Source organism: Taudactylus pleione, unplaced genomic scaffold (genome assembly GCF_031769625.1).
Source record: "Taudactylus pleione unplaced genomic scaffold, aTauple2 ptg000037l, whole genome shotgun sequence".
NCBI lineage: Eukaryota > Metazoa > Chordata > Amphibia > Anura > Myobatrachidae > Taudactylus > Taudactylus pleione.
In genome coordinates, this window is record NW_028284439.1 from 21,612,171 (window position 1) to 21,756,349 (window position 144,179).

Sequence of the window (144,179 nt, forward strand, 5' to 3'; positions counted from 1 at the left end):
CTTTAATGTTGGCTCTTGAACCTAAATCTTGGTGGTGGCAAAACTGTTTCATAGTAAATGCTAGAGCTATTTGGAGGTGGGATTTTTAGTCCCTTTTAGACCAGGTGATCTTGTTTCATTAACACTTACACCTGCATGTCACACATGCTCAGTTGGTGTTAGATATTGACAAAAGGAGGCAGCTTGTAGGATATTTTTTCTATGTCTATCAGTTGAGGGTCAATTGGAATATGTTGGGCTGGAGGAGTGATCCACCTTTACATGTAAACTTTTGTCTCTAATTCCTATACCATATGCCTGCTGGGATATAATCAGCTTTAAGTGGCCAGCGTGGGTGCTCCTTCTGGCAAAACATCTCCTACATTCTTACAAAGCTGCTCAGCTGAGGCGCCACGGTGAGCTGCCCACGAAGGATCCACAGAACGAGTAGAATGAGCAGTAACAGTAGCTGGTACAGGAAGGCCTGTGAGATAGTCATGTGAAGCCATCTAGCCAATGTTTGTTTGTTGGCTGGCCATCCCGTGTGAAATTTATAGAGCACAAATAAGGAATCTGATTTCCGAAGGGAACTGGTACGTTCCACACATATCCTGAGGGCACGGACCACATCCAAGAAGGCCTCGCCTGCCGACTGAAAGGCCAGGACTACATTTTCCTCATAAATGCAGAAACAATTAACCACTTTTGGAAGGAACCCAGGGCAAGTCTTAAGTACTGCCGTGTCCTGGTGGAAAAGTAGAAATGGGGAGCGACAGAAGAGAACCCCTAAATCTGACACTCTTCTGGCTGATGTATAGCCAGAAGAAAGTCTTTGCTATAAACCACTTGAATGCCCCAGAATCCAGGGGTTCAAATGGAGGGCGCGAAGAACTACTTACAAATCCCAAGGAGCCACTGGAGGGACAAAGGGAGGTTGAATCCAGAGGACACTCTGGAGGAAGGTGTGCATATCCGTTAGTGGAGCTAGTCTACGCTGGAAACAAATGGACAGCAGAGACATGTATTTTAAGTGAGGCCAGGCCATCTTGAAGGAAGGCCAGGGCTCTGGAAATCCTAAACACCTGGTGGTCGTAGCCTCTTGTACTACACCATTGGAAAAATGTATGCCACACTCTGTGATAGATCCAAGCAGAGGCTGGCTTATGCGCTCTGAGCATAGTTTTGACTACAGCGCTATGGACCTCAGGAGGGATGTCTCAAGAGCCACACAGTCAAAGACCCAGATCCGGGTAAAGGCAAAGATCCTGAGAAAATAGGTCCAGTCATTGAGGCAGCAGTAACGGAGTGTCGATAGACTCCAAAGAACTGAGTACCAATGACGTCTGGGCCAAGCTGGAGCCACCAGCAGGACAGTGCCTCTGTCTTGTTTGGACTTGCGAAGAACTTGAGGAAGAATGGAGACTGGAGGGAAGAGTTACGCAAACTGGAAGGTCCACTTTACTGACAATGCGTCAGCAAAGGTTGCCTCGGCATCTCTTCTTATGGACCCGTACACAGGCAGTTTGTGGTTGTGTCGGTAGGCCAGGAGGTCCACCTCTGGGAGACCCCATCTGTGCACTAGGAGTTGAAACACCTCTTGGTGAAGCGACCATTCCTTGGGATGCAAGTCTGCTTCCCAATTGAGAACTCCCAGAATGAATACTGCTGAAATGGACGGGATGTGACCCTCTGCTCATGTAAGATTGAGGTACACCCTGCCTGACTTCGAGTACCTCCTTGATGGTTGATGTAAGCCACTCTTGTGGCATTGTCGGACTGAACCTGTACAGGTTTTCCGTGAAGTATGTGCTGGGCCCGGTTGAGGACCCTGTAGACAGCTCGAACTTCCAATATGTTGATTGGCATGGTTGATTCGACCGATGTGCAACGGTCCTAAAAGGAGTGCGGACAGGTCACTGCGCCCCAGCGACTGGCGTTATTAGGATTACTCAGTCCGGGATCCAAATGCGACGACCCTTAGCTAAATGAGATGTCTGTAGCCACCAAGATAGAGACAGACGCACCTCCTGGAGAGAGCACCATCATCTGAGCTTTGATCTGATGGGGTAACCTGTTCTACATGGAGAGGATCAACCTTTACAAAGGCCTGGAATGGAACTGCGCATATGCCACCATGTCGAAGGTGCACACCATGGATCCCAGCACCTGCATTGCTGAATGGATCTACACTCGGTGACTGTGGAGACATCTGCGCACTCGTTGTAGAAGTGTGGAGATCTTGTCTGAAGTCAGAAAGATTCTCTGATCCTGAGAAACCAGCAGGGCTCCCAGATGAATCATTCTCTGTGAGGGATTCAGGGAGGACTTTTTCCAATTAATGCTTGTGCAATGGAAAGCAATGGTTAACTGCAGATGGCGGTGAAGAAATTCTGGGGATCCTGCTAGGAGCAGGAGGTAGTCCAGATATGGTAAATAGGACACCCTGACCACGTAGGTAATACGCCATAATTTTGGTAAACACCCGTGGAGTTGTGGATAGTTCAAAGGGCAGAGCCTGAAATTGGAAGTGTTGCTGTATAGAAAACGTGGAGATATCGCTGAGGTGAGGGTGCTATAGGTATGTGTCCTGAATATTCAGAGATACCATGAAGTCCCCAGGCTCCATAGCTAGGATGATGGAGTGTAGGGTTTCCATCCTGAACCTGGGTACCCTGAGCAATTTGTTCAAGGATTTGAGGCTGAGGCCGATGAGACCCAACTAGAAAGATTAGAATAACCAGTCCTGGTGGAGAGGCCGTCTGAGAAATGAGAGGGTGTACTCTTGAGATACCACTTCTCTTACCCAAGCATCCGTGGTGGCTAGACACCAGCACTGGGCGAACCGAAGAAGTCTGCTTCCCACTCTGGAGAGACCTGTCCCGTCAGGCTAAGAGTTTATCCTCAGGTTTTGAAGCAGGGCGTCTGGTGTTCCAGGTCTGCTTGGTCCTGGGATTGGAAGCCCTAGTGGAAGCCAACTGCCTAGGAAAGGACTAACCTTTAGGCTTTCCCCGAGGGCAACATCCCCTGAAAGAGAGTATATCTACTTCAGGCAAGCTTCCACTTTCCTATCCATAGGATCCTTCAAGGAAAGAACTGTAGCAATAGGCAACGTAGCGCTTTTAATTAAACGGTAACATGTGACTCCACCACAGGGGGTGTTTCTCATTTTGCACAATGAGCCACAAGAAAAGGGGTTAACATGAGGTCAAATGTTGTGGTTGAAACCTCTTACGAGGCTGCAGCCATGTGTTCAGCTAGTTGATCCGATAGAGGGATTTCTGCTGAACAGTGCTTGGGCCCTTCGTCTTCTATTAAGAAGATGGATCTGACAGCTTGTACCAAGGCAGCAATATTAATTTTTGACGACTCTCATTCTCCAGAGGGGAGTCAGGGTTAGAGAGATCAGCAGCTACTGCCTCCTCAGATGATAATTCAGAATCTGAGCATTCCGTGGACTGTAACAATAACACAGGACGCTTAGAGGGCTTACTGGGTAAGGGCTTCTCACCTTGCAACATGGTTTGAAAGGCATTAGATGTAGCCATTAGACTCTGCACAGAGAGTACGTCTCCCCATGGTGGGGGTACAGGAGGTATCTGTTGCTTTGGCAACCCCAAAGGGGGAATTACGGCCTGCTGTGATAACCCCATAGGGGGAATGACAGCCGAAACTTTCTGGTGGTCCGCAATAGTGGCCAGAACCTGAGAACATGAAGCCCAGGGGGGCACTTTTGTACAGGCGCTGGGTTCTCTGATGGGTCTGTGGTTTATAACCCTTACTACATAACCCATCTTGTATCAAATCCTCACTTAAGCCTGCAGTACATAATTTGCATGATAGCAGTATGGGTGCAGATGCCTGTTTGTTACTCTTGCCTTTACTAGACATAGCTGCAGAGTACTATGGCACTGGGTATAATGCAACCACCGTGTATGCAGGATACTAGCAGGAATGCAATACACTGGTCCTATCTTATGCTTGGGTAAGCTGCAGAAGCACACAACCCAAATATGACACAGTGCAACGACCAACTGTATGTGACCAACCTCACAAATACTGAGTTCTATATATGTTAGGTACAGGAAAACCCCTGAATACACCTGTATGTTAGGGCAAAGTCAGAAAAAAAGGGAAATATATATGCTGACAGTAGAATAGAAAACAGGCAGCGCTAGCATCAGTCACATACAAATTCAAGAATAACATAACTGCAAACTGGCACTACAATCAACTACACAGACTGTGTCTGGTAAGTTATAGCGCTACATACATAAGACACCAGGGCGAGGTATGTAGGAGTCCGGACCCTGCATATACCTGAGAGAGCTGTGGCTATGCCTTAGAGAAAATGGCTGCCGGAGACCTCAGAGGGGGCGTGGTCAGAGGAGGAAAGCAGCTCAGGGAAGCGAGACCGCTGTGGAATGGCCCTGAGGGGAGGGGCCGCTTTAACAAGGAAGCTGACCTCCCCTTGTCGATCTTGGTGCCACTGGAGGCATTTCCACACCACTGCAATGGCACTTTGTACCTAATAGGATCAAGCTCTAGGAGCTTTTTTGTTTACAAAATGTGACAAATACATGTTTGTTTTGCAAGTAACTGAAAAATCATTGCCAAACTGAGACTTAAAATATTTATTGACCTCTACTTATACTTCAATAATAACTTCTACATATACGGCATTGAAAATCTTCAAATGTGTGTTTGATTTTTTTTTCCCCTATTACTTCTGACTTTTGTGAGTACTGCCCCTTGTTGAAGACCTGGAGCTGCGAGCTGATGATGCACTTGATGGAGGACATGCCATAGGTAGTCCCAATTCAACCACCTTTATTCTTGGAGTACTTGAGTTTGTTGAAATTCGGGAAGAACTACAAATTAAAAAAAAAAAAATTAATGACTATATAAATTCACTTTTTATAAACAAATGTCATTTTAATTTTGAAAAGTAAGAATTTGTATGTAATAAAAAAAAAACATTGCTTGTCAGATCAGCACAAGCATTATGAAGGAGTCTGCAAAAAAAAAAAAATTAAAGCATATAGTTCACAGGGTCATCACCAAATGACTTACAAATGTATACATTCTCAATATTAATATTTAAATGGAAAAAAGGTTATATTTGTGTTTGTTTTAACTGTAGAAATTACAGAACTTCAGCCATCAAAATACAATGTATATGCCAGTGGATCGCAAACTTTGAAGTCACCCCTAAGCACAATAATTACCGTGCGTTCATTTTGTTAAGCAATTAGGTCAAAATAATGTACAGTAATAAGTATTTAAAAAAGAGGAAAAAACTGCTATTCTTACCTATTGCCCCCCCCCCCCCCCTCCTACTTACCATTAGTTGTGATCGTCAGCACCGTTCTGCTGCATCGCTCCTCAGATCAGACACTTCCTGACTGATCTCCCACAATGCACTGCGTTGTAGGACCCCATTCAGCAACAGACAGCCCCAGGTTTCACTGCCTGTTGCTTTTCAGTGACAGCTCTCCCCCGCTCATCACAACCTCCCACCTCTCTGCTGTACTCCCCGCCGCCAACCCCTCTCCCACATGTGCAAAATCCTTTGTGTTACTAATTTAAAACATTCTTACCCAACAGAGGAGACTGAACTTCGTGAGGAACCTGATCTTGAACTTCCGGGAGTTGAAGTGCTTTGTGGTATTTCTAAACCAAACTGATATAAAACATTGCATTTTATTATATAAATAATAGAATGTTGTGCTTAAACCTCTGCTCACTGTTATAAGTTGTATATAGGACTATTGTTCACAGTCTACCTGCACCAATATCACAGAAGCCTCACATCACTACCCTCTGCTGCTAAAACTTAAATACATGTGTTTGATATGTGTATTCTTAGCCTCTCCAATGTTGAACTACACACAGGGGGCTACTCTGAGCCTCCTACAGTATGTGGCCTTTGCAATTAACTGAATTTGCACTATAGACCTGCTGCAATTTTGTTGTTGCATTAATGACATTATTTCAGTAGGGTTGATAGAGGTAGGGCATTCAATAGTGGCTGGGTTGTGGCACTCAGACAGGTATCTCTGACCACTTATTTGATCTCCGAATGGTTATCGATCTGTTATACAGTTTCTCTCTAATCCTGTATGTTTTACACCAAGATCCAAAGTATCCTCTGCTTACTGTATTTTTTTCAACTAATATTCAGCCATAGCTTTCTGCTTGCTCACATCCTCCACACATGGTACTGTACTGGTCATATACAATACTACACTGTCAGTATCTGGCAAGCCACTGTCTCCCGCTATAGCTGGGATAAACTCTCTAGTCTCCTGCAATACTTTGCGGTTCTAACATGCTAATGGTATGATCAGCTACTGTACCAATTGTGTTAGCCATGGATACTTCAAAGCTACAGTAGATGCACATGCAGGAGACAAATGCAGTGAACTGAAGACCGTAGATTCTTTAACCACTCATAAAAATGCTGTGTCTGAGCTCTTGCTGTGGGAAACGAGGGATAACTAGAATCAGTTTTGACTGTTATTGCTTGTTAAAACCAAGCAAGTATTCTGTCAGTTTACACTTTTACTTGCTGATGCAGACATAGCAAGCAGCATCGCAACGCTCATTCAAATCAGTGCATGTAATGTTTTTTTTTTCTGTGAATTAACTTCTGCTAATAAATTTAGCTAACATAGATATAGTAAATCTATAACTAAAAGAAATATATACCCCATTTAAAAAGCAAACTTTGTGGCTTGCAGATGTGTCCTAAATCTAGCATCAATAACCACATGGCGACAGACGCCTGCCGCGAGTGAGCCGTCTGGTCTCATCTGACGCTGCTAGCGCTGGGGATCTCTGCGTCTTTTTTTTTTTGCTGAAAATGTCTTTGTCATGATGTGATGCGCAGCCTCCTGGTCCGTCCTAGGCACAACACATTGTGGTGAAGATGAATTTTTGAGCAGAAAGACACCCGGCGCTAGCAGAGCAGCACGGGAACTGGCGCGCCAAGAGAGGCTGTTTGGCGCGACTGCAGCAATGATATATGAAGACACATGTATGTTGATTTAAAGGCAAAATGGTTAATAATGAGGTAGAATAAAGATATAGCACAAACCTGCTGAAAGTACATCTGTAAGGGAACTGCCAATTCCGGGGTTTTCTCCATTGATTTTGCCAGCATCTTATTAATGGATCTGTTAAAGTCTCGCAGATCACGAACATTAATATCTTTTTCCTCTTGAGTTTCTCCACTGCTTTTCTTAGCAGAATGAATTTCTTTTACCAGTTTGGAACACTGTTAGAAGCAAAATGTTTGGGCATATAATAATCAATCCTTAATTCTGAAAAGTTAAGAAAAGAAAAGCTTGGGTGCAGGTTACCTTACAAATCCCCTAAACTCCATACAAGTTGTATAGCGCAAAAGAAAATGAAATGTAGAGAAACATTATAACTTTAAAGAACTTCGAATAATCCAAATGTTCGGAAAGTCTTCTTTTTAGGGATGCAGTCATAATCCCAACAGCGGGGATTATGGCTCTCAGAATGCTGGCGCCGGAAGCCGGGCACCTGTCAGAATCCCGGCGTGGGCATTACGACTACCGGAATCCCGAAGGTAAGTAGCAGGGTTAGGCACTAGAGGGAGAGGTTAGGTTTAGACACTAGGGGGGGAGGTTAGGTTCAGGCACCGGGAAGGGAGGGTTAGTATAGAATACTGACAAACAAGTATCGGTATTCTAACCGTCGGGATGCCGTTGTCGGGATTTTGACCACCAGTATCCCGTACCCAACCCTTGCTTTTAGTATACATTTTGTTATCCCAATACACTGTCACCCGAGCATTCTATTAGGTAAATACAATTTTTCCTATAACAGATAAGGAAATCACATATCTCATATTAACTGCAGATGAGCCATGTGTGTAAACACATATGTATCATAAAGGGACTGCGCTCCGTGAATGGTGTGGAATATTGTGTGAAATAACTGAGTCTTACATCTCTAATAGACTTATTGTATTATTTTAATTTTATTCACAGTCTCTTAATCCCAGGTGTGATGGATCTGGGTGAGATGACTCAATAAGGGGATAATGTCTAAAAATGAGTAAAATGAGAGGGGGGGGGGGGGGGAGGAGGGATTAACACCAATAGGATTGATCAGTTCTATATGTATAGCTCAGTTATGGCAAAATAGTGGTACAGAGGGAGGGCGTCCCACACCTCACTGTACCTATCAAGAAAAAATAGTCAAATGGAAATAGTCAGTGGGTGATCACTGTCTAAGTCAAACAGACCACCACGTAGGCTGTTAGTGGTCAGAATCCTAGTGAGGCCTCACCTTGTGTGCATATATAATCCTGGTCCCGTTGCGTCCTGCCTAGGTGTCCCCCGCTACCCTTCTAGTACCACCGATGGTAGGGCCGTATTCTGGTAACTGCCGCTCGTGCAGCTACAGGCTTGGTCCCCACAGAGTCCGTATACCAGGTCCCGTGCAGCGCCGCGATCTCGCGAGAGCTCGCGGGCTGTAGGGGAATCACGTGGCTCCGGACTACTGTGCGCTCGACTCGCCGTATGTGAGGAGACTGAGGCAGGTAGAGAAGGGGGGGGAACTGACCTGGGTCACAGTAGATGGTGGTGCTTGGTAGAGTTGATGCAGTAGTACTCCGGTGCTCCTACGCGTGTCGGCTAACAGCCTTCCTTAGGGAGTGATGGTCAGCGCCATCTTGGAGGTGGAATTTGAAGTGTTTTGGGCGGGCTCAGTCTGCGATACATGCCCACGTCGTAGTATAAACAAAATGTTGCCATAGTTACTGAGCACAACCGTTGGATAAGAAACCAACACCGGTCAATAGAAGGGGGGGGGGGGGGGAAAGTATGTAAATCCTGATGTACAAAATGCAGGGAGAGGAGGAATAATCCATATATCGATTCATGGTGGTCCTGATTGTGTAGTGATTGGTTACATAGCTACACACATAGAGGGGTATTGTTAATCAATTAAAAAATTAAATAAATGTTTATGCATCATAGGGGGTTGTATATATTAATGGGATACATAAGTATTATGATTAATACTATGCAATTAGATAAAACTATCATTGAAAACAATACCACGCTATACTATAGACCATGAGGGAGGAGGATACATGTATCCTATTGTACTCAGAAAGGGTACATATATGTGACCTCACTGATGATATGAATAGGTTCAGTCATCTAACCTGTTATAATAGCTTTTATTTCGTTGTCTAGGTTAAGTCCATATGGGGTTAGAGTCTTGAGTTCCATAATCCATCTCAATTCTTCTTTATTAATACGTTTATCGTAGTTGCCTCCTCTCCAGTTCTTTTTGACTAGCTTAATCCCTATGAAGCATATACCTGTTGGATCCTGGTTATGTTTATCTTTAAAGTGCTTGGATAGACTATGGGATTCTAGTCCCTTTTTAATATTCCTAATATGTTCTGCTATTCTGACCTTTAGTTTCCTTGTTGTCCTTCCTACGTATTGTTCTCCACAATGACATGTGACGAGATAGATGACCCCCATGCTGTTACAGGTGAGATGTTCTTTGATATTATAGATTTTCTGTCTCTGATTCGATCTGAAGCTACATATTTTCTTAGTGGATTGTGGGTTGAGTTTACAGAATTGGCATGTTCCACAGTAGTAAAAACCTGAGTCTAATGTGTTACCCAGAAGTGTCTTTTGAACGGCTACTTTACTGTTCACATGGTTGTGTACCAGTTTTTGTCTCAGATCTGGTGCTCTTCTGAAGATCAACTGTGGTTTTGGTGAGAGAATGTCATTAAGGGTATCATCTTCAAGAAGAATGTGCCAATGTCTACGTAGGATATTGTTCAGATGTTTCTGATCTTTACTATACTGGGTGATAAATGGATTGTTGGGTTTCTTCTGTGTGGTGGACCTGTCTTTATATGTCAGCAAGGATTCTCTATTATTTAGTTCTACTTGTTCAAACGCATGCTGTACTGCCTCTTCTTTATAGCCCTTGTCTATAAATTGTTGTTTCATCATTTCCCCCTGTTTCTGATAGTTGGCTACAGTTCCTCCTGACTCTTTTGAACTGGCCTAAGGGGATATTCCCCAGCCAATTGGGATGATGTCCGCTGTTTGATAGTATATAACTATTGACATCTACTGTCTTCTGGTAAGTCCTTGTGCCAATCTGATCATGTTGTATGTATATCGTTATGTCTAGGAAGTTAACTTCCGTTTTACTGTAATGAGTGGTGAAATTGAGATTATTGGTATTTTTGTTTATGTAATTGAGAAATTGATTCAATTTGCTTTCTTCACCCTGCCAGACAAACAGCACGTCGTCTATGTAACGGCGCCAAAGGACCAGGTTTGCCCCGAATTCATGCCCTGACCAGATGTTAAGGTCCTCCCACCTGCTGAGAAACAGGTTCGCATAACTCGGTGCAAACCTGGTCCCCATAGCCGTCCCTGTGTCTTGTTTGTAATATGAACCTTCAAACCAAAAGTAATTATGCTTAAGTATGAACATAATACAGTCAGTTATGAACTCAACCTGTTTCTCATCCATCTCTGGATCTTGTTCTAAAAAATGTTTAAAAAATGGATGAGAAACAGGTTGAGTTCATAACTGACTGTATTATGTTCATACTTAAGCATAATTACTTTTGGTTTGAAGGATCATATTACAAACAAGACACAGGGACGGCTATGAGGACCAGGTTTGCACCGAGTTATGCGAACCTGTTTCTCAGCAGGTGGGAGGACCTTAACATCTGGTCAGGGCATGAATTCGGGGCAAACCTGGTGCTTTGGCGCCGTTACATAGACGACGTGCTGTTCGTCTGGCAGGGTGAAGAAAGCAAATTGAATCAATTTCTCAATTACATAAACAAAAATACCAATAATCTTAATTTCACCACTCATTACAGTAAAACGGAAGTTAACTTCCTAGACATAACGATATACATACAACATGATCAGATTGGCACAAGGACTTACCAGAAGACAGTAGATGTCAATAGTTATATACTATCAAACAGCGGACATCATCCCAATTGGCTGGGGAATATCCCCTTAGGCCAGTTCAAAAGAGTCAGGAGGAACTGTAGCCAACTATCAGACTATCAGAAACAGGGGGAAATGATGAAACAACAATTTATAGACAAGGGCTATAAAGAAGAGGCAGTACAGCATGCATTTGAACAAGTAGAACTAAATAATAGAGAATCCTTGCTGACATATAAAGACAGGTCCACCACACAGAAGAAACCCAACAATCCATTTATCACCCAGTATAGTAAAGATCAGAAACGTCTGAACAATATCCTACGTAGACATTGGCACATTCTTCTTGAAGATGATACCCTTAATGACATTTTCTCACCAAAACCACAGTTGATCTTCAGAAGAGCACCAGATCTGAGACAAAAACTGGTACACAACCATGTGAACAGTAAAGTAGCCGTTCAAAAGACACTTCTGGGTAACACATTAGACTCAGGTTTTTACTACTGTGGAACATGCCAATTCTGTAAACTCAACCCACAATCCACTAAGAAAATATGTAGCTTCAGATCGAATCAGAGACAGAAAATCTATAATATCAAAGAACTCCTCACCTGTAACAGCATGGGGGTCATCTATCTCGTCACATGTCATTGTGGAGAACAATACGTAGGAAGGACAACAAGGAAACTAAAGGTCAGAATAGCAGAACATATTAGGAATATTAAAAAGGGACTAGAATCCCATAGTCTATCCAAGCACTTTAAAGATAAACATAACCAGGATCCAACAGGTATATGCTTCATAGGGATTAAGCTAGTCAAAAAGAACTGGAGAGGAGGCAACTACGATAAACGTATTAATAAAGAAGAATTGAGATGGATTATGGAACTCAAGACTCTAACCCCATATGGACTTAACCTAGACAACGAAATAAAAGCTATTATAACAGGTTAGATGACTGAACCTATTCATATCATCAGTGAGGTCACATATATGTACCCTTTCTGAGTACAATAGGATACATGTATCCTCCTCCCTCATGGTTTATAGTACAGCGTGGTATTGTTTTCAATGATAGTTTTATCTAATTGCATAGTATTAATCATAATACTTATGTATCCCATTAATATATACAACCCCCTATGATGCATAAACATTTATTTAATTTTTTCATTGATTAACAATACCCCTCTATGTGTGTAGCTATGTAACCAATCACTACACAATCAGGACCACCATGAATCGATATATGGATTATTCCTCCTCTCCCTGCATTTTGTACATCAGGATTTACATACTTTCCCCCCCCCCCCCTCCCGCCCCTTCCATTGACCGGTGTTGGTTTCTTATCCAACGATTGTGCTCAGTAACTATGGCAACATTTTGTTTATACTATGACGTGGGCATGTATATATAAATAACTGGTAATAATAATAATATATGTATCTGTCAATCTGGCTCTGATACTAGCCAGTGCCTCCCCAGCCAGTTACCTCACCGCACGTCACTGGTGCAAACTGTATCCAGTCATTATCAACAGTTTCATATTATTTGATATGTAGAGATCACTACCCCTCTGAACTCACACACAGATTCCCTAAATTGAAATATTGGGGCTTTACAAATTGCACATAAAAGCTTCTATAAAACACCTCTGTTAGTTGGTTTTGCAGATGAGGGAGTGCACATTTATAGAGATAATACAGGGAGTTATTTTGCTTAGAAGGGATTTTGCTGACAAATAACATAAGATGGTCTTCAGTGGTTTAAAAAACTAAATTATATTAAAAATAATTGTCCAAAATTGATGTTTTGGACAATATCACAATGCACCACATCTGTGTTTAAACTGAAGCAAATACTTTGATTATCAAGCAGCTTGCGGCTTCTGGGATCTCCATTGTCAAGCTCTGTTTATGAATTGAGAAGGAAGCTATAAAAGATAAAAAGCTGCATAAAAAAAACATTTCTTCAGGATGTAGTTATGAGACCGGCGGCCGCGATGCCGCCAGTCTCAATCCCGACGCTGGAATCCGAACAAGGGACTCATTATAGGAGTTGAAATACCGTCGCCTATCTTAATCCTGACGCCGGTAAACTGCTGCGCGCTTAGTGTTAACTGTGGGGGTGGGTTAGGTTTAGGCATCGTAGCGGGGATTAGGTTTTGGGTGGGGGAGTTAAGGTTAGGCACCACTGGGTGGGGTTAGGGTTAGGCACTAAGGGGGAGGTTCAGGGTTAGGCTAGAAGAAGGGAGGGTTAGGGGGGGAAGGGTAAGTATACTTACCAGACTCCTGTCGCGATACCAACCATCGGGATGCTGCTGTTGGTATTGTGACAGGAGACATCCCGACAGCCGACATTGAATGCCCATTTCCATATCTTCACCCATTGCAGTGTTAGGTACACTAGTACAAACTTATCACATGGACACTATAAAGCTGGGGATTTCATTACCTACATTAGTATTTTGATGAAATTATATGCTTTTTAAAGTAAGTTTTTTATTATGAAATCTACCAGTTTCTATTTTTAACTCTTAAAATACAGATGATATTGTATATTACGCTTGGAAAGGAGATGGTATTAAGCACTTGTCCTTATGCTACAAAGTGACATTATATTTTTGCTTTGTGCATTTGTGAACATAAAATCACTTGAAACAATAAAGATCCCTATAAGAAACCACATCTCTATTTTCTATAGCGTATAAAACATGTTTCTCCTGCACAATTGTGGATATTAACCTGTTTCATGACTCTGTCCAACTTGTGCTTTTGATCATCTGTCTCTTTTTTAAGCTGTGTGATGCAGGGACGCATTCCATTCACCTTCTCTTGGTACAACGATTCCTCTTTCATCATGTTATCAAAAGTGTTTTTCATAATCTGGAATAAAGTAACAGTTTCTTTAAAGATCACATAAACCCTGTTTTCATGGTTTTCAAAGTGTCGTTTGTCTTTCAACATTAATAAGACATTTTACCAGTAAGTGTGTCTGTACAGCTGGATATAACTCTAATGGATAATGCTCAAAGATCTTAATATTGAAGTTTGATCAATTAGATTTTCAGTAGCTCATAACCTGACAACTATTTGACAAACAGGATTGCCCTAAATTATATAAAAAGTTTAAGACGCAATAAAATAATTCAAATGTTTAAACAGTACATTTGTAGCACATCTAGGGAGAATAAGCTTGCATAACCTGTCTGCTAAAACCAACCTTTTATCCCATCTATTAATAGTATGACACCCAAAACATGATTCCTCTTGCATTCAATCTGAGGAATACTGCCAGACTCCAGGGGTATATTTACTAAAGGTCGATTAAATCAATCTAAATAGATGTTGCGTTTCTGGTACTAAATCAAACATTTACTAACAGACAATGGGACTGATTCAGCAAGGAACGCACAGTCCCGGCTGCTGCGAGAATATATGCTAATCAATGCATACGCACGGAGACCGCAGCACAAGTTACAGATGCCCAGCCCCATACTAAGCTGCCCATCTCCCTTTACCCACAGCCTGATCAGCACGCGAGATAGTGTAAATATCGAGAACCATCGGACCCATTAGCACATTAGTGGTTGACCTGACCTGCTGCAGGGTTTTGCCCGCTTCCTGTGTACAGCTTACGGTATGGCTGCATATACCGCCGCACTGCCTTAATTATGCACACTCCTATAACGGCGTAATAACGCCTACGTTCGCCTGACCATCCCCCGTCACCATCCACAAACGGCACTTCCTGTCAATCAATTTTGGAAGAGTCTGCGTACCATAACCCTATCGCACTGGCTAGTTCGCTCATGCGCTGTGCGATGCATGCGCAGTGCAAAAACATCTGCCTAGTGCGTGCGTTCTTTCATTTGCGTTCCTTGCTGAATCAGGCCCAATGTTTGATTTGATTTCTTTAAGTGTTAGTAAATGTGTGATATAGCCCCAAATACCCAACATCGATGTTGATCGATTTGAAATCGATTAAAATCGACCTTTAGTAAGTATACCCCTTACACTGTGTGGTTAGCGGGTGATGGTACAGAAGCAGGTTCTAAATAATTAACCAAAATTAACTAATCTACATCCCTTAACCTCCATCTGGAGCACGTCACATTTTTTCCATTACAGAATTTGAATAATCCTTTTATTTATTTCTTCTTTTAAGGTTAGGTCACCTCTGACCTTCTTTAGAATTCTCAGGTGCTGCGATAGGTCCCTGGCTACTGTACTGTGAGAAACACCTGCTGTTATTCTGCTTTGCTGGGCTCTTGGTCAAGTTTAACTGGTTACTGTATAAGAGTGTCCTGGGACCCTTAGGGCTCTCTGTTGGCTGTACTGCTCCCAGGATGCCATTGTTCAGGTTTGACACAGTCTACCTAGGGGTGGCGCTTAGCTGTGGGCAGTTCACTACGGACACCAAGCCTGCAATCACGGTCAGGGTTTGAAGGGCTTTCTACTAGGGATGGCCGTCAATGGTGTCTTCATGTCAACAATTGTCACTACCTTGAATTTAGCCATGTTGAGGGATACTACAGATAGGAAGTGTGAGGTCTTCATTAAGTCATTATTTTGTTTTTAAGGGGTTTCTCTATGGCCAGTCTTGGCTATGGCCTGGGTCAACAAGGCATTAGAGACCTGGACTGAACAGTTGGCCACTGGTCTTAAATCAGAAAGCGCAAGACAGGATCCCATTCCCTTGGTGGACCAGATTAAAGAAGCTTCACTGTAAATTGGAGACGCGGCTCTGGATGCAGCTTCTCTCAGATTCAGGAAGTCAACCTTGCCTGTCTTTGCTGGAAGGTCTCTCTGGATTCATTCATGGGAGGCTGATCCAGGATCCAAACGGCCTTTGGAAACTGTTCCTTTTTTGGCCCATAATTGGATCATATATCACAAGCTAGAAGAGCTAAGCTTGAGGTCCCTAGGTTTCGACCCTATCGAATTTCAGGGCAGGCTTGGGTCCCTCCCTTCAGAGGTCAAGATGCCAAACAGAAAACAGCCATGGACATATGTCTACAGCACCAAGATGCCCTGGCCCTAGGCTTGTTTTAAGAAGACCACAGGTTTGTCTGGAGGTTTCATCCTGTTTGTGAGGTAGTTGGGTTCCACCCTCTCCAGTTTTGGGATGTCTAGTTTCAATAGATGTTGGATCTCTGTAATCTGAGCATTCTGTCCAGGGCCTATTCCAGAGCATCAGAGAGAATTAGGTGCTGATTCTGAGTTGGACGCACTGCCGATGTTGGACGCAGTTGACTGGTTTCTTCGCACAGGAGACGCATGATCTCAGAAATGTGTTAAAATTGTATTGGGCCATTACAGGAGGTGGATAAGCGGACGAATGGAAATGGACCTTCTTATGGGCGTGTTATGGGAATGTTGCGGGCATGTCACTGATAGTGGTTGTGTACACAGATGCAGGATCACTTGCATAGGAGACCATATTCAGACATTATATTCACCTGCCATAGGGCTAGAGCAAATTTCGAGGGTACGACTAATGGTGAGTCTAAGACGCACCAAGCAATATTTGTACATCTGAAGGCGCTCAAAGTGATGCATCTCACTCCTCGCACATGCACGGATGTACACCGGGTAGCAGTATTTGCATAAAGATGCAGAAGCAATACCGGCAAGAGATGCAGACACAGATGCTGCAGCGTCCGACTCAGAAACAGGCCCCTAGGGTTTTACTCCAACCTCTTCCTGGTGTAGAAGCCAAGTCGGTCTTTTCTCCCAATCCTTAACTTGCAGTTACTCACCTTTCTGTGGAGCAGTTCAACATGGATGTTTTAAGGCAGCAATTATTTTAAAGACAAAACTAACATCAGGCACACTCGCCGGAACTGCGCCATTGCCTGTATCTCGCAGGCTATTACATTGCCTCCTATAGATGTGTATTAGAGCTCTCTGGAAGTAACACCAGTGACACCAGTGGGAGGGGTCAGAGTTCATATCAACTGTCATTATCTGCCAACCTTGGTCACGTCATTTTTATCAGAAGACAATGTTGTTATATGGATTACCATGTAGTATTATGCACTTTACCAAACTTTGCTATTGAATAGTTAGAATGAGACTTGTATTAGGGCCTGATTTAGCAAGGATCGCAGTTGCTAATACACACGCAATTGGCCGATTGTTGCGTTCTGTGAATGCGTATGCATCGCGGTGCACATGCGTGAACTAGCTATTGTGATCGGGACTGTGATCGCAGAGGCTACGCAGACCCATCGCAGAGTGATTGACAGGAAGTGCCATTTGTGGGTGGTGACGGGAGGTGGTCGGGCGAAAGTAGGCATGCAAGTGCGCTTCAGTGACGTTGCAGGTGCGTGCATATATTATCCACTGCTACAGCCTAAACAGCCTGAGGTCTCATAGCGTGCGTGGCTGTTTCTGAGTGAGGTCAAGGCATGTGCAAGTGTGCGTATGGGTCCGATGTTACTGATTATTTTGCTATATTGCTAAAGCATACGGATGTGAGTAAAGGGAAGTGGGTGTCCTTCTATTAGGCTGCGATCGCAATGTGAAAGCAAACATTTGCATATCACCGCTGATATTAGCAAGTGTGTTGCGTGCATATTAGCAGAATAGCCATCCTTGCTGAATCAGGCCCTTAATCTTCATATTGTGTCTTTGGCATTTGTAACATGTAATAACAATAACAAATTAATATCACCCTTGTAAATGTACAACGTTACATATTTTATTAAGTAGTCTGTAGTTTGGTACATTTCTACGCCTAGCACGGACTTTAAATAGGTTGTACTATATTTTCATATAATTTCTCACCTCTGAGCAGTGTATATAAAGCTGGGTATACATTTGGCCGACGGGTACACACACTTACCAAATGTTCGGCCGATGTGTCTGCGCTGACATCACAACTGGGCGGTTGAGATGTCAGTCACCAGAGGGGTGTCGCAGGGCGGTCGGCAGGTCATTTGTAAACACAGCTATGCTGCAGGACAGATGTGATATGTTTGTGAACGACGTTGTTCACGTACATCGTCTGTACATCCACCGATGCCCTACAGATATATCGCCCGTTCAATGATACGGTGTTATATCTGCCAGTGTGTACCCAACTTAAGTATGGTCTCCAGTATGAGACATTCGGGTCTTTCGACGAGGCCGCTTTTAGCGATACGCCCTCAATATGCTTAGCCACCCTCTGTTACCTCCTAGGTTCACCCATTAAATTCACAGATTCTGAACTGCGTCTCTGAGTGGTAACAGACGGGACGCATGCACTGTGTGACTGGGACGCATACTCAGAGTTACAGCGCCCAACTGCGTGCGGCATCAACACTTATAATACTACTACTGTCTTATGTCATGAAAAAATTTTGTTTGTTTGTTTGTCATACATGTAATTTACCTGCATGTCTTCCTGCAGCTCCCTGATCTGCCGCCGCTTGTACCTGCACTTTTCCTCTGCAGCTTTCTTTTGCTCTTCCAATTTAATTTTTTCTTCATATTCTTCACCTGAGGTAATGACATTTATTTTGCGTTTATTTATTCCACTTACAGTTGTTTTATTGACTTAGTGTACATTTTGTCAGGAACAGTTTCACCTCCTGAGCTCCCATCAGGGCTGCATTAGGATGCCGTCTTCTGGAAGACTTACTTGTTTCCGTCACTTTGTTAAATGATTTTCTGTAGGAGTTGTTACAGCTGTTGATGACCTGAAGGGTGTTCTCTAATGCTTTGATCTCCTTTTCAGCCTTGCGTATTTTGGCATCCATCTCATCACCAGCACGCTGAAGTTCTTCCTTTTCTTGTGCAGCCTTAAACAGACATAATAGTAAACTAGTACTTATTTGAACAGTTTTAAAAAGCTCTCGGTAGAACACAGTTTGTAATTTGTGGGTGATTTGTTGTTATAGCGGGCAAGAAAGATTTTTCTGTGCGCACTTTGGACGAGTGTACATAGGGCCTGATTCAGTAATGCTGCCGAAGTCTCAGCCACTCCCGCAATAGCGGTAACAGAAATATGCATATGCTAATCTCAGCCTTCCTTTTGTGCTCTATGGTGCAATAGAGCGTATGACCGGTGAGACGCCTACTTTCAAGTTGCGTGGTCTGTGCATTTGTGATTGAGATTGTAAACATACCAACATCAACACAACATCAGCTGCACCATCGACATTTGCAGTGGTCTAGGGTCTACGCAAGTTACTCTCCTCTAATCCACCTAAACATGGCCTCTGAAGCTGTATTTGCAATTGGGAACGCATTCATGTTCCCAAACACTCCCATGAAACCACCCATTTTTTTGTGATAATTTTAGGTCACCTCCCAGTTTCCACCCTGAAACGCCTAGGGATTGCACACCCTGTGTATCTTGTGTATATAGTACTTCCTTTTAGCTCTAGCTCTTTTCTCCGCTTTCAGTTAAAGGAATTTTTTTAATAGATAGTACTTTAATAGTACTTCAATGGAACCACCATTCATCACTGCCTTAATCTATGAGAGAGGGATTGTCTCAGGACATGTTAGAATGCTGACAGATAACCTGTAACGTTTAGTGGATGGTGAAGTGAGCAATTATTATTAGTTGACCAGTTGTAAAAATGTTTGATTCCAGGATTCAAAAAAGGGATATACTTTCAGTGATCCACTAAATAGGGAGAATTTTTCAAAGAGGAGCGGACTGTTTTAAGAACTCTTATCGCCCACCACTGGCTAAATAAAGGGGAACCTATTTAAGGACTTCAGATAAGTGGAATTGAGTACACACCACAAGGATGATCACCTAAAGGGTTATAAAGATTGAAGTCCATTTACAAGCGATTTAGGCGCTCTCTTTGCATTTGTTCATGTACTGTATGTGTAATTTAGATCCAATGCTAACAGGGAATATGCGGGGAGGAGCAGCGTACAAACTGTTCATCTTATTTATCTATTTTCTTGTTGTAGACTATTTATATTGTGTAACAATTTTTAGTGCAGGAAAAGGTATTGTTTGGTTGAAATATATGTAGATAGATAGATAGTGTGGGACACAAAGTCTTAAGGTGCCTACACACTTAGTGATATTTTACACGATTTGCCCGATTCTGACGCATCGTGATGACAAATCGTGTAAAATATGCCCATCACGATCATGATCACGATGCCGATGCGCGTCCCCACAGGTCGTACATCGCATCTTCAGATCTGCCGTGCTGTAGGGCAGATCTGACAATCTCAGTAACGATGCACTGGAATAGTTAAGAGACACGATAGATCGTTTGTCACATTGGACAGTTTTTAACACCAATTCGTGCCCATGACTGCCAGGGAGCTGCTGGGGAGAGTTCAAGGGGAAATCGGACACAAAGTCGGATCGTGAGCACATCGCCAAGTGTGTAGGCACCCTTAGACATTTTAAAATAAACATTTTTTACATGAAAAATTCATATGACAGTTCTTTATTACCTTAATTATGTAATAAGCCTGTGATTTATCCTCTTCTCCCTCTGGTGGCATCATTGCAATAGTAATGATTTCAAATCTTTTTCTCATTTTATCAACTTTTGCAAGTCTGTCATGAAGCTCAGAACTAGACAGCGATATACAAGATTTCTATTAGAATGTTTTATTTTATACTCTAGGCACATCTAAGATATGTTTATATTTAATACTGAGAAGTAGCTGCTTCACTGTGAAATCTAATAAACCAGCAAGTAAAAAAAGAATCAAATGTATAAACTTTTAATTTAAAACATACTTTGAATCTTATAATATGACAGTCGCAGGTTTGAGCTCTGTTTCATTGTGACATCCTCCCCCTCCTTCTCCCCACTCTGCCATCACATGACTTCCTGTGAATATGCAAACCTGTGTATGTGTAGCTGACTTACTGTGTCTGTCAGCTATATTTGTTTTTTTTCCCAGAGAGATTTTGAAAAGGAGAATATGATTTGTAAATGAACATCTAAGAAAATGATGCATGCTTAAAGAGTACCTAACTTGCTGGTTAAAGAGCAAAAACTTCCATGTAGTATTGCTGATTTTTATAGTCTCAAATTCAACACTTTATTCTGCTCAATTTTAAGAATATCATATTTTCCCATGATGCTCCAGGACTATATGTTGACACATCTGTCTTTAAATATAAATCGAAGCCATTGTTGGATGACTGCCATGTGTCAAACTGCTTCTGGGATTTTTTTGTGAAGAGATTGTATAAATACCTTATGTTCTGCCTCTCTTGGTCTACAAGTCTTATTTGAGATTTCAGCATCTCTTTGTGTATGGCAATCTCTTGTGTCCGCTCTTTCATGGCAGTCTGTAATTGTAACCTGCGTTTTTCCAATGAAAACACATCATCTGCCTTACTGTACAGCATGTCTCTCAGCCGCTTTATTTCCAGTTTCAGTATATTGTCTTCAACCATTAAATCCTGGAAAAAATATATCAATAAAACATGTGAATTCTAGAAAGGTAAGAGAAGAACTGTATGCCCTTTTACAGCAAAACAGTACCAATAAGCTCACATTGGCTTCTAAATTACAATCTTGTGTTTAAATTCAGAATAAAAACCACCTTGACCTGAATGTAAATTACCTGTTTTGATAGTCTGAGCTTCTTGACCGCTTTATCAGACATGGTGTTGAACAGTTTAAGTTCTTCCATTTTGCTAATCAGATCCCCCTTTTCCTGACCAGTTTTTTCAAGATCCCTTTTTATGTTGCGCACATCTCCCTGTTCATAAGCGAATATAATGTCAAACACCAATAGTTTTCCGCTATCTAGCAACATACAATACAATTAATACAATTACCATAAAGGAAGTGACAATGGAATGTTAAGTGATAGATATAATAAAAGTCAATAGAGAAAATAATATTAGTGAAACTTCAAAGAGTGCAGAGCAGATCTCATAAGTATTTGCTAATGCCTGGTTTCTATTTCTTTAGGCAGTCTCTTACCTGGAGCTTCTTGTGCTGGGTGTTTAAGATATTAAGAGCAGATTTGCGCTCATCAAATGTTTTCATCAGTTCAGATACTTTTATTTCCAAGGCTTGTTTTTCATCTGTGTTGACTTCACCTTTCAACCGTGATAGTCTACGCTCTAATTGTTGGATCTGGAAATCCTGTACAGAATAGACAATCATACTCAAACAATCCAACGAGGAACATACAGTATGCCTATCTTTGTGTGTTGAGAGACCATAATTGACAGTATTGGGTATATTTACTAAAATGAGAGTTTTTAGAAGTGGAGATGTTGCCCGTAGCAACCAATCAGATTCTACTTAACATTTACCTAGCACTTTCTAGAAGATAATAGCTAGAATCTGATTGGTTGCTATGGGCAACATCACTTCTAAACACTCTAATTTTAGTAAATGTACCCCTAAATGTACTATTATTGCATTGTATATTGACCAAAGAGTTTAACACACACTGCTACAAATACACAGTATCTGAAGCTGGATACACACCGATGTGTGTACCAGGTGATGCGACGCCCGATGGTCTGGCGGTACACATTACACAACATATTCTGCCTGGCGTCGGCAGCTAGGTCGTTCCTCGGTTCTACATGCAGGAGCGCTCATGGCCGTCCATAGTGGGTACACGTTTGCTGATGTGGACAATATGTCGGCCCGATCCTCCGGATAGGGCGACATATCGTCTAATGTGTACCCACTTTTAGGATCTATTTGGATCACAAACAAGACTCATTAACAAATGATACTGGCATCAACACCAATCACAGTTTTATATTTTCAGCAGCACTGAAGAAAGTACTTGACAAGTGGACACATTCTATACTGTAATTGTTTATTATGCGAATGTAGGCATATTTCCAAATAATATATTTATTTTAATTATAAAGAATGTATACTTCCTAGTGCAATCAAGTGTACCCTAATTTACCAAAAACAATACACAATTAGTGGAGAATCATATATACCCGCTATTACGAATTTTCAACATAATTGGCTATTACAAAGCTTTTTACCAGCTACTTTTCTATATTTAAAAATACGTCAATTTTGAAAAATGTCTTACATGTGGTTAGCTTTCATTCCTCATAGCATTGTTATTTCAGGAATTTAATAGATGAAAACAAGGATGGTTTTGTACCTGATTGTAAATGATCCCCTGTTGCTTTAAAGTATGCAGGTCAAGTTTTTGCAGTTGACTATTGAGGTTTCTCAACGAGCTTTGGTTGCCAATAATTTCCGATAGCAACTGCTTTTCTTTTGTCTGGTGGTCATGCAGCTCCTGTGATGTCTTGAAATGTTGCTCTCTTAGCAGTTTTAGCTGGGCTTCAAGATCCTAGGGATATATAGAACAATACTATGATGGTAGTTCTGCACTATAGCTAAATAATTGTATTTTATATGTTCATATACATCTTCTTGGCAAAAGTGTCATTTTATTGATGAGTGTAAGATTGAATTTTAATTTATTATTTCACATGCAAAATGCTTAGCACACAAGCACAGTATGAATTAATTAATAGAAGTATCCTTGCTAGCAAATCAATGTCTGTGACTCAATTGCAACATGTCATGTTCATGGTTTGGATATTGCACTTTTCAAATCACAGATAACATTTTACCTAACATAGCATTAAATAAAATGTTGTTATATTGCAGTTTGTCGTATCTTCTGTTTAATTATCTATCCAATTTTACATATGAAGCAGTGGGTATTAACTGGTGCCTATTGTGCTAAGGCAAAACCACTGCAATATAAAAATACAAATTTTATTCATGTTGCGCTTTTCTCCAAAAGGACTCGAAGCGCTTTATAGAAAACAAATTACAGAGGTTTAGTTTTACAGAAAATATAGAAACCATGAACATAAAACAAGGGATTAGATCTGCAGAAAATACAGAAAACCAATAACATAATACTAAGCAAAGGTAGCCATTTTGGGTCATAAATTCCCAGGCTTTTCTATCCTGCCCTAGAAGACACCAGATGAGACAGCCATCTTGGGCACACTACATAGGTTACACTGGGTGGAATAGTGTTAAGCCGCATACACACTAGACGATTTTTATGAGCGATATCGTTCAATGATATATTGTTCATATCATTCAGTGTATGTGGTGAACGACCAACGATGCGTGCTCCCGCGGGTCGTTAATGATGTTTTTTGTCCTCCGTACATGCAGACCAATCTGATGATATCATCAAGAATTGCCTGTTCAGAGATGTGGCAGGATGACTTCACTGAAAGATATCTTTAAAGATATCTATCAGTGTGTACACCCAATTCCAGTAGGTGTCTGCCAAACAAGGACAAATGGTATGTATCAAACAAAGGTTACACCCTATATCGTAGGTTCTAATAGGTCACTGCCTATATGCAAGTACCTCCTATCCTGTGCTCCTATGATTAAGCACACTAGCGAAACGCGCGTCAGGAGACATGCGGTGCACGCTGTGTGTCGTGCTCTGTGTTTAATGTTTTTTGTTTAATATGACAATGTTAATGTGAGAGGTGTCTGTCAGATATGAGGACTATGTGAACGGGCACGAGTGCTTCAGTGAATCTAATGTGGATCGTGGACTGCTGCTACATAGTGGCATCTATGTGTCAGTTTAAATAGCAACATTGTAATCATATATCACTGGCTCACCAGACTGTGCCTGCTACATAGGTCACTGCCCTAATGTTGTGCCTTATATCATCAATAAGTATTAATTACAATATATCTAATTGAACGGAGGAGTTACTGATGATAAGTGCACATATTAATTTGCAAGTTAAGAGCGCTCTGTTAATTAATGATCGATTTATTTACTAACAATCAATCTAGTTTCATTTATATCTAGAAAGATCTATAACACATATGAGATGTGTAGTGACTCCTAATAAAGGATTATAAATCCTATAAATGGCTAAATAAAATACATTATACAGGGGTTTGGTTGTGAAGCCCTAATAACAATCGACTAATCAGACAATGGGTATTTAGATTTTATTTTATATGCCATGTGAGTAAATCCTTGAAGGGATGACATGTGATCAAATCAACCTGATTGTCCATTCGTTAATAACAACATGTATATGGGGCCCTAACGTATAATTATTTGAGTCCTAATATTAATTAGGGGATCGTTTCTGTTAATCCCTAAAGTGCTCTTGAGGTACTTGCATATAGGCAGTGACCGATTAGAACCTACGATATAGGGTGTATACTTACCTTTATTTGATACATACCATTTGTCCTTGTTTGGCAGACACCTACCGGTTTCAAATATACAGCAAACTCAGATGTTATGAGATAACTATTATTTTGATATAACCGGTCCCGGTTTTCAGGTATATGAAACACATAATGTTTTGAGACTAGTACCGTATTGATATAACCGGACAGTAACATAAGCAATGATTTTATTAAATAATTAAACATAAAATAAAAAGAAATAAATTATATTTCGCTGTACTAAATAATTCTATTTTACTGATAGGAGATTATAAAAGTTATATTTTAATGACAATTTTTGTGAATAATGGAACATTGATTAATCATTTGTTAGAAGTTTTTTTGATATTTAGTGAACCATCTACTTAAGTCCGTGAGTGCCCCAACATAGGAATACTTTTTCACCTTTCTATCATAACCAGTATTAACTTTTTCAGTAGCTCTTTTGTGTTACAGGACCAGGAGGGCTAGCCCTCACTCTCCTCGCACATCAATGAGCCTTGGGCGCACATGACCCTGTTGCCAGCTCACTGGTTGTCCTTCCTTTGACCACTTTTGGTAGGTACTGCACTGCATACAGGAACACCCTACAAGACCTGCCATTTTGGAGATGTTCTGACCCAGTTGCCTAGCCATCACAATTTGGCTCTTGTTGAATTCCCTCAGATCTTTACGCTTGCTCATATTTCTTGCTCCCAACACATCACGTTCAAGGACTGACTGTTCAATTTCTGCCTAATATATCCCACCCCTTCTTTACAGGTGCCATTGTAACAAGATAATCAATGTTATTCACTTCATCTCCCAGTGGTTTTTTATGTTATGGGTGATAGGTGTACAGTATATGATACGGTCATTAAAATCTTGATCTGTACACAATATTCAGATGTTAATTTGCAACATGACATCTACAAGGTAAAAACCTACCTTGACTGTTTTCTCCTGTTCTTTCAACATTTCCTCCATGCGTTGAGCCCTTTCTTCTACACTCAGTGCAGAGTCAGTCACAAGCTTAAGTTTTTCACTCAAACCTTCATTATATTCTTTTGTCAGACCTAACCTGAAAAGAGAACATGAGCACAATGCAAATAAAGATGTGTAACAGAAGTGGAACTTAGTTGGGTTGATAGCTGTCATACTCTATCCATGACAAGCCACAATGAGTTGCACATTCTGATATGCACCATAGTTGCACTTTTCAAGTAGTTTAAAAACATTTTTTAATAGATAACTTTATAAATAAATGATTCAAAATTAATTATGAAGAGTAGCCATTGATTGTCATTAGTCCAAAAGGGAAGAACCAGGAGAGCAAGGATTAGATGGAATAGTAGTGATATAATTAGGCCCATTCCCTAAAAAATTTCCATATAAGAAACCTGAGTAGCACTGAGTTCGAATGCAGCTGTGGATGTGCCATAGCTGACATACCCAACCTAGAGCAGATATCAGCAATTGTGAATGGTACGCATCTCAGGCGCTTCTCTCTGATTGCTCAATGACCTGTTGTGGATGTCTAGCCAGAGTTGCGACCTATTCAGTGTTGTGTGTACGGATATTTTTGGAGCGGCCTCTTGGCTATTGCGAACGGCCTTGATGATGGTCGCGATGGTCAAGACCATCGCGACCATCGGGCTTGCGACGAGACCCTTGTGGTAGGGTCTCATGGCCGCAAGCCCCAGAGAGATTTCTGCTCTAACAGAGCCGGAATCTCTCCACTGACATAACTCGTGATGTCAGTGGGGCCGCCCCCAAACGGCAGGCGTTCTCATGGGAACACCTCCGTTTGGGCAGCCACCCCCCCGGCCCGCCCACCAAAGGGGGCGAGCTGTCACTCAACATCGACAGCTCGCCCCCTTTGGTGCGAGACCCGTAGCGACGGATTGCCCATCGCTAGCCGGGTCTCGTGCATGCGCACGACAGAGCTGGCTCCGTCGTGCGCATGCGCTGTGGGCCACCATCGACCCGGTTGCGAGCGCTCAGCGCTTGCGACCGGGTCTGAATCAGGCCCTAAGTGCTGTTATTAGTGATGATGGCTGCTCTCTCACCAAACGGCTGGGGGACCATGTGATCACATGGATGCGTACAACTCAGAATACAGATGGATAGTTTCATAGGGCTTACAGTCACTGTAGGTGTACAAAATTGAGCCCGCATTACGTGCGAATCAGGACAAATGTGTTTTGTTCTATTTCACGTATGTACTTAGGAAAATAACAATTATTAATGCAAATATCATCAGTTTAGTACTTTTTCCCTAGTATTGCCATATGCGGTATTTCTCCAGAGTTCCATAAGATTCCCATATTGGACCTAGCACAGTGTATACACTTTGGGCCTGGTGCAGCATTAAACGCAAATCGGCCATGCATGTGCAGAAAACTCGATTTTGGTAATTACCAGGGGACACTGGAGTTACACTGGGTGTTCAGCGGACTCAGGACCTCATTCAGAGTCGCTCGAAGCAGCCGCACGGTCGTACGCCACCGATGTTCGCTATACTGCGCAAGCGTAAAGTTCGCAATGCGCGTGCGCAAACTAGCCACTACGATCAGAAATTTCTCTCTCCTTGAACACTGCCAGGTCGGTAGTTTGAGTGACAGATTGAAGCGTTTGTGGATGGTAACAGGGTAAGGTGCTTGAAAACGATGGAGTGGAGATCCAAACGCAGGCGTGCCTAATTATGCGAACAGCGTTTTGTGGGAGTGCATACGGTTTATGGGAGTGCATAATTAACAAAGTAGCGTCATGGCACATGTGACATGGGAGGTTTTTACACTGACATGATCGTAGAGCTTAAGAGAGGGTATGGTCAACCTTAAGCTCTACGACCGGTTCCGATGGTCTCGATTAATCCTTATATGCCCGGAGATGACGTGTAATGCATACGAGAAGGGGGCGTATTTTTTTGTCTTCCGACCGCTTCCTCCCCTTGGTCGGCCAGCTACCGATCTGAACTTAGGGACGCAACTTGCGAGGGAATCATTTGCATATACGGCCCCTTTTCCCATATGACCGAGCGGCCACTTCGACCGACTCTGAATGAGGTCCTCAGCTAAGAGTAACCAAAGCCAAGTGGAGACGGAAAACAGAGGCAACAGAGAGAGGAGGAACCAAGGAAAAAGAGTGGCCCAACGAAGAAAAGAAAGAAAGGAAGAGACTGAAAGCAACACATACAGACACATCCAAATAAAAAACAAAAGAACAAGTGGCGGGCATCCCAGTGTCTCTATGGAATCGGAGAAACTGATTTACCGGTAAGTACCAAAATCCTGTTTTCTCCGTCTGCCACAGGGGACACTGGAGTCACACTGGGAACGTCCCAAAGCTCCCCTCCTGGGCGGGAGAGCACTGAGGTTCCTGCAAAACACTACGGCTAAAAGCAGAATCCAAAGCCGCAAAAGTATTAAATCGATAGAATCGAACAAAGGTACGAACTGAGGACTAAGTGGCCACCCGGCAGAGTTGCGACGCAGAAACACATATGCGAGCCGCCCAGGAAGTGCCAACAGCACATGTGGAATGCGCTGAGATGGAAGCAGGCAGAGACCTATCATTGTCCATGTATGCCAGACGGATGGTAAAACTAATCCACCGAGCCAAAGTCTGCATAGAAGCTGGCCATCCTCTCCTAGCAGCATTAAAGGAATAAGATTCCGACTTCCATAAGGTCTCAGGGCCTGATTCAGAGCCGGACGCTCGGAAAGAGCGCTCGCTCTGAATCAGGGCGTTTTTGGGGGTTTTTTTGTGCGGCCTCCTGGCTGCTCGCATAGCTGTGGTCACAGCTTTTGCTAGCGGCCTGGATGATGGTCGCGATGGTCAAGACCATCGCGACCATCGGGGTTTGCGATGAGACCCTTGTGGTAGGGTCTCATGGCCGCAAGCCCCAGAGAGCTTCCATCTCTAATAGAGCCGGAAACTCTCCCACTGACATCACTGGTGATATCAGTGGGGTCGCCCACAAATGGCAGGCGTTCGCTTGGGAATGCCTCCGTTTGTGAAGCCACGGCTACAAAATGGGGCGAGCTGTCGAACAACATCGACAGCCACCCCTTTTGTAGTGAGCCACGGAGCGAGAGAATTGCTCCCTCGCTCCGGGGCTTGCGCATGCGCAGTGTGGCCTCCACCATGCGTGCGTAGAGCCCACCATCGACCCGCTTGCGAGCGGGTCTGAGTCAGGCCCTCAGTCCGGGAGACACAGATTCATAGGGCCCAAACAACATCCAGAGACTGGGAAGAGGCATCAACAACCAGTAAAACCGGAATAACAATAGGTTGGTTTAAGTGAAAAGTGGAAACCACCTTAGGTGAAAAATCAGTTCTTGTGCGAAGCATAGCCCGGTCATCATAATGTAAGATAAGGGGAACGGCAAGAAAAAGCCACGTGCTCTGAAACCCGTCGAGGCCAAGGCCAAAAGAAGAACCGTCTTCCAGGACAAGTATTTTAGCTCCACCTCTTCCAAAGGCTCAAACTGAGGCGACTGGAGAAAAGCTAAAACCAGGTTCAGATCCCACGGGCCGTAGGAGGCACAAACGGTAGCTGGACTCGAAGAATGCCCTACAAAAAGAGCCAAACTTTTCTGGAAAAAGATGTAAAGGGCTGACACCTGCACCTTTAGTGAACCCAACCGGAGACCAGCATCCAAAATCTTTAGAATGGTGGTTTCAACAGCCACGCCGTCAAACGCAGTCGCTGTAAGTCTGGGTACATGAAAGGACCCTGCTGGAGAAGATCCTGCTGAAGCGGCAGAGGCCACGGATCGTCTGCGAGGAGGAGCAAGTCCGAGTACCACGCCCAGCGAGGCCAATCTGGGGCTACTAAGATGACTGTGACAGACTCGCACTTGATGCGTTTGAGTACTCGCGGTAACAGAGGAAAGGGAGGAAACAGGTAAACCAATCTGTGCCGCCACGGAACAGCTAGAGCATCCACTGCCTCCGCCGACAGATCCCGTGTTCTGGAACAATACCATGTTAACTGGTGGTCCCGGCGAGAGGCCATTAGATCTATTTGTGGTCATCTCCATTGACGAACTAGCATCCGGAACATCTCCGGATGAAGAGCTCACTCTCCGGGGTGAAGATCCTGATGACTGAGATAATCCGCCTCCCAGTTCTCGACTCCCAGAATGAACAAAGCGGAGATGGCCTCTGCATGAAGTTCTGCCCACTCAGAATGCGACTTGCTTCCTGCATGGCTGTACGACTGAGGGTTCCCCCTCGACGATTTATGTATGTCACAGCCATGGCATTGTCCGATTGTACCCAGATCTGTAAACCCTCCAGCAGATGAGCAGCTGCAAGCAAGGCATTGTGAACTGCCCTGAGCTCCAACACATTGATCGGAAGAAGAGACTCCTGCTGCGACCAGAGACCCTGAAACCGCCTGTGCTGAACCACCACTCCCCATCTGTGTAAGCTGGCATCGGTGGTTAGGAGAGTCCAATTCAATATGCTGAATCAATGACCTGCTGAGAGGTGGTCAATCTGCAGCCACCAGAGGAGAATAAGCGAGTCCTGGGGGACAGACGAACCAGCTGGTGAAGTTGGAGATGGGATCCTGACCAATGGGATAGTAGGTCCAACTGAAAAGGCCTGGAATGAAACCTGCTGATTTTAACGACCTTGAAGGAGGCCTCCATCTTCTGTCAGTAGACTAATGCATAGGTGAACTGACACCTTCTTTGGCCTGAGAACCAACCAGACCAGGTCCAGAATTCCCATATCTTGTCCTCTGGTAGAAATATCCTCTGACACGAGGTCAGACCAGAATGTTGTCCCGACAAGGCACAATGGACACACTCTGGGACCGGAGATGGCCGAAGAGTACTGCCAGCACCTTGGTGAATACCCGGAAGGCCAATGAACAGTCCAAACGGAAGGGCCCAGAACAGGTAATGAGATTCCTGGATCACAAACCTGAGATAAGCCTGATGCGGTTTCCAAATTAGAATGTGGACGTAAGCATCCCTGATGTCTAGGGACACCAAAAACTCCTCGGCTTCCAGACCGGAGATCACTGAATGCAGGAACTCTATCTTGAAACAGTGAAATGCTAAATAATCATCTAAGGGTTTTACATTGAAAATAGGCCGGACCGAATCCTCTGGCTTGGGAACTACAAAAAAGATTTGAATAAAAGACGTGAGCACGCTGATCTTCCGGAACCAGAACAATCACCTCTGAAACAAGAAGCTTCTGAACTGCCTGTTGTAGGGCCCTCTGCTTCTGCTGGGAAACCAGTAAACCTGTGATAAAGAACCGAACTGGGGGAGGATAAAGAAACTGAATCTTGTAACCGAGGGCCACGAGATTTCAAACCCAGACATCCGAACAAGTCTGAAACCAAACAACCTTGAAACTTAACTTGAGAGACGCGTGCCCACCGTGGGAGCCCCCAGCTGGGACAGAAGACAGTAATGCTGCATGCTTGTCTGCAGCGTTGGACTCCGGATGACGGGCAGGAGCCGGATGACGTCCTCTTGATTTTCCCCCATGAAATGCAGATCTTGACCTCCTGGAGTTGGCATGAAATCGGATAGGGGCTCGAAAGGAGCGAAAAAGAAGGCCACAAAAAGGGCTGTCAGGGAGCTGCAGAGGTAGATGAAAGGAACTGGCTTTTCCCTCCTGTAGCAAAAGTGATCCACTTGTCCAAACAAGACCTCACCGGTGTACGGCAAGGCCTCCACAGCACGTTTCAACTCAGAGTCGGCCTGCCAAGACCGAGCCACAGGGCAGTGGCGTAACTAGGGGGGGTGTCGAGCAGGGCTCGTGCCCTGAGCACCATGGCAAGCCCAGCGGAGGGGGGGCGCCGCCACCATGGTATCATACAAGCACGCCCACCCTCCCCCGGTACCACTGTGTCCTGACAAGCAGGCATTGGCAAGTGTGCTGTGCCTGCTAGCCTGGTGCTGTCTGGGCTGCCTGTATGGGGAGCTGCAACGGAAGTGCGCAACCCCTCCCAGGCAGTCTTCTTACCAAGCTCTAGCCTCCTGACCTGAGACTAGAGCTGCTGTCTGCGCCGGGTGAGGAGTGATTTTTCCTTCCCTGGCGCTCTGTCTGGAAGATGGCGCTTAGGAGCAGGACGTTTTGATACCCTAAAGCTGGGTACACACTTGTCCAAACTCCCAACAGACGGGTCTGCTCGACATTGGACAAGTGTGTACCTGCCGCCGACAGATCCGCAGACCAGAAACCTGGGGCCCAATGTAATAGAGTGAGAGTTTAGAAAATGTGAGAGAAAACTTAGTCAATGTAATAAAGTCACAGAACATGCAAACTTGCATGTTTTTCAGAGTCAAAAACCTCTCAAGATTTAGACTGTCATCTAGGTGTTTCCTGCATTGAAAATACAACTCGATCAATGTATTAGTGTGAGTTTTACTGCTAAAATCTCATATTTTCTAAACTCTCACCCTATTACATTTTGGTCCCTGGTCGCCTGTCGGGTCTCCTGGTTTTTAAACATGCTCAAAAACTAGGAGACCCGACCACCGACCAGGCGACCAATGTTGTAGTCTGTATGCTGTGGAGACCGGAGCTGGTGATCAGTCCCGGCAGGCCAAAACACCATCAGCGATCCCCGATGGGATCCCGCACTGGCCTCCACTGCTGCAGGATGCGGTGGTGGTGGTGGCAGGAATGATGGTGTTGGTGCAGGAGACAGCGGCTGGATGATATGGGAGGTGGCTTACCTTGCAGAGTTCGGCAGAAGGCGATGGTACGGCTTCCTATTTAAAAAAAGGCATCGCACACGCCATTTTTAAAATTGAAGATGCCTGTAACAAGCGAATCACGGCTCGCCACGTCATCGCCGTTGCCCCTTTATGCTGGCTTCAACAAGCCAGCGCAAGGCAGCGGGTGTCAGTCCGACGGCGGAGGAGGAGCGAAGAAGAGTTCCTGAAGATGGAAGAAGCTGGGGAAGTACTGTACGGGCGGCAACTATGCTAAATAGCTTAAAGGCCACCACCCCAGGTGAAGGTGCAGCAAAATAACTTATTAAAACATTCAGTGTTATGTTTTTATTTTAGTATTTATTTTACAGGAGTACTATAGGTACCAGTGAGCCCTTAATGTCCCACCTGCTGGTACTTGTGGTTCTCCAAGTACCAGCATGCGGGGGAGGCTTGCTGAGACCTGTAGTTACACCTGTAAAAGACAATATTATACTTTTAATAATGGACTATCAACTCGGCACTCACAGCCCAGGGTAGCCGGGGATAGACCCGTGCTTCAGCCCTGGTCTTGGGTGCCCTGGAGAGGGGGGACCCCTTTATTGGGGTTGTCCCCATTTCCCCAGGAATCCCCGACCTGGGCTGAATAGTTAGGGGGGGATGAATACTTTGGCTAGGGGACCCGGCAAGTGTGTCCCCCGGTTGTGGCATTACCCCCTGCTAGTGGAACCCGGTGCTGGTTCTGAAAATACGGGGGATCACTACTTTTGTTGTTCCTCATATTTTTTAGAACCAGTGCCAGCTCCAAGATCCTGGTGCTGGTTCAACAAATATGGGGGACCCCTACACATTTAGTTCCCTGTATTTTTTGAACCAGGGCCAGCTCAAAGAGCCTGGGGCTGGTTAAGTCTCTGAAATCGTGTCCCGTTCCAATTATCAGGTTAATAATTCTCAACCTCCCCCTCTTTACCATTATAATTAATTAAATTCCTCATTAATAAATCCCTTTTCCTGCACAGTGAATGTATTTTTTCAGCAGACACAGATTGGAGGGCTGCTGAAAAATTGGACAAGTGAGTAAAGAGGATTGGATGTAGAATCTGCGAGCAGGTCTGCAGTAGGATTGTATAAACAGTCTGATCTGCAGTCTGATCTGCCGTGGATTGGAGAAGTGTGTACCCAGCATAACAGAGTCCCTGGATCAGGACTCCAGCATCCTGTCACCCAGCCTTTCCAATGGAGAAGAGACCTGTGTTAAAGCCTCAACTGAAGGGGCAAAGCCCTGTGCAAGAGAAGATTTCTGAGAAGCCTCCCCTCTTGTCTCCCTCCGGGAGACTGCCATTTCCTGAGATAATTAGGACATGGCACATGCTAAGGTAGCCACCCATGCTGGAGTATCAGGAGGGACTGGAGCAGATATACTAGGAGCTGAGGGCCTGATTCAGAGCTGGACGCTGTTTGCGAACGATCGTTCAGAAAAAGGGGCCGGCTATTTAAATTGAGCGCTCGCTCTTTGCGGTCTGTTGACGCCTCTATGTCTGAGCGAGCGAGCAAGACATGCGCTCGCTATTTTGTAAAGACGCCCCCTGGCCGTTCGCATCATACGTCATCTCCGCTATTTATTAGATTAATCGAGTACTTAAAAAGGCGTCTGAACTGCTCGTAGTGCTTGTGGTAGGTTTTACTTCCCGCAATCACTGTGAGCAGTTCAGGCTAAAAGATAACCAAGTGACGTGGTCGATGACGCTGCTTTGTTAATTATGCACTCCCATTAAATGCCCGTTTTGACCGTTTGGCACGCCTGCGTTCGGATCTCCACTCCCCGTTTTCAAGCACCTTCCCCTGTTACCACCCACAAACGCCTCATTCTGTCACTCAAATTAGCGGGCCCTCACTGTTTTGCGAGCGCACAATTTCCGACAGCAATGACTGGTTGGCGCATGCGAATTACGATCCATACGCATTCGCAGATGTACGAACATCGCTCGGAGCGAGCGAGCGGCCGCTTACGAGCGGCTCTGAATCAGGCCCTGAATCCTCAGACTCATGGTTCTCATAAGAGCCCTGCTGTCAGAGCAATCCTGTGGAAACATCTTTTTGCATCTAGTACAGGCAAAAACCTTCTGGCTATTTGATGGCATGCCCTTCCCTGTCATATTGTACACACACACAGGAAGCCAGAGAAAGTCTGACTGGAGTCTCACCGAGACAGAGAGCAACAGTACAGGGAGGGAGAAGCAATGGACCAAGCTTCCTTATGCAGACCACTGTTTCCCCCCGCACTACACACCCCCAGTGCAACTCACAGTCCCCTGAGGAGGAATGGTGTCTGCTGCAGCCTGTCTGTAGAGCTGTCTCAATATGGGGGGGAGACCGCGGGAGAAACGCTGCAAATGCGCGCCAAAGTGTAGAGGGGACATCATCTTCCTGGGCTAAGGAACACTCCGAGCCAATCGGCGGCCTGCTACTAGGAAGATCTCCCCAGCGCAGGCATCCGAGCAGTGGTGCGGGAGTGACTGCATCGCTGCTATGCCCCAGCCCGGGACCCTCCGATTTAGCGTAGCCTAATGGTGCGTACACACGGTACGACTTTTATGAGTTGCATGCAGGCCAACTTGGAAGATTTTTTAAAGTTCTGCCTGTAAAAAGACAGCTTCACTGACATATCTATCATAGATATCTATCAGTGTGTACAGCCAAAATCGTTTGACCTGCACTTACTACTTAACTAACGCCACCACTCTCCCTGTAAGTCAGTGAGAGTGGCTAGACTCATCTAGCCAGCCGGTGCACGGGAAGTCAGGGTCCGATGACCCTATGGCCCAGGACCCAGACACTGGCTGCCATAGCCATTGAGGGTCCTGCCGGAGGGTCCCTCGATGCAGGTAGCCTGTAAGCAGCATACAGTCGCCTGTTGGAGCCTTGATTGATTCAAGTTAAAATAAAAAGTAAAATAAATAAATAACATGAATAAGTCTGGAGACAGCCTTACAAAGCACCTGGCTCCACGGGCACTATGTCTAAACTAAGTCAGGTGTGGTTTAGAGTAGGGGTGAGCGGGTTCGGATTTCTGAAATCCGAACCCCCCCGATCCGAGGCCGATCCGAGTCAGGCTCGACTTTTCCCGCCTGACTCGATCTGAAATCGAGGCAAAAAGTCATCATCCCGCCTTCCGGGTCTCGCGGGTTTTGGATCCTATATAAGGTACCCGCGTCGGCGCCATTTTCTCACTCGGCTGTGGACAGTGAAGAGGGAGGGTGGGAGTTAGGGCTGGCTGGGCTGTGTAGTGTAATGTAGTATAGTGCAGAGTAGTGTTGTGCTGTGCTGCTGTTGTCCATAGGGGCTGTGTCCACTACTTCAAAGTCCATAAGGGCTGACTGTGTTGTGCTGTGCTGCTGTTGTTAATAGGGGCTGTGTCCACTACTTCAAAGTCCATAGGGGCTGGCTGGACTGTGTTGTGCAGTCAGTTGTCCATAGGGGCTGTGTCCACTCCAAAGTCCTGTGCAGTGTCCCAGTCCTAAAGGGGTGCGGTAGTGTTGTCCAAGGGGTGCTCTGTCCGTCAGGGGTGCTCCCCCCAAGTGCTAAAAAAAATAATATTTTTTCTGTGTTTGTGAATTGTGTGCGTAGTAGCCGCACGTGCATCAACAAAGTAGTGCCAAGCGTGCGCCTGTGTCATAAGTAAAGGGCCGGCTGGCTTGACCGTTAAAGGGTGCTGTAACCCCCAAAGTACACTCCAAACCAAATAAAAAAATATTTTCTGTGTTTGTGAACTGAGTGCGCAGTAGCCGCACGTGCATCAACAAAGTAGTGCCAAGCGTGCACCTGTGTCATAAGTAAAGGGCTGGCTGGCTTGACCGTTAAAGGGTGCTGTAACCCTAAAGTACACTCCAAACCAAATAAAAAAATATTTTCTGTGTTTGTGAATTGTGTGCGCAGTAGCCGCACGTGCATCAACAAAGTAGTGCCAAGCGTGCGCCTGTGTCATAAGTAAAGGGCCGGCTGGCTTGACCGTTACAGGGTGCTGTAACCCCCAAAGTACACTCCAAACCAAATAAAAAAATATTTTCTGTGTTTGTGAATTGTGTGCACAGTAGCCGCACGTGCATCAACAAAGTAGTGCCAAGCGTGCGCCTGTGTCATAAGTAAAGGGCCGGCTGGCTTGACCGTTAAAGGGTGCTGTAACCCCCAAAGTACACTCCAGTCCAAACCAAATAAAAAAATATTTTCTGTGTTTGTGAATTATGTGCGCAGTAGCCGCACGTGCATCAACAAAGTAGTGCCAAGCGTGCACCTGTGTCATAAGTAAAGGGCCGGCTGGCTTGACCGTTAAAGGGTGCTGTAACCCCCAAAGTACAGTCCAAACCAAATAAAAAAATATTTTCTGTGTTTGTGAATTGTGTGCGCAGTAGCCACACGTGCATCAACAAAGGAGCAGCGCCAAGCGTGCGCCTGTGTCCCATAAGTAAAGAGCCGGCTGGCTCATTTCTTAAAGGGTGGTGTGACCCACAAAGTGCTCTACTCTCCAGCAAAAATAAAAAAATATTTTCTGTGTTTGTGTGCGCCTTAGCCGCACGTATATATCATATCGATATAACATAAATAGAGAAAGATCAAGAACCACTTCCTCCTAGTGCTGAAGCTGCTGCCACTAGTCATGACATAGACGATAACATGCCATCAACGTCATCTGCCAAGGCCGATGCCCAATGTCATAGTAGAGGGCACATACAATCCCAAATGGCAAAGTTCAGGAAAATGACCTTGAAAAAAACATTTAAATCATCTGAAGAGAAATGTAAACTTGCCAATATGCCATGTACGACACGGAGTGGCAAGGAATGGCTAAGGTCTATATGTTCATGACTAGTGGTTCAGCTTCACATGACAATGGAAGCCCTCCTCCCACTAAAAAAATCAAAAGAGTTAAGCTGGCAAAAGCACAGCGAAGAACTGTGCGTTCTAAGAAGATATCACAAATCCCCAAGGAGAGTCCAAGTGTGGTGGTGGTTGCGCTGCCTGACCTTCCCAGCACTGGACGGGAAGAGGTGGCTCTTTCCACCATTTGCACGCCCCCTGCAAGTGCTGAAAGGAGCACCCACAGTCCACTTGCTGATATGCAAATTGAAGATGTCACTGTTGAAGTACAACAGAATGAGGATACTGGTGTAGCTGGCGCTGAGGAGGAAGTTGGCGAGGAGGATTCTGATGGTGATGTGGTTTGTTTAAATCAGGCTCCGGGGGAGACAGTTGTTGTCCGTGGGATGAAAAAGCCCATCACGGTCATGCCTGGGCAGAAGACCAAACATTCCACCTCTTTGGTCTGGCAATATTTCTATCCAAATCCGGACAACAACTGTCTTGCCATATGTACCATATGTAAAGGTGAAATAAGTAGGGGTAGGGACGTTAACCACCTAGGAACATCCTCCCTTATACGGCACCTGCAGCGCGTTCATAAAAAGTTACTGTCAAGTTCAGAAACTTTGGCTAAGACCGTAAGCAGTCCAGGGACACCTAAATCCCGTTGTCCTGTTGTATCCAAGCGCCTGCAAACCACACCGTCAACTCCCTCCTCGTCAATTTCCTCCTTAGTCAGGATCGGAAGTAGTCCTGCAGGCCATGTCACTGGCATGACTGACTCTCCTATCCGGGATTCCTCCGGAGGATCCTGCATTGCTACGCCTCCTGCTGCCGCTGCTGCTGTTGCTGCTGCTGAGAGTCGTTCATCATCCCAGAGAGGAAGTAGGAACACCACTACTTTTACTAAACAATTGCCCCTCCAACAGTACAACAGCAGTCATCCTGAAACAAAACGTATAACTGAGGCCTTGACTGCTATGTTGGTGTTAGACGTGCGTCCGGTATCCGCCATTAGTGCAGTGGGATTTAGACAATTGATGGAGGTAGTGTGTCCCCGGTTCCAAATCCCGTCTAGATTCCACTTCACTAGGCAGGCGATACCGAGACTGTACAGAAATGTCAGAAAAAGTGTCCTCAGTGTCCTGAAAAATGCTGTTGTACCCAATGTCCACTTAACCACGGACATGTGGACAAGTGGAACAGGGCAGACTAAGGACTATATGACTGTGACAGCCCACTGGGTAGATGTATCACCTTACGCAGCAACAGCAGCAGCGTCACCAGTAGCAGCATCTCAGAAACGCCAGCTCGTTCCAAGGTAGGCTACGCTGTGTATCACCGGTTTCAGTAAGAGGCACACTGCCGACAACCTCTTAGAGAAACTGAGGGAAATCATCGCCCAGTGGCTTACCCCACTTAGACTCTCCTGGGGATTTGTGATATCTGACAACGCCACCAATATTGTGCGGGCATTACATCTGGGCAAATTCCAGCACGTCCCATGTTTTGCTCACACAGTAAACTTGGTGGTGCAGAATTTTCTGAAAAGCGACAGGGGCGTGCAGGAGACGCTTTGGGTGGCCCGAAAAATTTCTGGCCACTTTCGCCATTCAGCGACTGCGTGCCGAAGACTGAAGCGCCAGCAAACACTCTTGAACCTGCCCCGCCATCACCTGAAGCAAGAGGTTGTGACGCGGTGGAACTCAACCCTCTATATGCTTCAGAGGATGGAGGAGCAGCAAAAGGCCATACAAGCCTATACATCCACCTATGACATAGGCAAAGGAGGGGGTATGCACCTGACTCAAGCATAGTGGAGAATGATTTCCGTGTTGTGCAAGGTTCTCCAGCCCTTCGAACTTGCCACACGTGAAGTCAGTTCAGACACTGCCAGCTTGAGTCAGGTCATTCCCCTCATCAGGCTTTTGCAGAAGCAGCTGGAGAAAGTGAAGGAGCTAAGACGGAGCGATTCCGCTCGGCATGTGGGACTTGTGGATGAAGCCCTTCATTCGCTTTGCCAGGATTCCAGGGTGGTCAATCTGTTGAAATCAGACCACTACATTTTGGCCACCGTGCTCGATCCTAGGTTTAAAGCATATGTGGTGTCTCTCTTTCCGGCTGACACAAGCCTGCAGAGGTGCAAAGACCTGCTGGTGAACACACTGTCAGCTGAAGCGGAACGTGACACGTCAACAGCTCCTTCTTCATTTTCTCCCGCAACTGGGGCTGCCAGGAAAAAACTTAGCTATCCTAAGCAACCCGCTGGTGGTGATGCAGGGCAGGCAGGACCAAGTTTGGACATCTGGTCCGGACTGAAGGACCTGGCAACAATTTCTGACATGTCTACTGTCACTACATATGATACTGTCACCATTGACAGAATGGTGGGGGATTACATCGGTGACAGCATCCAAGTAGGCATGTCAGACAGTCCATACCTGTACTGGCAGGAAAAATAGGCAATTTGGAGGCCCCTGTGCAAACTGGCTCTATTTTACCTGAGTTGCCCCCCCTCCAGTGTGTACTCCGAAAGAGTGTTTAGTGCAGCCGGGAACCTTGTCAGCGAAAGGCGTAGGAGGTTGCTTCCACAAAATGTGGAGAAGATGATGTTCATCAAAATGAATTATCAACTTTTCCAGGGAGACCAGCCTCCAGAACGTACAGAGGGACCTGTGGTGGTGGATTCCAGTGGGGACGAGTTAATACTCTGTGAGGATGAGGATGTACACAACACTGAAGAGGGTGAGGAATCGGTGGATGAGGACGACATCTTGCCTCCGTAGAGCCAGTTTGTGCAGGGACAGATTAATTGCCAGCTTGTTTTGTGGGGGCCCAAACGAACCAATCATTTCAGCCACAGTCGTGTGGCAGACCCTGGCGCTGAAATGATTGCTTTGTTAAAGTGTGCATGTCCTGTTTATACAACATAAGGGTGGGTGGGAGGGCCCAAGGACAATTCCATCTTACACCTCTTTTTTTTCTTTGCATTATGTACAGTTTGGGGCCATCCTGTCTGCCACTGCAGTGTCACTCCTAGATGGGTCACGTGTTTGTGCCGCCCACTCGTGTCGCTTAGCATAGTCATCCAGCTACCTCGGTGCAACCTTTTGAACATAAAAACACTATTGTGAGGTGTGAGGTGTTCAGAATAGACTGGAAATTAGTGGAAATTAAGGTTATTGAGGTTAATAATAGCATAGGAGCAGAAAAACCAACACATTCTGTGATTTTAGCTGTTTTTATGCTTTTTTAAAAAAAAATACAGATCCAAAACACAAAACCCAGAACTCAAAACACGGAAGGGTGGTTTTGGCAAAACCAATCCAGATCCAAAACACGAAGAAAGATCCAGATCCAAAACCAAAACACAAAACACGAAAAGGGGACGGTGCACACCCCTAGTTTAGAGGGGAAGGAGCCAGTCTCAGTTTTAAAGAAATTTTAAAGTGCCAGGCTCCGCTGAACACCTGTCTATACCCAGTGTCCCCTAGTGGAAAACGGGATAAAATGTGTATTTTATCCCGTATTTACAGTAGAGCTGTACGCATCTTGTGATGCTCACAACCGCTCTCCGTATGCTTTGTTTTCTACCTGTCATCATCATCAGTGCACCCTTGTATCAACCTATACTTGGTGCAAATGATACACGTGAAAGCATATTTACTGTTACATCCAACTCTGCATAGCCCGCAGCGGCGTCTTTCTTATAACTGACATGAGTTTTGCTCAAGTCTCCCCATTTCCTAAACACTAAACTACTGCAAAGAATAGGGCCGGATTCAGATAAGTACGGTATTGTACAGCCACAGGGAAGCAGTTGTGCTAATGCCAGCAGGAAGTGTCTGAGGGAAAAAGACCCCTCTAGTCGGCATCACAGATCCAAGTGCTGCTTCCAAAGACTGGCCGCCTCCTGCGCGCTTGCGAGGCCAGGAAATCTCCATCCTCCGACGCAGACCCTGGCTTTACCACTTCTAGGAAATGGGGGAGACACGCCCCCGTTCCTGGGAACGCAGGCCAGCGCCAGCTCATCCCTGCCCCTAATCTGTAGCAGCATTTCGATCATGCTGCGGTTTGGGAGCACTGCGTGCGATCACGCAGGACTCGAGCTGCACATGCGCAGAATGGGTCCTGCACAACTGCAGACACTCCACTATGGGAATGTATGTAAATAAACCATCAGGTTTATGTAGATTTCTGAATCAGGCCATCAGTCATATGCACCTTACAAATATCATTCAGTCTTCGTTAAGTAAAAGTTTTGAATAAACAGTTCAATTTGCAGAAAACCTGCAGGAAACAATTCCCAGAGAAATAAAAACACTGCGCATCTTCACAAACTAATCCATGCATACAATACCTTTCTTGTTTCTTCCGAACTTCTTTCTTAAGATTGTTAACTTGAACTCGCATTACTTCTAATTCAGTAGCTGTCCTATCAACAGTCCCTTTTAGAGTATCCAACTGTAAAATAAAAACACATGACTGTCTCCACCCTCTGTGTTTGTATTATAGTAGTAAATTTATGTGTACATAACATTGAAATATGCATTAACAGACAATGAGCACATTTAATACATATAGATGTGTTCTCATACTCCCATATGGCGCGGGTGCATTACGTGACTAAGATACTCTGCCACTGATAGTTATTCTCTGTTTTTTGTACCATGGCTCTCTCCTATTGGTCCTCGCTCTTCTGACTGATTCCCAGGTTAGTGTCCGAGTTGCACACTGCTTTTTTATGCAAATCCAGCGGCAGTGTTTGGGGCATTCCTGCATTGTACTTTGCCAAAATTGCTGTGCAAATAAAACGCGTATTCGGTACAAAACAGACATCATCTGTGGTAGGCCAAACAGGGCTTTTTGGCACAATTTTAGAATAGGTTAGTGAGGAGACCTCTGTATTACACACTTTTTAGAGAACAATGGGTCTGATTCAGAGTAGTACGCAAACCTAATGGTTTGCATACTACTCCGATGTTAGAAGATCGGCGCATGCACAGAATCTGTACGGTATGGCACAGCCGCGTCCTTGTTCCATCAGCATATCAGTTGTATGGTAATGCACAGCTGCTTCCCTGCTGCATCTGATATTAATTGTACAGTAATGCACAGCTGCTTCCCTGCTGCATCAACATATTAGTTGTACAGTATTGCACAGCCACTTACCTGCTGCATTAGTATATTAGTTGTACAGTAATGCACAGCTGCTTCCCTGCTGCATTAGCATATTAGTTGTACAGTAATGCACAGCTGCATCCCTGCTGCATCAGCATATTAGTTGTACAGTATTGCACAGCTGCTTACCTGCTGCATTAGTATATTAGTTGTACAGTAATGCACAGCTGCTTCCCTGCTGCATTAGCATATTAGTTGTACAGTATTGCACAGCTGCTTACCTGCTGCATCAGCATATTAGTTGAACAGAATTGCACAGCTGCTTACCTGCTGCATCAGCATATTAGTTGTACAGTATTGCACAGCTGCTTACCTGCTGCATTAGCATATTAGTTGTACAGTATTGCACAGCCGCTTACCTGCTGCAAGAGCATATTAGTTGTACAGTATTGCACAGTTGCTTACCTGCTGCATAAGCATATTAGTTGTACAGTACTGCACAGCTGCTTTAGAAGCATATTAGTTGTACAGTATTGCACAGCTGCTTCCCTGCTGCATTTGCATATTAGTTGTACGGTATTGCACAGCTGCTTACCTGTTGCATCAGCATATTAGTTGTACAGTACTGCACAGCTGCTTTAGAAGCATATTAGTTGTACAGTATTGCACAGCTGCTTCCCTGCTGCATTTGCATATTAGTTGTACGGTATTGCACAGCTGCTTACCTGTTGCATCAGCATATTAGTTGTACAGTATTGCACAGCTGCTTACCTGCTGCATCAGCATATTAGTTGTATGGTATTGCACAGCTGCTTCACTGCTGCATTAGCATATTAGTTGTACGGTATTGCACAGCTGTTTCCCTGCTGCATTAGTATATTAGTTGTACAGTATTGCACAGCTGCTTACCTGCTGCATCAGCATATTAGTTGTACAGTATTGCACAGCTGCTTCCCTGCTGCATTAGCATATTAGTTGTACAGTATTGCACAGCTGCTTCCCTGCTGCATTAGCATATTAGTTGTACGGTATTGCACAGCTGCTTCCCTGCTGCATTAGCATATTAGTTGTACAGTATTGCACAGCTGCTTACCTGCTGCATTAGCATATTAGTTGTACAGTATTGCACAGCTGCTTCATTACTGCATTAGCATATTAGTTGTACAGTACTGCACAGCTGCTTCCCTGCTGCATTAGCATATTAGTTGTACAGTATTGCACAGCTGCTTCCCTGCTGCATTAGCATATTAGTTGTACAGTATTGCACAGCTGCTTCCCTGCTGCATGAGCATATTAGTTGTACAGTATTGCACAGCCGCTTACCTGCTGCATTAGCATATTAGTTGAACAGTATTGCACAGCTGCTTCATTGCTGCATTAGCATATTAGTTGTACAGTATTGCACAGCTGCTTTCCTGCCGCATTAGTATATTAGTTGTACGGTATTGCACAGCTGCTTCCCTGCTGCATTAGCATATTAGTTGTACGGTATTGCACAGCTGCTTCCCTGCTGCATTAGCATATTAGTTGTACAGTATTGCACAGCTGCTTCCCTGCTGCATCAGCATATTAGTTGTACAGTATTGCACAGCTGCTTCCCTGCTGCATTAGCATATTAGTTGTACAGTATTGCACAGCTGCTTCCCTGCTGCATTAGAATATTAGTTGTACGGTATTGCACAGCCGCCTACCTGCTGCATTAGCATATTAGTTGTACAGTATTGCACAGCTGCTTACCTGCTGCATTAGCATATTAGTTGTACGATATTGCACAGCTGCTTCATTGCTGCATTAGCATATTAGTTGTACGGTATTGCACAGCTGCTTCATTGCTGCATTAGCATATTAGTTGTACGGTATTGCACAGCCGCTTCCCTACTGCATTAGCATATTAGTTGTACGGTATTGCACAGCCGCTTACCTGCTGCATTAGCATATTAGTTGTACAGTATTGCACAGCTGCTTACCTGCTGCATTAGCATATTAGTTGTATGGTATTGCACAGCTGCTTCATTGCTGCATTAGCATATTAGATGTACAGTACTGCACAGCTGCTTCCCTGCTGCATTAGCATATTAGTTGTACAGTATTGCACAGCTGCTTCCCTGCTGCATTAGCATATTAGTTGTACAGTATTGCACAGCTGTTTCATTGCTGCATGAGCATATTAGTTGTACAGTACTGCACAGCTGCTTCCCTGCTGCATTAGCATATTAGTTGTACAGTCTTGCACAGCTGCTTCCCTGCTGCATTAGCATATTAGTTGTACAGTATTGCACAGCTGCTTCCCTGCTGCATTAGCATATTAGTTGTACGGTATTGCAGCCGCTTACCTGCTGCATTAGCATATTAGTTGTACAGTATTGCACAGCTGCTTAGCTGCTGCAATAGCATAACAGTTGTACAGTATTGCACAGCTGCTTCATTGCTGCATTAGCATATTAGTTGTATAGTACTGCACAGCTGCTTCCCTGCTGCATTAGCATATTAGTTGTACGGTATTGCACAGCTGCTTCCTTGCTCCATTAGCATATTAGTTGTACAGTATTGCACAGCCGCTTACCTGCTGCATTAGCATATTAGTTGTACAGTATTGCACAGCCGCTTACCTGCTGCATTAGCATATTAGTTGTACGTTATTGCACAGCTGCTTCATTGCTGCATTAGCATATTAGTTGTACAGTACTGCACAGCTGCTTCCCTGCTGCATTAGCATATTAGTTGTTCAGTATTGCACAGCTGCTTCCCTGCTGCAGTAGCATATTGTACAGTATTGCACAGCCGCTTACCTGCTGCATCAGCATATTAGTTGTACAGTATTGCACAGCTGCTTCCCTGCCGCATTAGCATATTAGTTGTACAGTGTTGCACAGCTGCTTCCCTGCCGCATTAGCATATTAGTTGTACAGTATTGCACAGCCGCTTCCCTGCTGCATTAGCATATTAGTTGTACAGTATTGCACAGCCGCTTACCTGCTGCATTAGCATATTAGTTGTACAGTATTGCACAGCTGCTTACCTGCAGCATTAGCATATTAGTTGTACAGTATTGCACAGCTGCTTACCTGCTGCATGAGCATATTAGTTGTACAGTATTGCACAGCTGCTTACCTGCTGCATGAGCATATTAGTTGTACAGTATTGCACAGCTGCTTCATTGCTGCATTAGCATATTAGTTGTACAGTACTGCACAGCTGCTTCCCTGCTGCATTAGCATATTAGTTGTTCAGTATTGCACAGCTGCTTCCCTGCTGCAGTAGCATATTGTACAGTATTGCACAGCCGCTTACCTGCTGCATCAGCATATTAGTTGTACAGTATTGCACAGCTGCTTCCCTGCCGCATTAGCATATTAGTTGTACAGTGTTGCACAGCTGCTTCCCTGCCGCATTAGCATATTAGTTGTACAGTATTGCACAGCCGCTTCCCTGCTGCATTAGCATATTAGTTGTACAGTATTGCACAGCCGCTTACCTGCTGCATTAGCATATTAGTTGTACAGTATTGCACAGCTGCTTACCTGCAGCATTAGCATATTAGTTGTACAGTATTGCACAGCTGCTTACCTGCTGCATGAGCATATTAGTTGTACAGTATTGCACAGCTGCTTACCTGCTGCATGAGCATATTAGTTGTACAGTATTGCACAGCTTCTTCCCTGCTGCATTAGCATATTGTACAGTATTGCACAGCCGCTTATCTGCTGCATTAACATATTAGTTGTACAGTATTGCACAGCCGCTTACCTGCTGCATTAGCATATTAGTAGTACAGTATTGCACAGCCGCTTACCTGCTGCATTAGCATATTAGTTGTACAGTATTGCACAGCTGCTTACCTGCTGCATTAGCATATTAGTTGTACAGTATTGCACAGCTGCTTACCTGCTGCATTAGCATATTAGTTGTACAGTATTGCACAGCTGCTTACCTGCTGCATTAGCATATTAGTTGTACAGTATTGCACAGCTGCTTACCTGCTGAATGAACATATTAGTTGTACAGTATTGCACAGCTGCTTCCCTGCTGCATTAGCATATTAGTTGTACAGTATTGCACAGCTGCTTACCTGCTGCATTAGCATATTAGTTGTACGGTATTGCACAGCTGCTTCATTGCTGCATTAGCATATTAGTTGTACGGTATTGCACAGCTGCTTCCCTGCTGCATTAGCATATTAGTTGTACGGTATTGCACAGCCGCTTACCTGCTGCATTAGCATATTAGTTGTACAGTATTGCACAGCTGCTTACCTGCTGCATTAGCATATTAGTTGTATGGTATTGCACAGCTGCTTCATTGCTGCATTAGCATATTAGTTGTAAAGTACTGCACAGCTGCTTCCCTGCTGCATTAGCATATTAGTTGTACAGTATTGCACAGCTGCTTCCCTGCTGCATTAGCATATTAGTTGTTCAGTATTGCACAGCTGCTTCCCTGCTGCAGTAGCATATTAGTTGTACAGTATTGCACAGCCGCTTACCTGCTGCATTAGCATATTAGTTGTACAGTATTGCACAGCTGTTTCATTGCTGCATGAGCATATTAGTTGTACAGTACTGCACAGCTGCTTCCCTGCTGCATTAGCATATTAGTTGTACAGTCTTGCACAGCTGCTTCCCTGCAGCATTAGCATATTAGTTGTACAGTATTGCACAGCTGCTACCCTGCTGCATTAGCATATTAGTTGTACGGTATTGCACAGCCGCTTACCTGCTGCATTAGCATATTAGTTGTACAGTATTGCACAGCTGCTTAGCTGCTACAATAGAATAACAGTTGTACAGTATTGCACAGCTGCTTCATTGCTGCATTAGCATATAAGTTGTATAGTACTGCACAGCTGCTTCCCTGCATTAGCATATTAGTTGTACAGTATTGCACAGCTGCTTCCCTGCTGCATTAGCATATTAGTTGTACAGTATTGCACAGCTGCTTCCCTGCTGCATTAGCATATTAGTTGTACTGTATTGCACAGCTGCTTCCTTGCTGCATTAGCATATTAGTTGTACAGTATTGCACAGCCGCTTACCTGCTGCATTAGCATATTAGTTGTACAGTATTGCACAGCCGCTTACCTGCTGCATTAGCATATTAGTTGTACATTATTGCACAGCTGCTTCATTGCTGCATTAGCATATTAGTTGTACAGTACTGCACAGCTGCTTCCCTGCTGCATTAGCATATTAGTTGTTCAGTATTGCACAGCTGCTTCCCTGCTGCAGTAGCATATTGTACAGTATTGCACAGCCGCTTACCTGCTGCATCAGCATATTAGTTGTACAGTATTGCACAGCTGCTTCCCTGCCGCATTAGCATATTAGTTGTACAGTGTTGCACAGCCGCTTCCCTGCCGCATTAGCATATTAGTTGTACAGTGTTGCACAGCCGCTTCCCTGCTGCATTAGCATATTAGTTGTACAGTATTGCACAGCCGCTTACCTGCTGCATTAGCATATTAGTTGTACAGTATTGCACAGCTGCTTACCTGCTGCATTAGCATATTAGTTGTACAGTATTGCACAGCTGCTTACCTGCTGCATTAGCATATTAGTTGTACAGTATTGCACAGCTGCTTACCTGCTGAATGAGCATATTAGTTGTACAGTTTTGCACAGCTGCTTCCCTGCTGCATTAGCATATTAGTTGTACAGTATTGCATAGCTGCTTCCCTGCTGCATGAGCATATTAGTTGTACGGTATTGCACAGCCGCTTACCTGCTGCATTAGCATATTAGTTGTACAGTATTGCACAACTGCTTACCTGCTGCATTAGCATATTAGTTGTACAGTATTGCACAGCTGTTTCATTGCTGCATTAGCATATTAGTTGTACAGTACTGCACAGCTGCTTCCCTGCTGCATTAGCATATTAGTTGTTCAGTATTGCACAGCTGCTTCCCTGCTGCAGTAGCATATTGTACAGTATTGCACAGCCGCTTACCTGCTGCATCAGCATATTAGTTGTACAGTATTGCACAGCTGCTTCTCTGCTGCATTAGCATATTGTACAGTATTGCACAGCCGCTTATCTGCCGCATTAGCATATTAGTTGTACAGTATTGCACAGCCGCTTACCTGCTGCATTAGCATATTAGTTGTACAGTATTGCACAGCTGCTTACCTGCTGCAGTAGCATATTAGTTGTACAGTATTGCACAGCCGCTTACCTGCTGCATTAGCATATTAGTTGTACAGTATTGCACAGCTGTTTCATTGCTGCATGAGCATATTAGTTGTACAGTACTGCACAGCTGCTTCCCTGCTGCATTAGCATATTAGTTGTACAGTCTTGCACAGCTGCTTCCCTGCTGCATTAGCATATTAGTTGTACAGTATTGCACAGCTGCTTCCCTGCTGCATTAGCATATTAGTTGTACGGTATTGCACAGCCGCTTACCTGCTGCATTAGCATATTAGTTGTACAGTATTGCACAGCTGCTTAGCTGCTGCAATAGCATAACAGTTGTACAGTATTGCACAGCTGCTTCATTGCTGCATTAGCATATTAGTTGTACAGTCTTGCACAGCTGCTTCCCTGCTGCATTAGCATATTAGTTGTACAGTATTGCACAGCTGCTTCCCTGCTGCATTAGCATATTAGTTGTACGGTATTGCAGCCGCTTACCTGCTGCATTAGCATATTAGTTGTACAGTATTGCACAGCTGCTTAGCTGCTGCAATAGCATAACAGTTGTACAGTATTGCACAGCTGCTTCATTGCTGCATTAGCATATTAGTTGTATAGTACTGCACAGGTGCTTCCCTGCTGCATTAGCATATTAGTTGTACGGTATTGCACAGCTGCTTCCTTGCTGCATTAGCATATTAGTTGTACAGTATTGCACAGCCGCTTACCTGCTGCATTAGCATATTAGTTGTACAGTATTGCACAGCCGCTTACCTGCTGCATTAGCATATTAGTTGTACGTTATTGCACAGCTGCTTCATTGCTGCATTAGCATATTAGTTGTACAGTACTGCACAGCTGCTTCCCTGCTGCATTAGCATATTAGTTGTTCAGTATTGCACAGCTGCTTCCCTGCTGCAGTAGCATATTGTACAGTATTGCACAGCCGCTTACCTGCTGCATCAGCATATTAGTTGTACAGTATTGCACAGCTGCTTCCCTGCCGCATTAGCATATTAGTTGTACAGTGTTGCACAGCTGCTTCCCTGCCGCATTAGCATATTAGTTGTACAGTATTGCACAGCCGCTTCCCTGCTGCATTAGCATATTAGTTGTACAGTATTGCACAGCCGCTTACCTGCTGCATTAGCATATTAGTTGTACAGTATTGCACAGCTGCTTACCTGCTGCATTAGCATATTAGTTGTACAGTATTGCACAGCTGCTTACCTGCTGCATGAGCATATTAGTTGTACAGTATTGCACAGCTGCTTACCTGCTGCATGAGCATATTAGTTGTACAGTATTGCACAGCTTCTTCCCTGCTGCATTAGCATATTGTACAGTATTGCACAGCCGCTTATCTGCTGCATTAACATATTAGTTGTACAGTATTGCACAGCCGCTTACCTGCTGCATTAGCATATTAGTAGTACAGTATTGCACAGCCGCTTACCTGCTGCATTAGCATATTAGTTGTACAGTATTGCACAGCTGCTTACCTGCTGCATTAGCATATTAGTTGTACAGTATTGCACAGCTGCTTACCTGCTGCATTAGCATATTAGTTGTACAGTATTGCACAGCTGCTTACCTGCTGCATTAGCATATTAGTTGTACAGTATTGCACAGCTGCTTACCTGCTGAATGAACATATTAGTTGTACAGTATTGCACAGCTGCTTCCCTGCTGCATTAGCATATTAGTTGTACAGTATTGCACAGCTGCTTACCTGCTGCATTAGCATATTAGTTGTACGGTATTGCACAGCTGCTTCATTGCTGCATTAGCATATTAGTTGTACGGTATTGCACAGCTGCTTCCCTGCTGCATTAGCATATTAGTTGTACGGTATTGCACAGCCGCTTACCTGCTGCATTAGCATATTAGTTGTACAGTATTGCACAGCTGCTTACCTGCTGCATTAGCATATTAGTTGTATGGTATTGCACAGCTGCTTCATTGCTGCATTAGCATATTAGTTGTACAGTACTGCACAGCTGCTTCCCTGCTGCATTAGCATATTAGTTGTACAGTATTGCACAGCTGCTTCCCTGCTGCATTAGCATATTAGTTGTTCAGTATTGCACAGCTGCTTCCCTGCTGCAGTAGCATATTAGTTGTACAGTATTGCACAGCCGCTTACCTGCTGCATTAGCATATTAGTTGTACAGTATTGCACAGCTGTTTCATTGCTGCATGAGCATATTAGTTGTACAGTACTGCACAGCTGCTTCCCTGCTGCATTAGCATATTAGTTGTACAGTCTTGCACAGCTGCTTCCCTGCTGCATTAGCATATTAGTTGTACAGTATTGCACAGCTGCTACCCTGCTGCATTAGCATATTAGTTGTACGGTATTGCACAGCCGCTTACCTGCTGCATTAGCATATTAGTTGTACAGTATTGCACAGCTGCTTAGCTGCTGCAATAGCATAACAGTTGTACAGTATTGCACAGCTGCTTCATTGCTGCATTAGCATATAAGTTGTATAGTACTGCACAGCTGCTTCCCTGCATTAGCATATTAGTTGTACAGTATTGCACAGCTGCTTCCCTGCTGCATTAGCATATTAGTTGTACAGTATTGCACAGCTGCTTCCCTGCTGCATTAGCATATTAGTTGTACGGTATTGCACAGCTGCTTCCTTGCTGCATTAGCATATTAGTTGTACAGTATTGCACAGCCGCTTACCTGCTGCATTAGCATATTAGTTGTACAGTATTGCACAGCCGCTTACCTGCTGCATTAGCATATTAGTTGTACGTTATTGCACAGCTGCTTCATTGCTGCATTAGCATATTAGTTGTACAGTACTGCACAGCTGCTTCCCTGCTGCATTAGCATATTAGTTGTTCAGTATTGCACAGCTGCTTCCCTGCTGCAGTAGCATATTGTACAGTATTGCACAGCCGCTTACCTGCCGCATCAGCATATTAGTTGTACAGTATTGCACAGCTGCTTCCCTGCCGCATTAGCATATTAGTTGTACAGTGTTGCACAGCTGCTTCCCTGCCGCATTAGCATATTAGTTGTACAGTGTTGCACAGCCGCTTCCCTGCTGAATTAGCATATTAGTTGTACAGTATTGCACAGCCGCTTACCTGCTGCATTAGCATATTAGTTGTACAGTATTGCACAGCTGCTTACCTGCTGCATTAGCATATTAGTTGTACAGTATTGCACAGCTGCTTACCTGCTGCATTAGCATATTAGTTGTACAGTATTGCACAGCTGCTTACCTGCTGAATGAGCATATTAGTTGTACAGTATTGCACAGCTGCTTCCCTGCTGCATTAGCATATTAGTTGTACAGTATTGCATAGCTGCTTCCCTGCTGCATGAGCATATTAGTTGTACGGTATTGCACAGCCGCTTACCTGCTGCATTAGCATATTAGTTGTACAGTATTGCACAGCTGCTTACCTGCTGCATTAGCATATTAGTTGTACAGTATTGCACAGCTGCTTCATTGCTGCATTAGCATATTAGTTGTACAGTACTGCACAGCTGCTTCCCTGCTGCATTAGCATATTAGTTGTTCAGTATTGCACAGCTGCTTCCCTGCTGCAGTAGCATATTGTACAGTATTGCACAGCCGCTTACCTGCTGCATCAGCATATTAGTTGTACAGTATTGCACAGCTGCTTCTCTGCTGCATTAGCATATTGTACAGTATTGCACAGCCGCTTATCTGCCGCATTAGCATATTAGTTGTACAGTATTGCACAGCCGCTTCCCTGCTGCATTAGCATATTAGTTGTACAGTATTGCACAGCTGCTTACCTGCTGCAGTAGCATATTAGTTGTACAGTATTGCACAGCCGCTTACCTGCTGCATTAGCATATTAGTTGTACAGTATTGCACAGCTGTTTCATTGCTGCATGAGCATATTAGTTGTACAGTACTGCACAGCTGCTTCCCTGCTGCATTAGCATATTAGTTGTACAGTCTTGCACAGCTGCTTCCCTGCTGCATTAGCATATTAGTTGTACAGTATTGCACAGCTGCTTCCCTGCTGCATTAGCATATTAGTTGTACGGTATTGCACAGCCGCTTACCTGCTGCATTAGCATATTAGTTGTACAGTATTGCACAGCTGCTTAGCTGCTGCAATAGCATAACAGTTGTACAGTATTGCACAGCTGCTTCATTGCTGCATTAGCATATTAGTTGTATAGTACTGCACAGCTGCTTCCCTGCTGCATTAGCATATTAGTTGTACAGTATTGCACAGCTGCTTCCCTGCTGCATTAGCATATTAGTTGTACAGTATTGCACAGCCGCTTACCTGCTGCATTAGCATATTAGTTGTACAGTATTGCACAGCCGCTTACCTGCTGCATTAGCATATTAGTTGTACGTTATTGCACAGCTGCTTCATTGCTGCATTAGCATATTAGTTGTACAGTACTGCACAGCTGCTTCCCTGCTGCATTAGCATATTAGTTGTTCAGTATTGCACAGCTGCTTCCCTGCTGCATTAGCATATTAGTTGTACAGTATTGCACAGCTGCTTCCCTGCTGCATTAGAATATTAGTTGTACGGTATTGCACAGCCGCTTACCTGCTGCATTAGCATATTAGTTGTACAGTATTGCACAGCTGCTTACCTGCTGCATTAGCATATTAGTTGTACGGTATTGCACAGCTGCTTCATTGCTGCATTAGCATATTAGTTGAACGGTATTGCACAGCCGCTTCCCTGCTGCATTAGCATATTAGTTGTACGGTATTGCACAGCCGCTTACCTGCTGCATTAGCATATTAGTTGTACAGTATTGCACAGCTGCTTACCTGCTGCATTAGCATATTAGTTGTATGGTATTGCACAGCTGCTTCATTGCTGCATTAGCATATTAGTTGTACAGTACTGCACAGCTGCTTCCCTGCTGCATAAGCATATTAGTTGTACAGTATTGCACAGCTGCTTCCCTGCTGCATGAGCATATTAGTTGTTCAGTATTGCACAGCTGCTTCCCTGCTGCAGTAGCATATTAGTTGTACAGTATTGCACAGCCGCTTACCTGCTGCATTAGCATATTAGTTGTACAGTATTGCACAGCTGTTTCATTGCTGCATGAGCATATTAGATGTACAATACTGCACAGCTGCTTCCCTGCTGCATTAGCATATTAGTTGTACAGTCTTGCACAGCTGCTTCCCTGCTGCATTAGCATATTAGTTGTACAGTATTGCACATCTGCTTCCCTGCTGCATTAGCATATTAGTTGAACGGTATTGCACAGCCGCTTACCTGCTGCATTAGCATATTAGTTGTACAGTATTGCACAGCTGCTTAGCTGCTGCAATAGCATAACAGTTGTACAGTATTGCACAGCTGCTTCATGGCTGCATTAGCATATTAGTTGTATAGTACTGCACAGCTGCTTCCCTGCTGCATTAGCATATTAGTTGTACAGTATTGCACAGCTGCTTCCCTGCTGCATTAGAATATTAGTTGTACAGTATTGCACAGCTGCTTCCCTGCTGCATTAGCATATTAGTTGTACGGTATTGCACAGCTGCTTCCTTGCTGCATTAGCATATTAGTTGTACAGTATTGCACAGCCGCTTACCTGCTGCATTAGCATATTAGTTGTACAGTATTGCACAGCCGCTTACCTGCTGCATTAGCATATTAGTTGTACGTTATTGCACAGCTGCTTCATTGCTGCATTAGCATATTAGTTGTACAGTACTGCACAGCTGCTTCCCTGCTGCATTAGCATATTAGTTGTTCAGTATTGCACAGCTGCTTCCCTGCTGCAGTAGCATATTGTACAGTATTGCACAGCCGCTTACCTGCCGCATCAGCATATTAGTTGTACAGTATTGCACAGCTGCTTCCCTGCCGCATTAGCATATTAGTTGTACAGTGTTGCACAGCTGCTTCCCTGCCGCATTAGCATATTAGTTGTACAGTGTTGCACAGCCGCTTCCCTGCTGAATTAGCATATTAGTTGTACAGTATTGCACAGCCGCTTACCTGCTGCATTAGCATATTAGTTGTACAGTATTGCACAGCTGCTTACCTGCTGCATTAGCATATTAGTTGTACAGTATTGCACAGCTGCTTACCTGCTGCATTAGCATATTAGTTGTACAGTATTGCACAGCTGCTTACCTGCTGAATGAGCATATTAGTTGTACAGTATTGCACAGCTGCTTCCCTGCTGCATTAGCATATTAGTTGTACAGTATTGCATAGCTGCTTCCCTGCTGCATGAGCATATTAGTTGTACGGTATTGCACAGCCGCTTACCTGCTGCATTAGCATATTAGTTGTACAGTATTGCACAGCTGCTTACCTGCTGCATTAGCATATTAGTTGTACAGTATTGCACAGCTGCTTCATTGCTGCATTAGCATATTAGTTGTACAGTACTGCACAGCTGCTTCCCTGCTGCATTAGCATATTAGTTGTTCAGTATTGCACAGCTGCTTCCCTGCTGCAGTAGCATATTGTACAGTATTGCACAGCCGCTTACCTGCTGCATCAGCATATTAGTTGTACAGTATTGCACAGCTGCTTCTCTGCTGCATTAGCATATTGTACAGTATTGCACAGCCGCTTATCTGCCGCATTAGCATATTAGTTGTACAGTATTGCACAGCCGCTTCCCTGCTGCATTAGCATATTAGTTGTACAGTATTGCACAGCTGCTTACCTGCTGCAGTAGCATATTAGTTGTACAGTATTGCACAGCCGCTTACCTGCTGCATTAGCATATTAGTTGTACAGTATTGCACAGCTGTTTCATTGCTGCATGAGCATATTAGTTGTACAGTACTGCACAGCTGCTTCCCTGCTGCATTAGCATATTAGTTGTACAGTCTTGCACAGCTGCTTCCCTGCTGCATTAGCATATTAGTTGTACAGTATTGCACAGCTGCTTCCCTGCTGCATTAGCATATTAGTTGTACGGTATTGCACAGCCGCTTACCTGCTGCATTAGCATATTAGTTGTACAGTATTGCACAGCTGCTTAGCTGCTGCAATAGCATAACAGTTGTACAGTATTGCACAGCTGCTTCATTGCTGCATTAGCATATTAGTTGTATAGTACTGCACAGCTGCTTCCCTGCTGCATTAGCATATTAGTTGTACAGTATTGCACAGCTGCTTCCCTGCTGCATTAGCATATTAGTTGTACAGTATTGCACAGCCGCTTACCTGCTGCATTAGCATATTAGTTGTACAGTATTGCACAGCCGCTTACCTGCTGCATTAGCATATTAGTTGTACGTTATTGCACAGCTGCTTCATTGCTGCATTAGCATATTAGTTGTACAGTACTGCACAGCTGCTTCCCTGCTGCATTAGCATATTAGTTGTTCAGTATTGCACAGCTGCTTCCCTGCTGCATTAGCATATTAGTTGTACAGTATTGCACAGCTGCTTCCCTGCTGCATTAGAATATTAGTTGTACGGTATTGCACAGCCGCTTACCTGCTGCATTAGCATATTAGTTGTACAGTATTGCACAGCTGCTTACCTGCTGCATTAGCATATTAGTTGTACGGTATTGCACAGCTGCTTCATTGCTGCATTAGCATATTAGTTGAACGGTATTGCACAGCCGCTTCCCTGCTGCATTAGCATATTAGTTGTACGGTATTGCACAGCCGCTTACCTGCTGCATTAGCATATTAGTTGTACAGTATTGCACAGCTGCTTACCTGCTGCATTAGCATATTAGTTGTATGGTATTGCACAGCTGCTTCATTGCTGCATTAGCATATTAGTTGTACAGTACTGCACAGCTGCTTCCCTGCTGCATAAGCATATTAGTTGTACAGTATTGCACAGCTGCTTCCCTGCTGCATGAGCATATTAGTTGTTCAGTATTGCACAGCTGCTTCCCTGCTGCAGTAGCATATTAGTTGTACAGTATTGCACAGCCGCTTACCTGCTGCATTAGCATATTAGTTGTACAGTATTGCACAGCTGTTTCATTGCTGCATGAGCATATTAGATGTACAATACTGCACAGCTGCTTCCCTGCTGCATTAGCATATTAGTTGTACAGTCTTGCACAGCTGCTTCCCTGCTGCATTAGCATATTAGTTGTACAGTATTGCACATCTGCTTCCCTGCTGCATTAGCATATTAGTTGAACGGTATTGCACAGCCGCTTACCTGCTGCATTAGCATATTAGTTGTACAGTATTGCACAGCTGCTTAGCTGCTGCAATAGCATAACAGTTGTACAGTATTGCACAGCTGCTTCATGGCTGCATTAGCATATTAGTTGTATAGTACTGCACAGCTGCTTCCCTGCTGCATTAGCATATTAGTTGTACAGTATTGCACAGCTGCTTCCCTGCTGCATTAGAATATTAGTTGTACAGTATTGCACAGCTGCTTCCCTGCTGCATTAGCATATTAGTTGTACGGTATTGCACAGCTGCTTCCTTGCTGCATTAGCATATTAGTTGTACAGTATTGCACAGCCGCTTACCTGCTGCATTAGCATATTAGTTGTACAGTATTGCACAGCCGCTTACCTGCTGCATTAGCATATTAGTTGTACGTTATTGCACAGCTGCTTCATTGCTGCATTAGCATATTAGTTGTACAGTACTGCACAGCTGCTTCCCTGCTGCATTAGCATATTAGTTGTTCAGTATTGCACAGCTGCTTCCCTGCTGCAGTAGCATATTGTACAGTATTGCACAGCCGCTTACCTGCTGCATCAGCATATTAGTTGTACAGTATTGCACAGCTGCTTCCCTGCCGCATTAGCATATTAGTTGTACAGTGTTGCACAGCTGCTTCCCTGCCGCATTAGCATATTAGTTGTACAGTATTGCACAGCCGCTTCCCTGCTGCATTAGCATATTAGTTGTACAGTATTGCACAGCCGCTTACCTGCTGCATTAGCATATTAGTTGTACAGTATTGCACAGCTGCTAACCTGCTGCATTAGCATATTAGTTGTACAGTATTGCACAGCTGCTTACCTGCTGCATAAGCATATTAGTTGTACAGTATTGCACAGCTGCTTACCTGCTGCATGAGCATATTAGTTGTACAGTATTGCACAGCTTCTTCCCTGCTGCATTAGCATATTGTACAGTATTGCACAGCCGCTTATCTGCTGCATTAACATATTAGTTGTACAGTATTGCACAGCCACTTACCTGCTGCATTAGCATATTAGTTGTACAGTATTGCACAGCTGCTTCATTGCTGCATTAGCATATTAGTTGTACAGTACTGCACAGCTGCTTCCCTGCTGCATTAGCATATTAGTTGTTCAGTATTGCACAGCTGCTTCCCTGCTGCATTAGCATATTAGTTGTACAGTATTGCACAGCTGCTTCCCTGCTGCATTAGAATATTAGTTGTACGGTATTGCACAGCCGCTTACCTGCTGCATTAGCATATTAGTTGTACAGTATTGCACAGCTGCTTACCTGCTGCATTAGCATAATAGTTGTACGGTATTGCACAGCTGCTTCATTGCTGCATTAGCATATTAGTTGAACGGTATTGCACAGCCGCTTCCCTGCTGCATTAGCATATTAGTTGTACGGTATTGCACAGCCGCTTACCTGCTGCATTAGCATATTAGTTGTACAGTTATGCACAGCTGCTTACCTGCTGCATTAGCATATTAGTTGTATGGTATTGCACAGCTGCTTCATTGCTGCATTAGCATATTAGTTGTACAGTACTGCACAGCTGCTTCCCTGCTGCATAAGCATATTAGTTGTACAGTATTGCACAGCTGCTTCCCTGCTGCATGAGCATATTAGTTGTTCAGTATTGCACAGCTGCTTCCCTGCTGCAGTAGCATATTAGTTGTACAGTATTGCACAGCTGCTTACCTGCTGCATTAGCATATTAGTTGTACAGTATTGCACAGCTGTTTCATTGCTGCATGAGCATATTAGATGTACAATACTGCACAGCTGCTTCCCTGCTGCATTAGCATATTAGTTGTACAGTCTTGCACAGCTGCTTCCCTGCTGCATTAGCATATTAGTTGTACAGTATTGCACAGCTGCTTACCTGCTGCATTAGCATATTAGTTGTACAGTATTGCACAGCTTCTTCCCTGCTGCATTAGCATATTGTACAGTATTGCACAGCCGCTTATCTGCTGCATTAGCATATTAGTTGTACAGTATTGCACAGCCGCTTACCTGCTGCATTAGCATATTAGTTGTACAGTATTGCACAGCCGCTTACCTGCTGCATTAGCATATTAGTTGTACAGTATTGCACAGCTGCTTACCTGCTGCATTAGCATATTAGTTGTACAGTATTGCACAGCTGCTTACCTGCTGAATGAGCATATTAGTTGTACAGTATTGCACAGCTGCTTCCCTGCTGCATTAGCATATTAGTTGTACAGTATTGCACAGCTGCTTCCCTGCTGCATGAGCATATTAGTTGTACGGTATTGCACAGCCGCTTACCTGCTGCATGAGCATATTAGTTGTACAGTATTGCACAGCTGCTTACCTGCTGCATTAGCATATTAGTTGTACAGTATTGCACAGCTGCTTCCCTGCTGCATTAGCATATTAGTTGTTCAGTATTGCACAGCTGCTTCCCTGCTGCAGTAGCATATTGTACAGTATTGCACAGCCGCTTACCTGCTGCATTAGCATATTAGTTGTACAGTATTGCACAGCTGCTTCTCTGCTGCATTAGCATATTGTACAGTATTGCACAGCCGCTTATCTGCCGCATTAGCATATTAGTTGTACAGTATTGCACAGCCGCTTACCTGCTGCATCAGCATATTAGTTGTAGAGTATTGCACAGCCGCTTACCTGCTGCATTAGCATATTAGTTGTACAGTATTGCACAGCTGCTTACCTGCTGCATTAGCATATTAGTTGTACGGTATTGCACAGCCTCTTACCTGGTGCATCAGCATATTAGTTCTACAGTATTGCACAGCTGCTTACCTGCCGCATTAGCATATTAGTTGTACAGTATTGCACAGCTGCTTCTCTGATCCATTAGCATATTAGTTGTACAGTATTGCACAGCTGCTTCCCTGCCGCATTAGCATATTAGTTGTACAGTATTGCACAGCCGCTTACCTGCCGCATTAGCATATTAGTTGTATAGTATTGCACAGCTGCTTCTTTGATCCACTAGCATATTAGTTGTACAGTATTGCACAGCCGCTTACCTGCCGCATTAGCATATTAGTTGTACAGTATTGCACAGCTGCTTCCCTGCTACATTAGCATATTAGTTGTACGGTATTGCACAGCTGCTTCCCTGCTGCATTAGTATATTAGTTGTACAGTATTGCACAGCTGCTTCTCTGCTGCATCAGCATATTAGTTGTACAGTTTTGCACAGCTGCTTCCCTGCTGCATTAGCATATTAGTTGTACAGTATTGCACAGCTGCTTCCCTGCTGCATTAGCATATTAGTTGTACAGTATTGCACAGCTGCTTACCTGCTGCATTAGCATATTAGTTGTACGGTATTGCACAGCCGCTTACCTGCTGCATTAGCATATTAGTTGTACGGTATTGCACAGCTGCTTACCTGGTGCATTAGCATATTAGTTGTACGGTATTGCACAGCTGCTTCATTGCTGCATTAGCATATTAGTTGTACAGTACTGCACAGCTGCTTACCTGCTGCATTAGCATATTAGTTGTACAGTATTACACAGCTGCTTCCCTGCTGCATTAGCATATTAGTTGTACAGTATTGCACAGCTGCTTCCCTGCTGCATTAGCATATTAGTTGTTCAGTATTGCACAGCTGCTTCCCTGCTGCAGTAGCATATTAGTTGTACAGTATTGCACAGCTGCTTATCTGCTGCATTAGCATATTGTACAGTATTGCACAGCCGCTTACCTGCTGCATCAGCATATTAGTTGTACAGTATTGCACAGCTGCTTCCCTGCCGCATTAGCATATTAGTTGTACAGTATTGCACAGCTGCTTACCTGCTGCATTAGCATATTAGTTGTACAGTATTGCACAGCTGCTTCCCTGCCGCATTAGCATATTAGTTATACAGTATTGCACAGCCGCTTACCTGCTGCATTAGCATATTAGTTGTGCAGTATTGCACAGCTGCTTATCTGCTGCATTAGCATATTAGTTGTACAGTATTGCACAGCTGCTTACCTGCTGCATGAGCATATTAGTTGTACAGTATTGCACAGCTGCTTCCCTGCTGCATTAGCATATTGTACAGTATTGCACAGCCGTTTACCTGCTGCATCAGCATATTAGTTGTAGAGTATTGCACATCTGCTTACCTGCCGCATTAGCATATTAGTTGTACAGTATTGCACAGCTGCTTCTCTGATCCACTAGCATATTAGTTGTACAGTATTGCACAGCTGCTTCCCTGCCACATTAGCATATTAGTTGTACAGTATTGCACAGCCACTTACCTGCCGCATTAGCATATTAGTTGTACAGTATTGCACAGCTGCTTCTCTGATCCACTAGCATATTAGTTGTACAGTATTGCACAGCCGCTTACCTGCCGCATTAGCATATTAGTTGTACAGTATTGCACAGCTGCTTCCCTGCCGCATTAGCATATTAGTTGTACAGTATTGCACATCTGCTTACCTGCTGCATCAGCATATTAGTTCTACAGTATTGCACAGCTGCTTACCTGCCACATTAGCATATTAGTTGTACAGTATTGCACAGCTGCTTCTCTGATCCACTAGCATATTAGTTGTACAGTATTGCACAGCTGCTTCCCTGCTGCATTAGCATATTAGTTGTACAGTACTGCACAGCTGCTTCCCTGCAGCTGTGCAATACCGTACAACTCTGAATCAGGCCTCATATCTCTTCCATATGGGATTGTTCTGTTAAACAGTTAGTTTGGAGCTAGAATTTATGGGTACTCCTGCACTAGTGGGTTCAGCAATGTTCTATATTTACTGTGACAGATTTTAAATGTATGAGGTTTCTAGTCAGTGCTTAATGTTTAGGTACAAAGAAAGGATTCACATATTGCAAACTCAGAGTCTGAACACAAAAGGTCAGCTAACAGCTACCCAGCTTTTATCCAGGGAACAACATTCCTTCTTGGCTCATTTCTAACCAGTGGGCAGCAAGGTCGCTTATCACTTTTCCCAAGTAACTGGCTAGATGAATAAGAGATACATGTACAGATGTTCACTCCTCAGCCAGTCATTGTGGTCTTTCTTTGTAGTTCAGGACTCTACTGAGCTGAGCTGAGCTCCTGTCTTGGGCAAACCTGTGAATGGACAACCTGTCTGAGTCCAACTTATCTGAGCCTAAAATTTTCTCTCACTTGCCTACTACAATACACCACAGTACCTCATCTGGCTGACTCAGGAGCTTTTCACTAGCCCCTTCCAGAATGCATCAGCAGTGAATCAATGATACACCAGGGGTCTTATTGTTCACTCCAATCACAGTCTTTGATATCTACAGTATATTAAGTAAATATGTGTTAACCCTACGCTGCTGAGGGTTATCTCAACCCTGTGCTGAGGCCATCACTGAATGACGCAGTGACCTTGATTTGGGCAGACAGAAATAATCATTAACAACAACCATGAATGGGAGCACACTGCAGACATGGATAGTGCCGCGAGAGAACAACAGACTGTGAGAGATGGGGATATATAACGGTAGGTGAAGTGGAGAGAAAGAGGAGGGAGGCAGAGAGATGAGAGCTCATAGAGTGAGCAGAGCTAATATGCTTTAAGTAACAGGTGCATTTGAAGGGAGCATTTGAAGCAGTGTAAGCTGGTAGACAGTCTCAAAGGGTGGTGGTGGTGGTGGGGGGTGAATCCCAAAGGAGGGGAGCAGCGTGGGAGTCATCTTGGACGTGGGAGTCGGAGAATGTAATCAACACAGAGGCAAGATAACAGAGGAAGTGCAGAGAGAATGAGGGAAGTGTGGATTGAGAGGAGGTCAGAGATGTGAGAAGGACAGGAGCGATTAAGTGCTTTGAAGGGTAGGGTGCAGAGTTTCAACTGGATTTTATAAGGTAAGGGAGCCCTTGAAGGAGTTTAAGGAGATGAGAGGTTGAATCAAAGCAACAGGATGAGAAGATAAGTGAGCTGCAGCACTGAGGATAGATGTAAGAGGGAAGAGTTGGGAAAGAGGAAGACCAGAGCGTAGGAAGTTACAATAGTACAACACAGAGATAACAAGGGCATGGTTAAGAGATTTAGAGGTCTAATGGTTGACAAAGGGACAAATTCTACAAATGATGTGGAAGCAGCAGGATTGGCACATGGCATGTAGGGAGAGAAGGGGTGGGTGGAGTCAAGGATTGCAACGGGCTTGTGGGACAGGAGAAGGACAGTGTTTGTGGGAGTAAGAAAGAGGTGGAAGGAAAGGGAGTCCTGGGTGGAGTTTAAATATGTTGAGTTTAAGAAAGCTCAAGGACATCTAGGAAGAGGTGGAACAGACAATTGCAGAGAGGGTGGAGAGCGGGATTTCAGGATGGAGACACGTAAAGGTTGTATTTTAGATAGAAGGATGCAGATACGGATGTGTCCTCATACACTATTGCTGCAGTAGCATCAAACAGCCCTTCTCTATATGAAGACCCACATATACTATATATATATATATATATATACACACAAGTGTCACGTATCATATTAATCAGTGCAGTCTCGTGAAGTGGTCTGATTGCGACTAAGATACATTTTCGGGCGAAAAAGACGCTTGGCACAAGTCAAGATACACGGGTCGTAGGGGCTCACTCGCACCTGGCATCTCACGCAACATGGGTATTGAGGCTAGGTGTATGAGGACACATCTGTATATTTATTTTATTGTCCCAGGGGGTGATCTTAATGTAAGGCAGCATTTGGATCATTTGTGAAAATGAGGGCACAACAAAGCTGTGGTCTTGTCCATACGGGAAAAAGAAACCCATTCTGGCATTTTTTTGTAGTGTAGTTTAAGTTAAAAAAAACTTTGTTACTTATGTAAGACCACAGTTTTCAAGTACACTAGCTATCATCACTGATGCAAACCATGTATTATATTACTGTTGGCAGAAGTAAGTCAATAGATAGAAGTACTGTGCTTCAGTTTTAGTACTTCCTTTTCCACCTTACAAGTCAGTTATCTTCCATAGTCTGGAATCAATATCACAATGACATATAGCAAAATTGTTGAACACACATCATGCTGTTGTTCATGTTATATTTGAGAGCACCTAGTATAGCTTGTGATATTGAGTAAATTGAAAATATAATTCATCTTTATTTGTATATTTTATAATAAATGTCAAGATATTAAGGTGAAGTACTGCTGCTCACTTTGATTTAAATACATATGTACATGTTCCCTGGTTAATGCATGCCGAGGTGACCGAAGCCATCATTACATGCTCCATAGAACCTATTCAATACAGCAACGGCTGGATGACAAACAACCACCACTTGCTGCAGTATATTGAACAGAGATTCTAATAGACGCTCCGTGTAACAGATCTGCAGCAGTAACGGCTGAGAGAGAACACCGACATTTACCGCTGTATGAATGGGGCACTATCAGCTGTCGACAGCAACAATGAGAACACTATTATATATATATATATATATATATATATATATATATATATATATATATATACAATGACAGATGTGTATCTGATTCATCATTAGTGTCATCGCTACATGTCCAGCTAGTGAGAATTTTGAATACTGGTCAACTGCAGTTAATAACGCTATTGTCTGGCATATGTGAATTTAAATTACATGATTTGAATTAGGAATCCTTCTCTGTGCTTCCATGAAACATATTTACTGAAGGGAAATAATGGAAGCTTGTTAGGATACTCTGTATCAATTTGGGATACATATTATTACATACTAGCAGTTTGAAATCAGCCAACTTATACGATATTGTGACAAACAGACAGCATTCACACTATATCATATTAGTTGATGAGGCATGTTTAACCTATAATAGCTCAAATATGAAACATATTTATTGAGGCAGCTAAACATCTATAGCTGAAGATCACACTATAATTTGCGGAACATGAACCTATTGATATAGATATTAGACCAGTGACATTAGAAAAAAATTTTTAAAACATTTTCAGTTCTTTTCACTTACCTATTCTATTCATTTTAACTTATTTTGCCTTAATATCCTGCCATTTATTTTAAAATATACAAATAAAGATTAATTATATTTTAACTTTACTCAATATTACAAATTTGATGTAGGACCCTAGTAGTGTACCACAGTGAACACTTTTCTTTATTCTCTTTTTGTTTGAATAACTATATTACTAAGTGTGTGGCAGCACCGCAATACATCTATATTGAATTAGTGAAAAAGGAATTTAAAACCACTGTCAATAATTGATACACAACAGAGATACCTTATTTATCAGTGATTTAAACCATTTATCAATATTGTGGAATAGATCCTACCTATAGATTTCAGATATATTACTGAAGCGAGATATATTTTTTCAGTCTCATTAACACCTAGTATAGTTATAAATCAACAGTAATGAGAAGTATCTCTATGTTACCTCATCCTGTAGTTGACCTCGGACAGTCTCTTGCTCCTGATAGTCCAGCCTTAGTTTGGCAGTACGTCTTTCTACCACGGAAATCTTCTTTTCATATTCCTGATTATTCTCACTTTCACTGGTCAGAAACTGGATTTTTTCCTTGATAATATTTTCTCTGTCTCGTAGCTCTTGTTTGACCTGAGCTAATTGCTGAGATAAAGATGAACATTATACAGATGCATTTGTTCACATTCATTTTTATAATATACAGTAATATACTGTGCTACATCCTTAGAGAATGAATTGACTGTACAGCCTGATCCATATGCAAATTCATTAATGATACCAGCTGCTAGTGAGCAGATGTGCTGCAGCCTCAGAAATAATGGTTTAGCTCAGCTTTGTATGCTACATGTATTCATTATTCTTACAAGTGTAATACAGCTGGAAGCAAACAACGTGGAATCACAATATTCTGCTATATGAAAAAATTGTCATACATGATCAGAATATAGATAGATAGATAGATAGATAGATAGATAGATAGATAGATAGATAGATAGATAGATAGATAGATAATATTCACAAGTTTACTTAACACATTATTTAGTAATTCAGTAAACTACTCTCATTGTCAGATATCCTCAATGAAAAGGCAAAGGGCCTGATTCAGAGCCGTTCGCTATTTGCGGTCGTTCGTTCAAAAACAAGGGGTGGCTATTCAAATGATCCGTTCGCAAATTGCAGTCTGTTCCCACCTCTAAGTCTGAACGAGCGAGCAAAACATACGCTCGTTTATTTGATAAAAACGCCCCCTGGCCGCACGCACCATACGTCATGTCCGCTATTTATTAGATTAATCGAGTACATCGTACAGCGTATGAACTGCTCGCTATTCTTGTGGTTGGTGTTTTCAACCGCTATTTTGCGAGCAGTTCTGAGTTAAAAAAAACCAAGTGACGTGAACAATGACGCTGCTGTATTAATTATGCACTCCCTTAAAACGCCCGTTTTGACCTTTAAGCACGCCTGCGTTCGGATCTCCACTCCCCGTTTTTAAGCACCTTCCCCTGTTACCACCCACATATGCCTCATTCTGTCACTCAAAATAGCAGGCCCTCGCTATATTGCGTACCAACGATTTTCAGCCGCACTGACTGGTTCGCGCATGCGTGCTAAAAACCGTACGCATGCGCAGATGTGCGAACATCGCTCGGAACGAGCGTACGGCCGCTAGCGAGCGGCTCTGAATGAGGGCCAAAGTTTTTGGAAGTGAACACTATACAGGTAACAATATACTCCAAAGCCATAATACTACTAATAGACAAAAGTAATACATCAAATTAATATATGTTGCAGTAGTTAGACTTTCAATAACTAAAGCATGTCATAAATGTTGCAATGAGTGGCACGGTCCTTAATTGAGTTGTGGATGTATCATACTGTATGTAATATCTGCAAGGTACCCACCAATGCACACTGATCAATTTCTCTGTCCCTTTTCTGCATCTGGTCGATAGTACTTTCCCACTGTTGGATCAGCTGTTGTCTCTCTGAATGTGCTTTACGGAAATCTTCAGCTGTTTTGTCCAGTTCAACCTGTAGGGCAAGTCACTTTACCATAAATTCTTCCTGTTCACCATATTCAACGGTAAATTCCACTTACAATAATTAAAAAAATTCAATTAAAATATCAGAACACTTAACACCTTCAAATTGTAATAATGTAGAAGAGAAAGATAAAATGGGTTCTGGATTAACTCAGATGATCAATATATGCAAATACTTAAAGGGTTAAACATTTTATTCACATATACAATGGAACTGGTTATATTCAATTGAACTATAGCATTTAGCTTTGCAAGGATATGAAGCTTGCTTAGCCCACATTTTGTATTACTGTAAAGCTGGGTACACACTAGACAATATATTGTCCACATCGGCAAGTGTGTACCCACTATGAGCGACCATGCGTGTTCCCCCTGCGGGGTCGTTCATCGCATCGACAGATCGCGCCTATATGCTACTCAATTTGTCATTTGATGAACGACCTCATGCTTGTGGATGCGGCTGGTGAACAACATATCGTGCGGTCATTCACCAGATCGTGAAGTGTCAAATGACCACACAATATGTTGTTCATCGCATCGTGCATTGGCCATGTACACACATCGTCTAGTATGTACCCGGCATAAAACACTGGATGTTCTGACCATGATGGCTGTAACCGCAAACTGATATCCTGTTAAGCAAACATCTTCCTCATATCGAACTGACTAGGGGTAGTTATTCTCTAAATCAGAGCTGTACATTCCTTTGTGGGTCAACCTCTATTAGGGTGTTTTAATTAGCCACAAGGTTCCGTTGGAAAAGAGGCATTCAAACTTGTTCCTAACCATCCATCACCCATCTTTTTAGTGTTCTTCAGCCTAACCTCATACATATAAACGGATTGACAAGTGTGTATAATATTTACACTGACAGTGAGACACTATAAGACTTTTGAAGACAATTATGATGTGTGTACATACCTGTGCAGTGATAGTCTCTGTCAGCTCATTGTCCAAAACTTTACGTTTCTGGTTAGACTCCACAGTCATCCTTTCAATCTGTAGTGATAATTCCTATAGAAAAACATCCAATGTTAAATTAAGTTATATATGCACTTACCATTAAAATTAAAATAATAATGAACTTACTTTAATCTTTCCATCATCTTTCTGAGCATATTTCTGAATGGCAACTGAATCTTCATCTTTGCGAGCAGATTCTTCTAGCCAAGCTTCCAGAGCTTGTTGGTCCCAATTAAGCTGACATTTCAAGTTCTCCAGTTTTTGTGTGGCCTTGAAAATGTTATTCTAAGTATATCAGAGAAGAGGTAAAGAAATCTGAATTTATGATAAATAGACACTCATTGTGTTCTAGTACAATAGTTAATACTTTGCTATACATCATTTAGAATTACCAGACTAAGGGATTAAATCAATTACTTGTGAGTATGGGGCGAGATCAGTCTAAAAGAGGGGCGAGTTGCGGTGCTGTTGATGGCGTTTCCACTCTGTTACAATGTCATCTAACCCCCACGCATCTAATTGAATTGTCCCCGAATGCAATGTTTATTTGTCAAGAAAGCACTTTTGATAAATCCAGGGCGTGATGTAGAAGGGAGGGGGAGCGGTGCAAGACCCAGGATCCTCCAGCAAGCCTGGGCCCTTGTAATTTGTACCCGCTCCCCCTCCTCTCGGCGCCCCTGGATACATCTGCCTTTACCTTGAATTGAATTGATAATTATTTAGAGTGAGAAGGACCTGATTCAGATTTGGGAATATAGTAAAATAGAGCAAGTAACTGTGCACCTGGAGAAACCATATTGCAATGCGAGGGCTGCAAATACATACAGTTTTCTTTTTGCATGCAGGGTAAATACTGGCTGCATGTAGCCCACAAATGCTGGACAGCTTTATTGTTACACTGTAATTTAGAGCACATTTTAAATCTGTGCAGTATGGTTTTACCCAGCTCAGGATTACTTGATCTATCTTACTCTATTTCCAAATCTGATTCAGGCCCTAAAAATGCATATATAGCTCACTTCTTGGTTATTTTTCTTTTCTCTCAAGGACACCAACTCATTTTCAAAATGACGTATTTCTTGCTTTAGACGTCCAATTTCCCTTTCATTGAGAGTCTTAAAGTGTTCTTCACTTTCAATTTCTTTCTCTCTGGCTCTACAAAGACTCTGTAAGAAAAAAGTAAAGACTCCTAAAGGTCTGTTATTGGGCATATATACAAAACTACTGTACTAAAACAACACATTGACAGAAAAGAGGGGTTTGTGTAACGGAATGGGTATGAAATACCGCCGGCCGCATCGATTCCCGTCAGCGGCAGACCGACATCAGCAGAGTTCCGAGCAGCGGAAGCCCGACAGCGCTGGAAATCCCGATCGTGGATAGGTGAGTATCTACTAACCTAACCTAACCCCCCCTAACCCTAACCCTCCTTAGGGGTGCCTAACCCTAACTTCCCCCCCAGGTGCCTTACCCTAATCCACCCTCTAAGTGCCTAACCCTAACCAACCCCTTCCCCGCTGCCTAAACCTAAGTCCCCCGGGGGGGTGCCTAACCCTAAGTCCCCCCAGGGGTGCATAACCCTAACTCTCCCTCCCCCTAGCCTAACCCTAACCCTCCCGGGGGGTGCCTAACCCTAAGTCCCCCCCGGGAGCCCTAAACCTAACCCTCCCCCCCGCGGCTGTCCGCTCACGGCGCCCGGCATCACTACGATCGGGATGCCAGGCGCCGGTCTCCCGGCATCGGGGAAATGCGGGCGTCTACATCTAGATGCCCGGCATTTCACCCTTGCCGGGATATGACAGTCGGGAAGCCGGCTGCCGGTATTTAGGCAGTCGGCTTCCCGATTGCTTCCCTGTGTAACTATTATTTTAATATTGTATTTCCTTACACATCTTTCAAAAGAGATTTACCTTTGGTGATACAGAATGAATGTATGGAATCATGATGTTATGATGTATTGAAAAAAAATTATTGGTGATCATTTAAGGAAGAGCAGCACAGCGCAAAAGCGTTTCTTTTTCCAGTTTGTGACATTGTACTTCTGCCGTTCTAGCTTTACACTTCTGTGCTGGGATTTGCAAGCTAACATGGTGGATTTTGCAGAGATGCAATGATTAATGTGCACATCATAGTGTTCTATGTACCTAATGACCTACATGCAAATATGCACTAGTCTCAGCACAAAATTCTCAAAAATATCATTTCATCTGTGCAATTGATAATTTTATTGAGCTACAAGGAGCAGAGATTAAGAAGGGCTGAGGGTATCACACTTGAACATGGTTGTTGCAGTCCAAAACAATTGCTTTTTTATAGCAATTTAGAAATAACATGAACCCTAATTTGTACTATACTGCAATTTACACAACCTAAACATATTTAATGTATATGTCAACAGGAAAATAAATCAGATTTATCATAAAGACAATCTAGTTGTCTAAGTACTTTGAAGGGTTATTAAATATCTTAATGAGAAGTTGGGTACGTGATTCTGGCATGACCAAACAAGCCGTTTGTGAAAAAAATAATCTTAAAAAATTAACATTAATTTGGGGTGGTCTTAATTAGAAAGTAGGTGGGGAGCCATCATGCACATGGTGCAATGGACAATTGTATACATGGGCTTGAATCGGAGTGAGCCCTGGGCTGACTAGGCATTGTCTGGTTTTTAAGATTTGTTAATTTGTTTTTAGCTCAATCATTAATCAAAAACTTTTACAATCTGTGTAGTATGATGTTAATAAGAGCTATACATTAAGTAAAGAAAATGTTAATTGGTCATTTTCACCTAACCACTTTTTCCATTTTGTTAATAAACACAAGAAAAGTGTGTTAAAAAAACATATTTGTACTTATATAACATAATTTTCTCTGAATCCATTGGAGGATACAGATGCTACTGAATAGAGGCTTCAGCTAGGAGTATTGAACTTATGGAAATATGTTCAAAGCCTGCTACTCAGTTATTTTACTAATCAAGCCCCACAGGAGAGAATCAAGAGGTAAAGAAAACTGAACTGAAGTTGGGTGTTAAGGGATTTTAAATTTAAAATGTTTCAAATGGATTCATCTGTTTTTTTGTCCTTAGAATAATGTGAATAAAATGCCAGTAGTGGGATGACAACCCCTGAGGTGATTAATGATTGAAGGTCTTCCTGCAGAGCTTGTCACCTTGGGTTATTTTTGGAAAGTCCCATTGGGAAAAAGCCTCTAGTCAGTCAAGTCAAGAACACTGAAGATTAAATCCTAGCCCCAATGAGTACAACATCTAAAAGGTTGGATCTGCTAGATTGCAAACCATTCAAAAGCTGCTAAGGCCCCTTTTCCACTGCCTTACTAAACCATGAGGAGGATAAAATGGGTTTGTAAGAATCCCCTGCAGATATATATACAGACATAATGATGGTCTCCAATATTCCAACAATATAATCCCTATGGGCTGCAGAATTTGAAATTGAAATAGAAGTGGCCTTGAACAACCATGCTATTTGGGCAGCGAACTTGGATGGAGATTCTCATTTAGCCATATAACCCTCGAGGAGAGGATAAAGATTCTACAATCTGTGCTGTACCTAAACTTAATGTATGTTTAGTGCACACTTCACAACTAAGAGGAAAAAGGGAAAAATATCAACTGTTTGTCATTTTAAATAGTTTATTGCCAGACTCTTAATGTTAAGTGCTTATGACACAGCCCACACTATCACACCTTGCCCTGTAATGGAATCCTTATCTAAGCCCTTCCGAGAGGAGCATTCGGAGTTTGATCTCTCACTGGTTTAATAAAGGTAATGCCTTACTCTGTAGCACCCACCCGATCCACCTCTCTGAGACCTTGTACTCCTGTGCAGTTCCTGGTTGCCAGGTCTAACCACAACTGTGTGCTCCTCTCTTCTAGTAAGGATAGTGGAGATAACTTACCTGATGCTGCACTTGCTGTGCATGGTCCGGCACTGTAATGCCTTATGGTTCATAGTAGCTCAGGGTAATACTGGTCATTCCCTAAGGCGGCAGTGCCCGGGACCCCCTGAAGGCAGTGCCACATAGACATAGGCTGATAGACATAGGCTGATAGAAGTACCAGAACAGTATCTCCTGAGTTTGCACCATGACATTCTACAGTCATACCATGGGAATAATGCAACTGCTGTATAAAGATTAAGAAAATTTTGAAATAAATTGAACATCAACTCTATCATAGGCAGCTGTGTAAATAAATATTCAACTGAAGAGTCAGAGCTGCAGGTCCCTCTGTCTGTGGGTGATTCTCACAGGCTTTCCTCTATGGGCACAGAGATAGACAATAGAGGTGTTGGGCAGCCTTTTAATATATTCTTAAAAGTTCCATACTCCTAGTTGGACCCTCAATACAGCAGTATCAGTGCCCCCCATAGGATGCCCCGCATTTGAAATATGAGACCTCTGCACAATCTATTTTTCATGTGGTAATGCACTTTGCTACTGTAACATGACAAGTGCATGGAAAACTATGAGTATTTACAGAATGTGAGATTTGTACTTATAGCGTTATCTAGGGCACAGGAAGTTGCTAGTCTTCATTGTACATAACCCTCAATTTTCGATTTTAAGTTGTATTTGTCACCCAATATAAATGCTAAATACCCTGTGTACTATAAGCAGGGCCAAAACAATTTGGAACTGTAGTGTATAGGTGGATGATACTGTAAAAAATATTAATTATTCCACATTTTTTATTACCTGAACATAGTTCAGTTCTTGCCTGACATTTTTAAGGTGGTCAGCCATTGCTTGAATTCGGTCATCCAATTCTTTCAACTGGTTTGACAGATGCATCTTCTCCTTATCTTTTCTTTGCATCTAAGAGACAAATAACATGATTATGATGGTGAAATGACATTCGTAGAGTAAACCTACAGTATGTACTTATTTGCCTTACTGGGAGCAAAAGAAGCTTTGGTTCCAGCACATCCCTGCTTCAGGCTGATAGCAATGATACCTCTCAAATTCTCTCCATATCAAAAAAACAACTCTTTTCACCTACATCCCAATTCCTCTGGAAACATTATCATGAATATGGGGAACTTTGAATGAAATGGCCTGGCAATTAGATTACAGGCTACTGTATTTCTGACTTCTTTCTCCCTGACCAAGTTGCTAAAGTAATCCCACGTTTTCGAAAAGAAATCTGCACCTTTTCTAAATTTCAGTATATATAATTGTAGTTGTAATAAAGCTGGTTCACACTTGCAGACACAGATGTCCATTTCTTCAGCTTTGAAGCAGATGAGAAGGAGCACACTACATGTGTCCTGATGCCTGGACCTGTGTACAGGAACATTTCAGTTTAGTAATCTATATAATAATTCTGCAAAGTCTGTCCCTGTCAGGTTCTGGTTTTGTTGTGGACTCGGGGTGGTGATAGGAGCAGACACAGAAGCAGATTTAAATGAAAATGTGGAACAGTCCAGTATGCAGGTTTCGTGAGGCTGAAATGAATTGCAGGCTGAGGTGAATTGCAGGCTGAGGTGATAATGTCCAGAGGAAATGTAAGTGGAGGCAGGGTGCAGAGTAACAGCTGACACAGGTACTCAGGCAAGGGAGAGGCAATAGGAGGAGGCAGGGGAATCCAGCAGGTTAGGTGAAGCAGGCTTAGGCATTGATCCAACAGGCAGACGGACAAGCTCAGGAACTCTCTCTCAGCTTGCGCTGAGAAACACGTTGCACTGGCAATGCAAGGGAGCTCTAAACTCCCTTAAATCCCCAGTGCTCAGCCGTGACTGGTCAGAGAGGAGCAAGTGACACACCAGGATAGGGCAATTAGGTCACATGACCGGAGGCAAGATGGCAGCGCCCATGCCAGAGCGGAACGGAAGCACCACCAGGCCTAACCAGACCAGAGTGACAGTATGCCCGCTCAGGACTACGCACAGCCATTGCACCCCACCAGGCACCAGCGCCACCGCCAGACGCCCCTCGCCATAGCGTTCTCACAGGTATCACCCGCCGACCGCCATGCTGAGAAACCCTGGTCGTGACAGTCCCGAGTCATGCGCAGTGGGAGTGTCTGATTTAGGAGAGACTCACACCCATCCCGCTATTGGCTCTCACTACAGGTGGATGCAGGGGCAAAAGCAAGAATTCTAGAGAGGGTTTCCAAATGCTTGATTTTAGAGCAAGTGTGGCCAGTCCATGAAGAGGGCATACTTAGCACTTAGCAAGCTATTCAAAGTCCAAGGTATGTAATACATCAGACATATACTGGGCCAGCTATCACAGTAAGCCATTAATGGGTCTTTTCATGTAGTCCAGCGGCTGACGTATGATAGTTATCACTATATATTACATCATTTGAATGCGATATATAGTTGTTTTAAGTAGCCTGGAATGCAGCAATGGGGGTTTGGCAGGGAGAGGAGGAGGAGACATAGCCAGCATACCATTACCCGGGCGCAGCCCTCCCCTTCCTTCCGCAATGCACACAGCCTGCCAGAGACTGTCTCTTTCTGTGGAGGCACCTCTGATTGGCTATTGTCGGTAAAGGAGGCGGAGAGAACAGGGGGAAGGCAGGGAGACAGCAGTCAGGAGGCTCTTTACGCAATCCTGAGATTTACATATTTTATTTTAAGCGAAACAAAAAGCTGAGCTTCTCGTGCTTCTCTGCATCCTTCTCCACATACTACTGTATGGGGAAGCGATATGTACCCTAATCAGGGGCACGCTGGAGAAATCTGAGACAGAAACTCCTTCTCTGAAATGGGTAAAGCCATGAAAAGCCCTGTCATCACTGATAAAGGACAATTCACTGCTACATGAATAGACCCCTAAATGTGACAGTAGGGCCATCCCACCTGAGCTAAGAGTTTTATTCCACAATATAAGTCCCCTGCTCAGTGGAGCATTGGAGCAAATCCAGGAGCCTTAGGAAGTGTCAGAAAAATCTAGCACCAGCCATGGACATATATGTAGACATTGGTCTCCTTATACATTGGATAATGTATATAATACAGAATTAATAATTAACACTATAAATAGTCTCTAGTTCAGGCAGTAGGAGAGAGTCTAAAAAACAAACTTTGTGTATCAAATGTATTTATCTCATAAATAACAGTTGGTCAGGAAAAGGGTAAACATGCCATAATAAATATAAATACAGAATATAACCAGTAGCACTAGGAAACACACATTTTCCCACCTCAAGATAAGGCCTGGTCTGGTGCAGTGATTGAGCTCTCAGAACCATACACACACCAGAAATTGTAGGACAAACTGATATCACTAGGCAAGCACAAGCAGTTCTGTTCTGTGCCCAGGGGCGTATCTATAATAGGTGCAGGGTGTGCGGGGCAGAACGGGCCCCCAGGTCCAGGGGGGGCCCACACCGTATACCCTGCACCCATAGGTAAATATTCTAACCTCTCCGCCGATGCCCGAAGTGCTGCTCCGCAGCGCCCTGGACCGGCGCTGTAAAGCAGCAAACAATCACTGGGAATGATGTCCCGGGGAAAGTAGGCGCGGGCGCCATTTTTCCGGAGATCTACGCAAGCGCTGTAGATTCTGGCATGAAGCCAGAATCTACAGCGCTCAGTGCCGCTGAGCCATCGTCAGAGAGGAGGGGGCCCAATCGGAGGCTGCACACGGGCCCCCTCCTCTCTTAAAACGCCCCTGTCTGTGCCTAAAGGGGCCCATACATCTGCGACTGATTGCTGCAATTTCCCGATGCCAAGACGCCTTGTAAGGGAGATCTGGGAAATCCAACATGTTGTATTTCCGTGATTTGCTGATCCTGACCACAAACTCATCGGGATCAGCAAATCCAAGATTTTTAACATGCAGAATTTCCCTGATTCTCCGACGGATCGCCGATCATCGATGCCCGTTGATCAACGGTTTTGAACGCTGACTAGCGGATCGTCGGTGGATTGTGGGAATTGCGTTGCTGATGTCTGGCCCACATGGTATGGCAGCAGCTCTGGTAAAATTGTACTATATACTTCTGCTATTGTGGTAATGATTAGGGCTGCTGGCTGGGCAAGGGGATGTTTCTGGGCAACTGGCAGCTCCCCCTCCCCTTCACGTTTGCTTATGGAATGGAGAGGAGGGACCACGGGAAAGTATGGCCGGGGTAACTTTTGTGGAGGAGGGGAGAAAGGAATGCCAGATACAGTATACTAGTTAAAAATATTCCTCTTCATTATCATCAGTCTGGACTCTATGGGGCCTATTCATCAACACTAAAATAACGTTTTTAAGGACATTTTCCTTAGTTAACGTTATTTTAGTATTCATGAACACACTTAGCACAGGAGGTATCACTGATATCTCCTTGCTAAGTCCCCCTGCGTTAATTTCCACACTCCCCATACATTAGTATGGGGATAGGGAAATTATGGTATTCATCAAATTCCGAAAATTACGTATTTTCGGAATTTGATGGTGTTACTATCCACCACTGTGAGGTGGCGTAACACTTACCTGCTTCCAGCTGGACAGGTCCCCCGGCGTTTCCCTCCGGCGCTCTGGTCTCTCCTCTGGCTCCATCTGCTATGCTGTCATGTGTTCTCCCCAGCAGAACACAATAAAGTTTAGGGAAAAAAAAAAAACTTTTTTTTTCTAAACAGTACTGTGCTCTGCTGGGAGAACATGTGACAGCATTGCAGACGGAGCCGAAGGCTGCTGCGCGGGCAGGTAAGTGCTGAACAGGGGAGGTGAGTAAGGGGGGGAGGGGGAGGGACTCAAAATTACCGACGCTGTAGGCAGTGCTGCACATGCGCTGGCTTTACAAATGTAACAGCGCATGCGCAGCACGGATTCCAGCTGCGGTAAGTTAGAGTAGTGAGGGATAACTATCTATTTCCCGAAAAGCTGTCATCACAAAAATGACATCTTTTCGGAATAAATAGTTATAGGGAAGAGGAATGATGAATTCCTCTGGTAATTAGGTAGAACTTCATGCGAGTTCTAAACCTAATTACCTCCTGAGAAACTTTAGGTACAGTAGGATGAATAGGCCCCTATATCATGCATTAATAACAAAGAAAACATACATGTATGTATGAATGTATGTATGTATGTATGCATTAGCAAAACATTAGAAATATAAAGTGACCCTATTTGACCACTTGATGAGTGATTGTCCAGCATTATGAGATTTTATTTTATCTTTCGTTAGCTAACAGTAGTCATTACTAATATTAAATGAGTCTATTAAGAATTGTCACTGTAGTGAACATAAACTAAGAAAATGTGTTCCACAAATATGTGAATGAACATTGAAATGATCATTAGAACTAAAATATAAGGTGACCCAATATGAGACGGTAACTTGCACCATTACTATATTGCAGGAGGGAGGAGGAGGGGTAGAGGAGTGCTGCGTATGCCTGGGGGCAGCACTGCCAGTCCTACTGTCACCTATGACCCATGTAATGAATCAGGCCCACTGCACCGACGGTACTAAGGGCCTCATTCATTATGGATCGCTATTGCGATCGCAGCTGCGATTACGGACACAGACCCACTGCGATAATATGCTAATGTTTGCAATTGCAATGTTGTCACAGCCTAACATAAGGACGCCCACTTCCTCTTACTCTATCCAGAATACCTTGCAAGTCTGAAAAACCAGTAACATCGAGTACCATCGGAGCCTCACACACAATTACAACAGGTCTGACCTTATGCAGAATTTGCTAACCTCATCGCAGCAGTGAAAGCTCAAGCTGCGTATGTCATCGCAGTGACTAATTTATGCACGCCACTGTAACGGCGTTCGAACGGACTGGCATGCCTGCGTTTCACTGATCACCCCCCCCCCATCAACACCCCCAAACGCTCATTTCCTGTCAATCACTCTGCAATGGGACTGCGTGGTGTCTGCAATCGCAGTGTGATTGCAGTGGAGCCTTCGCGCACGTGATGCTTGTGCAGTTCGCAACAATCATCAGTCTCTGTGCTTAATCGCAATTGCGATCCGTGATGATTCAGGCCCTAAGTTCAGCCTCTGGGAGGGGTGTACGATCACCAACTTTTCTGCAGTAAAATACCTGCCTTCCTATTTTTTGCTCCTATTATAGCTTTGCCCTATGGCCACCTAACTAAAAGCCAAGTTTAGTTATAGGTTTGTTTGCAATTGTGTAATTTTTTTTTCTCTTATTTTTAGCTTTTTACGTAGACTATAATAGTAGTCCCTCATTACCATGTAAGCGCAACTGCTCATACCTCTCAATTTACTTGATTACATGGATTAAGAGCCCGCCATACGGTGGAATCAATTATATGTGATGCTGGTGATACAGAGTGCATACGTGTGGTATTTAAGGGGAGATGTATCAAACCTTCTAAAGAGTGAATAAGTGGGCAAGTGGAGATGTTGCCCATAGCAACCAATCAGTTTCTACCTATCATTTCATACACTGTATTTGAAAATTGGTAGCTAGGAGCCGATTGGTTGTATGGGCAACTTCTCCACTCTTTAGAAGGTGTCATATATTTTCCCCCATAGCCCCTAAATCAAATTTTAAAACGCACCCCTATGGAACTGCAAACTAACGTGTGATTTGGGGCCAAATTCGGGCAATGCCAGCATGCCAAAGCCACCTCTCATGCAGCGCCCCTAATTAAAACAACTCATAAGGGTCCTGGTAAATCAGCAACATATAACTTCTCTACTATTGTCGTAGGACTACAGCTCCCAGCATGCTGTGCAGGTAAGCAACATGTAAGCCTAACCCTTACAACTAGACAAAATTAGTAGTTTTGTCACATAACAGCTAACAGATATAAACTACACAGGCAGATTTAGCATTGCATTAGGAATATATACACACATACAGATTTAGCATTGCATTAGGAATATATACACACATACAGATTTAGCATTGCATTAGGAATATATACACACATACAGGAGTCTCATGTCCTCACCTCATCTTCCAAAGCTTTATTTTCGCTACTGGCCACAGGGATGGCAAAACCTTCAGCCCACTGCAGCTCTGCCAAAATCTCCCGGCTCATTCTCTGGGAAATCTCACAGCTCTACACGATAATACAGATATAAAAGACGACGATGATAATATGTGTAATGTCAGGCCTGCCTGGCTCCTGCTGCTGCTGCTGGAGCAGTGTGTTGTGTTCAGCGCCCCTAGCAACCAGCAACCAGGCTCGGCTTCCAGGAAGTGCTGAGACCGGCTACTGGCTGACAGACATGTATTATTACAGGGCAGCATCTTTCATTCCTCGGGCCCATTATTAGTCTCTCTAATATTGTATCTTCATATAAGACATTTCCATCAGGATCTCGGGCCACTGGTCTGGTTTAAGGTAAATTGCATGAAACAGATCTCATGTATGGTACAATAAAAATAACCCTGTAACCCTAATGTTAGTGCAAATCTGAAATATTGTAGATACACATACAGTGTCTCTAATTACAAATGAAAAACAAAAACAAGTTATGTTTCTGTTTTGCAAAAATAGAGGAATTTTAAGTTAAGTGTATTTTTTTCATATACATAATATCAAGGTTATTAAAAAAAAATAACAACAGTGAATTGAAGATTTAGAAAAATAAATATTTGAGGGAAGATGGACTATTTAGCAAAAATAAACATATCTGAAAGGCTAACACCTGACATCGTATGTTCATCTGGTGGGAATATTACACTACTGTATCATTTTTATTTTATTTATATTCCCATTAGAAATGCATAGAATACAGAGCAAGATATATTTATCTATGCTTTAAATACCACCGTCCCATATAATAATCCAATAATTTTTACTTCTCTACATATTTTTGAAGAGATCTTAACCTGCTCTTTTCTGTATTGTACTTTGATCATCAGTTTAGTACATGCCATCAAATAACATAGCATGCTTAGACATTATTTACATTAATATAATAATTCCATTATTTTTCATTGTTGTGTATTGCTATCTTGGATGATTGTGAGTAGTCTGCTTGTAGGATACAGTCATACAGATGCAGGAAATGCTCAGGTGGCTGGATGACTAATTCTTATCTCCTCATTGGTGCTCGTCTTCTATGTAATAGCATACTGTACATATAGAGTTCTTTCTAGGCTCCTCCAGGAGATACCAGTGTGTGAGCAGAGGAAAGGAGAGAGCATTGCATCATTGCAGCGATTTTCGGCACTGTGTGGCAGGGGGCTGGGTCATGATGATGAAATATGTTACAAATTGCTTCATCAATGGCTGCTCTAGTCTCCTGGGAGTCCAGGACAGCTCCTCAAAATCTGGAAGCTTCTTATTGCAACAATAGAAAACATCCTGTAACCATAATTTACTTATAAAATGTAACCTGAAGATTTCTCTTATGAATGCTTCTGCCAGTTTTGGTGCTGGGGCGGTAGTCCCCTTAACGGAAAAAAGTGAGCGGCTTTAGAAAACTGTTCACCACCACCCAGATAGTATCGAATCCTTGGCAGAGAGGTAGATCCATCATAAAATCCTTTTAGATGTGGGTCCAAACACGTTCAAGGGAGTGAGAAGGTGACCTGCTTCGCTACAGTACAGACACAGCTTGTTCTTGAACCTCCTTTCCCTCTCTGCGGCAGGGAGACGTGACTTCCCGATTTTCATAGGCTCTTCAGAGGGTTCAACAGGAGCCATGAAATGAGGAGCAAGCTTGAAAATTGAAGATTGCGGGCCTGATTCAGACCCGGTCGCTATGAGCGTACACTCGCTCGATGCGTATGCAAATATTTGAAAGTGACGCGGCGGGGAGCGATCGCTCGCCAAGGCATAAGCACGCCCATCTTACCTGTATGAGCGTTCGCTTTGTGTATTCAGACTCCCCTTAGCGAATACAGAGACGCCCACTGCCCCACGTCATCTCCTGGAAGTTTGTGAAAACATTGGTACATCGACCACTATCGGATATGAACGCAGTGCTTGTGGTAGCTTTTTTCTACCGCAAGCATTGCGAGGAAAACAGAGTAAAAAATATGGCTGGTGATGTGTACTATGACGCTGCCTGTAAATTATGCACGCCTCTAAAAATGGCGTTGAAACACTCAGGCACGCCTGCGTTCGCACCTCCACTCCCCCGTTTTTACTGGACTTCCCCTGTTATCACACACAAACGGCCTCTCCTGTCACTCACTGCTGGGCTGGCTTTGCTGTGCGAGCGAGGGATCTGTGAACGCACTGTGTAGTTTGCGCACGTGCACTGCAATGCATGCGCAGATTAGCAATCATCGGCAATAGCAAGCGCACTGCGGATAGCGTCCGGCAGAGGATTGAAGCAACTTTTAACTAATAAATCCAATAAAATCAAGATTAATTCAAAGCAGTGGCATATCTAAAATTGGTGCAGGGTGTGCAGTGCTTAAGGGCAACTGGGTCCAGGGGGCACCTAAGCCACATACCCTGCACCAATTACAGACCAGTTTGCAGATGTGGCCCGTGCCTGTGAGCAGGGCCGTAGAGAGCCGGGCTGGGGAAGGGGGCGTGACCTAATCACAGGGGGCGTGGCAATGCACCCTTAGAAAGAAAAAACTTTTTCAGGCTAATCAGGCTCTGTGCCCTCTCTCATGCCCTTTCTCTATGACGAAGGTCTGATGCCGCACACCCTCCCCCTTACCTGTCAGCAGCACAGCACATGCTGCTGTGTGCTGAGCTGCAGTGGGAGACAGCAGTCTCCTCTGCCTGTGGGGGGGAGCAATCACACTGATCGCGCACCCCCTGTATATGCACCGGGCTGAGTGGCTCACAGCACCCCCTTCCTCAGAACGCAATGCAGTGAAAAAAGTTTTTTCTTTCTAAGGGTGCATTGCCACGCCCCCTGTGATTAGGTCACGCCCCCTTCCCCAGCCCGGCTCTCTACGGCCCTGCTCACAGGCACGGGCCACATCTGCAAACTGGTCTGTAATTGGTGCAGGGTATGTGGCTTAGGTGCCCCCTGGACCCAGTGGCCCTTAAGCACTGCACACCCTGCACCAATTTTAGATATGCCACTGCTTTGAATTAATCTTGATTTTAATGGATTTATTAGTTAAAAGTTGCTTCAATCCTCTGCCGTAGGGGGAGGTGATTTAAAATGATTTCAGAAAGGGTCTGTTTCTTAAATGTCAAATTTGATCTTTTCTACATCTTATAGTGGGGACCTCTCTGCAAAATGTTTATACACGCCTCACATAAGTCACATCCTGCTGTATATGTTATAATATCTTCCAAGCCATATCACTTCCAATTAGCACTAGCTTCAGTCCTCGCCGATCACTAACCAAAAATGTCCCCAATTATAACAAGTAATAGATATAAAAGTAAGAGGAGCAGATAGAAAACAAAATGATTTCTATTAAGAACAATCTGTTAAGAGAATGTAGAATAGAAGAGATGATTCAGAATTATAGAGCAACAAAGAGTCTTCAGCATAGATCCTTTATGGACAGAAACCAAATGATACTGCACATTCTGGGAATATACAATATGAATAAATATATCCAGCAGATGGTGCCAGCAGCCTGTGGAATTATGATCATATATTGCATCTTAGCTAAATATTGTTTGCTACTTATGTGTTTTCCACCTGAAAAGTAAAATGTATAAAATGTCCAGTGACTAAAACCATTGGATTAGATCTATGCTTGATGGGTATGAATCTGCAGATCCATGGCCTGATTCACAGGTGGGCCAGTGTGGACAATATTTTCAATCTACGCATGCGTCCAAGTCACACTGCAAAGGCGTCCCAATGATTATCCTCCTAAGATGCAGATTTCATTTGGATGCAGAGAGAGGCAATTTCAGTGGGCGTTTCTGGGTGGTAAGAGGTGAGCGGCAAGCCCGACACAGGTGTGTCTTAACAGGCAGCTGCTGATTCTGCGCCTCCATAGGGTGCAATCTCCAATGGTGCAACTAATGGTGCGTCTTGATTATGCACTGTGGCGAATTAGCACTGCAGCCACTGGGCATCTCATTGCGAAAACCATCAGCCGTGGATGCAGTCGTACTGCGTCAAAAGACATCAGGCCCCCTGTGTATTTGGGATGTATTGATACAACAAAAATCCTTCTGTCTCTACTTGTAATCCCAGACAGATAAAATACCCTTTTTACAGGAAGATTTAAGACTCATTGATTAATTGTGTGCAAGAGGCCTCCATGATTATAGTTATATATACAGTAAGTGGTGCCTAAACTATCAAGACATCTATAGCAGTGCAGCATGGAGAGAGTTGGACAGCACCTACTGACAACACTCAATTTTTCTGTTAAACTAAATGAATTATGCTCCACCTGTAGATTAGTAAGAAGTAAGAATAAAAAGTACGCAAGGAGGTCAAGTTCAACCTTTCATAGATTTTAGTTGTTTTGAACCACAGAAAGGCAGAACAAAAACTCCAGAAAGGCATCTGACAGTTTAGTCCCAAAGGGAAAAAAACAGTCAACCTAATGTAAAATTAGCACAATTTAATATTTTCTATCTATAGCAACAGATACCATCTCCTGTGAGAAAGTAATTCAATCCATTTTTAAATGTGCTTAGAGAATCTGTCATAAGCACTTACCTTAAGCTGGGTACACACTGACAGATACATTGGCCGATCAATTGATCAGCCAATGTATCTGCTGCCTGTCGGGCAGTGTGTACCCGCGATATGTCGGTGAACGTCGGCGTTCACCGACATATCGCATTGGCTGTGCTGCACATCGGCAGGTGTGTACGCTCGGTCGGCAGACCGCCTGTACACACACAGCGGCAGCCGTGAGGAGAGGGGCGGGACACAGATGATGGTTGTTCAGTGTGTACGAACAACCATCATCTGCAGATATATCTGTATAGTGTGTACCCACCTTAAGTATAGCATTTACACCTTGACTACAGAGTCAGAATGGATGTTCCCTTTGTCACTTGCACAGTCCTTGGCAGTTTATCAGATAAATATTTGTTTTTACCTTTAAATATGTTTTGTCCATACTATTTTGATTACACTTTATTGTTTCCAAAGTAGTATACAATCCCTGTCTGTCTAATCTTTCATTATAACGTAGCCTCTCTATTCCTTGTGTTACCGTTTCATCCTCCCAGTACAGATTCATTACTTGTATGTCAATCCAAGTGTATGTGCACCCAGATATCCTTGGCACCTATTACACCTGCTTAAATAACTGAGAAACAAGCGGCATGTCTACCCACTAGAATATTGCGCCTAGATAAGAAGAACAGTGGAGGAGGTGTTATAACATAGGCCTAGTACAGCAAGAGAGAACAGATGCATACTCGGAAACAGATACAAAAACAGATGAGAAAGATGTATTTTTTGTGGGCAGTCAAGGACAAGGGCAAGGGTAATCTGTGCTTTTGTCACTGCTCATATATTAAGGGTTTGTGTGCATGTTTTAGCCATACTTGCCTACTCTACTGGGACTGCTGGGAGCCTCCCGAAAATCGGGTGCCACTCCCGGCCCCCCACTGGAGTAGTCAAGTCCCCCGGAATGGCCGCTGGCCCCCCTACGTCTGCACACGAAAGTTGGTGGTCTGGTGGTGCGATGACGTGATTCGCTCTGAATCGCTTCATCGTAGCCCTGCAACCTGCTTTAATGTGCCGGTAAAATTGGCATTATAAAGCGGGGCGTTTCCAATTGTATTATTTGTGCACATTTTGATTGAATAAGACGTCCGGCACAGCTGAGTCGAATGAGACTTGATGCACTGAGAGAGGCTCTTTGGTGCGACTGCGGCCACGGTGTAGGAGGACACATCTGTATGTGATGTAACTACACATTTTATGATTTGATGGTATTTTGTGTTACAGGTTGAGTCCGATATCCAAAATGCTTGGGACCAGGGGTATTTTGGATAACGGAATATTCCGTATTTTGGAATATTTGCATGTCATAATGAAATATCTTGGGAATGGGACCCAAATATACACACAGAATGCATTTATGTGCTGTATAAACCTTATACACACAGCCTGCAGGTAATTTTATACAATATTTTCAATAATTTTGTGGCTCAAACAAAGTTTGTGTACATACATGAAATTCATTATGTTTCATTTACACCTTATACACAGAGCCTGAAGGTAATGTTATACAATATTTTTAATAAATTGTGCCTTAGACAAAGTTTGTGTACATTGAACCATCAAAAATCAAAGGTTTCATTATCTCAGTCAAGCCAAAAAAATTCTGTATTTCTGAATATTCCATATTTCGGAATATTTGGCTATGGGAGACTCAACCTGTATATCATAGGTGTGTGAAATTTGTAGTTGTAACAGTTTTTGTGTAAAAATAACATGTCATATGACACCCAAGTTTTCAGTGGGTTCTTCTTCAGGCTTTGAGTTGGCAGAAGGGTGTATGAATACACACAATACAACACAGGTAAGACTGATTGCCCAAATGATATGAATAAATATAACATGGTGCGCTCTGGGGCACTTACAGTTATCTGATGATTTAACTCTGTGCGGTATCTCTGATTATTTTATCAGTGTGCAAAGGTGTTACAGTCCCATATATATCCACAAATTATCCGCATAAAGTCCAGAAATTGGCTGTAGTAGAAAATGAGTCCTTAAATGTCCTCAAATATCTGTAGGTAGGGTGTTCATATAAATCCCAGAACAAACTGATGTAACTTTTGTCTTTGGTTCACGAGGTCTGTTGGATGGGTGTTCTTATTAAGTCTCAGTCCTCTTCACCTTTCCTCTCCACCTCAAATGTAATATTATGCACAGTATCAGGAACTTATAAGGACAATATTGATGCATTTAAGGTAAGTGAAAATGTACTTACCGGGATAGTGTGATATTTCTCCTGCAGGTCCTCTCACTCCTGGTGCTTCAGGTGGTGGTGTGTGGGGTTTACAGACTATCACAGTGTATGGTGGTATATTATCATATAAACCGAATGAACACCAGTGTTTAGTACAACACATTTATTGGTACAATAGATTAGTCAATAGCTCTTTGAGTCCCAAATTACTGGTTAAAAAAGTGGTCGATAAAAAGTCTCTATTCAGAGTATATGAGCTATCTCTTAAAAGTCCAGCACATAAGTGTTCCGTGATGCAAGTTGGTAAGGGATATGTTCCAACGCGTTTCATCCAAAAAACTTACTTTTTAAAGGAACCCTGCGTGTCATCGAAGTCACTTCAAATAAGCATAGTCAAAGGGATAGCGTAGGTTGGGGCATGGTAGCAAGATATCGTTGTCAGTAGGTGATGAAGACCCTGGGCAGAGAGATCTGACAGTGCCTTTAAAGGAGCAAGCCGATAGGACTCAATTATGACACCCACTTCTACCCACTGAGATAACTAGTTTAGTAAACATACAGTATGTTACCACTTGCTATGTGAAATCTAAAATAATTTTGTCAAATCCAGATATAATTAATTATATGTAACTTACTTTTTCATATATAGTAGTTTTGTTTGGGATCCCCGGTTTTGCATACAACCTTGCTCTCAATATCAATTTATTTGTATAATATTTATATATTTTCATATCATCACATACTGGTCTATAATTCTTGGCATCAACTTTACTCTCTTTTTAAAAATAATTAATGACACTTCTATGCACAAGTTTGGGCACCCCTGGTTCACTTGCATGTGCCAGTGAATCTATAAGTGAAAAAAAGTTAGCACAACCTCTAAAGCAGGGGTGGGCAATAAGCGGCCCTCCAGCTGTTGTTATTATTATTATTATTATTACATTTTATTTATAGGGCGCCACAAGTGGTCCGCAGCGCTGTACATACAGTAAAGGGTACACAGAACATTACATTACAATACAGTAGCCAAAATATAAACAGAACACAAGTAACAATTAGCAACACAATTCTCCACACATAGTACAGCTCTGAAGGTGAAGGCTGTCATAGAAGCTGTTGTTGAACTACACATCCCAGCATGCCTTGCAACAGGTTTAGCATGTTCAGATAGCAAAACTTTGGCAGGGCATGCTGGGATGTGTAATTCTACAACTGTTGGCGGGCCGCTTATTGCCCACCCCTACTCTACAGAATACGAATTTAAACCATTCTTACTTACCCTTACAGGTCAGGAGGCTCCCAAAAATTGGGTGGAACTCCCGGCCACCCAGTAAAATGGGCAAGCTTCCCGAAGGTTGAAGCCACCCGGCCATGGCCATCCTCTTCCAGAGTGAAACGGGTGGTACAGGCGAGCTATGACGCAATCCGTGTTGAATGACATCATCATGGCTCCTCCCCTCCGCTCCACAGTTCCGGTGATTGCTGCATTATATAGTGGGAGACGGGGCTATGATGATGTAATCACATTTTTACTCACCCAGACCGGCCCACCTCCATCGTGCCTCATCCTTTTCAGTGCTGGCCTGGCTGCCCCCTCTGGGATGCTGCAGCCAAAAGTCGGCAAGTTATGATTTAAACATTATACATATTTCTGAACAGTTTAATGCACAAAATAATTATTTTGCAGAATTTTATGGATGGAAAATAAATAAACCAGTGTATGTGACATGTGCAACAGTAGGGCACTCTTACAATTAAATCATTAATAATATTTTAATGCCTTAAAACTTGACCTCCCAGGATATTGTGTGTAATCTCAAATACCATAGTCCCTTTTAAGCAGCTAACTGGGGACTTGAAAATAAACATAATGACTGTTACAAGGCAGGGGAAGGATAGAACATTTCTAAATTCTGGAAGCTTGGGTTTTCCACTGTCAGAAACATCATTAGGAAATTGAATTTGTGTTTATTGATGTGCTTAATTTCTGCCAAATGATTATGATTGGCTTTGCTGTACTTTGCTATAAGCAGTACTTACACGACTTCATTTATTTTTCCAAACCCTTACTGTAAAATTCATAATTAATCAAATTTATGTAACAACCACTTCATTTTATAAGTGTTGTAATAATGAATGTACCGAGACGTATGCTGCTTTTTTATGGACATGAGTTAGGCTAAAAACATAACACTGATTGCATGTTATTCTCTTTACGATGAGCAGAGCTGGTTGGACATAGATGGAATTGGTGTAAGGAAGAATGCCGGCTAGCTACAGATATGCCACCACTTCTGTGTTCATATTAAATATTAAATGTGAGATTTTATTTTGTGGAATATTGTGATAAACATCAATATGTGGAAAGTGTTCCTTTTGGAAATGTTCTAGTCTTAGCTGATGTCTGCATAGATTTTAGTAATGTAAAATGGCCGGATCTTTGCTAGCAGACCTTGGCCATTTCTTTGAATTCAACGACTTTGAGCCAGGTAGACACATTTCATACTAGAAGCACATGGCTATGTACCCATAAAATCATTGAAATAAAAACTGCAGCATCTGAAATAAATGCAGCCTCCTCTTATCCTGAATAAGGGGCTGTACACATAGTGGCTGATGCAGCATTGCAGGCAGGTCAGCCACAGCTGCATGCACAAAAGTAATTACTGACCAAATGCAGAGTTGTACTGACCTATATACATCCCCAATCAATCCACCTGTGGATATAGCCGTCATCATTGTAAGTGCACACTTGCACCAGCTCTGCCCGGTGCTAGAGATTTGAATGAAATCAGACAGATCTCAGCATACACACAACTCGTCATAGTCCTCAATTTTGTCTACACGTTCACAACACACCGTCACTCAACTTAGGTTATCTGCAAACATCCCATTGCCACCCTGTTACACCCGTACAACTTTTTGCAGCTGTGATTTAGATTCGTATGACTCAAGACGCATACGCTCAGCTACGGAGCATGAGAAGTGTTATAAAATTGCACGATGCTGCCACTGGCTTTGATAACTTAAGCGCCCCACGCGGTACGATATTATGCACGATCTGGCAGTACAGTATGTGCACATCGTGAGTTTATAAAAGTGTAAAAATAAATATGGGGGGAGGAGGGGGGGTTGCGGGGGGCAGGGCTTAGTGACGGGGGCGGGGCTTAGCGCAGGGAGGGTGGCAGCGGCCAGTCGGCGCATGTGTGGGGCACTTGTCACTGTATTTTTTTTTCCGCAAATACTGTGACTAGTGTGCTGAGGGGATTCGCAGGGACAGAGCTTTCTCGCAAGCTCTGGGCCTGATTCAGACCCACTCGCGAGCGCTGAGCGCTCACAAGCGGGTCGATGTTGGCCGTCGTGCGCATGCGCGAGACCCGAATAACGACGGCCAAGCCGTTGCTATGGGTCTCGCACCAAAGGGGGCATGCTGTCGATGGTGATTGACAGCACGCCCCTTTGGTGGGCGTGCCGGGGGGTGGCTGCCCAGACGGAGGCGTTCCCATCACTAGTCATGTCAGTGGGAGTTCTTTTGGCTCTGATAGAGCGAAAAGCATTCCAGAGCTTGCGGCAACGAGACCCTACCACAAGGGTCTCGTCGCAAGCCCGATGGTTGCGATGGCCTTGACCATCGCAACCATCATTCTGGCCGCTCGCTATAGCTGTGGGTGGTCACCCACAGCTATGCGAGCGGCCGGGAGGCCGCTCTTAAATTCAGAGGGACGGCCCTGATTCAGAGCAAGTGCTCTGTCAGAGCATCCGGCTCTGAATCAGGGACTCTGTCCCTGCAAGGGATTTATAGTAAATCCCTGTGATATTGCCTGAATTCGCAATGCGAATTCAGTTGGTAATATCACACTACAATCTACATTACCAATGCGAATTGTAGTAAATAGAGCCCTATGTGAAATATATGTATGTGGTAATAAACGTGTACTTTCACGGTGTGTGTAATGTATTATTTTTATATTTATTTACAGGTGAACTAGAGGTACCAGCGGTCCCTTAATGCCCCGCATGCTGATACTTGTTGTCCTCCAAGTAACAGCATGCAGGGAGGCTTGCTGTGACCTGTAGTTCTACTGCAAAAGACAATATTTTTAACTCTTTGAATTACACTACATTATCAACCCGGCAACCACCACTCCAGGGGTGCCAGGGATAGCACCGGGCTATCAGCTTAGGCCTGGTGTGTCCTGGAGATGGGGACCCCTTTATTGGGGGGTCCTCCTCAGGGACCCGTTGAAAAGGTTCCCCTGGCTATGGTATTACTCCCCTACTAGAAATTGTTCTGTGCTGGTTATGGATAATACAAGGGACTCCTACGCTTTTTGTCCCCCCGTACTTCCATAACCAGGACCGGCTCAGAGCCCAATGCTGGTTGCGCTAAATACAGGGAACCCCTATGTTTTATATCCCGTGTATTCTGACAACCAGGGCTGGCTCTGAAAAGCCCAGTGCTGGTTGTGCTAAGTGCAGGGGACCCCTACATTGTTTGTCCCCTGTACTTAGCACAACCAGTACTGGGTCTCCAAAGCCCAGGGCTGGTTGTGCTTTTATTTTTACACTTTTCATTTTTTTACACAGATGCATGGACGGATCTTACTGATCCGTCCATGCATCTGTGTCTTATTTTTTTTTTCACACAGATACATGCATCACGGATCTCCATGATCCGTGCATGTATCTGTCTGCTATCGTGTATGATCTAATGATATGCAAATCATTACATTGTGCACAATAGATCTTGTGTCACATCGTGCAGTTTTTACTGCACATCGTTTCCTGAAGTGCCAGGGAGCTGCCAGGGAGAGTTCAAGGTAAATTACTCACGATATTGCATCGTTGAACACATTGTTCCGTGTGTAGGCACCTTTACAGCCAGTAGAGCTTTGAATAGAGATCCAGTCCCAGTAGTATGGCATATAATTGGTTGGGAGCAGCTCATTACTGTGTACAAACATCTTTTTGACACAAATCATATTTTAGTCAACAAAAACATTGAAAGTTCAAATAATATAAACAAATTGTCTGGATGGGAAATTGTGATTGCTGCACTTCCACGCGCAGCACCTTTACAGTTTTTAACAAACCAGTATGAGTGTTTAAATTTTACTTTCCTTGCTTATTTACTGTACTATACTGGGAAGTAATACTAAGCACCTTTATCCATTATACGGGGACTCTGGAGATGACATTACTCACCACTTCTTTAATATTATGGCAATGATCACCAAACCAAGGATGGCCTCTAAAATCCTCAGCTCATGTCAGCGAAAGGCTAGTTTTGGTGTTAACTGGCCCAATGTTGACCCCCTCATATGCTAGTTAACATATATAATGGGGAAACCCATTTACTGTGTTTTGCCAAAATGATAGTTAGGGGCTACTGGAATTTTATAAGAGCAAATCATGTTAATGAGGGACTTAAAAATCTCTATATTTATTTACTTCTCAATAGTTTGACCAAGATGTCCACCTTCAGCAGCTGGACAGTGTATCACTGATCAATAGCTCACAAGCCCATTACCACATTACACTAGAGGGTTTAAGCTCACCAATCATTGGGCCAGATTTGCACACAAATGCCTTTGCAGCTGTGATTTTGCACAGAACGTAATTGCAAAAATATGCTAATGACCCACTCGCAAACCAGTGCTAAGAGACGCCCACTGAAAGCATCTCACATCCAGCCCTCACGCACAAAACCGGAAACATTGGAAATATCAAACTTCTAAGTAAGTCTAACATGCAGATACTGTGGGTATTCAGACAAGCAAAGGGCTCTCCTGCTTCGAACAAGGACACAGTGGTTCATTTATGGATGCCCAGAAGACAGTGTTTAAATGGTCCTACACGCCCTCGTTTTTCTAACCCTCCAGTCACCTCCCCAAAATGCTGACTACCTGTCACTCACTTTGCGTGATTGCAAAACAATCGCTGCACATGTGCAGGGCAGTTTTCACGCTAACAATTGCTCAAACTGCGTAAATATTGACATTGCGTGCGGATCTTAATCAGGCCCAAGTCATTAATCACATGACCACTAATGGTAAAGTGTCTCTGCAATAAGCTATGCAATGTTATAATGGTTGTTAATTGTACTTAGTAAAGGAATGCATAAATTTGACCAATCATCCGAACATACCAAAAAAAGGAATTTATAACCCAATGTTGCTAATTCCCTTTACCATAATTTCCACATATCTATGGTGCCAGGTGAAAGCTTGGAGAGATAAAGTACCAAGCAATCAGCTCCTAACTGTCATTTTTCAAACACAGTCTGTAAAGTGACATTTGGAAGCTAATTGGTTGGTACTTTTTCTCTCTCCACTTTATCTCTCTCCACGTTTTGATAAATCTCCCCACGGCTTCTTAATTAAACTTCTCTATCTGATGTAAATTGGATGTCCTGTCCCACTTATATATATAGTATGTTTAATCCCTCTCATTTCTACAGAATGTCCCCTTAGTTTCATAACACGTCCTTGGTTTTATTCACATAGAATATTCTCTTCCATGCATTTACATAGATGGTTATTAAGAGAACCTGATGATGAGATGGACATGTACAAAAGCAAATAGCTAAAACTGTCTAGAAAGAAAACTCTTTATATGGGATGTCACAGTCCTGGAAAATGGGATGCCTGCGCCAGAATCCCAACACCAGTCAAAATCCCGGCACCGGCATCCCGAAGGTAAGTAGTAGGGAGACAGGGAGGGTTAGGCAATAGGGGGGATGTCTAGGGCTAGGGGAGGGTTAGAGTTAGGCACTAGGCAGGGAGGGTTAGAATTAGGCACTAAGGGGGGAGGTTAGGTTCAGGGTATAGGGGAAGGGTTAGGATACCTACCGACAGGTGTCGGTATCCTAACCCTGTCGGATGCGTCGGGATTTTGACCGCCGGGATCCCGAGTGCCGGCATCCTGTACCCAACCCCTTTATACATAGTTACAGTAACATTACATGAAGCAAGCATTTAATTTTCTAGAGCATTGTAAAATGTTCATTTGCATTACCGGGTCCATTTGGAAGTCAAATCACAGACATAGAAATGGTCCTCTCACAGTTTTTTTCTATAATCCTATACATGTCAGCTATGACAAACATATATATAAAATGTGTGTGTGAGTGTACTCAGCTGCATCCTGTCATTTTGAAATTCATTGCAAGCCTCATTGTCGTACTGTATATCTGGCGTTCATTTGAAATGAAGAAGATTCAGTGAAAACCTGGCAAGTGTGACCTCTTCACTTGTGTACATTATAGGAAGGCTGTATCTCTGTATTTCACTTGGGCAGGCTGTTCCCAGCTCTGGAGCTCAGTTGAGCATCAGTGCCTCTCTAGATTTGATGCATCTAAAACACAATGAGGGGAGGAGATGAGCTGAGGAGTGAAGGAGCAAATGATGCAGACATAAGACCGGGATCAATTCTTGAAAGACAGACACTGATCAAAAACTCCTTCACATCACATTGAACAGTCGCAAAATGAACTCTTCATGTGGAAAGTAATGACCAATATCCTGTGTTATCCAGAGATTTAATGGCTTAAGACCTTATTCATGACAAGACACTTGGCGCTATCCGTAGTAGGTGAACCTCCTACAGGCCTTTCCTGTCAAATGATTTACGTTTTCGCCATATCTCTATATATGTATGAAAAAAAAACCTGAACTATGCTCAATAGGAAAACAAGAGAATATAATATTCTATAAATGTACCAAGAGCTTGTGTCCTAATGCTATTTAATAATGACATTTCAGGAAGATTACATGTAATGTAATTGAATTGATTTGTGCCAAGGTAAACATGTTAGTCATATCTGCACAAGGAATGAACAGAAGAATATGGGCCCACAAAGAGACAGCCACGGTTTTTAAATTATAATAAGGCGAGAAAAATGTTTTCCTTTCTCTGATTTTTGATCTTTCATTGCATCCTCCCAATTGCAGACATAACAAAAGAGGCCATTAATGTTTTTAAACACTGGTCTGAACTAGAAAACACTGTACTAGATTAGTATTATTTGCACAAAGGCAAATTACTTTAAATTTGCTGTTATTTTTTCCTTTGTCCCAGATACATAAAAGCATGTTTCTGTTCTTTGTTAACATACGCCTGTCTCGGCAGAGTGAAGTACATGACAATTGAGTGAAATACATTATCAAATTGATATAACAGCCTTTTCAGCATGTCTTTACTTGGAGAATGTTCTGTTTGAACAATGAAGTTAAAAGTCAGGTAGGAGTTTATTAAACAAGATGCAGTGTCCCTCAGTAATGTACATAGTCATACACAGGAACCATAAGCTCAGCATCTGAACTATTCTGTAGTATCTATGTATAGCATTGATGTCACCATTAATGTTATTAAGTTCATAAAACCCTAACAGGATAATAAATTATTGTTTATTTGTATTTTTTTAATAGTGATTAACAGTTACTTACTGTATATAGCGCTAGCATTTTCTGTTGCTCTTTACAATTGGGAACAAACAGTAATAAGACTGGGTAATAACAGACAGACAAAAAGGTAAGAGGGCATTGCACGCAAGCTTACAATCTAATCTATAGATTGTACAATATTTAACAGCCATAATTTAATATTGCTAGAAGTTGCAATGCTCAAACTACTTAGAAACATAAAACAAGATAGCAGTGTTAAAATAAAATAAAAAACCTTTGGAGTTAAGTATAAATAAGATGAAAAAAAAATGGTAGTGGTACATCTTGGATATTGGTGTTTTACCAGATATTGTAATAATTATTGAGCAACTTGTTTGCCATAAAACATATTGGTACAGTACTGTGTTAGTACAAATTTAATTAATGTATAAAAAGCAAAGATATATATAATTAAAAGTATAATTCTTCACTTGATTGGAAAAATTTAACCTTATCTACATGTAATAAAAAAAACATGCATATAAGGTGTATAGTAAATAACATTGCAGTGGTAATATATCTGCTAAATTCACCAGCACATACACAGTCCTGAATAGACTCTTCATGCTCCGTGGCACTTCTTTAGGCCTGAAAACCATTTGATAGCTGTGAATATAATATAATATGTTGCAGAGCTGAACAAAATGTTTTCACAGGAAATCCTAAGTATAGCACATTCCACCAAGCCGCAGCTGGAAATGTATACACTTGTGCGGCAGGGGAAAGGCACATGTAATGTCTGGATAGATAGTTTGTTATATCTATGTGACAATGGATATCACTCAGTTGTCATGTGCTTCCGTCTGCCTCCAAACATGCTTCTATATATCTGGAACAATCATTTTGGATTTGCCTAGTTTAGGATGTTTAATACAGCAAACTAATTTCCACATCTGTTATTCACAGCCTGTTACTGGCTCTAGTCTCTTGGATTTTACCGTAAATCTACTCCACACCATGGTTTCTGGTAAGTACCACTGGAAGTACTGCGTCAGGTTGAAAGAAAAAGTCCATGCGGTAAATGTAATAGGCTGCGGCTTTTGAAACATCAGCGAGTCCCGTATGAGACTGCACAATGTTTTAAAGTAGCAGTCTTTTAATAGGCAAAACCAGGTCTATTAAAAGACTACTACTTTAAAACATCGGGCAGTCTCGCACGGAACCCACCAATGTTTTCATCTGGAGACAGAGCGGGCTGAATTTTAATTTTAAATACTGTTTATCTTAATTATAATATATTTTTTCTCTGAAGTGCATAGAAGCTGAGCCAAGAGAGAAGAACATCTTCAACCACAGCATACTACCATTCATAGTCTGACGCAATTGTTTCCCTGGGGTTGGGTATGGGATGCCGGCAGTCGGGATTCCAGCTGTCAGAATCCAGTCACCGGCATCCCGACAGGACTAACATACCACCACTTGTTGTTCGGTTTCCTAACCCTCTCCCTACCCTAACCCTCCCTCTTTGGTGCCTAACCCTAACCTCCCCCCCAGTGCCTGAACCTAACATCCCCCTCCCCGCACCCTAAATCTAACCCTCCTCCCTCAGTGATTAACCCTAACCCTCCCCTAGTGCTTAACCCCTAAACCTACCCCCCCCCCACCCTGCTACTTACCATAGGAGTGTCCTCAGAATGTTCTGGGCAATGCTGCACTTCCTGATGCTGCGCAATGTCATGATCTCATGTGCGGGCGGCCCAGGGAGTGCTGCAATCCTATTATACCGCTGGATAACATCATTTAGCCACAACTGTCCAAAAAGTCCAAATGGATAGAGGTAGGTGGAGGTCAGAGGTAGAGGTAGGTGGACTGTTTGAACTGTCATTCTACTCCTTGAGGAAACGTTTCTTTATGAACTTTGAAAATTTCGAGATTAGCTTATTTTCCCTGTTTGTTTTTTCAATATCTGTAGTGTTCATTTTTAACCGAAATATGCAACACTATGGTGATAATGTTTTTCTTGCTTATATGACCTACTGAGACATATGACTGAATATAATCACCTGATGAACAGAGCAATATCCAGCAGATAAGCTGTAAAGATCTTACCTTCGGCACGAGTCCATACAATTTATTAAAATAACTTGTATGCACAGCATTACACTATTATGGTTTTCCATTTCTCTTCCATAGGTAAAAAATGCTAATAAACAGTGCGAAATAGGTATGCTGCTGACAATTTGCACAATGGGATGTACATCCACAAACCCCAAAAATTGCAGTAGGAAGAAAGTATGTGCAAACACTTCTGCGCTCCTATTTCCACATGTAAGTTATGGTGTAGAGTGGATTAAATGCACTGGTAAAGCCAGACAATAAAATGACATACACCATATGACAAATAACAACAAATAAAGAGGTAGTCCAATTTTAGTCCTTCTTTATAAGATCAGTCCACCTTATTTAGAAGATGTTCCACATGTGTAGCAATTCTTAACCTGAAACAACAGGTGTATCTCCCATATATGTAACATGTGCAATAACAATGGGTAGATACAAGAAAAAGAAAGAAAAAATAGTGCAAAACCTTAAGGTAAAAGGTATGTTTTAATGATATAATGCACTTACAAGATCAAGGTAAATAACCAGCATATAACAACAGGTCTTTAGTGGTGATGTGGCACCAACTCCAATGTCCTCCTTGGATCCCCTGGATGGAATAAGGGCAGAAGATACTGGATACAGGTCCGGACTGCGTATCTCCAATTCCAAGGTGGCAAAGCGCGATACCCATAGATACCACAACAAGCAAACAAAGCCAATGCTTTGTTTGCTTGTTGTGGTATCTGTGGGTATGATCTTATAAAGAAGGACTGATCTTATAAAGGTGGACTAAAATTTGACTACCTCTTTATTTGTTGTTATTTCTCTTCCATGGAAAATATATCACAATCACAATGAGATTTCATCATCCAGAAAGAGAGCTGCTGTTAGATTGAAGAATCACAACCTACAGATATGCTTCTGTATAAGCATATGTTTGGTACTTACTACTCTATTAGGCACTTGTCTAGCTCCACTTTATTTTAGATTTCTATACTGACCCACCTATCAGATATCTGATGACTGTGCAGCCACCCACAATTGAGTGATAGTGGCAAAGCCGTAACTAGATTTTTTGGTGCCCTGTGACAGAAAGAGCATTAACAGCCAGGGGGCTGTTAAGGACAAATGAAGCGCACCCGAAAAAGAAGGGCCAGGAAGAGATAGGGGAGACCAGGAGATGCTGGGGATAAAAGAAGAGGAAGCTACAAGTGAGAATGATAATAAACAGGAAATTGACACGCCCAAACAGTGCTCCCTGCCCAGAGGTGCCCTGTGCCCTAGCACAGGTCGCACCACCCTAGTTACGGCCCTGGTTAGGGGAATTGTTTATTCAATTTACCCTATTTGGGGATTATACTCTAAGTGTATAAGTGTAGTGCTAAAACCCTTTTCACGTTCATTTAAATACTCGTGTATATATACATATATATATATATATATTAGGGGTGTGCACCGGCCACTTTTCGTGTTTTGTGTTTTGGTTTTGGATCTGGATCTTTCTTCGTGTTTTGGATCTGGATTGGTTTTGCCAAAACCACCCTTCCGTGTTTTGGGTTCTGGGTTTTGTGTTTTGGATCTGTATTTTTTTTTAAAAAAGCATAAAAACAGCTAAAATCACAGAATTTGTAGGTTTTTCTGCTCCTATGCTATTATTAACCTCAATAACCTTAATTTCCACTCATTTCCAGTCTATTCTGAACACCTCACACCTCACAATAGTGTTTTTATGTCCAAAACGTTGCACCGAGGTAGCTGGATGACTATGCTAAGCGACACGAGTGGGCGGCACAAACACGTGACCCATCTAGGCGTGAAACTGCAGTGGCAGACAGGATGGCAGTTTGAAAAACTAGGCCCCAAACTGTACATAATGCAAAGAAAAAAAAGAGGTGCAAGATGGAATTGTCCTTGGGCCCTCCCACCCACCCTTATGTTGTATAAACAGGACATGCACACTTTAACAAACCAATCATTTCAGCGCCAGGGTCTGCCACACAACTGTGGCTGAAATGATTGGTTCGTTTGGGCCCCCACAAAACAAGCTGGCAATTAATGTGTCCCTGCACAAACTGGCTCTATGGAGGCAAGATGTCATCCTCATCCTCCTCATCCACCGATTCCTCACCCTCTTCAGTGTGTACATCCTCATCCTCACAAAGTATTAACTCGTCCCCACTTGAATCCACCACCACAGGTCCCTCTGTACCTTCTGGAGGCTGGTCTCCCTGGAAGAGCTGATAATTCATTTTGATGAACATCATCTTCTCCACATTCTGTGGAAGCAACCTCCTACGCCTTTCGCTGACAAGGTTCCCGGCTGCACTAAACACTCTTTCGGAGTACACACTGGAGGGGGGGCAACTCAGGTAAAATAGAGCCAGTTTGTACAGGGGCCTCCAAATTGCCTCTTTTTCCTGCCAGTACAGGTATGGACTGTCTGCCATGCCTACTTGGATGCTGTCACCGATGTAATCCTCCACCATTCTGTCAATGGTGACAGTATCATATGCAGTGACAGTAGACATGTCAGAAATTGTTGCCAGGTCCTTCAGTCCGGACCAGATGTCCAAACTTGGTCCTGCCTGTCCTGCATCACCGCCAGCGGGTTGCTTAGGATACCTAAGTTTTTTCCTGGCAGCCCCAGTTGCAGGAGAAAATGAAGAAGGAGCTGTTGACGTGTCACGTTCCGCTTCAGCTGACAGTGTGTTCACCAGCAGGTCTTTGCACCTCTGCAGGCTTGTGTCGGCCGGAAAGAGAGACACCACATAGGCTTTAAACCTAGGATCGAGCACGGTGGCCAAAATGTAGTGGTCTGATTTCAACAGATTGACCACCCTGGAATCCTGGCAAAGCGAATGAAGGGCTTCATCCACAAGTCCCACATGCCGAGCGGAATCGCTCCGTCTTAGCTCCTCCTTCACTTTCTCCAGCTGCTTCTGCAAAAGCCTGATGAGGGGAATGACCTGACTCAAGCTGGCAGTGTCTGAACTGACTTCACGTGTGGCAAGTTCGAAGGGCTGGAGAACCTTGCACAACACGGAAATCATTCTCCACTGCGCTTGAGTCAGGTGCATACCCCCTCCTTTGCCTATGTCATAGGTGGATGTATAGGCTTGTATGGCCTTTTGCTGCTCCTCCATCCTCTGAAGCATATAGAGGGTTGAGTTCCACCGTGTCACAACCTCTTGCTTCAGGTGATGGCGGGGCAGGTTCAAGAGTGTTTGCTGGCGCTCCAGTCTTCGGCACGCAGTCGCTGAATGGCGAAAGTGGCCAGAAATTTTTCGGGCCACCCAAAGCGTCTCCTGCACGCCCCTGTCGCTTTTCAGAAAATTCTGCACCACCAAGTTTATTGTGTGAGCAAAACATGGGACGTGCTGGAATTTGCCCAGATGTAATGCCCGCACAATATTGGTGGCGTTGTCAGATATCACAAATCCCCAGGAGAGTCTAAGTGGGGTAAGCCACTGGGCGATGATTTCCCTCAGTTTCTCTAAGAGGTTGTCGGCGGTGTGCCTCTTACTGAAACCGGTGATACACAGCGTAGCCTGCCTTGTAACGAGCTGGCGTTTCTGAGATGCTGCTACTGGTGACGCTGCTGCTGTTGCTGCGTAAGGTGATACATCTACCCAGTGGGCTGTCACAGTCATATAGTCCTTAGTCTGCCCTGTTCCACTTGTCCACATGTCCGTGGTTAAGTGGACATTGTGTACAACGGCATTTTTCAGGACACTGAGGACACTTTTTCTGACGTTTCTGTACAGTCTCGGTATCGCCTGCCTAGTGAAGTGGAATCTAGACGGTATTTGGAACAGGGGACACACTACCTCCATCAATTGTCTAAATCCCACTGCACTAATGGCGGATACCGGACGCACGTCTAACACCAACATAGCAGTCAAGGCCTCAGTTATACGTTTTGCTTCAGGATGACTGCTGTCGTACTTCATCCTCCTCGCTAAGGACTGTTGGAGGGTCAATTGTTTAGTAAAAGTAGTGGTGTTCCTACTTCCTCTCTGGGATGATGAACGACTCCCAGCAGCAGCAACAGCAGCAGCGGCAGCAGTAGGCGTAGCAATGCAGGATCCTCCAGAGGAATCCCGGATAGGAGAGTCAGTCATGCCAGTGACATGGCCTGCAGGACTACTTCCGATCCTGACTAAGGAGGAAATTGACGAGGAGGGAGTTGACGGTGTGGTTTGCAGGCGCTTGGATACAACAGGACAACGGGATTTAGGTGTCCCTGGACTGCTTACGGTCTTAGCCAAAGTTTCTGAACTTGACAGTAACTTTTTATGAACGCGCTGCAGGTGCCGTATAAGGGAGGATGTTCCTAGGTGGTTGACGTCCCTACCCCTACTTATTTCACCTTTACATATGGTACATATGGCAAGACAGTTGTTGTCCGGATTTGGATAGAAATATTGCCAGACCAAAGAGGTGGAATGTTTGGTCTTCTGCCCAGGCATGACCGTGATGGGCTTTTTCATCCCACGGACAACAACTGTCTCCCCCGGAGCCTGATTTAAACAAACCACATCACCATCAGAATCCTCCTCGCCAACTTCCTCCTCAGCGCCAGCTACACCAGTATCCTCATCCTGTTGTACTTCAACAGTGACATCTTCAATTTGCATATCAGCAAGTGGACTGTGGGTGCTCCTTTCAGCACTTGCAGGGGGCATGCAAATGGTGGAAAGAGCCACCTCTTCCCGTCCAGTGCTGGGAAGGTCAGGCATCGCAACCACCACCACACTTGGACTCTCCTTGGGGATTTGTGATATCTTCTTAGAAAGCACAGTTCTTCGCTGTGCTTTTGCCAGCTTAACTCTTTTGATTTTTTTAGTGGGAGGAGGGCTTCCATCGTCATGTGAAGCTGAACCACTAGTCATGAACATACTAGGGATCGACCTTAGCCGTTCCTTGCCACTCCGTGTCGTAAATGGCATATTGGCAAGTTTACGTTTCTCTTCAGCTGATTTAAATGTCTTTTTCAAGGTCATTTTCCTGAACTTTGCCATTTGGGATTGTATGTGCCCTCTACTATGACATTGGGCATCGGCCTTGGCAGACGACGTTGATGGCATGTTATCGTCTATGTCATGACTAGTGGCAGCAGCTTCAGCACTAGGAGGAAGTGGTTCTTGATCTTTCTCTATTTTATTTTTATCGGAGAAAGTTTGGTCCTCCATTTATGTTATATCGATTTGATATATACGTGCGGCTAAACACAGAAAATAATTTTTTTTTTGGTTTGGACTGGAGTGTACTTTGTGGGTTACAGCACCCTTTAACGGTCAAGCCAGCCGGCCCTTTACTTATGACACAGGCGCACTCTTGGCACTACTTTGTTGATGCACGTGCGGCTACTGCGCACACAATTCACAAACACAGAAAATAATTTTTTTTTGGTTTGGACTGGAGTGTACTTTCGGGGGTTACAGCACCCTTTAACGGTCAAGCCAGCCGGCCCTTTACTTATGACACAGGCGCACGCTTGGCACTACTTTGTTGATGCACGTGCGGCTACTGCGCACACAATTCACAAACACAGAAAATAATTTTTTTTTGGTTTGGACTGGAGTGTACTTTCGGGGGTTACAGCACCCTTAACGGTCAAGCCAGCCGGCCCTTTACTTATGACACAGGCGCACGCTTGGCACTACTTTGTTGATGCACGTGTGGCTACTGCGCACACAATTCACAAACACAGAAAATAATTTTTTTTTTGGTTTGGACTGGAGTGTACTTTCGGGGGTTACAGCACCCTTAACGGTCAAGCCAGCCGGCCCTTTACTTATGACACAGGCGCACTCTTGGCACTACTTTGTTGATGCACGTGCGGCTACTGCGCACACAATTCACAAACACAGAAAATAATTTTTTTTTGGTTAGGACTGGAGTGTACTTTCGGGGGTTACAGCACCCTTAACGGTCAAGCCAGCCGGCCCTTTACTTATGACACAGGCGCACTCTTGGCACTACTTTGTTGATGCACGTGCGGCTACTGCGCACACAATTCACAAACACAGAAAATAATTTTTTTTTGGTTAGGACTGGAGTGTACTTTCGGGGGTTACAGCACCCTTAACGGTCAAGCCAGCCGGCCCTTTACTTATGACACAGGCGCACGCTTGGCACTACTTTGTTGATGCACGTGTGGCTACTGCGCACACAATTCACAAACACAGAAAATAATTTTTTTTTGGTTAGGACTGGAGTGTACTTTCGGGGGTTACAGCACCCTTAACGGTCAAGCCAGCCGGCCCTTTACTTATGACACAGGCGCACTCTTGGCACTACTTTGTTGATGCACGTGCGGCTACTGCGCACACAATTCACAAACACAGAAAATAATTTTTTTTTGGTTAGGACTGGAGTGTACTTTCGGGGGTTACAGCACCCTTAACGGTCAAGCCAGCCGGCCCTTTACTTATGACACAGGCGCACGCTTGGCACTACTTTGTTGATGCACGTGTGGCTACTGCGCACACAATTCACAAACACAGAAAATAATTTTTTTTTTGGTTTGGACTGGAGTGTACTTTCGGGGGTTACAGCACCCTTAACGGTCAAGCCAGCCGGCCCTTTACTTATGACACAGGCGCACTCTTGGCACTACTTTGTTGATGCACGTGCGGCTACTGCGCACACAATTCACAAACACAGAAAATAATTTTTTTTTGGTTAGGACTGGAGTGTACTTTCGGGGGTTACAGCACCCTTAACGGTCAAGCCAGCCGGCCCTTTACTTATGACACAGGCGCACGCTTGGCACTACTTTGTTGATGCACGTGTGGCTACTGCGCACACAATTCACAAACACAGAAAATAATTTTTTTTTTGGTTTGGACTGGAGTGTACTTTCGGGGGTTACAGCACCCTTAACGGTCAAGCCAGCCGGCCCTTTACTTATGACACAGGCGCACTCTTGGCACTACTTTGTTGATGCACGTGCGGCTACTGCGCACACAATTCACAAACACAGAAAATAATTTTTTTTTGGTTAGGACTGGAGTGTACTTTCGGGGGTTACAGCACCCTTTAACGGTCAAGCCAGCCGGCCCTTTACTTATGACACAGGCGCACGCTTGGCACTACTTTGTTGATGCACGTGCGGCTACTGCGCACACAATTCACAAACACAGAAAATAATTTTTTTTTTGGTTTGGACTGGAGTGTACTTTCGGGGGTTACAGCACCCTTAACGGTCAAGCCAGCCGGCCCTTTACTTATGACACAGGCGCACGCTTGGCACTACTTTGTTGATGCACGTGCGGCTACTGCGCACACAATTCACAAACACAGAAAATAATTTTTTTTTTGGTTTGGACTGGAGTGTACTTGGGGGTTACAGCACCCTTTAACGGTCAAGCCAGCCGGCCCTTTACTTATGACACAGGCGCACGCTTGGCACTACTTTGTTGATGCACGTGCGACTACTGCGCACACAATTCACAAACACAGAAAATAATATTTTTTTTGGTTTGGACTGGAGTGTACTTTCGGGGGTTACAGCACCCTTAACGGTCAAGCCAGCCGGCCCTTTACTTATGACACAGGCGCACGCTTGGCACTACTTTGTTGATGCACGTGCGGCTACTGCGCACACAATTCACAAACACAGAAAATAATTTTTTTTTGGTTTGGACTGGAGTGTACTTTCGGGGGTTACAGCACCCTTAACGGTCAAGCCAGCCGGCCCTTTACTTATGACACAGGCGCACGCTTGGCACTACTTTGTTGATGCACGTGCGGCTACTGCGCACACAATTCACAAACACAGAAAATAATTTTTTTTTTGGTTTGGACTGGAGTGTACTTTCGGGGGTTACAGCACCCTTAACGGTCAAGCCAGCCGGCCCTTTACTTATGACACAGGCGCACTCTTGGCACTACTTTGTTGATGCACGTGCGGCTACTGCGCACACAATTCACAAACACAGAAAATAATTTTTTTTTGGTTAGGACTGGAGTGTACTTTCGGGGGTTACAGCACCCTTTAACGGTCAAGCCAGCCGGCCCTTTACTTATGACACAGGCGCACGCTTGGCACTACTTTGTTGATGCACGTGCGGCTACTGCGCACACAATTCACAAACACAGAAAATAATTTTTTTTTTGGTTTGGACTGGAGTGTACTTTCGGGGGTTACAGCACCCTTAACGGTCAAGCCAGCCGGCCCTTTACTTATGACACAGGCGCACTCTTGGCACTACTTTGTTGATGCACGTGCGGCTACTGCGCACACAATTCACAAACACAGAAAATAATTTTTTTTTGGTTAGGACTGGAGTGTACTTTCGGGGGTTACAGCACCCTTTAACGGTCAAGCCAGCCGGCCCTTTACTTATGACACAGGCGCACGCTTGGCACTACTTTGTTGATGCACGTGCGGCTACTGCGCACACAATTCACAAACACAGAAAATAATTTTTTTTTTGGTTTGGACTGGAGTGTACTTTCGGGGGTTACAGCACCCTTAACGGTCAAGCCAGCCGGCCCTTTACTTATGACACAGGCGCACGCTTGGCACTACTTTGTTGATGCACGTGCGGCTACTGCGCACACAATTCACAAACACAGAAAATAATTTTTTTTTTGGTTTGGACTGGAGTGTACTTGGGGGTTACAGCACCCTTTAACGGTCAAGCCAGCCGGCCCTTTACTTATGACACAGGCGCACGCTTGGCACTACTTTGTTGATGCACGTGCGACTACTGCGCACACAATTCACAAACACAGAAAATAATATTTTTTTTGGTTTGGACTGGAGTGTACTTTCGGGGGTTACAGCACCCTTAACGGTCAAGCCAGCCGGCCCTTTACTTATGACACAGGCGCACGCTTGGCACTACTTTGTTGATGCACGTGCGGCTACTGCGCACACAATTCACAAACACAGAAAATAATTTTTTTTTTGGTTTGGACTGGAGTGTACTTTCGGGGGTTACAGCACCCTTAACGGTCAAGCCAGCCGGCCCTTTACTTATGACACAGGCGCACGCTTGGCACTACTTTGTTGATGCACGTGCGACTACTGCGCACACAATTCACAAACACAGAAAATAATATTTTTTTTGGTTTGGACTGGAGTGTACTTTCGGGGGTTACAGCACCCTTAACGGTCAAGCCAGCCGGCCCTTTACTTATGACACAGGCGCACGCTTGGCACTACTTTGTTGATGCACGTGCGGCTACTGCGCACACAATTCACAAACACAGAAAATAATTTTTTTTTTGGTTTGGACTGGAGTGTACTTTCGGGGGTTACAGCACCCTTAACGGTCAAGCCAGCCGGCCCTTTACTTATGACACAGGCGCACGCTTGGCACTACTTTGTTGATGCACGTGCGGCTACTGCGCACACAATTCACAAACACAGAAAATATTTTTTTTTTTGGTTTGGACTGGAGTGTACTTTCGGGGGTTACAGCACCCTTAACGGTCAAGCCAGCCGGCCCTTTACTTATGACACAGGCGCACGCTTGGCACTACTTTGTTGATGCACGTGCGGCTACTGCGCACACAATTCACAAACACAGAAAATATATTATTTTTTTAGCACTTGGGGGGAGCACCCCTGATGGACAGAGCACCCCCTGGACAACACTACAGCACTCCTTTAGGACTGGGACACTGCACAGGACTTTGGAGTGGACACAGCCCCTATGGAGAACTGACTGCACAACACAGTCCAGCCAGCCCCTATGGACTTTGAAGTAGTGGACACAGCCCCTATTAACAACAGCAGCACAGCACAACACAGCCAGCCCCTATGGACTTTGAAGTAGTGGACAACAGCAGCACTACACTACACTACACTACACAGCCCTAACTCCCACCCTCCCTCTTCACTGTCCACAGCCGAGTGAGAAAATGGCGCCGACGTGTGTACCTTATATAGGATCCAAAACCCGCGAGACTCGGAAGGCGGGAAGATGACGTTTTGCCTCGATTTCAGATCCGAGTCAGGCGGGAAAAGTCGAGCCTGACTCGGATCGGACTCGGATCGGGGGGGCTCGGGGGGGTTCGGATTTCAGAAATCCGAACCCGCTCACCCCTAATATATATATATATATATATATATATATATATGAGAGAGAGATAATTTTTTCTTGAGGGTACAGAGTTTGAATACTTACCTATGCTTGGCCCACATTTATCAGGGAGTACTGTCTGTTCTGCCCAGCATCTTCCTTTTTAAAGAGCTAAACTGTGCACCAGCACAGTGGACTTCATGCTGTTGTGAGAAGCCATGTTCTACACTGTATAAATAGGTCATATACAGCGGCGGCTCCCCCTCTTCTTTATGAGGGAGGATGCCCGCTGTGTTGCAGTCTGGACATTCGGCATTCTGTACTGCCCATGTAGCGCTTCCTGTCAGGCCCATTGCAATGGATCTGGCAGACGCCGGGATGGATGCATGCGCATAAACACCGGCAGACCCGTGCAGAAGAACCGGCTTCAAGGGACTGCAGCCCCTAGAAGCCGGGTAGGGCCAACAGAAAGACAAGGAAGTGGCTTCACACTGGAAGCACTATCTCAGTTAATCGCGTTCCAGACTGGCTGTTGTGTGTGATCACCAGATAATGCTTCCCAAGGGAAGTCACTGCCAGTGTAGCCTGTGCACGGACTGCAACTATCTCACTGGAGGTTGCAGATTTTACTGTTGGGACTTCAGTCCCTACAGTAGGTAAAATCCCCCACTGGTCATATCACAGAAAATACAGTACTACAAAAAAATATACCATGACCACAAAGTGCTAAAATCTAATCACTTAATTTATTCTACTTTTTTTAGGTGATAAAAATATGTATATTGTCACCACACAGCACATTAGGTATGTGTGCAGTTATTTAGAATAGTTATGTAAAAATTGTTCCCTAACCAGCATTTAATACTGTAGTTGCAATTGCTAGTTAAAGCATACATAGTGAGTAGCTTGCATTAAATATCATTAAAAAAAAATATCTCTACTATCACATTTCACACACTTATCATTATGATTTATATTAACCTTTGATGTTATTTGATGTATTCCATTGTAAAGTAATATTGTTTGCAAAGTATTAAATCTTTTGGATCTGGTTGAAAAGTGATCATGTGTAGGAGTAACAATTTATTTTTATATACGTAAACATACACCTTGGGCAATTCTCCATCCCTTGAAATCATTGTGACTTATTGGCTAAGATTACAGTTTGTGTAAATAAGGGGTGGCCAGTTTCCTGTTAATGCTCATAAAGCTATTATACATAAGTTCTGTGTGGCAATATCTATATTTGTTACATGGCTGGTATTAATGGTTTATCTGAGGTTGTATGCTCACTGGCATCATTCAAACTTTGGTAGACAGATGTGTAAATTAAAATAAGGACATAAAAGAACACATTAAAGAGATCTACACATTGCAAGTTAAACTGGAGCTTAGAAAAGGACAATCACAGGTACACAACTGTCCCGAATATGATACCTATTCATCTTTAAGCGGGATGATTATGTATGTGTTATACAGGGACACAAACAGTCATCTTTTCATGCTTTTTAAAATTCATTGTGGGTTCAATTGTGAGAACAATTACCAGTGAAAAAAAGAAAGAAAAAAGTTCCAATGTTATAATTGATTATAACAACTAGCTACATTTCTAAAATATACTAACAACAATATAGAACCAAGACAAGTTTTGTTTTCCAAGTTTCCCTAAGCAGTTGTCCTTTTTGCTCTACAATAAACACATACTTCTAATATCTCATCTCCCCTCTTGCTGGTCTTTCGTGTCGACATTCATCATGTCTACATGGATGACATGTCGACATGATAGAATGTCCCTGGCGGCCCACCATTCACTTACCTGGTCCAGACCGCTGCAGCAGCTCCAGTGCGGATCTCAGGGGTCATGTGAAATAATTTCCTGCACAAACGTCAAATGGAACAGCGGCTGGGGCAAGTATTCTCTCCTAACTCTAATACCTAACCCTCCCCATAGTGCAGCCTAACCCTTACCTCCCCCCCACAGCCTAACCCTTACTTCCTCAAGCAGCGTAACCCTAACTAGATCCATCCCAGCAGCGCCTAACCCTTACTTTCGGCATTCTGAGAATATAAATAAATTCTAGGTTCCCACTACAGTCCCTTGCTGCTACAGGCTCCTACTAGTATAACCTATTAGTAGAACCTGTTTGGTTGCAATAGGTGTCAGTGAAATGGATGTTTCTGGATAGTTTATTTGGTAAACTGGTGTACACCGGGTTAGCAGCGGTGACAGCGGTAGTAGCAGAAGGTACAGGGTTAACAGCGGTCAAAGGGTAACAGCTATGGCAGCGATAACAACAAATCTCAGGTAGAGAGCTAAGTACTGCACTTCGCACATGCTCACTAGCACCGCAGTAACGTCATCCCGCCAACCAACACCCTCCCTCACAAAGGGCTGTTTTCGGCCACATAAAAATATTACACCTTAATTAAGCATTTGTCAGCAAGGTCCACTTGTAACAAAATACATTTGGGGTTATGCAATAAACAACAAACAGTGAAACATATCAACATTCAAATATATCACAATTAGAAATAAGTGGTTTGTATTGCTAGGAATCCAAACCCACCCGAACTCCCGGTATCCAAGGCAATCCGAGTAACGGCTCGGGTTTTCCCATCTGACTCAGATTCCACTTCAGATTCTCGTAGATTTTGATTTCTATATAAGGCGCTGTGGACAGGACTCAGCGCCATTTCCCTGTTAGGCATGCTGCTGTATGCTGTGCTGCACTCTGCTGTTTAGGCTGTGCTGTGTCCAGACTCAGTCACAAGACTGTGCTGCTCTTAGTCAATGTGTATAGGGGGTGCACGCTGCTGTATTCTGTGCTGTTCTCTGCTGTATATAGGCTGTGCTGTGTCCAGACTCACAAGTGTCTGTGCTGCTCTTAGTCAATGTGTATAGGGGGGCATGCTGCACTGTACTTTGCTCTATATAGGCGGTGCTGTGTCCAGACTCACAAGTGGCTGTGCTGCTCTTAGTCAATGTGCATAGGGGGGCATGCTGCTGTATGCAGCGCTGTACTCTGCTGTAAATTGGCTATGGTGTTTCCATTAGTAAAGACGTTCACGTGCATATACAGCTGTTTGAACCAAGCTGCAAGTTCAAAAAAGAAAAATGAAAAAAATTATAGATCTATTGTTTGTACTGTTTAGTGCGCTTTACCCTAGTGTGCTTTGTTCACATGCATATATAAGCCCTGTGACTACATGCAGTTTGAACCATGTGTCATGTTTGAAGTTGAACTGCCACATGTAGTCAGCAAGCTCTGTGCAGCCTTTTGGCCTAAACTGGATGAAAACAATATTGTGAGCTGTGTGGTAGTCAAATTGACTGGAAATGACTGGAAATTAATATTATTAAGGTTAATAATACTCTAGGAGCAACAAAGGCTCAATTATGTGATTTTAGCTTGTTTTGCTAATTCTTGGAAAAAAACCAAAACCAAAACCAGTAACGGCGGTTTGTCAAAACCAAAACCAACCGACGAATCTGAACCAAAACCAGCAAAAATGGTCCTGCGCACATCTCTAATCACAATCCACACTTTCTCAGGAACACATTTTGCAATTGTGACGTCAGTCCCGTTGTTAGCATGTCAGCATGTCAGCGGCATTATCTTCGCTTGCTGATAGACCTTGTCTCCACTAAATCATGGATAAAGTGATGGCTAATAGCAATCTCCTTGGACCGTCCTTGGTACTATAGGACAAATCAATTGTACCCTTATTGTCACACTCAATGCTGATCTCATCTTGGCTAAGAAAACTCGACTCACACAAAGATGTATATTTACTAAAGGTCGATTTTTCTGTTAATTTTAATCGACTGACATCGACTCAAAATCGACTGTATAAATCACTGGGCAAATCTCTCATTTACTAACATTCAATTTTGAAATCGATCTCAAAATGAAATTTGATGTTAGTCGGATTTGGCTGGTGTAAATGCATTCGGTTTTTAGCGTTCTATTCAAACTGAATGCAACCCGATTTTTCATAAGCAGACCAGGCTGAATTTTATTTACACTTTTTAACTATTTAGGTGCTTTTAACCTCAAGAATCACGCACAGATCAGAGTGATCTGTGCAGTGATTCTTCCACAATCCCCTGCCTTAGGCAGGTGTATTTATTTTGGGATTTTAATGTCGGTTTTGTAGTGGATTTTCGAAACGTCTGTTAGTAAATGAGGGGATCCTGTAGTGGTTTATGTGAAAGTATTGATGTTTGGTTGATGTTCGGTTTTGGTCAGGATTCAGTTTTATATTCGATTTCATAGTCAATTTTAACTTTAGTAAATCTCTGATTCGAATGTGAATCACTACAAATACACCCAAAAACACCAAAATCAACCTTTAGTAAATACACCCAAAAGTCTCTTTTAACCATAAGGCTTCCATGGCGTTTCTGTAAGTGCCATGTACTATGCCTAATGCTGGGCATACACTGCCAGATAAAATGTCTGTCAGACCGACAGACATTTTATCTGGCCGGCTGCCAGCCGCAGATGTCCGCGGCATACGCTGTGAGAGAAATCTCACAGTGTATAGCCCGACATCTGCGCTCCGCCCCCGGGGGAGGAGACATTTCCCTGTTCCTTCCGTAGGAAGGAACACAGGAAATGTCTATCTGTCGGCTGCGCTGGGCATACACTGCCCGATGCGGCCGACAGTTTACCGGGTAATATCGCATCGGACGGGCATGCTGGACAATCCAGCATGCCCGACCGAGCAATATTTAACCCTCGGTCGCCCCCCCCACGCTACAATTATCGCGGCGATCCGCCGATATCGGGCAAATCGTCCCGATAATTGTAGCGTGTATGGCCAGCATAAGTGGTGGATAGGGCAACAGTGGGTTGCTTTCTGCTTACACAGCTGATGGCTGCACCTCCTATTACAAACATGTATCCAACGATGGCATTCCTCATCTGATCCCCAGTCAGCATTACATAAAAGATTTCAATACAGATGTTTCAGACTATGGAAACTAATTTTGAAGGAACTTGATTACTTTAAGTAACTTAGGATTCTTTTCACTGCAGTCCAGTGTTGTTTCCCAGGTTTAATTGCAAATTGGCTCCCCCGGCTCACAGCAAGTGTGATGTCTGGACGAGTCCCAAATGCTTCTGATGAGGATCTTTCTTAATTTCCTCCATCACTACCTCGCTTATTGGTGACGGCTTTTGGTATGTATGTGTCTTTTTCAATGGGAGTACTGATTTGTATTTTGTATCTGACATTGCATGCTTGGTAAGTATTAGGGATGGACATCGATGGTCGATGTTTGCCGACCATCAATGTTTTTCGATGTTAGAGTATTTACCATTCAATGGCAGAATTCCGATGTTTGCTGCCATCGAATGGTAATCATTCAATGGTGTTGCGATGGTGGCTTAATTTCTTTAAAAACTAAAAGCTCTGCCTCCCCTGACTGCTGTTTGCTGTATCTCCTGCCTCTGATAACCTTCCTGGATCATGTTGCTGGGATCGTTGGAGGCTGTCTCTCACTGCCTCAGACCTGGCCCTCCCACCCTCTTTGCTAGCTCTGATTGGCTCTCTGAGACAGTGAGAGCAAATCAGTGTGCAGCCCTGGCCCTGTAGCTGCTGTCACTCACAGACACACACAGAGGGACAGCTAAAAACGTTTTAACAGCAGAGATGGGGAGTGATTTCTCTGCTGGTGAAGTAAGAGGTTAGTTTTCTGTGTGTTATAAGTATATTTATTAATGTCTTTACACTTCACTTTCTTGTTGCTTGTTTAAGTGCCCACAGCAGCAGTATGGTAGTGTTTCCCATTCTCCTCCTCATCCTAAATAAGCTCTGCTTACCTGGGTTTTTTTTTTTTACTTTGTGTCTGAGCCCATCCTCTAACCCCGCCCCTTTACTATTCATATGAATAGTTTTCACCATTAAATGCTTTTGATGCGATGGTTAGTTACCATCGCATCGAAAGATTCAATGGTGGAAGCACTGCCATCATATGATGGCGGGCTTCTGATGTCCATCCCTAGTAAGTATTGACTCGATATATCACTGTTGATCAATTGAAACAGTTCCTACACTCAAGTTGTGTAAGATCATTTATCCTAACAAGTGATGTGCAGGCCCTAGGTCTTTTGACTTGAATTTTTGTTCTAACAGATGCTTGACACTGGCTGTTTCTCCTAACCTGCTAGCAACAAACCATACATGTATACAACTATGATGAACAATTTTTGCTCTATTATCTTGTAGTATAGACAGTGATTAGTTTGTGAATGCACAAAGTCCATCTCTAAAAGTACAGCATCTAGCTTAATATACTAAAAATGACCACTCTGTTTTAGACCATACAAAGTATTTTTCAACAGACAGACTTTTCCTTCTTGGAACCAGGGGTTGATTGGGCCACCGGAATGCTACCCATCAATGGCTCCCCCTTACATGGGCCTCTGCTCCTCCGTCTTGCTTCTGCGATCGGAGCTTAGCTCCAATTGGGCAGCTGTACAGCTTCTGCACATGCGCAGAAGCTTAGTGAATGTAGAAAAAAATGTCCGACGGGGGAGCTGCTGTGCATGCCCAGCCGCAGCAGCTCCTCCCATAAGCCTTTTTTGGAGCCAGGGGCCATCAGTCACCACTGACACCTCCGCCTCCAGCCCCTCTGGGCCGCCTCCAGCTTAGCCACAGTGACCAGACACAGTGATAAGCAGCAACCGCAGCACAGTGCCAGGCAGCCAGTCTATCAGCGAGCAGCCATAACAGAGGAGGAGGCGGCCTGCCAGATATCAACAGAATAATTGAAGTAATTAGCAATATATATATATATATATATAAAATATGTATATCTCACATATATACATATATATATATATAAAATATGTATATATGTATATCTCATATATATGAGATATACATATGAACTATATATGTATATACTGTGTACACTATATATATATATATATGATCAATATCTTGGGAACAGGACCCAAATATACACACTGAATGCATTTATGTGTTATATACACCTTATACACATAGCCTGCAGGTAATTTTATACAATATTTTCAGTAATTTTGTGGCTCAAACAAAGTTTGTGTACAGATATGAAATTCATTTATGTTTCATATACACCTTATACACACAGCCTGAAGGCAATGTAATACCATATTTTTAATAATTTGAGCCTTGGACAAAGTTTGTGTACATTGAACCATCAAAAATCAAAGGTTTCATTATCTGAGTCATGACAAAATAATTCCGTATTTCTGAATATTTGGATATGGGAGACTCAGCCTGCACTTATATATTTATAGTTAATTAGTTATATGTGTATATTAATTATATACATTCTCTTATATATAATATAATATATACAGCACAGTATTGCAGTGTCTTTATATATCTATGTGAGAGCTCTAACCATGGACCACTTACTTATGTAAGTCCCAAGCCAAAGGCAGAAAGCTGTGTCTTAATTTCACAGCAGTACATGCTTTTATTTACTTATTACTCTATAGCGTATGGATTAAGGGCCTGATTCAGACCCGCTCGCAAGCGGGTCGATGGTGCCCTAGTGCGCATGCGCACGACGGAGGGAGCTCCATCGTGCGCATGCGCGAGACACGGGGAGCGACGGGGAAGCCGTCGCTCCAGGTCTCGCACCAAAGGGGGCGTGCTGTCGATGTTGATTGACAGCACGCCCCCTTTGGTGGGCGTGCCAGGGGCGTGGCTGCCAGACGGAGGCGTTCCCATGGGAACGCCTACCGTCTGGGTCCGGCCCCACTGACATCACTAGTGATGTCAGTGGGAGTGATTTTGGCTCTGATAGAGCCAAAATCACTCCAGGGTTTGCGGTCACCGAGACCCTACCGCAGGGTTTCGTCGCAAGCCCGATGGCCGCGACCATCATCATGGACGCTCGCATAAGCTGTGGGTGGTAACCCACAGCTATGCGAGCATCCAAGAGGCCGCTCCAAGTTTAGGCAGGAGGGCCCTGATTAAGAGCGAGCGCTGTGGTCAGAGCGTCCGGCTCTGAATCAGGCCCTAAGACTCTAAGCAATAACAATACAATTTGTAATAAACCTAGTTTAGTCACATATCCGGCAAGTTAATTGGTATGATTTACTGGCGAATGGAATGCCGGCGGTCAGAAGACAGACAGCGACATCCTGATGGTGAAGATCCCAACAGGGTCGGTAAGTAATCTGACCCTCCCCCTCTCCCCCCTAACCCACCCCCGGTGGTGTGTGGCAGCTGCGGTGTGTGGGTGGAAGACGGGGGCCGGCCCGGCAATCAAGCAAGGGCAGAAGGTTTGGCCCACCAATCAGGGGCGGGTGGAAGACCGGGAAGTGACAGTGAGGCCGAGGCCGGCTGGGTCAGGTGACGCATTAGCGTCACATGTACCCTTGGTCCCCGGCGGTCGGCCACACTGCAGCTGGATGTTATTTTGTTCCTGCCCACCGCACCACTAGGCCATTCTGACTTCAGCTGTTGGACTCGAAGGTCCTTCCTTCTCAGTCTCAGACCCAGCCAGTGGCCATCCTGAATTTCAGTGAACCCAGGTCCCAGAGTCAGTGTGTGACTGGGACATAATTTCACAAACATCACCAACAGGGCTGCAACCTGTTATTGCTGCCAGGTACCAGCAATTAACGCTTTGATCGTAGATATAAATTACGTTGTGACGCTGTTGTCAGTGACCACTGGTAGGAGGAGTGATCTGTATCCATAGAACGTGCTGCTGAGGTATGTTAGCTTCAGGGGTAAGCGTGGGGGGTGGGAGGGTGTGTGTGCTTGAATACATGATCTTTTATTGGTGGCCGCTCCCACAAGTTGTTTGCCATGGGGCCCCAACACACTTTAATCTGGTACTGTTCATGTACCATTAACTCCTGCTTGTGGACCGCAGATATGAGCTGTGGCAAGAACTTGAGCATCATAATACTACACTGAAAAGCCAGCAAGCTGTGAAACTGTAGTTTGTACCTGGTTCTATGCTTAATTTGTGTTGTTTGATCCATTGTAATAGTTACAGTGGTGGGATTCTTCACACTTTCAGTCCTTTCCACAAGCCACTGTCTTCATTATACTGATTAGCTCATTTTATGGTGCTTGTGTCCGCTAAGTGTGCATGGGTATTATATGAAGAATATTGTACTAATAGTCTCATTAGAACAACAAGATTTCCCAGCACCACAGTAAACAGAACAAACAGTGGCATCACAAGGAGGGTGTAGGGTGTGCGGGCCGCACCCGGGTGTCATCCACCCAGGGGTGACACCAAAGTGCCGACTCCTCCACCATAACAGAAGCCGGCACTTTAACAGGCTGGTCTCTGGGGGAAGTCCGCATCTCTGGCCCCCCAATTTGACAGGAGTTGAGACCGCGAGGCCACGCCCCCTACCAGCGAAGTCCGAACCCAAACCCTCGAGGTCATCCATAATTTTTTAACGCCGCACGCATTACTATCTCCTCTCATGGGTCCGCATCGGATGTCACCAGGGTGAGTGACGTCACTGAGAACAAAATTAAATATTTAAAAGCATAAGGTTTGGTATGGAAATTGCTATTTTATTAGACCTATGTACCAAACTTGTATACAGTGTTACCTGAACATCTATGCACTGTATGCATCACACCTGACAACTTTCTGGCAGCCAGGTCGGCGCAAAGGTGACATGCCGGCGGCAATGGTGGGACCACTAGTGGGGGTGGCGACGCAAGCTCGTCACGTGCCCCCACCCCCTGCTATACAATGCCGAGATTTCTGGCATTGTAAAGAAGAGATGAGCTACAATGACGCCATTCAGCGCAAGTTGCATCATCGGCCCCCTCCAGACCAACTACATTTTCCAGGTAAGTGGGTGGAAGTGGGGGGAGGGGTGGAGGGGCAGAGACTTGCCCTCTCTTGTGGGCGGCCCGGAGCTCCATCCAGTTTTCGGGAGCCTCCCGGGCCATTGTGGGAGAGTCAGTAAGTTAACCCCATTAAAAATACTGTGACATTTTTAATTGAGACAGGAGAAATAACGTTTGTAATATTTATAATTGCCACTAGCTACAGTTGCTTGTTTATAAAACAATAATAGAAGAACATGTAAGACACTTAAAAAAGAAAACACCTACCTTGTAAAAGTATCATGCTTCAACCCAATAATGTGACTAAAAGTGCATGCTCATTGAAAGTAATCTGCTTTATTGTATATCAATAACATGAACAAAGACATTTTTATAATTGATCTTCAATCACTTATGTAATAGGATTTTCTTTGTTAACTGGTACATCAAAGAAATGTAATCTTAAACTGACCACAATTCCACTAACAATGACTACTTCTATAGGCAGTAAGGACTAGAGATCTCAGGAATAATATAATCCCCTAATGTAAAACCAAGAGGTCAGGTAGTTACTAACTGTGCTGTAACGACCCTAAAATGAAGTTTTAAATCCAATTAAATTTTTCCTGCTGGCAGCAATGCTTAAACAGTCTTTAGTATTTGCATCATAAGGTACTAAAATATGCAAACATATAGTCACGTCAGAAGAGAAATGTGTACTTTTTTTTTCTTACTAATCTCATAATTGTGCGAGGCTAGCACTTTAACGCTGAATAGTAGAATTGGAAACATGGTACAAAATATTAGAATTCAAATGAACCAATAAATATATATTAATATATATCAGCAGGACTCACAAGTATTCCATTAAAGTAGAAAAGTAGAAAGGATTTAGATTAATTTGGTAAGAAGGCAGGTCAGAGCATTTACAACAGTGGTATAGAAATGTATAGAGATGCAAAAATTTTCGAGAGAGCTGAATTTGTACAAAATGCTGACTCTGACTGTCACAGCCGTGCTTTGGCTAAATCCAGTGGAGAGATAGGAGGTTTTTCTAATTTGCTTTCCCTCTATTTTAATAATAGCTGTGCATAAGTAATTTATGAAAGGCCAACCAGGCAGTGGGCAACAGAAAATTAAACTCATTTTTATCTGAAAGCAGGTGGATTTCTATATATCATTAACATGCATAGAATTTCCACAATGTTATTTCTCATACTGATGGAATGTAACCAAATAATATGAGTTTTTTGCTTATGCACGAGTGAAATTTTTAGATAAAAGTGCCAGCCCCAATGGCAATTTTCTGCAAAACGAAAACTAATTCTCTGAATCTTCTTATTACTGGAAAGACTCATTTGGCTTGCATTGGAGACTGACATAAGTGACTTTCGGATTTTACTAACAGATTAGATGAGATGGGAAGCCTCCTGTAATATCATTAGAGAATGGAACAGCCCAAGTAGTATCTGAGCCGTTTATTAAGGCAGCCAGTCCATGCAAACGGTTTTCATCTTAACTTCTCTACTTTTTTTCCCCCTCCCCACTTAACATTTGCAGAACTGCATTAAAATATATATTTTAGATTAAAGGAATACACTTATGCAAAGGTTTGCAGAAAGGCCACACATTGTTAAATATATCCAATTTTCCCTTTTAACTTTTAAGTAGAAATGTTAAAAAATAAATATACTAAAGGGACGTCATTAGTTCAGTTGAATTAAGAACCTTTATTCCAAACAAAAATATTTTATGTATTTTGCCTTATTATTGCTCACATGTCTATTTATGCATGTGTATTTCAGTTTAAATATCAATATGATCATTGTATTATTATTATTATTATTATTATTATTATAAGCAGTGCTATTATTCAGCAGGAACTCAGTTCCCGAACCTCTAATTAACTATGACGTAATGTCCTGGGCCAAAATGTATTTTCCACAAGATAAGTTTTATTTTAAAGTCCATTTTGAGTGCCTTCTTTTCTAAATACTATATTATATATTATATATAATATATACATATAAAATTTATATATATATATATATATAAATTTGTTTTTCTATAGCTCCACCCACAGTTCCTGAACCTATCTTTCCAGAAAAATAGCCCTGATTATATCAGAAAACACAAACTTGTAACCATTACACTGTCTCTGCCTCACAGCACTGAGGTCATGGGTTTGATTCCCATTACGGCCCTAACTGTGTGGAGTTTGTATATTCTCCCTGTGCTTGCGTGGGTTTCCTCCGGGTACTCCGGTTTCCTCCCACACTCCAAAAATATACTGGTAGGTTAATTGGCTCCCTACAAAATTGACCATAGTGTGTATGTGTGTGAGTATGTGGTAGGGAATATAGATTGTAAGCTCCACTGGGGCTTGGACAGATGTGAATGGTAAGATATTCTCTGTAAAGCGCTGTAAATTCTCTGAAAACTTAAAATCCATTATTTGAGGGTCGCTTTAAAGGAGAAAGTTTGTATGTTGAAAGAGTCCTGTGTATTGGTTTGCTCAACTCTGACTATTTTTCAGTTTTACTAATTAATGTGAGCCCAATGAAGTGTGCAGATGGTCTCCACAAACAAAGAATCATTTTAATTCAGATTTTTATAGGAAACTTTTGATTTACGCTGGTAACGATAAGCAGTGATTGTTTTTTTCTATCTATATAGTGCAGTCAGGGCCGGCTCTAGGGGTGTTCAACCAGTGCGGTCGATCAGGGGCGTCACCCATAGAGGGCGCACCCTTCCCCAACATTCCGATTTCAGCGGGACAATACTGGCCCGCTGTTCCACCCGTGGGCCGAAGTGGCCCGCGGATGGTCAAATCGGGAGGCTGGGGACAGACCCCGGAGTCTGAATGGATGCTGCGCGCATGCCCGCGGCATCCATTCAGTGACGGCAGAGGGCTGGGGGTAGCCCAGCTAGTGAGGCTCCCCCCAGCCTGAAGTTATTTGGAGGAGTGCCATGCGGACACACCTCCAAATAACGTCACATAGGGGGCGTGGTCTATGGTAATTAGGCCATGCCTCCATTTTCGGTCGCGTGCGGCGCAGCTGCACACAATGTTGGGGCGCACTGTACAAAGCTGGCACAGGGTGCTCAGACCCTTCCAGCCGGCCCTGAGTGCATTAGTATTACTGTGCCACAGCACACCTACAAAGTGGAGCCCAGTACCACATATTCCCTCGTGCTTGTTTAGTTTTTTTCTGTCTCCCATTTCTTTAACCATAGGCTTTGGATGTAATGGAGAAGGTGGAGGCAAATTAAATTTAAAGAAATAAAGTTGGCACATGGTACTTCAACATTATAATATTTAATACATTATTATAAAACTTATTTTCTGATTCTAACATTCAATTACTTAGGCAAATGAGATGGTTAAAATGTTGCTGTCTATGTTATTGGAAAATAATTATTTTAATACCCGTCACTGCATGTGATTTTTAGTACATTTGGGGGATGTGAATTTCTTAATGCCGCGAATGCCAATCAATCAGTAAGAGGTAAGATTTGCAAATCAGTTTGTCTCAATCGATGGGCCACAAACTGAACCATAAGACATTTGCTTATATCTATTTCTATGGAACTTTACCAAGTCATCTTTTTAAAGCAAACACCAATAAAATATTACATGCTGCTTGGGAGTAAATCTGGGTACACACTATAAGATATATTGTACGATATATCATTTTGCCGAGTATCAGAATGATTTATAGTGTGGATCACATAGTGTGTACGCCTGATTTCATGTGCATGGTGGTCAGTGGCGTATTAAGAGAGGAGGAGGCCCGTGTTCACTCCCCGTCCGGGGCCCCCTCCTCTCTCCCCGGCTGCCGTCAGCGAACCGACATCAGTAGTAGAAGAGTGCGCCCGGAGTCTACTGCGCATGCGCCGGTCACCAGGAAAATGTTGCGACAGCCATTTTCCAGGTGATTTCCTACTGTGCAAAATACAGGAAAAATGGCCATAGTAGCCATTTTCCAGGCGCTTTGTGTAGCGCTACTCTGTGGGTCTTTGGAGAGGGAAGTATATAAAAAAAAGTATGGGTGCAGGGTGTGCCCAGGGGCCCATGTGCACCGCACACCCTGCACCCGCTATAAATACGCTGCTGATGGTGATCGTTCATCGCATCGTCTCATTTGTTGTGCTGCAAAGCAGATGGAATGATGCAAAGAACAATGCCATGCTGCTAAATGCAGCATGTAACGATATATCACTCCGTCATACACCTGATCGTGTAGTGTGTACGATGCACGATATATTGTTACATCGCATCGTTCTGTCGTTGGGCACACAGCTTAAGTTCAGGTGCAAGTTGCCTGTTTTCAGCCATTCAGCATGTACATTTTGTAGAGGACCTAGCAATGCTACTTCTGTGCCTAGTACATATTGTAATTACATTGTATTTTAGTGATTTTAAAATCTACATAAATGAGTTAAACTGGTTGTGAAGCCAGTGTTTTTTTTTTCCTATGAAAAAAGTGCCGGTACTCAGATACTGAGAAAAGAAAAGGTGCCAGTACTCACCTAAAATTACACGTTACTATAAGATTTGTTGTGGCTTCTATACACAGTCTTGACACACTTTTTTAAATTAATTTTTTAAATGATTTCACTGATTTCGTCTTGTTTTTGAAACAAGTTTTAACAATTTAAAATTATACAAAAAAAAAAAGTGCTGGTCCTGCGAACCATTAGTGCCATTAGAAAAAAGCACTTAGTGACGCTATGTCATTTAAATTAATATGTGCAATGTAAATGTATTCATTTCTTAATCTGATGCAAGTTAACTACTAAACGACTATTTATCCAGTTTCTGTGAAGTGCTGACATGCATGTGTACAGCAGGCAGTCAGGCCATACATAGACAGCAGAAGGGTATACAACAATTTTGAAGTACAGCCATATCCTGTTCAAACTTCTTCAAATCAGTTCTTCATTTTCTAGATAGTTGTTCCAGGCAACCCCAAATAGCATGGAGTTTATTATAATAGGTTTGGCACAAATATAAAATATACTCTAAGCTGAGTTTTAAGTAGATTATAAACATTTAATATTGAGTGTTATCATAATATTCAGAGCATCCAAATTGCAGACTTCTGTCAGCCATTTTTAGGCATGTTTCTGAAGATCATCGTTAATTCTGCTGATTTATGGTAATGCTGCAGCACTATCACGTGGACCATCGGACACCACTAACAAGCTTAGCATAAGCTAGCACTGAAATGGGTTGAGGTTTAAATTTCTGCAACAATTATAAAGCAGCAGAGAAGAAATCCCACTTCAGCAAAATAATAAAGTGCCTCTCTGAGTCTTTACAGCTGTGTTCTTAACCTCTTATTAGCCAAAAGGACCCAAAACAAAAAGCTGGCCCTCATTTGTGAAGTGCAAAATGGCTGAAGCGTAACACAAAATCCAATGTATCTTGTGCACTTGTGCTACAAGCTTTCCACCATGAAGCATAAAGAATGTTGACAGGACATTATGGCGCCACTTGCGTATGAGCAGAAGTTTGCACCAGCCGATGGGCGCAGTTACTGTAGGTAGCATTTTCATTGTAGAGTACAGAGTAGGTGCACCAGCCGATGGGCGCAGTTACTGTAGGCAGCGTTTTCATTGTAGAGTATAGAGTAGGTGCACCAGTCGATGGGCGCAGTTACTGTAGGTAGCTTTTCATTGTAGAGTACAGAGTAGGTGCACCAGCCGATGCGCGCAGTTACTGTAGGTAGCGTTTTCATTGTAGAGTACAGAGTAGGTGCACCAGCCGATGGGCGCAGTTACTGTAGGTAGCGTTTTCATTGTAGAGTACAGAGTAGGTGCACCAGCCGATGGGCGCAGTTACTGTAGGTAGCGTTTTCATTGTAGAGTACAGAGTATGTGCACCAGCCGATGGGCGCAGTTAGTGTAGGCAGCGTTTTCATTGTAGAGTACAGAGTATGTGCACCAGCCGATGGGCGCAGTTAGTGTAGGCAGCGTTTTCATTGTAGAGTACAGAGTAGGTGCACCAGCCGATGGGCGCAGTTACTGTAGGTAGCGTTTTCATTGTAGAGTACAGAGTAGGTGCACCAGCCGATGGGCGCAGTTACTGTAGGTAGCGTTTTCATTGTAGAGTACAGAGTATGTGCTCCAGCCGATGGGCGCAGTTACTGTAGGTAGCGTTTTCATTGTAGAGTACAGAGTATGTGCACCAGCCGATGGGCGCAGTTAGTGTAGGCAGCGTTTTCATTGTAGAGTACAGAGTAGGTGCACCAGCCGATGGGCGCAGTTACTGTAGGTAGCATTTTCATTGTAGAGTACAGAGTATGTGCACCAGCCGATGGGCGCAGTTACTGTAGGCAGCGTTTTCATTGTAGAGTACAGAGTAGGTGCACCAGCCGATGGGCGCAGTTACTGTAGGTAGCATTTTCATTGTAGAGTACAGAGTAGGTGCACCAGCCGATGGGCGCAGTTACTGTAGGCAGCGTTTTCATTGTAGAGTACAGAGTAGGTGCACCAGCCGATGGGCGCAGTTACTGTAGGCAGCGTTTTCATTGTAGAGTACAGAGTATGTGCACCAGCCGATGGGCGCAGTTACTGTAGGCAGCGTTTTCATTGTAGAGTACAGAGTAGGTGCACCAGCCGATGGGCGCAGTTACTGTAGGTAGCGTTTTCATTGTAGAGTATAGAGTAGGTGCACCAGCCGATGGGCGTAGTTACTGTAGGTAGCGTTTTCATTGTAGAGTACAGAGTAGGTGCACCAGCCGATGGGCGCAGTTACTGTAGGCAGCGTTTTCATTGTAGAGTACAGAGTAGATGCACCAGTCAATGGGCGCAGTTACTGTAGGCAGCGTTTTCATTGTAGAGTACAGAGTAGGTGCACCAGTCAATGGGCGCAGTTACTGTAGGCAGCGTTTTCATTGTAGAGTACAGAGTAGGTGCACCAGCCGATGGGCGCAGTTACTGTAGGCAGCGTTTTCATTGTAGAGTACAGAGTAGGTGCACCAGTCGATGGGCGCAGTTACTGTAGGCAGCGTTTTCATTGTAGAGTACAGAGTAGGTGCACCAGTGCTCCTAATTTTGCTTAGCAGTGGAAAAATAAGATTTTATTTTGTAGGCTATGATTATCGAAATTAAATAAAAAGATGTCGATTTTAGGGGAGTTGTGTCCCATGTGAAAGTGTTCACAGCCATTTCCACTTAGCGAAAACACTTAATTTGGGTCAGGTCTACTCCTGTATGTTTGATGGCGTGCATCTTTGCATCTTTCAGTTGTACATCTAAGTGCACATGTAATAAAGACAGTCCTGATAATTTCACTCTATGATTATTTTTCAAGTCATACATTAGGCTAAACTGAGCAGAAAACAAAAGATTTACAAAATTGAATGGGCTGTTGTAAAAGGGTGAGTTGTTGTTACACTTTTGCACAGTGGGCCTCATTCAGAGATGTATGCAAAACCCGATGGTGCCATCCTCAATTCAGGAAAATGTGGGAGTGTTACCCCCGTTTCTGGGAGTGCCAAGGCCAAGGTCTGCGTATTCCGATGCAGACTTCCTGGCTATGGCTACGGAGCTGAGGGGGCCAATCTGAGTAACCTCAGGGTTACTTAGATGCCCGATGGTCTCGCAGATGATTTGATGCTGTGTCCTAGGACGCAGCACTCGGATCTGCAATGCTGTTAGGGAGTGTCTTTTCTTCTCCTTTTCAGCCTCCTGCTGCGTTAGCATATTTTCACAAAGCTGCTGCATCCAAAGATCTGCCTGCAAACCATACTTGCCTACCCTTCCGGAAAGGCCGGGAGGCTCCCGAAAATTGGGTGGTGCTCCTGGCTGCCCGGAAAGGTGGGCAAGTCTCCCAGAGGCTGGGGCAACCCGGACGCAGCCACCCACTTCCCCAGTGAAGTGGGCGGCACAAGGCAGCCAACAACATCATCACGCCCCCAGACCCACCCACCTCCACCGAGCTCCGATGCCCACAGTGCCAACCTGGCTGCCTCCTCCCAGAGGAATCAGCCAAATGGTCGGCAAGTAAGCTGCACACTTTGGTACCTAGATTCTAGATTGTGGAGATGTTTCCTGAGAGCATAGAGCACACATGTATTTGACTGTGTGTAGGGCAAACCATCTAGGTGGATTGGTGCAAAATGAAAGTGGTTTGCGATGCAAATGTGTGTCCTGAATTAGGTAATCTATGGCAAGAAGGTTAAGCAAGCTATGTGTTTAATAACAAACTATCATTTTAAGCCACTATTAAATATTATCTGGGCAGATATATAAAAGTAACCAAAAACTCTAATAATAGTATTTAAAACACACTTTATATGCCCATTATATTAGTAAAACTAAACTGTCCCACCCCTAACTGTAAAGTTTCAGATTAAGATATATGACCAGGAAAGGAAAGTTATATCATTTTGATGAGGGGAAACCAAAATATACAGGTAAAGTAGTTTCACTGAAGGGACAATAGTGAAGGGGAAATAAAAATGTGATACTACACAAAGACTGCATGTTTGCCAACGTTTTTTCTGTAAAGGTGCATAAACACAAAACGATTATGTAAATGAACGATTTTAGTAAACTATTTTCGTTAATTTATTCAAGGTAAAAATTAACGAAAATCGTTTACTAAAATCGTTCATTTACTAAATGTAATGAACGATTTTTTTGAACTGCAAACGATTTTTGCATATTCCCTTAATGAAAATCGTTGAGTTGGTCAGTCTGACTGAACTACAAACTACAAACATGAACGCGCATGAATGATAGTAGTTCATCGTTTTTACTTAGAAAGTGAACGATTTTTTCAACGATTGAACGATAAACGATATTGTTAACGATAATCATTCAAAAAATCGTTGTGTGTGTATGCACCTTTAGAAATATATCCATCTTCCAATTGCCTTATTGCAATACCTTAAATATAGGTTTTTTTTTGTGAGTGTAAGGGGTATATTTACTAAAGGTCGATTTTATTGAATTTAGGCCCTCATTCAGAGCCGCTCGTTAGCGGCAGTACGCTCGTTCCGAGCGATGTTTGCACATCTGCGCATGCGTACGCTTTTTAGTACGCATGCGCGAACCAGTCAGTGCGGCCGAAAATCCTTTGTACGCTATATAGCGAGTGCCTGCTATTTTGAGTGACAGAATGAGGCGTATGTGGGTGGTAACAGGGGAAGGTGCTTGAAAATGGGGAGTGGAGATCCGAACGCAGGCGTGCTTAAAGGTCAAAACGGGCGTTTTATGGGTGTGCATATTTAAAACAGCAGCGTCATTGACCACGTCACTGGGTTATTTTATAGCCAGAACTGCTCGCAAATTTGTGGTAGCAAACACCAACCACAAGAATAGCGAGCAGTTCATACGCTGGTCGATGTACTCGATTAATCTAATAAATAGCGGACATGACGTAGGATGCGTGCGGCCAGGGGGCGTTTTTAACAAATAAACGAGCGTATGTTTTGCTCGTTCGTTCAGACTTAGAGGTGTGAACAGACTGCAATGTGCGTACGGATCATTTGAATAGCCACCCCTTGTTTTTAAACGAACGACCGCAAATAGCGAACGGCTCTGAATGAGGGCCTTAGTTCAATTTAAAAACAATGAAAATAGATCAACATCGATGTTATGTTTGTGGGGCTAAACCACACCTTTACTAACAAAATTTTTATTTGTTTTTTTTAAGTATAAGGAAATGTGTGAGTTAGTCCCAGAAACACAAGATCGATGTTGATTGACTTTGATCTTTAAATCGATTAAAATTGATCTTTGGTAAATATGCCCCTTACAGTTAGTTGCCTTTACTCTCAGGGGTCTAATTATAAAATTGTGTAAAACAAGTATTCTATATTAATGGTTAAAAAGTACATTTTATGCCTAATTATGAAACAGGAAAGAGATTTGTTGTTGCTAGATGGCAATCTCCCGAAGAACAAACTGTGGTTTGCAGGAATCTATGATCTGCTAATTTTCTCTGCTCTAGGGAATAGGATTTCCACCTAGCAACAGCACCCACCCTACCCTCCCACATAAAGTAACTGTTGCTTTCTATTAGTTATTCTTCCAAGACATTTAGGGGCAGATGTTTGAAGCTCTGGGATGTGATAAAGTGGAGAGTGATAAACAACCAACCAATCAGCACCCAACTGTCATTTTTCAAACACAGCCTGTAACATGACAGTTAGGAGCTGAATGGCTGGTCATTTATTACTCTCCACTTTATCACTTTCCAGAGCTTCATACATCTGCCCCTTAAGGTGCCTACACACTAGCCGATTTTTTATACAATTTGCCCGATTCCGACGAATCGTGACAACAAATCGCATAAATTATAGTTTGCACTCACGATCATGATGCCGATGCGCGTACCCGCAGGTCGCACATCGCATCTTCAGATCTGCCGTGCTATAGGGCAGATTTGCCAATCGGACACGATGTGGTACCGATCATGAGTACTTTTTACTCATGATCCATCGCACGATTCATTGTACGTCACGTAACTTGACTGACAGATCCCTGTACATGCCCAATCACCATCTTTTGCAGCATCATGATTTCAAGGAGAAGGAAGGACACGATTGAGCCTGCATGCTCAAGTCTGGACTTATTTGTTTTGGTGAGTATTGCTGCTGCATTGATGCACCACCACTGTCCACCAATGTGACCCACCCACTGTCCCCCTATAAATGCATGACCCAGCAAACGCCTGCTTATATATGAGGGGGGCGGTGGCTGGGTCATGCATTATACACCCTGTCCGCCAATGTGAGCCACCCACCTATCCACTGCCCACCAATGTCACCCATCCTCTGTCCATCTATAAATTAGGGGTGTGCACCGGCCACTTTTCGTGTTTTGTGTTTTGGTTTTGGATCTGGATCTTTCTTCGTGTTTTGGATCTGGATTGGTTTTGCCAAAACCACCCTTCCGTGTTTTGGGTTCTGGGTTTTGTGTTTTGGATCTGTATTTTTTTGAAAAAAAGCATAAAAACAGCTAAAATCACAGAATTTGTAGGTTTTTCTGCTCCTATGCTATTATTAACCTCAATAACCTTAATTTCCACTCATTTCCAGTCTATTCTGAACACCTCACACCTCACAATAGTGTTTTTATGTCCAAAAGGTTGCACCGAGGTAGCTGGATGACTATGCTAAGCGACACGAGTGGGCGGCACAAACACGTGACCCATCTAGGAGTGACACTGCAGTGGCAGGCAGGATGGCAGTTAGAAAAACTAGGCCCCAAACTGTACATAATGCAAAGAAAAAAAGAGGTGCAAGATGGAATTGTCCTTGGGCCCTCCCACCCACCCTTATGTTGTATAAACAGGACATGCACACTTTAACAAATCAATCATTTCAGCGCCAGGGTCTGCCACACAACTGTGGCTGAAATGATTGGTTCGTTTGGGCCCCCACAAAACAAGCTGGCAATTAATGTGTCCCTGCACAAACTGGCTCTACGGAGGCAAGATGTCATCCTCATCCTCCTCATCCACCGATTCCTCACCCTCTTCAGTGTGTACATCCTCATCCTCACAAAGTATTAACTCGTCCCCACTTGAATCCACCACCACAGGTCCCTCTGTACCTTCTGGAGGCTGGTCTCCCTGGAAGAGCTGATAATTCATTTTGATGAACATCATCTTCTCCACATTCTGTGGAAGCAACCTCCTACGCCTTTCGCTGACAAGGTTCCCGGCTGCACTAAACACTCTTTCGGAGTACACACTGGAGGGGGGGCAACTCAGGTAAAATAGAGCCAGTTTGTACAGGGGCCTCCAAATTGCCTCTTTTTCCTGCCAGTACAGGTATGGACTGTCTGACATGCCTACTTGGATGCTGTCACCGATGTAATCCTCCACCATTCTGTCAATGGTGACAGTATCATATGCAGTGACAGTAGACATGTCAGAAATTGTTGCCAGGTCCTTCAGTCCGGACCAGATGTCCAAACTTGGTCCTGCCTGCCCTGCATCACCGCCAGCGGGTTGCTTAGGATACCTAAGTTTTTTCCTGGCAGCCCCAGTTGCGGGAGAAAATGAAGAAGGAGCCGTTGACGTGTCACGTTCCGCTTCAGCTGACAGTGTGTTCACCAGCAGGTCTTTGCACCTCTGCAGGCTTGTGTCGGCCGGAAAGAGAGACACCACATAGGCTTTAAACCTAGGATCGAGCACGGTGGCCAAAATGTAGTGGTCTGATTTCAACAGATTGACCACCCTGGAATCCTGGCAAAGCGAATGAAGGGCTTCATCCACAAGTCCCACATGCCGAGCGGAATCGCTCTGTCTTAGCTCCTCCTTCACTTTCTCCAGCTGCTTCTGCAAAAGCCTGATGAGGGGAATGACCTGACTCAAGCTGGCAGTGTCTGAACTGACTTCACGTGTGGCAAGTTCGAAGGGCTGAAGAACCTTGCACAACACGGAAATCATTCTCCACTGCGCTTGAGTCAGGTGCATACCCCCTCCTTTGCCTATGTCATAGGTGGATGTATAGGCTTGTATGGCCTTTTGCTGCTCCTCCATCCTCTGAAGCATATAGAGGGTTGAGTTCCACCGCGTCACAACCTCTTGCTTCAGGTGATGGCGGGGCAGGTTCAAGAGTGTTTGCTGGCGCTCCAGTCTTCGGCACGCAGTCGCTGAATGGCAAAAGTGGCCAGAAATTTTTCGGGCCACCCAAAGCGTCTCCTGCACGCCCCTGTCGCTTTTCAGAAAATTCTGCACCACCAAGTTTATTGTGTGAGCAAAACATGGGACGTGCTGGAATTTGCCCAGATGTAATGCCCGCACAATATTGGTGGCGTTGTCAGATATCACAAATCCCCAGGAGAGTCTAAGTGGGGTAAGCCACTGGGCGATGATTTCCCTCAGTTTCTCTAAGAGGTTGTCGGCGGTGTGCCTCTTACTGAAACCGGTGATACACAGCGTAGCCTGCCTTGTAACGAGCTGGCGTTTCTGAGATGCTGCTACTGGTGACGCTGCTGCTGTTGCTGCGTAAGGTGATACATCTACCCAGTGGGCTGTCACAGTCATATAGTCCTTAGTCTGCCCTGTTCCACTTGTCCACATGTCCGTGGTTAAGTGGACATTGTGTACAACGGCATTTTTCAGGACACTGAGGACACTTTTTCTGACGTTTCTGTACAGTCTCGGTATCGCCTGCCTAGTGAAGTGGAATCTAGACGGGATTTGGAACCGGGGACACACTACCTCCATCAATTGTCTAAATCCCACTGCACTAATGGCGGATACCGGACGCACGTCTAACACCAACATAGCAGTCAAGGCCTCAGTTATACGTTTTGCTTCAGGATGACTGCTGTCGTACTTCATCCTCCTCGCTAAGGACTGTTGGAGGGTCAATTGTTTAGTAAAAGTAGTGGTGTTCCTACTTCCTCTCTGGGATGATGAACGACTCCCAGCAGCAGCAGCAACAGCAGCAGCGGCAGCAGTAGGCGTAGCAATGCAGGATCCTCCGGAGGAATCCCGGATAGGAGAGTCAGTCATGCCAGTGATATGGCCTGCAGGACTACTTCCGATCCTGACTAAGGAGGAAATTGACGAGGAGGGAGTTGACGGTGTGGTTTGCAGGCGCTTGGATACAACAGGACAACGGGATTTAGGTGTCCCTGGACTGCTTACGGTCTGAGCCAAAGTTTCTGAACTTGACAGTAACTTTTTATGAACGCGCTGCAGGTGCCGTATAAGGGAGGATGTTCCTAGGTGGTTGACGTCCCTACCCCTACTTATTTCACCTTTACATATGGTACATATGGCAAGACAGTTGTTGTCCGGATTTGGATAGAAATATTGCCAGACCAAAGAGGTGGAATGTTTGGTCTTCTGCCCAGGCATGACCGTGATGGGCTTTTTCATCCCACGGACAACAACTGTCTCCCCCGGAGCCTGATTTAAACAAACCACATCACCATCAGAATCCTCCTCGCCAACTTCCTCCTCAGCGCCAGCTACACCAGTATCCTCATCCTGTTGTACTTCAACAGTGACATCTTCAATTTGCATATCAGCAAGTGGACTGTGGGTGCTCCTTTCAGCACTTGCAGGGGGCGTGCAAATGGTGGAAAGAGCCACCTCTTCCCGTCCAGTGCTGGGAAGGTCAGGCATCGCAACCACCACCACACTTGGACTCTCTTTGGGGATTTGTGATATCTTCTTAGAAAGCACAGTTCTTCGCTGTGCTTTTGCCAGCTTAACTCTTTTGATTTTTTTAGTGGGAGGAGTGCTTCCATCGTCATGTGAAGCTGAACCACTAGTCATGAACATACTAGGGATCGACCTTAGCCGTTCCTTGCCACTCCGTGTCGTAAATGGCATATTGGCAAGTTTACGTTTCTCTTCAGCTGATTTAAATGTCTTTTTCAAGGTCATTTTCCTGAACTTTGCCATTTGGGATTGTATGTGCCCTCTACTATGACATTGGGCATCGGCCTTGGCAGACGACGTTGATGGCATGTTATCGTCTATGTCATGACTAGTGGCAGCAGCTTCAGCACTAGGAGGAAGTGGTTCTTGATCTTTCTCTATTTTATTTTTATCGGAGAAAGTTTGGTCCTCCATTTATGTTATATCGATTTGATATATACGTGCGGCTAAACACAGAAAATAAATTTTTTTTTGGTTCGGACTGGAGTGTACTTTGTGGGTTACAGCACCCTTTAACGGTCAAGCCAGCCGGCCCTTTACTTATGACACAGGCGCACTCTTGGCACTACTTTGTTGATGCACGTGCGGCTACTGCGCACACAATTCACAAACACAGAAAATAATTTTTTTTTGGTTTGGACTGGAGTGTACTTTGGGGGTTACAGCACCCTTTAACGGTCAAGCCAGCCGGCCCTTTACTTATGACACAGGCGCACGCTTGGCACTACTTTGTTGATGCACGTGCGGCTACTGCGCACACAATTCACAAACACAGAAAATAATTTTTTTTTGGTTTGGACTGGAGTGTACTTTCGGGGGTTACAGCACCCTTTAACGGTCAAGCCAGCCGGCCCTTTACTTATGACACAGGCGCACGCTTGGCACTACTTTGTTGATGCACGTGCGGCTACTGCGCACACAATTCACAAACACAGAAAATTATTTTTTTTTAGGTTTGGACTGGAGTGTACTTTCGGGGGTTACAGCACCCTTAACGGTCAAGCCAGCCGGCCCTTTACTTATGACACAGGCGCACGCTTGGCACTACTTTGTTGATGCACGTGCGGCTACTGCGCACACAATTCACAAACACAGAAAATAATTTTTTTTTTGGTTTGGACTGGAGTGTACTTTCGGGGGTTACAGCACCCTTAACGGTCAAGCCAGCCGGCCCTTTACTTATGACACAGGCGCACGCTTGGCACTACTTTGTTGATGCACGTGCGGCTACTGCGCACACAATTCACAAACACAGAAAATAATTTTTTTTTTGGTTTGGACTGGAGTGTACTTTCGGGAGTTACAGCACCCTTAACGGTCAAGCCAGCCGGCCCTTTACTTATGACACAGGCGCACGCTTGGCACTACTTTGTTGATGCACGTGCGGCTACTGCGCACACAATTCACAAACACAGAAAATATTTTTTTTTGGTTTGGACTGGAGTGTACTTTCAGGGGTTACAGCACCCTTTAACGGTCAAGCCAGCCGGCCCTTTACTTATGACACAGGTGCACGCTTGGCACTACTTTGTTGATGCACGTGCGGCTACTGCGCACACAATTCACAAACACAGAAAATAATTTTTTTTTGGTTTGGACTGGAGTGTACTTTCGGGGGTTACAGCACCCTTTAACGGTCAAGCCAGCCGGCCCTTTACTTATGACACAGGGGCACTCTTGGCACTACTTTGTTGATGCACGTGCGGCTACTGCGCACACAATTCACAAACACAGAAAATAATTTTTTTTTAGGTTTGGACTGGAGTGTACTTTCGGGGGTTACAGCACCCTTAACGGTCAAGCCAGCCGGCCCTTTACTTATGACACAGGCGCACGCTTGGCACTACTTTGTTGATGCACGTGCGGCTACTGCGCACACAATTCACAAACACAGAAAATAATTTTTTTTTGGTTTGGACTGGAGTGTACTTTCGGGGGTTACAGCACCCTTTAACGGTCAAGCCAGCCGGCCCTTTACTTATGACACAGGCGCACGCTTGGCACTACTTTGTTGATGCACGTGCGGCTACTGCGCACACAATTCACAAACACAGAAAATAATTTTTTTTTAGGTTTGGACTGGAGTGTACTTTCGGGGGTTACAGCACCCTTAACGGTCAAGCCAGCCGGCCCTTTACTTATGACACAGGCGCACGCTTGGCACTACTTTGTTGATGCACGTGCGGCTACTGCGCACACAATTCACAAACACAGAAAATAATTTTTTTTTTGGTTTGGACTGGAGTGTACTTTCGGGGGTTACAGCACCCTTAACGGTCAAGCCAGCCGGCCCTTTACTTATGACACAGGCGCACGCTTGGCACTACTTTGTTGATGCACGTGCGGCTACTGCGCACACAATTCACAAACACAGAAAATATATTATTTTTTTAGCACTTGGGGGGAGCACCCCTGATGGACAGAGCACCCCCTGGACAACACTACAGCACCCCTTTAGGACTGGGACACTGCACAGGACTTTGGAACTGACTGCACAACACAGTCCAGCCAGCCCCTATGGACTTTGAAGTAGTGGACACAGCCCCTATTAACAACAGCAGCACAGCACAACACAGCCAGCCCCTATGGACTTTGAAGTAGTGGACAACAGCAGCACTACACTACACTACACTACACAGCACTAACTCCCACCCTCCCTCTTCACTGTCCACAGCCGAGTGAGAAAATGGCGCCGACGCGGGTACCTTATATAGGATCCAAAACCCGCGAGACTCGGAAGGCGGGATGATGACGTTTTGCCTCGATGTCAGATCCGAGTCAGGCGGGAAAAGTCGAGCCTGACTCGGATCGGACTCGGATCGGGGGGGCTCGGGGGGGTTCGGATTTCAGAAATCCGAACCCGCTCACCCCTACTATAAATGCATGACCCAACCACCACCCACTTATATATGAAGCGGGCGGTGGCTGGGTCATGCATTATACACCCTGTCTACCAATTTTTTTTAAACAAAACATTTTAGAGTAATCCCAAATGTCCACTTTAGTCAATTACCTCAGACAGTCCTCCTGCCATAGCACTGCACCAGGTCCATTGAAATAGGCCATATACTCCTCCCTCAGTTCTTTGGCACGTGCTGTTGATCTTGTTTGAATTGGAGGTGCAGACACTGATGTAAACTGGGCAATCTCCTTTAGTTGTCTTGCATCTTCTGGTCTAGCTGTGACTGGTCCCCGTTGTGTAGTCTTTCTTCGTAAAAAGTTATGCAGTACACAGCACGCCATCACGACCCAGTCTATCTTGTCCATACGTAGGTTTATGGTGGTGTGGAAAATGCGGAACCGGTTACTCAGTATTCCAAATGCATTTTCCACAATGGTCCATGCCCGGGATAGATGATAGTTGTAGATCCTCTTCTCTCTGGTCAGGCCCCTCTGTGCAAATGGCTTCATCACATGTTCATGTAAAGCAAAAGCCTCATCTGCGACGAAAGCGTAATTTAGGCCGTGCTTTGTCTCGTCCAGTGTCGGCAAGTTGAGGGTGTTGGTGAGTCTCTGGTAAAATGCAGTCTGTTTGAAGGACCCACCATCCGAAGCACGGCCAGTCTTGCCAACATCCACAAACAAAAATTTGTAGTTGGTATTCACCACTGCAGTTAGGGAAATTCCAACATTGTTCAAACTCTTCAGCGATGGTCTTCCACTCACCCACGGTTTTTGGTAACTAGAAAAATATAAAAAAATGGGTTAAAACATGACCATAATATTTTTTCTCCATTTTTTTCCTATATAGACTAACACCCAAGAGCCTGATTGGTCCTCAACTCCGGACATCAGTCTGATCGGGGTCAGCGAGGTGGATACCTTATCCCCATTCCCACCGACCACTCATCCCCCCCAACATCTTCCACAACTCCGCAAAGACAAAAAAAAGGCAGGGGAGAAAGCAGCAGCAACACACTGAGCTGGAGGACATATTCCTGCAGCAGACGGAACGAATCCTCCAAAAACAACCAGACCATATAGATAAATAGCACTATGTGCAAAATGAATGGCCAAACACAGAAGGAGTTCCAGAGGCTGGTCTATGAGCTGCTGATTAGGGGCCTGATTCAGAGCCGGACGCTATTTGCGCTCGCTCGTTCAGAAAAAAGGGCTGCCTATTCAAATGAACCGTTCGCTCTTTGCGGTCTGATCACGCCTCTATGTCTGAATGAGCGAACAAAACTTGCGGTCATTTTTTGGGAAACTACGCCCCCTTGCCGCTCGCATCCTACGTCATGTCCGCTATTTATTAGATTAATCGAGTACATCGACCAGCGTATGAACTGCTCGCTATTATTGTGGTTGGTTTTTCCTACCGCAATCTTGCGAGCAGTTCTGACTATAAAATAACCCAGTGACGTGGTCAATGACGCTGCTGTATTAATTATGCACACCCATAAAACGCCCGTTTTGACCTTTAAGCACGCCTGCGTTCGGATCTCCACTCCCCGTTTTCAAGCACCTTCCCCTGTTACCACCCACATACGCCTCCTCCTGTCACTCAAAATAGCAGGCATTCGCTATTTAGCGAACAAACGATTTTTGGCCGCCCTGACTGGTTCGCGCATGCGTATTACGATCCGTATGCATGCGCAGTTGTGCAAATATCGCTCGGAACAAACGAGCGGCCGCTTACAAGTGGCTCTGAATCAGGCCCTAGGTCTTTTAATTAAAATCTGCATGGTTCAACATATATAGCAGACCCTGTTATGTACTCACCTGCCTTTGTGAGGCCCCCCAGCCCAGTTGGTGGCTACTGCCCCATCCACAAGCCAGGCAATTTACACTGCCATGCTGGAGGCAGAAGATGAATTGCCACAATTTTGGAAAATGTAATGTTTTTTTTATTATTATTGTTTTCTGTACTATCACCAAATGTTATCACTCCCAATAGGTACTTTATTGTAATACGGTGGTGATGACGCTGATTGGACAAGGTCACTACACACATGGCGCAAGTACAGAATGATGGAAGCCGGGGCCACAATCTGTACTTGTGCCATGTGTGTATTGGCCTGTTCAATCTGGCATCTGACCCACCGTATACCATACAGCAGCCTAGCTATTGGGACTGATAACATTTGGTGATAATGCTGTTTTCGACATTTTATATGCATGCTTAAAAATGTATATATAAAAAAACACATTATAAAGGTTTGTTATTACTGTGCAGTGTTGTTATCATAGTGTTGTTAATGCGGCCATATTGACTGACAATACTGTTAATGAAAGGGTTAAGAAAAATAAAAAAATTATTTCACAAGAAACAAATGTGCAGTGTGTTTTTTTTTTTTTTCTTACCTTGCAATACTGGTACTGCAGCACTTTAACAATAGCCTTGCAGGTCTCCAGTAAGATGACACCCAAGGACTGAGGGGAGATGGGGGTCCCATACTTCAGCTCTTCCAGGTACCTCAGGGCAGCCACCAGCCTCTCTTCAGCAGGGATTGCCCTCCGCAGCCTTGTGTCCTGCCTCCGGATGTGGGGGGGTCACCATACTCAGCAACTCCTGTACGGTGTCGTCATCCATGTGCAGGTAGTTGCGGTAGTCGTCCGGGTTGTTCTCCTTGATCTCCATCAGCAGAGACATGTGAGAGCGAATATCCCTTTGCAGCAGCCACTCCTTGGTCCAGCATGCTCTCCTCCTTCACTGGGCCCTCTCCTTCATCACCTTGACCCCAGCATAGATGACCAACACTCTATACCGATTGGGATCCATCAGCACAGAATTCAGGAACAGGATAGAACGCAGGTAGCACCAGTGGCGGACTGGGCCGGGGGGCAGGGTGCCAACTGCCCCCCGGGCCGGTACAATCGTGCAGCACTAGGGGCCGCCGCTGCGTGCATATACTAGTGACAGCCGGGGAGGTTCATGTGCCTGCCTCCCGGCTGTCAGTGTCAGGCTGCGCCCGTGCAGCTAGAATAAGCAGGGGCGCAGCAGACACAGATACACTGGGCGAACTATGGGGTGCTTCTCCGGAGATATGTGCTGACCGCATATGTGTCAGCACATAGTCACATACCCTAATAGCTTATTCGAATATGACGGAAGGGAGGGCACGGGCGGGTGGGCGGGGCCTTAAGGGATCACGTGCTGAGCCTGTAACAGTGAGAGATCAGTGTTTTCAGAGAAGGGGGCGTGGTGTAGGTGGGACGGCACTCGCTGCTCCTGCCACGCCCACACCAGACCCCCTTCTCTGAAAGCACTAATCTCTCTCAGTCATGCAGGCTCAGCAGGTGATCTCCCTCCTCCCCTGTGTGTTCTTTGTTAGGGAAGGGGGGATCTATGTGTGGGTGAAGTGCTGTGTGATGGAGGGGAAGGGGTGGAGAACTGTGGGGTCCTGAGTGATTGGGGAGTGTGTTTGTGTGAGAGGGTATCTGAGTAAGGGGAAAGATTTTTGTGATGTGGGGGTTCTGAGTGAGGGGGTTCTGGATGGGTGCAGCGCTGTGTGTGTGTGTGAGGAGGTGATTTCAGTGAATGGGGAGAGCTGTGTGTGTGGGGTAGGGAGGTCTGAGAGGTGGAGGCTGTGTGTGTGAGTGGGGGAGGATGTAATTCTTCTGAAAATATGGGGGGGAGGGGGCGCAGGCCCTTACTTTGCCTGTGGTGCTCAGACCCCTAGATACACCCCTGGTGGGGGGAGGGAACTGTGTGAGGTGTGTATATATATATATATATATATATATATATAATGTTAGTATTTAAATATACATTAATATGGGCCCCAAAGCTGAATTTTTATTAATTATCGGTTCCTAGTACTGATAATTATAATTTTTTGTCTCCAATATAGCACGGGTGGGTGTATGTATAAATAGAGTGTGCTGCATTGCCGTGCCCTTTCCCTCCCCCTAAACGTTTATCTAATAATGTAGCGAGAGGGTGGGGGGCAGGGTTTTTTCTGGTGCATTCATGCATTACCCTATCGGGACCAAGCTCCTAAATGCTTCACAATGTGCTGGTAGAAAAGCCGGGGCCACTTGCTTGTGTTTGCCCCCCAGGCTGAAAGTTGCCAGCCAGCCCCTGGGTAGCACACACTTGCAGGTAGCACACACTTTGTAAAAGGCAAGCCAAATACAAGGCAGAGCACAGTAGCAATGTACAGGGTTCAGCAGGTATACACCTAGCCTCACTAGTAGCAGAGCAGAATGTGCACAGAGTTAAATTGGCGCCTGCTTTTTATACCCCCTAGCTAGCCCCGCCCATTATTTAAATTTCCAACCTAAGTTTCCTTATCTTCAAAAAGTACACAAATAGTTGACTCTTTAAGCTTATTCCTCTCTTTAATGATAAATCTTTGTGTTTTTGTTATGTTCATCAACGAATATTACAAAATTGAAGACACAGATTAAAAATCTTTCATGTTAAATGTATTCATGAGGAACCTGTTTTACGCAATGCACTTTTTATTCTCGTTTGTCTGATGCTATGACGACATAAAGTAAAATAAGAGACAACCAAACTCAATTCTATTATTGTATACTGGTATCTTGGATACACTGTGATTATAGCTTCTGTAACTGTAATACTATGTTTAACTTACCTCCATACCCTTTGGGATGTTCTGTCTCTTATAATCCCTCATGATTGTAAATCTTTCTTTGTCTCAATGAAAAAAATATTGATATAAATTTCCAACCAATCGTGAAGATCGTTGTGTGTTGTTTGGTAAACTCACGATCTATCGTGCACGATCTCACGATTTGGATTTCCGACACGATTCACGATAGATCGTGGGATTGTGTATCAAATTTGCAGCTTTTTAGACCAAATCGTGCCCACGACTGCCGGGGAGCTCCTGGGGAGAGTTCAAGGGAAATCGTACACGATGTCAGATCGTGACCACATCGCCAAGTGTGTAGGCACCTTTAGTCTATTATCTTTTCTTACAATCACATAGGTCCTCCAAGGGACTAGAAAAGAACAGAGAGTCTGGCTACACAGGACCCTAAAATTGAGAAGCCTCAATTTTCTTTGTTCTTTACTTCAAAACAAACGTTTCTTTACAATACTGTTTTGCTCTCCATTACTGGAAAACAAAACAAATACAGATGGAAAGTCAGTTCAAACATAGGGCCTGATTCAGAGAAGGACGGTAATGCATACGCAACTGCATACGATCACGGATCGTAGTTGCTACAATTTGCTAATGCTTTCCAAAACTCATCCGAGCATAGGGATGCCCGCTGCTGCCTTCTCATATCCGTACGACAACGTGCAACAGTGTAAACATTGGTACCATCGACGCACAGCAGGCAGCCATGCTTCACCTGCGGCAGGTGTGACCAGCATCAGACTTGGCAGCTCTCCTGACACACAGCGAGCTCTTGTGCTGCTAAAGAGATTGCAATGTCTAATTTATGCATGCCCATGAAACGGCATTAGAATGGTCAAACATGCCTGCGTTTTTTTTAACAACCCCCAAAAGCTGACTACCTATCACTCACTATACGAGTGGGTACTCTGTGCCTGCATAATCGCAATGCAATCAATGCACGTGTGCAGTATGGCGTTCGCACATGCGCATTAGCAAACAATCGCTCAATCTACGATCAGAGATGTTCAGTCTTCCTGAATGAAAGATACAATTTTGTGAAGCACAATTATAAAAAAAAAATTCTTTTGACCTCTAAAAGTTTTGAAAATGGTTATCTCTCTCTTGTATAGATCATTAACAGGGACGTGCAGCCAGGGGAGGCAAATCATGTTTAGACACTTATTCCGTCTTTACATTCTAACATACTATATATTATACCTTAGCACTCCAGTTAATTAGTGGCAGAGATGCACAAAATCTTATTACCTACATGTACTTGGGGTCCTTATACGATACTGACAGCTCGCTGCTAATGAAAGTCCAATAACCCTTCTGAAGCAAGGGGTGAGCGCTACATGTGTTAAATCCCTCTCTCCACATAACACAGCTTCCTCTCCAATATGTCATTCTCACACCTCCAAACTCAGCACCAAACAAACATGAAAATCTGCTACTGTTCTCCCCATGCACTCCATTTTCTTCCAATCTGAGAGCCATTTGTGAGTATAATTGAAAATTAGCAGTGCAGCTGTTTGAAGAGAGTAATTTATCACGGCACATTGTTCACTCCTGACACTTTAGCCCTGGCTCTAACAAGGCAGTGGTTGCTGGGGGTTGAGCTACAGAAAGTGATTCGGCAGCAGTGCTGCGTTTCCCCTGCTTTGTTGCTAATTGTAGCCTCTTTTTCTTCATTGAATTGGGAGTTGAGTAAAAGAGCCTGTTTGCGCTGTACAGCCAGGCTGCCAGGACTGCTTGGGCTATTATCACAAGATACTCTTGATCTTTTGAAAAGCAGGAAATAGAATTTTTCTCCAACAGGGAAAGTAATTTGCGATGCGTCCATTAGTTCTTCATTAAAGCAAGATTAAATTGCATGGCAAATCACATCTGTGTTTGGATGATTAAAGGGTGGCATTTTAGAGGCCAAAACTAATTACTAGTCAAAATGAATGGGAGTAAAAAAAAAAAACAGTCATGTTTTTACATTAGATAGTGTGGTTTGTAATTAGATTCAAGCTAATTCCACTATTTCTTCTCTTTTAATGAGATGAGCTTGTCCTCATCTTTTTCTAGGCCATGCTAACAGCCCAAAATGTATAATTTTGATAATTCTAAGAGTTTACTTTATTAAAATTTCCATGCTACCTGCCACATGTGACTGGTCTGTCTAGTGCTACTTCTTGATATTCGAGGAGTTGCCAGTGTATGGTGCCAATGGCACGCACCAAAGGGAGTATCCATTACACACTCTAATTGGGGTATTCTTGCTGATTAGGAACAACATTATTTTTTATATAGTAATTGGTACACTTACCAAATAGACCACTGGTGAAACATTCTGATTGGGAAAAAAATCCAGCTAGTATAGGATGATTATATATTATTAGAATGGTTCCAAATAGGATATGACAAAAAACTAAATGTATCAAAAGTGTGAGAATCATTGATCTGATGTAAGACCATTTGTAGGGTATTTAGGGTAATATTTCAATAGTGTGTAAAATAATGTTTACTTGAGTAATGACAGATTCTATATGTATTGACATTTGTTGTAAATAAAGTTGTGTTAGTTTGGCCAGTGATTTCTGCAAGTGACTGAATGGAGAAAACTATACTAGTGCTGGGGGGTAATTACTCCACATTGAGAACCCAGAGCTGGAAGAAAAACTTTTAGCGCCCTAGCATAAAATTTACATTATGCGTCATCAGTTGTGTATATTATCATAGACCAATGGAAAGACATCACATAGAAGCACATTAAAGCGATTTTAGTGACAGAGTTGAGGATCCCAATAATATAATGGTATCAGTACGCAGAGAGTGCTGTACTCAGCTAAAGTTACAAGATCATACAAGATTTTTAGCAACTTCAGTATTCTGGACAAGTCTTCAAGTGCTTATTAATTTCTGAAATTATTTCACTGAATTCTTCATTGTATGTAAGGACACATCTTCCTCTTGAAAGGTTTCCCAGGCTTTTATTTTTTGTTTTATTCCTTAAACTAAAATTCCCTTATTGCGTATTTTCTATCATTCTAACACTGAAGTTCCAAAATTAAAAAAATAAATAAAATAATGGCATTGCCTAAATTCTAACATACCTAAATGGAATAAAATACACTTTGTTCCCCAATTATCAATGAACCTTAATCCCAGCGGCATATTTTGTTTAGTATCACAGTGATAAAAAAAATTATTATACCACTGATATTCAGCATTACTTACCTCGAAGGCGAAGTCTAGCAATGTCCTCCTCGTCATGGGCATCCTCTGCTCAGCTGCTGGCAGCTTATTGCTGCCAGTGATGGGCTACTCTGTCATGTGTATGCGCGATGGTCAGTCTGCGCATGTGCATGACAGTTTCACCCGACCGGGAACCCAGCAATGCCTGGAAGGCTTCGCTGGAGCCAGAAATGGGGACCATATTGCTCTCGCCATCTAAGATAGCGAGAGCGATACAGTGAGAAACAGCAGTAATCTTAGATTACCACTGCTTGATAAAAACTGAAAGGATGACATAACCCCTTCAACGAGTACTAAATGGGTTATGTATAGTTATTAAATAGGGCCTTTATATGTTGGCGTTCTCGCTAGGTTTTAAAAATGTGTTGAGTAAAAATATACACACCTATACAACAGGAACGTGTACAAAATTCTGAATATGTTCTGAATATATCTCTGTGACAGTAACTACAAATCTATTCCCATTAAAAGGTATAGCATTTGGATTGTTATAACAAAATAAATAAAGCAAAGATTGTCTATTTATGTGTATATGTAATATAATAAAATTGATGTTTCTAAAGATATATAAGATATCTGAATTGATGCCTTCCCAAGGGATGAGACTTGGTATAACCAATATTTATGAACAGCTGCACAAAAATGTGAGTTGCCATGCAGTAAGTTGGGGATAGCTGGGTAGGCCTGCATTCACATACAGTAAATGGCACATACAGCTTTGCATAATGACCACATAACACCATAGGGCTGATGCAGAGTTTTACATATGCCTGTTTGCAGAGTGTACCTTGAGTCAAAGGCGTCACTGGGGTTGGTGTCTCCCATTGCTGCAAAGCACAGTGACACCCCCCCTCCATCAGAAAAAAAAAATCAGGACCAAGGTGCGCACCTCCGCGAACTCTCCCCACTTAACAGTCCAGCAGTCACACTGTACTCCTCCCAGAATGCCAGGTGCACCTGGCGGGCATGACATCATACCCGGCATTCTGGGTAGCAGTGCTCCTCCCTCTCCTCTGCAGTTTTTCAATAAAGGGACAGCGTGAGATTAAGGTGCGCGGTGCAAAAAAGGGGGCATGGTCCCAAAAGAAAGGGACATGGTTACACAATAGTATTCCCAATTCAAATTACGCCACCCAGTAGTCCCTTATTCATTTTATGACACAGTAGTGCCCCTTTTACACATTGCCCACATCAGTGCCTCTTATACAATACCCACCAGGGGTGCTGAGAGGGGGGGGAGCGGGTACAGATTACCGGGGCCCGGGCTTCCTGAGGGGCCCAGCGGGGGCCCGGGTCCGGCGCCACTCCCCCTCCCTCACAGCGTGTGCTGAGCTGCAGTGGAGACTGCTCGTGGCTGCTGAGCAGCAGCCACAGCAGTCTCCTATGCCTGTGGGGGGGAGCGATCACACTGATCACGCCCCCCCTGGCTTTGAGCAGGGCTGAGGGGGCCAGAGCGCCCCCTCCCCAGCACGCAGCGCGCTGCAAATCTTTTTTTTTTTTTAAAGGGGGCGTGGCCACGCCTCCGGCGATTAGGCCATGCCCCCTATTACCCAGGCCCGCCGCGGCTCTCAGCGGGCCTGATACCCACACTAGTAGTGCCCCATATACATTGCCCACAGTAGTAGTGCTCCTTATACAATCCCCACAGTAATAGTGTCCCTTATACAATGCCCACAGCAGTAGTGCCCCTTACACAATGCCCCCAGTAGCGGTGCCCTATGCAGTGCCCCCAGTAGTGGTGCCCCTTATGCAGTTTCCACAGTAGCAGTGCCCCCAGTGGTAATGCCCCCATTAGTAGTGCCTCCATTAGTAATGCCCCAGTGGTAATGCCCCCCTATAGTAGTGCCCCCAGTAGTAATGCACCCTATAGTTGTGCCCCCAGTAGTAATGCCCCAATTAGTAGTGCCCCCAGTGGTAATGCCCCCATTAGTAGTGCTTCCATTAGTAATGCCCCAGTGGTAATGCCCTTATAGTAGTGCCCCCAGTAGTAATGCCCCCTATAGTAATGCCCCAATTCGTAGTGCCTCCATTAGTAATGCCCCCCAGTGGTAATGCCCCTATAGTAGTGCCCTCAGAAGTAATGCACCCATTAATAATGCCCCAAGTGGTAGTGCCACTGAAAAAAAAAAGGACAATTCAAAATACAAACAAAATACTTATCTTAAGCCCTGCATCTGCGTCCACTGCCGTCCTGTCCAACCGCTCCTCGGATCTTTGGGAGAGACGTGCCATAGTGCACACTGCGGGATCCGGAAGCCGGAGCTCAGGAGTGAGCTCCAAGCTCTATCTGCCACTGCGGGGAAGGAGCCAGGCGCTCGCTGGTAACAAAATCTCAGCGGGAACCCGGCAAATGGAGCTTCCCAGCTGCGGATGGAGGGGAGGTGCAGGTATGAGTGTGGAGGCAGGGGGTGGAGCAGGAGTGTGGTGGTGGGGGGCTGCAGGCAGGAGTGTGCGGATTTTGGTGACACTCCCTTGGAGGGTGACAACCGGTGCTGCCCGCACGCCCCTGCACCCACCTCGTGACACCACTGCCTTGATTAAATTTGCCCTTGGCATGCTCAGAAATAGGATCAGGACCGAGGAGGCTGAGCTGGTTTATAAGGTGAAGTTTTCATGTAAACCTGTTTGAAGGCGTATCTTTTGTATACACAGTTGTACTCATCTCAATATATGACTGCATCTGTGTGTGCACCTTATTTATTACTAGCCACCATTAGTGTGGACTTGCACCCACACTAATGGTGGCTAGTAATAAATAAGGTGAACACACAGATGCAGTTATATTTTGAGATGAGTACAACTGTGCATACAGTATGTGCTTCCTTTCAGCAAAGTCTGCATCAGACCCTATGATTCGAAAAAGTTTGTCCCAAATCAATACTAGAAATTTATTTAAATTAATTCCGTACATTACAACTAGATTTGATCTGCTGCAAGATCAACTCAGCCCAAATCAATGGATATTTCCAGTATTATGTCTCCACTGCATTTCCTGGCCCCTGGTGAGGTTCTGTTACCCTCCACTCAGTACCCTTGCTTGCCATGTCAGTTCTTCATATACCATTAATTTCAATCATGATGAAAAATTAACAAACTTTAAAAGCATCATGTCTAAAGCTAAATATTTGCTAGGTGTGCATTCAGAGAGAGTGCTCCAAGATGTGTCCTGCTGTACTTTATTTCCACTGTCTAATATTCCCAGG

General features: G+C 43.9%; 1 protein-coding gene across 1 annotated transcript; it reads right to left on the reverse strand.

Annotated features, from left to right (window-relative positions):
- Positions 1-4,595: 4,595 nt before the first annotated feature.
- Positions 4,596-79,094, reverse strand: CCDC39 (coiled-coil domain 39 molecular ruler complex subunit). Its single transcript, XM_088452346.1, has 20 exons — positions 78,883-79,094; positions 72,697-72,816; positions 68,997-69,143; positions 68,104-68,262; positions 67,936-68,028; positions 66,875-67,003; positions 65,423-65,614; positions 42,025-42,128; positions 26,062-26,194; positions 23,054-23,248; positions 21,889-22,053; positions 21,524-21,661; positions 21,151-21,359; positions 20,393-20,516; positions 18,600-18,759; positions 18,351-18,457; positions 13,715-13,855; positions 7,076-7,255; positions 5,577-5,659; positions 4,596-4,847 (listed from the first exon to the last, which is right to left on the reverse strand). Exons 1-20 carry the CDS (start codon positions 78,970-78,972, stop codon positions 4,700-4,702), a joined length of 2,817 nt encoding a protein of 938 aa, XP_088308472.1. The 5' UTR covers positions 78,973-79,094; the 3' UTR covers positions 4,596-4,699.
- Positions 79,095-144,179: the final 65,085 nt, after the last annotated feature.

Bases quoted from the DNA above. Each gene is read 5' to 3' on its own strand.
- CCDC39 (XM_088452346.1), bottom strand. From the start codon at position 78,972: ATGAGCCGGGAGATTTTGGCAGAGCTGCAGTGGGCTGAAGGTTTTGCC. The intron at 72,817-78,882 runs GTGAGGACATGA...TTTGTCTCTTAG, and splicing joins ATAAAGCTTTGGAAGATGAG to ATGCAAAGAAAAGATAAGGA. The intron at 22,054-23,053 runs GTACAAAACCAT...TATTCTGTACAG, and splicing joins AGGGGATCATTTACAATCAG to GATTTCCAGATCCAACAATT.